Source organism: Juglans regia, chromosome 15 (genome assembly GCF_001411555.2).
Source record: "Juglans regia cultivar Chandler chromosome 15, Walnut 2.0, whole genome shotgun sequence".
Lineage (NCBI taxonomy): Eukaryota > Viridiplantae > Streptophyta > Magnoliopsida > Fagales > Juglandaceae > Juglans > Juglans regia.
The window spans coordinates 12917177-13061355 of NC_049915.1; the positions used below are offsets into that span (position 1 = coordinate 12917177).

Genomic DNA, 144179 nt, shown 5'->3' on the forward strand with positions numbered 1-144179 from the left:
TATCTCGGGATTGGGAGCCCTTCGCTGACGCCCTGGCCAATGCCCCCACTCCCCAACATCTCCTCCAAGTCTCTCTCTCTCTCTCTCTCCCACACACGTACACACACTCTTCTTTGTACGCGCATATATAATGTCTGTCTACAAAGAGTGTGATATTCTACGAAATATTTGAGGACATAATAGAATTCAAATATTCAAATTCCCTATTTTTAGTAGGTTTCATGCCTAAGAAGCCAAATTGGCTCTTACACGTCCTTTTCTTCCTTTCATATTTTATTTCTCTTTTTGAAATGATTTTGTGAAACAACGGAATGGTATTAATTTAAGGATACTAGTTTTAATAAATTTTGTTGGTAAAAGGTTCTATTGGGTATGATGGGTGAGATTGTTTTTTGAGAATGTGTATGTATTATTGGTTTTTACTTGGAATGCAGCTATTGTGAAAGTGAATTGTACTCATGTTGTTATTTATTTTTTTGGCTCTACTACAGTTGATAACCGAATTTGTGGAGAAGGAGAGTATCCCATTGGATGGTGTGAGGCCAGCCACGATATTGCTGGGGCGAGACACAAGGCCTAGTGGGGAATCTCTACTTGAAGCTGCTAAACAAGTAAATAGCCTTTTCCCCATTAACAAGTACGAGCTTTGTCCAAATGTATTAGTCATTGCTGATATTACATTTGGTACGATTTGCTTATGTTTTACGTTTGGCTGAAGGGAGTAAGTTCAATTCTGGGAGTGGTTGCAATTGATATGGGAATTGTGACTACCCCACAACTACATTGGATGGTGCGCGCAAGAAACATGGGCATGAAAGCATACGAACTTGATTATTTTGAACAGTTATCAAGCTCATTCAGGTTAGTTTGAGCTAAAGGTGAATATGATTTGCTTGACATAATATTGTCTCTAGAGGCCTTTGCTAAAGAGTTTGTGTTGTTGATTAGGTGCTTGATTGATTTGATCCCAAGTAAAGGTAGGATGAGTGAGGGGGATTTAAAAGTGGTTGTTGATGGGGCTAATGGTGTGGGTGGAGAAAAGCTTGAGCTTTTGAAGAAGATGCTGGATAATTTGTTTGTTGAGGTTCGTAATTCTGGGAGAGATGGCGTGCTCAATGAAGGAGTGGGTGCTGATTTTGTGCAGAAGGAGAAGGTTGCTCCACATGGCTTTGGTTCCCAAGACATAGGACTGAGGTCAGTCGTCTCTTCCTTTTGGTTAATAAAATGATTCTTGACCATCTGCACAACATGCACAACAAAAAATTTGCTGGAGAAAGAGTGGAAGCACCTTATGTATTGACACATTACTTCATGTCTATTGCACATGGATGTGAATTTAATTGACTAATTAATTGTGATATATGTCCACTGTAACAGTTTTCAATGCCAAGTTATGTGCTGTTCAAGAACTTGAATTTTGAACTAGGCAGTTGATAGTTGGAATTGACTCTATTGATGCAATCTTTCTTTTGGCTGCTTGAGATAGGTGTTTTGACAGAAATGATCATCCACTTTGAAGCCTACTTGGCTGGTTGAGAATGGATGACTATCAATAGAAATGCAATCATCAATTCCTTTTTTGCCGTTTTCTCTTCTTTTCTTTCTGGGATTCTTTTTATTTATTTATTTTTTTTTTTTTTTGGGGGGGGGGGGGGTGATCCAATTTCTAAGCAAACTCGGCATGGATGAAACTCAATAATTTTACAATTATTGAAATTTTGATGCTTAGTGAAAATGTCAACTGATGTGAATTGGGGACTCATTTGGTAGATGGTTCTAGTATTGCAGGTGTGCTAGTTTGGATGGGGATGCTGATCGACTGGTATATTTTTGTGTGCCATCATCAAAAGGTTGCAGTGATATTGAGCTTGTTGATGGGGACAAGATATTATCTTTATTTGCTATCTTCATCAAGGAGCAGCTAAGTACTCTCAGCAAGGAGAGAGGTGAAAATATGGGTAGTAATTATCAGGCTCGTTTGGGTGTTGTGCAGACAGCTTATGCAAATGGAGCCTCCACAGATTTCCTCAAAAAGTTAGAGTTAGAAGTTATTTTTACTCCAACTGGAGTCAAACACTTGCATGAGAAAGCAGCTGAGTTTGATATTGGGATCTATTTCGAAGCTAATGGCCATGGAACTATCTTATTCTCAGAATCTTTCTTGTGTTGGTTAGAGGCCAGACATAAGGAGCTTTCTTCAGTATCTACAGGTCACATCTGATTTGTTCCTCCTCTCTTCATTGTACCAGTCCTAATATAATGATTAAGTGATGGGCTTCATGAATTATTTGGTTGTTTGATTCAGGCTCAGAGCAGGAAACAGCTGCTTTGAGACTGTTGGCAGCCAGTAAGTTGATCAACCAAGCGGTTGGGGATGCTCTGAGTGGGTTGCTGTTGGTGGAGGCTATTTTGCAACACAAGGGATGGTCAATACGTAGATGGAGTGAGCTTTATCAGGATCTACCTAGTAGGCAGGTTAAGGTCAGTTTCCTTTATCACTTTTTATGAAGATAATCTTATTATCCTAAAATTTGAGGCTGAATGTGTGTTTCCTTATTCCATGCTATACTAGTGCCATAGGTTGTGGGGTTTACCATGAAATGTCATGATGTACTCAAGTGCTAGGTAAGGCTCCTCTGCAGCTCTATACAATATTTATGAGAGCGTAAGATGAAAATAAATATTTGGATTTTGTAGAATCATCAAAGAAAACAATTGAAGCCTCAAGCAGCAATTCTTCAGTATATAATATAAGTTCCTTTTTCTCACCATGAAGTGTAATTTAATTCTTCTCTAAACAACAGTGCTTGTTGAAAGATTAATTCGATCTCCAGTCTTTGTGGTGGCTAAAGGAGAATGAGTGAGGGAAATCTTTAATAATAAAAAAAAAAAAAAAGAAAAAAAAAAAGAAATAGTGGATGTGCTAAGATTCTCTTTTGAACTAGTTGAGTACCTTTGGATTAAAAGAAAAAGGAATTGTCAAGTACATGATTTTGCAATTACTACCTGAATTGATATCCCTATTGAACACTTGGATTTAAGATGTCCTGAGACACGTCTTCTTAGTTGGCTCCATGGCTTGTACAGGTTATCAAAGGAAAACACCCTCCCCACCAATGTTCCTATTTTCTGCCGCCTGTCCCAAAAAAGGAATGCCAAATTATGAACTTAAACTGCAAAGGGCTATATGTTTAATGGTGCTTAGAACCCGCACATATGTAAAATAACTCAATAAGTTATGTTAATGAAGTTTTAGTGTTATACACCAACTAAAGTTCATTACTCACAGACTTGCCCATTAGTTGCTCAAGGTAGACTAGGCAACTGAAGAAATAGGTATAGATAAACGAGGTGTATGCACATAGTTCTTTTTATTTTTTCCCATGTATGTTCAATGAAATGGTTTTAACAGATTATGGCTCTAAGGCTAACCAGCTGTGTCAAAGCATACCGAATTGATGGAAATTAGCAATAAAAAGGGGATGTTGAGATGGCCTGCTATATAATGATTGCATATGCTTGGAAAGATTTTGACATTGGATAACCCGAGGAAGTTGAGCATCACTATAATGTATTAATGTTGTATGTGTAAGAAGAATGGGGAACCCATTGATCATCTTTTTCTTTAATGTGAAGTAGGGGGAATTTATGGTGTTTGAAATTCAGGGGTTTGGTGTTGGTTGGTTCATGCAGAGAAGGGTGAGAGAGTTGTTGATGAGTTGAATTGGATAACAGGTACATGGTACTATTTTGATAGTTTGGAGAGGTTGGCTTCTTAATGCTTAATGTGATATATTTGTAGACAGAGGAATGCATGGACCTCTGAAGATAAGAAAGCTTTGGTGGTAGAGCTGACAAAGATTGTCCTCAACTCTCTTTACACATGAATAGCAGCTCATGATGCTTTGCCTTTTTCTAGCTTTTACACATACTGAATTGTTTTCCTTTTTCTTCTAAATAGGGGTTCTCTGGTGTACTTCTTGTGTGCTAGGGTCATACCTTCGCAATCTTTAATGAGAGTACATTGCTTATTAACAGAGAAAATCTATTTAGAAGCCTTATTTTTTACACACCTAGCACACTGCTGATGTGGAAGCCTTCCACATCAACTATGCTAAAAAGTTATTGGTGTTTTGGTTTTTTTAAAAGTTATAATAGGTCCCACTATAAGTGGTGTGCTAACACACTGGCTTATGTATGGCAAAAGTCTTATTAAAAAACAAAAAGGGAATCTTGTTATTGTTGGCCACACCACCCGAGGACTGATTAGTGACAGGCAGCTAATGGAAGTTGCTGAACTTGGTCCAACTTGGGAAGACAGGAAAATTATAAAAGAAAATAAAATGAAAGAAAATGCTTGAGACCAAATCATATCACGCTAACAATGTGTAGGTTTGTTTAATTGCGATATTGTCTGTGAATGTGTACTGCTGCTTTTTATTTGAAGTTTCTCGCTTGTAGTTAGTTGCATGTTCCTTAACATAGTACTTATAAAAGAAAAAGTTTCTTAACGGTTGAGGTTCCTTCAACTTGTTTATGCTGGAGGAAGCAACTTGCTACCTATACCAGGGACATATTTTTGGCTTACATTTGTTTCCATCATACGTATCAAAGAAAACAAACGTATAATTTTTTCATTATTTGTTTCCTTTTAGTTCATAAATTGATGTGTTTGCTACTTTTCCTATTATGTTAGGTAAAAGTTGTGGACCGAACTGCTGTCGTCACAGCAAATGCAGAAACGATTGTTGTAAGGCCCCCTGGCATCCAAGAAGCCATTAATATTGAGACTGGTAACACAAACTATCAATGATTTTTCAATTAAACCAGCATAGCTTTTCTTGTCTTAGTCCTTGTTCATGCATTTTGATTGCCCAACTTGATTATTGATCCAGACAATCCAAGTGCACTTTGGCAACCTTCCAAGTTTTTTTTTTTTTTTTTGAAAAAGCGCCTTCTATGTTTCGTCTGCAGAATACAAGACATAATAATTCCCAAAATGGTGACAATGTGGATAGTTTCTTAAATCTTTAATATAATTTGAACTTCTTGAACAACATATTCCTCCATTTAGTAAATGGTATTCCTCTACCATAAATGAGGGATATTAATAAAATTTTGGGTATTACCTCTTTAAAAAAGAACATATTACTCCAATCTTTGGAGGGAACAAGCCATGAATGATTTCATAAGACTTTTCTTTAACCAATGATGCAGCAAAATACCCTCAAGGTCGATCTTTCATCCGACCATCAGGTACTGAGGATGTGATACGTGTGTATGCAGAAGCATCCACCCAAGAAGCAGCGGACAGCCTAGCCAACTCTGTAGCCAAACTTGTGGACCAGTTCCTAGGGTCCGGCAGTTTCTAAATGTAACCTATGTTTCTTTCCTGCAACTAAATTGATTCTGATTTTCTATTATATAAAGTACATATGAATTGGCATATGCATTGCTTTGTACAGACACGTTGAAAACTAGAATTGTGGAAACGGTTAACAATTTAAAGTTCAAATGTACTTTATATGACATTTGAAAGGATTAATTTGGAGATTCTCCATAGCCTTTAAAAGGAGTTGATGTGAGATTGTGTTCAACCTTTTCATCATAATATCGGGTGAGTCTCCCAACTAGAATGCTAGGTGATGATCCGTCTAATATCTATGTCGATTGAGATTAATGTGCAACTTCTGAGGAGTCCATTTGATGGTGTTTCAGGTGTACCGGACTTTAGACTTTTCAGGGAAATGGCCCACAAGCCCCCCTTATAAATATTTTCTTTCCACACGGTATTTTTATGATTCATCCCTTTCAAGAAACATACTGATCATTTAACCCATGATCATACTAACGACATTTTTGAATGAAACTTACTGATCTTGGAGCTGACTCGTGTCAAGTTAATTGTCAACTTCAATTAGAAGATTTTACTGGTCATGAGTCTATAATTCATGCACAAAATTTGATTTTTTTTTCTTTAACTCTCTTTTGGGAGTTGGCAAGCTCAGGCTTCACTAAAGTGATCCGCATGAGCAATCGAAACCCCCACAACTATAACTCGCTCATCACGTGTTGACAATCTCACCAGTCTCGAGAATAAAGTTCCTTGTGCCAGACTCTTGCCCTAACTCGCCAACAGTGATTTGAAAATTTCCCCTTGAAATCCCTCTGGGTCCCTTGCGTCTGTGATGGTTCGAGAGGGTGCTAGAGTGGATGATAGTAGCAAAGGCTCAAGGAGCATGGTAGCCGGAAGGAAGAGGAAAGTGAAGCATTGATAGTTTTATCTCTTAAGACTTGAAGGATACGATTTTGTTTTGGTTATCAGGACAGTGTCATTTATTGTAGACGTGATTGACAATAAGTAGCACGACCGACGATGTTGGTTTGTTTAGTGAAATGCTGATTGAAATAAGTGAAATGGGGTCGTTTTGTAATAATGTGTTTTCATATGTTGTAAATACGGTATCATATTGATGGAAACTAATGAACTATAAATAGATCACGAATTGGAGGGAAAATCACTCTCTGGAAATTAATACAATAGACTCTATCTCTCTCTCTCTCTCTTCTCTCTTCTCTCTTTATGGTTCTGTTTGGATAGTGAGATCAAATTAGAAGAGATGGTTTTAAATGAAAGTTGAAAGTTGAATAAAATATTATTAGAATATTATTTTTTAATATTATTATTTTAGAATTTGAAAAAGTTGAATTGTTTATTATATTTTGTGTAAGAATTTGAAAAATTTGTAATGATGAGATGAGATAAAACTATTTATGTATCCAAACGGGGCCTCATTCTTGTTCTTCTTTTTGGAGATTGACTCTCTCAAGCAAGTCACCAGTAAGGCTCATTACAATTGGTATCAGATGTCAAGGCGGAAGGAACTCGATCCTATGCTCAGATTGTTTATTCAATGAACCACCTTTGGTAGCAGTAGGAATGACAACAAAAATAAATAGACGATACAATTGTGCTTTTGGTATACCAGCAGGAGGCTGCCAGGGTTGACAAGGAAACCCAAGATAAGAGATTCAATGACATGTTGAAGCAAATTTCAAGAATTTTCAGCAAAGGTTCAGAGGGTAATGTAGCATCAACAAGAAATTTTCAAGATGCTCAGACTTTTGTTAGAAAATGTGATCTGAATGAAGGTGTGGGTGAGGTGCATCATAGAGAAACGTATGACATAGGTTTTATTAAGGGGATTAAGTTGGAATTCCCAAGATTCACAGGCAACAATCCATCTGCATGGGTGTATAGAGCCAACCAATACTTTTTATACCACCAAGTTCCTCCTATTGAGAGGATCTTCATTGTCTCTTTTCATATGGATGAGGAGGCATTAATCTGGTTTCAAGATGCTAGTGAGGCATGAGCCTTTCATTTGTGAGAAGAATTTGTGCAGGATGTACAAACCAGATTTGGGTCATCTCTTTATGATGATCCCATGGAGGCTTTTACACGGCTTAAGCAGGTTAGTACAGTTATTGCCTATAAAGCTGAATTCAAAGTGCTTTCTAATAGAATCAGAGGAATTTCTGAAAAAAAATAAATAAATAATAATAATAATTTAACTGTTTCTTGAGTGGGCTAAGAGATAAGGTGAGGTTTCCTGTTAGGATGTTAAATCCTACTACTTTGAATGATGTGTATGGATTGGCAAAATTCCAAGAACAGTATGTGTTGAGTACTAGAAGACCTTGGAGGAATGGGTCTATGGATTCTAGTTAATTAGATTCAAGGTCGAGTATGTATAAAACTGGGCAGACTGGTTCCATTTGGGAACACCTAAACTCAACCTACAACAAAGATGCCTTATCAAAAAATGTCTTGAGGCTCAAATGCAAGAAAGAAGGAAGAAGATCTTTGCTACTTATTTGATGACAAGTGGCTTCAAGGCCATAGATGCCTTAAGCCAAGACTTTTTATGTTGGAAGGGATGGACTTACTAGATAGTTCCTAGAGTGTTATTGGTTAGGAGCACAAATTGAGGTCTATGGGGAAATAACCTTAATCTCACTACAAGCTATTGTAGGGGCTCCAAGCACTAAGACAACGAGGGTTGTTGGCCAGTTAAGAAAAAGATGAGTGGTAATTTTGATAGATACTGGCGGTACTCACAATTTTGTGGATACTTCAGTAGTTACCAATTGTAATTTGCCTATACAACAAAACCAGTCCATACAAGGGTAGTCCATGGAGAGGTGGTTAACAGTGAAGGGAAGTGTACAACAATAGGGTTGAAAATGCAAGCCATAGCCTTCACCATCAATTTTTTTACATTATCTTTGGGTGGCTGTGATGCAGTCTTGGGAGTGCAGTGGTTATTGTCACTTGGTCCTATCCTTTGGGACTTTGTAGAATTGAAGATGTAGTTTACTTACAAGGAGAGAGGCATGTGTCTTAAGGGCATTACAGTTTCATCGAATGAGATGCTGGATGATAAAGAGATTTCAAGGATTTCTAAGTTGGGGCAAAAAGGATTATTGCTGCAGTTGGTTATAGGTGATGTTTCAAGGATTTCTAAGTTGAGGCTGGAAGTGTTCTCGAGTTGTTAGGGAAATTTGACTAGATTTTTTAGGAACCTAAGGGTTTACCTCCTCAAAGATATCATGACCATCAAATTAATTTGACATGAATCATCACCAGTTAGTGTGAGGCCTTATAAATGCCGCTATTATCAAAAGACTAAGATTGAAAATATTGTCAATGAATTGTTGGAATCAGGTGTGATTCGACAAAGTCAATCCCCATTCTTCTCTCCTATTTTGTTGGTCAGGAAATTTGATGGCACATAGACGATGTGCATCGATTATAGGGCATTTAAAGACAAGTATCCAATTCATGTAGTGGATGAACTGCTAGATGAGCTTTTTGGTTCAAACATTTTCTCTAAGCTGAATCTGAGGGCAGGGTATTATCAAATTTGAATGAGAAGTGAAGACATTCACAAGACAGCTTTTAGAACACATGATAGGCATTATGAGTTCCTTATAATGCCTTTTGGACTCACTAATGCACCATCAACAGTTCAAGAACTCATGAATGAGGTGTTCAAACCTTTTTTAAGAAAATTTGTCATTGTATTTTTTGATGATATCCTTGTTTATGACAATGATTTACAATCACATTTGATGCATCTAAGTTCAGTTTTACATGCAGCAACATCAATCGTATGCCAAGAAATCCAAGTGCACGTTTGCATGTGATGAGATTGAATATTTGGGCCATTTGATTTCTAAAGATGGGTCAGCACAAATCCTAAGAAGATGGAGTCCATGGTTAGCTGGCCAAAACCCAAAACCCTGAAGTCATTAAGGGGTTTTTTGGGATTGAGAGATTAGTATAGGAAGTTTATCAAGGGATATGGGTAGATAGCTACTCCTTTGACAGCTTTGCTAAAGAAATATACATTTATTTGGAATGAGGGAGCTACATAGTCATTCAATCAACTCAAGGCAATAGTTATAAATCCTCGTGTACTCTCCTCACTAGATTTTTCTAAAGTTTTTGTAATAGAATGTGATGATTGGGTATTGGTGTTGTGTTGATGTAGGAGCAGGGGCCATTGGCCTTCCTCAGTCAGGCTCTTAAGGGTAAGAATTTGCAACTCTCTACCTACGAAAAAGAATTATTGGCCATGGTTCTACTAGTCAAAAAGTGAAGACCTTAGCTTCTTAGAGGCTCATTTATAGTTAGAACTAATCACCACAACCTGAAATATTTGTTAGAGCAAAAAGTTGGCACAGCTTCACAGTAGTGATTGCTATCCAAGTTGCTTGGCTATGACTTTTGCATAGAATACAAATAGAGCGTGGAGAACAAGGTAGCTAATGCCTTATCCAGAAAAGATCATGATGAAGAATCAATGTTGTTAGTTGCTGTATCTTTTCCAACTCCAACTTGAAGGCTATTTATGTAGAATATCAAACAATGCATCAACTAATCACCTCATTGCAACTAGATCCTTCTTCTTGTCCCTCCTTTAGTTTTAAACATGGTCTTTTTTCTTAAAAAGAAGGAAGAATTTATGTTCCTAATTTTTCTAAGCTGAAGTTGAAGATTTTACACTTTATTCATGCTAGTCCCTCTGTAAGTCATTTTGGCTTTGACAAATCTTTGCAGCGTGCTAGACCTGAATTTTTTTGACTTGGTTTGAAGTCTAAAGTTAAGAAATTCATTCGTGAATGTGAGGTGTGTCAAATGAACAAGGTGGAGAATGTGCATCCTGGGTTGCTAAAACCTTGCATATACCACATCAAGTATGGACTGATGCTTCTATGAATTTTATAGAGGGTCTACCCATTTCAAAGGGGTATTCAGTTATTATGGTCATGGTGGATAGATTGTCCAAGTATGTTCATTTCATGGCCTTAAAACAACCTTTTACAACAACTAAGGTAGCATATCTATTTCTAAACAATGTTTTTTAAGTTATATGGTATGCCTAAAACCATTATTTCAGATAAAGGTTGCACTTTTACAAACTCATTTTGGAGGGGAATTGTTCAAGTTACAAGGAGTAAGTTTGTCTTACTCTTCTGCTTATCACCCTCCAAGTGATGGTCAAACAAAAGTTGTTAATAAATGTTTAGAACACTTTTTAAGGTATTTCATAGGAGATAAAGTGGGTTGAATGGCTCTCCTTGGCTAAATGGTGGTATAATACCACCTTCCACTCTTCAACCAAGCTTACTCCCTTTGAAATTGTGGATGGGGTACCTCCTGCTAAACTACAGTCGTATATACTTGGTTTGACACCTAACCAGGCAGTGGATGAGTTGCTGAAAACCAGGGATCAAATCATGGCTACTTTGAGACTAATTTGGGAGCAGCTCAAAAAGGATGAAATTCCAGTTTGACAAGAATAGAACTGAAAGATAGTTTTCAGTGGGGGATTGGGTTTATCTCAGGCTTCAGCCCTATAGATAACAATCACTAGTAGTAAGGAGGAACTTGAAAATGTCACCCAAGGTTTTTGGGCCACGTCAGATCACATATCGAGTGGGAAAGTGGCTTACAGACTTAATCTTCCCTCAGATACTCTCCTCCATCCTATTTTTCATGTTTCCTGTTAGGGGTGTAACCATTGCAGTTCGATCCGGTTTTGAACATATTTTAGAACTGAACCGGTATACATCAGTTTTGAGATTTGAAGAACTAATACTGCACCAATTACACCCCTAAACCAGCAATTTCGGTTTTACCGGTTCCAATCAAGTTTATCCGGTATATTATATACTATATTATATATATATAGTATGAGAAAAGCTACTTTGCCTCCCTCATTTGATCGCTCAAGTTGACCGCTGGTCAATTTTTTTTTTTTTTTTTTACTTAGTGATTAAGGAAGTGATTTTAAGTGTATTGGTGTATTTTTTTATTTTTAAAAAATATTTAAATGTATTAAAAAAATGTGAAAAGAAAAAAAAAAAAAAAACATTGGGGGTTACGCCCAGCGGTAAAGGTAGGGGCGTCATAGTAGCCCCACTCATATAGTATATAATAATATAGTGATATATTATAGTATTTTATAATGTATAGTGATATAGTATTAATATAACTACTAATACTATTGATTATAGTGATAATATATAGTTATTTATGTATAGTGACTAATAGTATATATTAGTATATACTATTAGTAATCCACGCCCATTATGGCCCATTATATATAGTAGTATACCATACTAATACTATATATATATACTATATACTATATAGTGATATAATGATATAATAATATGTATATAGTTATCTTTTAATACTATATGTTGGTGATAATATAGTATCAATACTAATATTATAGTGATTTATATAGTTATTTATATATATAATGGACTACTAATAGTATTATTATTAGTGTGTGTGCGCGTGTATATATATATATATATATATATATATAATAGTATCATGTAGTGATATAGTATTTGATTATATGTATTAGTGATAATATGCTAGTGTCTAACTTATTTATATATTTGATTATATATGTGATAATATAATGGTTACATACACTTTTTATATGAGTGTATATGATCAAATGTATAGAAATGTATTTATAAAAAATGAATATATATTATAATTTATTATGCTATAAAATGTATTTATCCTTAATATATATATATATAGTTTATATTAATAACATATGATCAAATTTTCATGTTTAATATTAAAATTTTATATTATATTAATTTTATGTTATATAAAATGTTATCTTAATTTTATGTTATTAGATTATTATTATAAATGAATAGTAGGATATTAAAAACAAAATGTTATATTAATTAGGAATTTAGCATATAATATAAAATTATTTTATATATAATATAAAAAACCATATAAAAAATATTTTATATAATATAACAAATTAATATATATATATATATGAATCAATCCGGTCCTGTATTAGAAAATGAAAATTGGAACCGGACCTGTTTTGACCAATTTTGAGAAAAAAGGAACCGGTACCGGTGGGTTCGGCCCGGTTCACCAGTTTTTTTTACCCCCATTTCTTGTTTAAAAAAGAAGAGAAGAGAACATGTGTCACCCCTTTCTACACTGCCGCTAGTTGATTTGCACGGGGAATTGATGCTTGAGCCTAAGAGCATTTTGCAATGTCGCAATAGAAAGGTAAACAATAGACCTATGGTGGAAGTATTGGTTCAGTGGAAGGGTGCTAGAGTGGATGATAGCAGCAGAGGCTTGAGAAGCATGGTAGCGGGAAGGCAGAGGAAAGTTAAGCATTGGCAGTTTTATCTCTTAAGACTTGAAGGATACAATGTCGTTTTCAGTTATTAGAACAATGCCTTTTATTGTAGTCGTGACTAACAATAAGTAGCACGACGTCGTTTTGTTTAGTGAAATGTTAATTGAAATAAGTGAAATGACATCGTTTTGCAATATTGTGTGTTTGATATGTTGTAAATACAGTACCGTATTGATGAAACTAATGAAGTATAAATAGATCACGAACTAGAGGAAAAATCACTCTATAAATTCATACAACAAATTCTCTCTCTCTCTCTCTCTCTCTCTCTCTTTCTCCCTTCTCTCTTCTCTCTCTAATTCTTCTTCTTCTTCTTGGAGATTGACTTTCTCGAGCAAGTCACCAGTAGGGCCCATTACAGCATTCACCATAACATGGGGAAGTTCAATGCGAGCTAACACCAACCCTATAGCATTCGTCAATGCCCCCTCATCCCCTTGCATCCCTTTACCAACTTGGGCTACATTAGTCAAGATCACTCCATCCTAACCCATTATATCGGCTCAGATGTAGTCATCATGTGAACACATCAGCAAAGCCCTAGGGGTTTGGGCATGCGACTTAATACTTAGAGCACTAACATTGGACTCATCAAATGAGTTTAATCTTCAAAATTTGAATATTTTAGCTTTAAAATCCTGACATTAGATTCACCATATGCTCAAATGTCAAGCTTTTAGCTACAGTACATTTCTCTTCATCTTCAAATTTGAACACTCACTATTCACACTCTATAATTATTATTTTATTTATTTAAATTATTGTTTTCCAATTTTGAGCCACAATATATTTAAATTGGGAAATAATAATTTAAGTATCAAATTAAATTATTAATTAACATATAGTTAGTGTAATTGTAAAATATAAAAAAAAATTAAAAATATTATTATTAACAAAATAATATTTTATTATTATTTTGATGAATCCAGTAGTTAATCCAATGTGGAGTTATGGATAGAGAGGTTTTATATTTATGAAAAATATGTACTTTTCATCAAATTTTAAAAATGAAAATGATGAATCCAATGCTAATGCTCTCATACCCAAAAGCTCGGTTCCCTTAATAACAAGACACATAATGGAGTCTAATTCATCATCTTCGGGCATTTGAAGTGAAGGAGTTTGGGCTTCACTAACCAATGACGAGGCCATGACAATGACCTTCACTACTTTTCGTTTCTTCAGGGGAACATTAGTGCCTCCTTTGTTGTAGTTGCAGTGGATACACTGCTATGATTACTCCAACACCATAGCCACAACAAGAAATGCCAACAACGGAAGGCTTCCCCCTGGGTGTCAAGGACCATATAAATACTCGATAAGATTTTGGTTCGATAAAATGAAGTTTGGATGTTAAAAATTGGGATGATTTGACATCCAAGCTTCAATCCTCCCGACACGATACTTTTCCTATGTAGACAGTTCTATGAGGGAATATGCAAAGTAGAGGTTATTTTCCCCATTGCTTCCTAATCGAGAAGGGGGATTCGCCCTAAATTCCCCATCCAAAGCTAGACACGAACACGAAGATGCTAGTCCATTCTTTGGGAGTGGGAATGTTGCTCATCAAGGTTAAACAACCACTTCCTATTGCAACCATGAAAATTGTAGATGTTCCTGGACTACCTCTCTGGCAATAGAAGCCAAGAAACTCACGTGGGTTCACATCCAATACATTTTGCCTAAGCGGGTCTAAAGTTTGCCACCAGGCCAAATAACAATACAATAGCAACCTCTAGGCATTTTGAATGAGTTGGCTTCGGCAAACAAGCATGTACAAGATCTTTGTTATGGTCCTAACGAACGAAGGATGCAACCCAAGAGAAAACAACTCAGCGAACAGACCGACTTTGTCATAGGAGCCGTTGGGTCAAATCAGACCCTCACAGACCTAGGAGCATGCAACACGACGAATTCAAGGACGTGAAACTTACAACGAAAAGGGTCCAAATCCCTAGAAATGACACTGGAGTGCCAATCCTTACCGCATACAAATTAGGGTCATCAACAAAGCCAAGGTTGGGTGGAGGGATGGTGGCTTGAGAAGCTCTCTTTGAAATAGAGTTAGCTTGACATGTATGAATGAAAGGAAACTAAAGAGACGACGACAAAGAAATCGAAGCCAATTCCTGTACTGAGAAAAAATGAAAATAGGATGTTGAAGAGTAGTAAAGTGAAACAGGGAAGGGGTACTTATATAGTCCTCCACATTACACACAACATCTACAAAAGAAAATTATACACTATTGTGTCACTACATCATCTAGTTTTTTAAAAATGTCATTTCCAAGTCACAATAGCATTATCTATTATTTAATAATTATGTCACTTTTGCAAGCAAGTATGCTCAACATTTTCGAGCACTTTACAAACTCTTAAACCTATATTCTCGATGTGATAATGACAAATGGTAGTACCACATCAATATGTAACTCGCTTTTGTAGCGAATTTTTCATACCTCTAACGGGTGAATGCTGTAGATAACGGCACGTTTGCCCAATAATCGTAAAAAGAGAATGCTGGAAGGAGTGCATTGTACCCCCTGGCACTAGCAAAAATTTGGGAATAGTGTTAGAGGGGAAGATGAACTGAATGGGTCCAAAATAAATCAAACCTATTCCTTGGGCTCGAAACGAGAAGGGATTCGAGAAAAAGTGGGCTGCCAAAGCAAAAGTCTCAAAAAAACTTTGCCCAAAATCGCTTGCCTTGAGAGAACCTTGCCTTGAAGGAAGTGTGTGTTCGTCATGAACATTTTGCTTGGTTATCTTTAGCCATTTTCTGAGGGACCTCGCAAAGTGGGTTGGGCGAGGTTTAAATCGTTGGTTGCTACCTTAATGTGGTGCTCGATGAGCACTTTTGAGTATTCTATGTGACCTTAGTATTATGCATGGTTATGTGATCATTTTTCTATGGAACTTCTCGGAGTGTGCTAGGTGAGGTTTAGGTCCTTTGTTGGGACCTAAGTGATTATCCCAAGTATTTCTCTAAGGAAACTCTCCTAGTGTGTTGGGCAAAGTTTTAGGCAATTTTTCTTGACCACAAACTTGTGCTCGATAATCGTGAGCACTTTCCTAAGGAACCTTGTCGAGAGTGTTGGGCGAAGTTTTCATAATTTTTTGTGACCTAAATCTTGTGCTCGGTCCTTGCAAGCAGCCTTAACCGTTTGATGAATTGTTTTGCTCAAGAAGGCCATTTTGTTTTCCAATTCTATTGATAGAAGTTGGAACCACAATTGCCACCCCTCTCCAACCAAAAGCGAGCATAACAGGAATTGTGAACTGTCATGAATCTCCAAAGCTAGAAGCACAAACAAAAATAAAAGCTCAAATGAAGCACACCCAAAAATAGAAGCAGAACTATGAACCTTGCAACCCACGTAAATGTAAATTGACACTACACCTTGGAACAACAGAGCACAGTGAGAGAGATTTTGCAAGGCTCCTTCTCGAGCCAAAGAACACAACAATGATAAATACATGATAGGAAGGATAGGGAAGGAGGGTCATCCCTTGTGCTAGCCTAGAGATGCAGCTATGCCGTGTCTGGGGCTGTGATCTCGTCAATCAACCGAATACATGATGTGCAACGCCTCTGTTCGATCAAATTAAGGAAGCCGAACATGTGAAAACACAAGAAGGAAGGATGCACAAGCTTAGCAAGACGTAGCCATAACTCCCACAAACTCAAATATGGCCCTTGGCTTCGGGCTAACACTCCAAGGCCTGATAGCTTAACCATGAAGCGTTACGAGGGAGGAGGAAGGGGAGAGGCAGAAACCTCATGGTGGGAAAAAAGTCCACTAGAAGACACTATTCCTAGTCATAGGCACAAAGGACACAATCCAGTGGACCCTCCCTCAAATCAGGGAGCAGATAGGGTGATAACCAAGGACACTGCTCATGAACGGAGTGGTGACTCAAAACAGGACCAAAAAGGGTATGTTTTTAAGGCTACCCTACCCAAGGAGTTTGACTCTACTCGGGAAAACAAGCATACACAGAACTCTGCACCAGGCTAGCCCCGAGGTCCTAGGTTTTGCTAAGGGGAGTGGATATACTGCTGTGGAAGAGGGGAAAAATAGCAAAACAAAGACCTAACTAGACAAGGTCCAGCAAGTCTCAGCCCCTCTTATTAAATCAGGCCCATCTATTACTAATCAGGTTAGTTCTCTTAACCTTTTCCTGGAGTCACATATTAAACTTCTTAATACCTCTAATAAGACCACATGGAAAAGAAGAGCAAGAGAGCAAACTCTAAATGTAAGAGAAAATGAGAAGGAGGACCTTATTATGAGGAGTGATGAGTTACCTTTGAAACGAAGGGGGATTGTCATCCTTTCAGTGCAGACATTCACAAAAAACAGAAGAAAGATGAGATACAAGAAGTGGTTATTAAGCAAGAAGAAATGGTGGAGGCTGCTAGGCAGCCCCACCAACAACCAGGATTTGTTTAAGTTGGAACTGCCGAGGGTTTGGGAACCCTTGGACAGTTCGAGAGCTTCACCTTTTGGTGAAATCCAAGTTCCCTAGTCTCATTTTCCTTATGGAGACTAAATGTAATAGAAACAAGATTGAGCTAGTTAAGAAAAAACTAGGAATGGCTCACAGCTTTGTGGTGGATAGTAGAGGGGCTAGTGGAGGCTTGGCTTTCATTTGGAATGACTCAGTTAGTGTGAATCTGCTCAACTATTCACAACACCATATCTCCCTTAGTGTGAGCCTAGAAAATGATAAACTGACTTGGACACTCACTGGATTCTATGGTAATCATGTTCCTAGAAAGAGGAAGTTAAGTTGGGCCCTCATTCGTGCCTTGCTACCAACTGAGAATCACCCATGGCTTTGCTTAGGTGAGTTTAACGAAATCTTGTACTATGGGGAAAAATTTGGGGGTGGCCAAAGGCCTCTCTCTCAATTGGAGGATTTCAGAATAGTCCTTTTGGATACTGGCCTTCATGATCTAGGCTATAAAGGTGACCAATTCACTTGGTGTAAAAATAGGGAAGGTCTCCAATTCATAAAAGAGAGACTTGATAGAGCATGTGCAAATTCCCCTTGGCAGCTTTTATTTGGAAATTCCTCAGTCACTACAGCAACAACTAGCAGCTCAAATCACAGCCCACTTGTGGTGTCGATATCTACTGTTGAACAACTTGCAACCAGAGTTGAGAAACCCTTTAGATATGAGGCTAGCTGGGCTTTAAAGGAGGAATGCTAGAAAGTGATTGAGGAGTATTGGAACAGAAATAAAATGATGTCCAACAAGTTGATGGTGGCTACAAAAAACCTAAAGAGGAGTAGAGAAAAACTGAGTTGGTGGAGCAAAAACTCAGTGCAACCTGATACAAAGATAATCCACAATAGGTTCCAAAGCTACAAGCTCTCCAAAAAGCAAATAAAAGGGACCTCAGAGAGGAGATTCAGGCCACTAAAAAAGAGATTAATCAGCTACTTGAAGAGGAAGACACTTGTTGGAGACAAAGGGCCAAGCAGAAATGGCTCCTAGAGGGAGATAGAAATACCAGATTCTTTCACCAGTGTGCAACTCAGAGAATGAAGAAGAATACCATCAAGAAAGTAGCAGACGAAACTGGTTCCACAGCTTCTACGCCCGAAGGAGTTAGTACAAAATTTCATTTTTTCTTTAAGAATCTATTCTCTACCTCAAATCCTCAGGGCTTATAAGAGTCACTGCAGCACCTCAAACCTACTGTAACAGAGGAAACGAACACATAACTTATGAGAAGTTTTACAAAACAAGAAGTGGAGGAGGCAATTTTTAACATGAATCCATTTAGCTCTCCTAGACCAGATGGCTTCCCCCCGGCTTTCTATCAAAACCACTGGTTCCGAGTGGGAAACGAGGTAAGTGAAGCTGTTATATATATTTTAAACTCAGGTGGCAAGGTTGATACAATCAATGCAACTCAGATTGTACTGATTCCTAAGAAGAAAAACCCCATAACAGTTTCAGATTATCGCCCTATTAGCCTCTGTAATGTCATTTACACAATGGTGTCCAAGTTAATTGCTAATAGACTGAAATCTATTCTGCCAGAAATCATTTCAATCACATAATCTGCTTTTGTCTCGGGTAGGCTGATTTCAGATAATCTTATTGTTGCTTTTGAGGCTTTACACACAATGCACAACAGATTAAGAGGCAATGAGGGTTTCATGGCCCTAAAGCTCGACATGAGCAAAGCATACGATAAAATTGAATGGCAGTTCCTGAAAGAAGTAATGTTCAAGATGGGTTTTGCAATAGAATGGGTGCAGCTGGTAATGAACTGTGTGGAGACAGTGTCTTACTCAATCCTACTGAATGGCTCTCCTCATGAATCCTTTAAACCAACTAGAGGCATTAGGCAGGGAGACCCTTTGTCTCCCTACCTTTTTTATTTTATGTGCAGAAGTGTTAACTTCCTTGCTAGATAATGCTGAAAAAACCAAGGCCATAATAGGTGTTCCAATTGCTAGAAGAAGAATTGCCATCAACCATCTGTCGTTCGCGGATGACAGCCTCTTATTTTGCAAGGCAAATTCTCTTGAATGGAGTAGGATGTTGCACGTCCTCAATACCTATAAAAAAGCTTCTGGCCAACGACTCAACAAAGATAAAACTTCAATCCATTTCAGCAGAAATACCTCCCAAGAAAATAAGAATCTGATCTTGAGTATAGCAGGGGTAAATTCCACTCAAACATATGAAACATACTTGGGCCTTTCAGCTTTAATGGGCAGATCAAGAACTAAATCTTTCAAGTCAATTCTGGACAGGATTAGACTTAAGCTCAGCAGCCATAAAGTTCAATTGCTCTCACAAGCAGGCAAGGAGGTGTTTATTAAATCAGTAGTCCAAGCTATGCCAACCTATAGTATGGCAATTTTTAACCTCCCTTGGGCTCTTTTGAAGGAAATAAACAAGCTGATGAGGAATTTTTGGTGGGGGCAGGTTGAAAACGAAAAAAAGATCCATTGGATCTCATGGAAGAACATGGGCAGGGCAAAAGCAATAGGGGGAATGGACTTTCGAGAACTTTACAGTTTCAACCTTGCCATGCTAGCAAAACAAGGTTGGAGGTTAATACAATATCCTCAAGCTCGTGTTTCCAAAGTTCTAAAAGCAAAATACTTTCCTCACGGTCAATTTTTGAAAGCCAAATTTGGATATAAACCCTCTTATATCTGGAGAAGCATATTGGCAGCTAGAGGTTTGATAGAAAAAGGGACTAGATGGAAAGTTGGCAATGGCGCAAGCATTAACATTCTTCAAGATAAATGGATCCCGAGGCCTACCACTTTCAGAGTTCAATTCCCCTTGGCTAGTATAAGCACTGAGGCTAATGTAAGCTCTCTCATTGACCAGACCTTGAGGCAGTGGAACTCTCAACTAGTGAATCAACTATTCTCTCAAGAGGAGGCTGAAATTATCCAACATATTCCTCTCAGTATTTGTAACTGTGAGGATAGACTGATCTGGACTGGAACCCCTCAAGGCACTTATTCAGTAAAAAGTGCGTATCATTTGCTAAGGGAGTTGGATGAATTGGAAAAAGGCCAAGGGTCGAATAACTCTCAAAGTGATCAATTTTGGAAAAGGCTATGGAAATTAAAGATAACTCTTGCTGAAAAGAATTTTTTGTAGAGGGCATGCAATGAGGGCTTACCTACCAATCTTAACCTGTTCAAGAAGAAGATTCTCGACAAGCCTCTCTATCCCATATGTTTGCAAGATGAAGAGATAGTCCTCCATGCCTTATGGTCCTGTCCTGCTGCCCAAGACGTCTAGCACAATTGCTCCCGACAACTCCAGAAGTTAAATTCCAATTGGCACTCTATTCATAATCTTATGGTCTCACACGACACAAATGGCCAGCAGGATCTAGTGGAGGAGTTAGCTGTGGTAGCCAAAAGAATATGGTTTAGAAGAAACTTTTTTGTGTTCAAACAGGACTTTAAGGACCCCAATTCTATAGTAGAATTGGCTAAATCTACCTTAAGGGACATGAGGAATATGCTAACTCAAACTTCAACAAAACACCAAAGGCTGCAACAACAAAATGATACCTGGTCCCCACCCCCTCCCCACACCTACATGATCAACTGGGATGCTGCCATCGATAAAATGAAATGTAAAGTGGGGATCGAGATCATAGTGAGAGATCATTCAGGGCTAGTGGTGGCATCTTCAAGACTAAACAGATCACTTTATCCTGAAGCAATAGGTGCTTTGGAAGCCTCCCGGCTTGGCAACCACCTAGGCCTCACCAAGATCATCCTGGAAGGGAATTCCCTTCAAGTAATTCAAGCTATCAATGGAAGGGGCAAAAACTTCAACTGGGATGATTATTGATGATATAAAGGGCCAGCTTAGCACTCTTGAAAGTTGGCCAGCAATCCATATACGTAGAGAGGGAAACAAGGTAGCCCACGTGCTTGCCAGGAATGCACTTGTTAACCCTACTTCTTCTTTAGATGTAGACTGTATTCCCTCTTGTAGCACTAACTTTATTTGATGAATTGAATGAAGTATGAATTTTCAAAAAAAAAAAAAAAAAAGGAAGCTGAACATGGTAAGGAGGCTTGCAAAGACGGACAACCAACCATCGACTGGTCCCTTAGAAGAGATGCTCATCCCACGGTCCTAGCCATCGGCTGGTCCCTTTGAAGGACTGCTAGATCATACGCGAGCTGAAAGTACGAGGAACAAAGCCAATTTGAACACCCAATGTATAAACAGTAAGACTGAGGAGTGGATGAGTGAGTTCAGTTAATTAGAGGGTCGAAATTTGGTGAAATCATAGAGGGATTTCGTTCGGCGAGGATTTACCAAAATCGACACCAGATTAGCTACACTTACATAGAACCTAGAGGGCAATCTCGTCTATTTCAAGAGCAAAATTACTAAAAGAGTCATCAAATTAATCCTAGGCAACGTATGAGAAGACAATTCCAATTTCCGTCCATTCAAAGTGCCAAGAATGTTCATGAATGAAGCTAAAATGTTACTTCAAAGGTTTGCCAAGTGTTAGGTTTTTCATGTTACTTCAAAGTGTCAAGAATTTGGAGGAGATCTCATCATGTATTTCTATATTTCATTCTTGGTTTAATGAAATGAAGATGAGAATTTGACCTTAAAAAAGAAAAAAGTGTGCCAAGAATATGGCAAGACCCCTACGTTTATTATAGAGAATATAAATAGAAAAAAGATAAAGAGAATAGGTAAGTATAGAAGAGATAGATTGATATACCGGCCTGGTTTATAAACCCTAGTTGAGGGTTGAGCTGCTTTCCCTGATCTATCTCCCTAAGCCGGCGAGATCTGCGTGAAAGGAAGAAAACGAACAGCCATGAGACCCATCTTGATGAAAGGCCATGAAAGGCCTTTGACATTTCTTAAATACAACCTTGACGGAGACATATTATTTTCTTGTGCCAAGGACCACACACCCACCGTCTGGTTTGCCGACAACGGCGAGCGCCTCGGCACCTACCGCGGCCACAACGGCGCTGTTTGGTGCTGCGATGTCTCAAGCAAGCCACTCCCTCTGTCTTTCTTATTCACGCTTCTCGTATAATTTTGGTTTCTTTTTGCATTGAGTTCTGTTGTCTTTTCTTTCTTTAAACTAAATATTTATGCATGTTTTTAAAATATAGGAGATTCTATGAGACTGATTACGGGTAGTGCGGATCAGAGTGTTAAGCTATGGAATGTTCAGACGGGGGAGCAATTGTACTCATTTAATTTCGGTTCTCCGGCTAGGGCTGTGGACTTTGCCGTGGGAGATAAGCTCGCCGTGATTACCACCGATCCTTTCATGGATTCCCCTTCTGCTATTCACGTCAAACAGATCTCTAGAGACCCCAGTGACCGTAAGCTTAATTTTCTGTTTTATAAGTTAGATAAATATGCTATACAATTTCCTTTTTTTCTGATATATTATGTGTTATATGGATTTATAGCTACCGTTTTGTACATGTATCAGAGCTTCTGCACTTGAGAGTTGTAGATTCTTCACGAACTTATGGTTGGAAAGGATTTTGGTGAACGTATCCAACTGTAATTGTTGTCGGTCTGTCCAGCCAAAGTAGATTTCTTTAACCAATAAAATCGGTGTGTACGTACATTTACATATGTCTTGTATAACAGTGTAGAATGGGTGAGATTTTTATGCCTGATGTAGTTTGTGTAGAAATCTATGTGCTTGGTTCCTAGAGATTTCTTGGGACCTAGGATATTAGAGTGTAGTGTAGGTGAATTGCATTTGCTGAGTGTTAGGGCCCGTTTGGATACATAGAATAGCTCAGTTCATTTGTGAATAATAGTGAAATACTATGAGTTGAGATGTTTTATTGGGTTTTGGAAAATTAGAGATAAAAAGTTGAATAAAAATATTATAAAGTTAAAAAATTGTTTGAATGCAATTTTTGTTTTGAAATTTGAAAAGGTAGTATTGTTTTTGTGTTTTGTTTGAGAGTTTGAGAAATTTGTAAATTGTAATGATTAGGTAATAATTAGATGAAAAGTTGAAGATTTAAAATTGAAAAGTGTTTTATGTTTGAGTAATGTCTAGGAAGGAAATATCTTAGACTAACAATTACTTTCATTTTCTTAGGGTTTGCTACTATGCCGCCTAGTTCTTACCGCTAGGTGTGACCGCTAGTTCAATTTGTTCTTTTTGTTAACATTAAAAAAAAAAAAACACACAAATTTACTAGTGGTAACTTTTTTAAACATTAAAAAAAAAAAAACAATAAAATGCACTAGCAGTCAAACCCAGGGGGCACACTAGCATTTTTCTTTTCTTAGACATCATGGCACTTTTTAGGTTACTGGATTACGTGCATAAAACAGTCCCTGAGCTTTGCCTGCTTATCTTTTCATTCCCTGGTTTTCGATTATATCAATTATCTCTTTCGGTTTGTAGGTTGTTTTTTTTTTTTTTCAATAAGAATCTGATGTGGAACGTTAAATGTCTCAAAATAATAAATAAAAAAATCTAAAAACCTAATACTCATCTAAAAAAATAAAAAAGAAAAACAAAACCTGAAAAAAATTGCTAATATCACCCCTGACAAAATGGCGCCTGGGTTGCACAACCCGCTTGGTTCTGCCAGGAGTAGCCGCATTTCCACCCTGGTTTTTTATTTTGTCATTTTTTTAGTTTGATATTTTCTGTTTCTCAAGTTTTTGAAATTTTATTTTTTGATTTTTTAATTGATTTAGGTCTCGTTGGGTTACACAGATGAAATGAGATGAAAGTTGAATAAAATATTGTTAGAATATAATTTTTTAATATTATTTTTGTTTTGGGATTTGAAAAAGTTGAATTGTTTATTGTATTTTGTGTGGAAGTTTGGGAAAGTTGTATTGATTAGATGGGATGAGATGAGATGAAATGGTTTGTGTAACCAAACGAGACCTTAGACTTTTATAATACATTTGCACTTTTTAAATTATTTTATATTTTTTAGTCACATCGTACGAAATGTCATATTTTGTGATAATCTCATGGAAATTTGATGTGGGGTTCTTATTGAAAAAATGACAAACCTAAGCAGCAAATTGATAAGATTGAATGCTTAACCTGGGGGGTTGGGGTAATACATGCCAAACCGAGGTACTGTTGATGTACTTGACCCACATATTTTTGAATTTTTTACACACAAAATCCCAGTCTTGTTGATGTTCATTTCTTACCTTAATAACTTGCAGTGATATTTCCTGATTGCTTAATTTTTTTACTTTGGATTCCGTTATAATTTTTATTCATATCCCTCTGTTGCTGGTTTTTAAGTTTTGGTATTTCAATTTTGACTGCTTTTCTCCTCAGGTGCTTTGCTTTGAATAAAGATGTGAGAATAAATACTGTGTATCTGTATTGTAAGACTTTTGGGCAGCTTTAATATTAATATGTCAATTTAAAATCATCCGCCATTTCATTTTGCAGAGATGGGTGAATCTGTGCTCACCATCAAGGGCCCTCAGGGAAGAATTAATAGAGCTGTTTGGGGACCTCTGAATAAGACTATCATAAGTGCTGGAGAAGATGCCGTGGTTCGAATATGGGATTCTGAGGTAAGTGGATGTATTATCAATGGTTGCATTGATATCTTTACCGAGATTGTTAACTGATGCTTTGATTTTCACTCTTTCTTGTCTGTATGGAGATTTCCTGGGTTGAGCTGGGAATTCTTCAAATTGGAACTTATTTTTTAATATGCTTTTCTTGGGCATTCCATCTTTCTCATAATTCTTCCCTGATGTTTGTCAATTGACTGATTTATGTTTGCTTTTTATCAAACATGCAGACTGGAAAACTTCTTAAAGAGTCGGACAAGGAATCAGGCCACAAAAAGACGATAACATCACTGTCAAGATCTGCAGATGGTTCACATTTCCTCACTGGATCTCTTGATAAATCTGCTAAGGTACTGATAAATATTGTTTTTGGGTTATTGATGATATTTTAGATTTTTTTTTTCCTCTTATGAAGTTTTACTATATATTGTTTTTCCTTATTTTATTTGTTTCTTGCAATATTTTAGCTGTGGGACATCAGAACTTTGACTCTTATCAAGACATACGTGACAGAACGTCCAGTCAATGCTGTTGCAATGTCTCCACTCCTTAATCATGTATGTAATTTCATGATATCATCCATCTATGCATTATGATTTATTATTTTATCAAAAGTGACTTGATTGACCTTTATTTATGTAAGCCGAGCATGATTGAATGCAACTATGTATTGAAAGTTTAATGTTACTTTTTTTGTTTGTGGGAATAACTTTTCTCTATCATGCAATTGAGTTTCTAGTTAGCATCTTCCCCCCACATATCCTGTGAAATCTGATCAATATTTCTTGTTTCCTTTTTTGATACCCAAGACCTGGGTTCTGACATTATGAAGGTGCACATATTCAGAAATAATTTATGATAGTTGTCACTTCACCTAGGGATATTAGTTATACGTCAGCATATTTTTGTCTCCGACAAGTTTTGAATCAAAACTTGCCCTTTCTAGTACTTTATTACTGCAGATTGTTATGTATGATAATTTTCATGGACAAATGGATGACATAAACAAAGGTCATATATTTGACCCAAAAGATTATCAACTGAATCACGGGAGAAACATTTGTTATCAATTTATCATATAGGAGCAAAATATTCGGGATATACTCTTCCTGATTTTATTATTTTTTGGGATTTCAAAATTCATTTCCGTCTTAATAGAACTTGTTTACGTTAGTTTATAAGTTTCCTATATTGGGCTAACTTTCTGAAATAAATACCTAATAAAATAAAAGATAATGGGTAGTTTGGGCATTGGGCAATATTATTACTGTCATATGTTTGTGGGACCTATTGGCTATATCATTTAAACTAAGATGCTGCTTTCTTACTACACAAACTTTCTCAAATATTCTGATTGATGCTTTTGCAGCTTTTTCAGAGAACCTGTTATCCCTGTATATAACACCCCTTAACTCTAGGGTTAGAGTTGATATTAACATAAACATTACATGGGTTAGGTCTTAAGAGAATTAAATAAATACAGAATATACTCTAGAAATTTTATTAGGAACACATCATAGTGATAGTTATTGTAAACTAATAGTCATTTCAGTTTTCATAAAACTCTTGAGATTATATAATGCATCATAATAAACTCTCTACAAGGGTAATCTAGGTCTTGGTTGACATGAGCTTAACCTGGCTTGGGGACCAAGCATCGTACTTTATGTCACTTCAACTGTTAAAACATAAAAAAGGGTATCAAATACTTAAGAAATTACATCACACAGTAAACGACATGATAGAAGAGATTTCTCACTTTTAAATGACACGCATAACTTTAAACATTATTTCATACACGTCACATGCAATCCTTTGATAACCTTAGATGGCCAACACACAATTGCACCATGTGCGTTAGGGTTGGTGATCTTAAAGGTCATAGCTCCAACCCAAGACCTCAGGTGGCATTTGGTAAAAAAGAAATGGACATCACTCAATAAACTAGGTGCATTCGGGTGAGCCATTACTAGCATTGCCATCTGCCCTTCAACATCTGGTACAGTAAATCCTTAGTAGTCAAATGGCCCAGTGAGAAAACCTTAACATCAGTGTTGTTAGAAGCGTGCTTAAGCGCGAAGCACCAAGGTCAAAGTGCTTTACAAAAGTGCACTTTTTGGGGCTTTTTGTGTGAGCATAAAGTGCGAAACAGCGTGCTTTTAAAAAAATTATCTTCAAAACCCAGAAAATGATGTGTACAAATATTCTGAAGTATTTAGACAATATTGAAGACCATTTGCTTACCATATCTCCACATAATGTCATCTGTAATGTATATATACTTTGATGAACTTGATATAATAGTCCAACTTGGCTCTCCAGATGGAATTCCATTTGATTGCTTATGTTAGCATAGAAGTCAATGCCTACAATTCTTGAGCGTTTTTGGTCATGACCCTTTTGGTATATTTTGATTCAAGCATGTACTTTAATTTGATTATGACTATCAAATATTTTCTTAATGAGTGGCAATCAATATCATATATATGTATATATATATATATATATATATATTTGATAGGTTTTTCAAAGTCCGGCAATAGATGTATGATGTTAGGAGAAGTCTAGGTTAGCACTCAACTCTAAAATGCAACCCACGCCTTTTCATTCAACCCGTTGCCGCGCTTATGCACGACATATGTATATCAATAGGGCGAACTTGTGTGCATGAGCCCCATGCCACAGGTTCGATTCCCCTTGGGATCAAACTGCGATTTAAGTGGGAGGCCTTGGCGGTGAGTTGCTATGCTAGTCTTCCTGGGGGTTTAGGTTCCACGAGTGAGTCCTAAGGGCTCTACTGTGGGGTGGTTCCCCCATCATAAAAAAAAAAAAAGTAGAGCACGAGATTTTTTTTTTTATTTTTTTATTTTTATCGGTAAACAAATTTATAATGATCAAAAGAGTAGGCAATAGCCCAAGTATATGGGACAAAGCAGGGTAAGAATCTTTCCAAGTGCAGTCATCCAAACAAAGCCAAGTGCAGCCAGTAAAGAACACTTGTAATAAGGGAGGAAAAAACTTCTCTCTCTGGTTAGAGGTTTTTGCTGGATATAATGTCTAATCTTCCTGTTGTGTTTCTTCTTCCTTAGATTGGGCGTATTCTGTTGTTTGTTAGTTGTTTTTTAAGCGATGGATAGGAGCTTGCGTATAGAATCCAAGGTTTTTGTTTTTAGGAGAAAGGGAGGTAATATGTTCTGTATGATAGAAAAGGGAAGAAAACATACTTTGTCTTTATATCTATCTGGTGGAATGGTGGTTTGGTTTGCTAAGGAGATATAGGTTTGTTGCAAGAATCTTGTCAAGATGGTTGATTATCAGACTAGAAGGGAGGGGGGGAGAGAGACAATTTTTTTGTTGCAGGAGGGCCATAATCAGTCTGGTAGGTTTCTGAAGATGCAAGAATATGGCACAGGTTCGGGTAAAGGAATGTAGTTATCCCTGAAGGGAGAAGAGGATGTGGATGGGCTGGTTTTGTAGATACTTACGAGAAATGGTTGGGTCCTCTTCCCAGCAAGATTCATCTGGGGAAGGTGGGCAGTTATATTTCATTTGAACCATTGAAATTTTCAACAATCATCTTGCCCACATCACCTCTTTTATCCTCCTTTTTATCTTATAAAAAAAAATGGTTGGGTCCTCTTCTGCTGCGACATATCATGCTGGTTGAGGTACGTCCAAGGTTGGGCAGGTTGTAAATCAATCAAGTAGCTATTTGAGGGCTGATACTTCGTTACATGTTGGTGATGATAAGGCTGGTGGAGGTTCTAATGTGGCAGCATTGATGAAACCAGTGCAATTCTCTGAGAGATTTGGAGGTGCCAAGAATATGAAAGAGGTTATCTCACCGGAAAATGGTAGGAGGAAGGAGGGGGGGGGGACAGAACTCAGGTGAGATTATTATGGAGATGGAAGGAGTTACAAGGTGTTCGAAAACATAAGAGAAATGGAAGGGACACTTTGGCATTTACGTTCTGAATTAATGGGATGGAAGAATAAAATTGTATTTTTATTAAATAAGGTTGATGGAGGGCTGGGTTTTATTATGGGTTTGGGCCAAAAGATGGGAGCCCAAGAAAACAAAGAGAGTCTGGATGAGGAGAAGCGTGGGTCAAGTGAGGAAGGTTGTGGTAGTGGGCTGGGTAGAGGCCCATTAAAGAGATCTGCTTGTTGGAGGCCCAAGGATAGCAGCGTGATTCTTTCGAGCCCGAGAGGAGAATTGATGCGTCGGCCCAACCCATCGTTGGCAACGCTGGTTTGTTTGTCACCAGAGGGGTGCAATGGAGGGAGGCGATCCGAACGGGTGTCTGTCGACAAGGAAGGGCTTGGAGGAGAGGGTGGTTCCGAGATCTATCGGTCCGATAGAGGAGAACGATGCCAGTTTCAGTTGTTTGATGGCGCCGTTGGTGGTTTTGTCTGCACAGAAAGGAGCGACAGGGGGAGTCGAGCAGGATGGGTGTTCCCCGACGATGATAAACTTGACGGCGACGTCATCTTGGGATTGTTCGAAAAGTGTGGAATCTAACAATTTGCATGATAGACTGAGATCGAAGCTTTGTGTGGTTTCTTCATCACAGAGTGGTTCAATGGTGTAGGAAACTTGTTTAGGAGGGCCCTTGGGGGTGGGAAGCGATCTGGAGACTGAGTTTGTGCTCTCACCCTCGGTCTTAGATTGGAATCAGGAAGGGTCGAGTAAGGAGAAGGGCATGAATAAAGAAGTTATGTCTGTTCAAAACTTTTAGGTGAGTAAGGGAGGAAGGAGTAAAGATGGTAGATGAGGTTGTTGTGAATGAGGGGGTGGAGAATCAGGCTATTGATGTAGTTGGTTTGTTGGAGAATGGAGATACTTTTTCTGAGAATAATTTTGTTGAGATGCAAAGGGGTCCTATTTGCTGTGCAGAGGATGAGGAGGGTGAATTTGGAGTTTCATGTGATCCAGCAGAGGAATTTTCTCCAGTTCCTATGTTCTGTTTTCCTGATATTGAGTGGAATTCAAAATCTTCAGATTGGGTGTTGAGAAAGGTGGATGAGATTGAGCATGTGGGTGTCTTGTGATGGTTTTGAGGAACAATTTAGAGCTTTATTGATTGCAATTGAGGTTGGTCAGCCTTCGTTGGCCAGATCTGTCTTAAAGAAGGAGAGGGAATTGAAAAGGTTGTTGTGCTCGGTAAACTATGATGGGAAGGGAAGAAGCGTAGTTAGGAATAAGGGAAAAGAAAAGGCTGTGATAGATTCCTGATGAAGCGAAAGATTATTTCTTGGAATTTAAGGGGTCTTAATGACCTTTAAAAGCGTCTTCGGGTGAAAAAGTGGTTTAGAAAATGGAGGGTGGATGTGATTTGCCTTCAAGAAACTAAACTGAAAGTTGTGAATCAAGCTATTGTTCAGAGTTTGTGGAATTGTAGTAGTGTGGGTTGGGTAGAGTTGGTGTCTAATGGGGCTTCGGGTGGAATTATAATAATGTGGAATAGGAGGGTGCTGGAGTTGAGGGATCATTTTGTGGGGGAATTCTTGGTGGCATGTCATTTTAAGAATATTGAGGATGGGTTTGAATGGGCGTTTGCTGGAGTGTAGGGCCCTAATGTGGATAGTAGTAGGAGTTTGTTATGGGATGAAATGTCGGGTGTATGTGGTTGGTGGAATTTACCTTGGTATTTTGGTGGGGATTTTAATCTAACTCGATTCCCTAGTGAGAGATCGGGAGAATCATATTTTTCACATACAATGCCTACTTTTTCAGATTTAATTTTTGATTTAAATCTGATTGATTTACCTTTGGTGGGAGGAGATTATCCTTGGTATAATCGTAGGTCATTTTCAAGGCTGGATAGGTTTCTGGTTTCGCCTTCTTGGGAGGCTCATTTTTCTGGTTTGAATCAGAAATTATTGCTGAGATTGTGTTCTGATCATTATCCTACCATGTTGGATTGTGGTGGAATTGAGGGTGGGAGAAGGTATTTTAAATTTGAAAACATGTAGCTGAAGGATGAGGGATTCGTGGACAGGGTGAGAAGTTGGTGGAATTCATATAATTTTTCTGTCACGCCGAGTTATGTCTTGGCTGGAAAATTGATATCTCTTAAGAAAGATATAAAGAGGAGTTTGAGAATTTGGATAGCAAGAGGAAGCATCTTTTGGAAGAGTTGAGAGGTTTGGATGAGAAGTAGATGCGAGGGGTGATATCGAGGGAGGACAAAATTAGAAAAATAGGGGCGGTTTCCGAACTGGAAAATATTGTGTCAATGGAGGAAATTTCATGGAGGCAAAAATCTAGGGTGCTGTGGTTGAAGGAAAGAGATAAGTGCACTAAATTCTTTCATCAAATGGCGAACTCATAGAAGAAATAATGTGATTGAGGTTCTTCGAGATGGGCACAGGCTTATCACGGATCATGAAGACATTAAGGTTTACATAGTGAATTTTTATGAGTAGCTGTTTTCAGAAGGATTTCTTGGAGACCAAAACTGGACAGACTTGGTTTTGACTCTATAGATCAGTTCGAAGCTGATTGGTTGGAGAGTGTTTGAAGAAGAAGAAGTACTTAATGTGGTTAAAGGTATGGATAAAATGGGTCCAGATGGGTTGTCTCTGGCATTTTTTCAAGCATGCTGGGACATAGTTAGAGAAGATATTCTGAAGGTGTTTGCTGAGTTTCATTTGTATATGAGGTTTGAGAAGAGTTTTAAAGGGCCCCGTTTGGATTCGAAACTCATCTCATCATTACAACTTTCTCTAATTCCTATACAAAATATAATAAACAATTCAACTTTTTCAAATCCCAAAACAATAATAATATTAAAAATAATCTTCTAACAATATTTTATTCAACTCATCTAAAACCATCTCAACTCATCTCTGAATCCAAACGGGGCCTAAATGCGACTTTCATTTCACTTATTCTGAAAAAGGTAGGGGCTGTGGAGATGAGAGATTTTGGCCTACTAGTTTGGTGAATGGAGTGTATAAAATCATTTCTAAGGTGTTGGCGAACCATTTGAGCAGGGTGATGGAGAGGATAATTTTAAAATCACAAAATGCCTTTGTGAGGGTAAGACAGATTTAGACTGTTTTAATTGCAAATGAATGCTTGGAGAGTAGAATTAAAATGGAGAAAGCTGGTATTTAAATCAAATTGGACATGGAAAAGGCTTATGACCATGTGTGCTGGGATTTCCTTGATTATTTGCTGAGGAGATATGGTTTTGGTGATAAATGGTGTTCATGGATGAAGCATTGCGTGTCGACTTCGAAATTTTCTATTTTGGTGAATGGAGAAACGGTTGGTTTCTTTAGTAGCTCCCATGGTTTGAGGCAAGGTGAATCCATTTCCCCCTTTCTTTTTGTTATGATTATGGATGCCTTGAGTAGAATGATGGAGAAGGCCGTGGATGGTAATTTTCTGTCCAGCTTTGTGGTGGGTAATGAGGTACAGAGTAGTTTAAAGGTCTCACACTATTATTTGCTGATGATACTTTGATTTTTAGTGAGCTTGATTCTGACAATCTACGTGTTTTAAGAGCACTTTGCTATGTTTTGAAGCTGTTTCGGGGTTGAGAGTTAATTTATCAAAATGTGAAGTCGTTCCTGTGGGTTCTGTTCAGAATATTTCAGACTTGGCAAATATTCTGGGGTGCAGAATTTCTTCACTCCCTATGAGGTACCTTGGGCTTCCTTTGGGGCCTTCTTTTAAATCTGTTAATATTTGGGATGGGGTGATTGAGAAAATGGAAAGGAGGTTAGCTGGTTGGAAATGATCTACTTGTCTAAGGGGGGAAGATTAACTCTAATAAAAAGTACTTTGTCTAACCTTTCCACTTATTTCTTATCTCTTTTTCCATTGCCGGCAAGGGTTGAAAGAAGAATTGAGAGTTTATTTCGAAATTTTTTATAGGGTGGTAAAGGAGTTGAAAAAAAAAGTTCCATTTGGTTAGTTGGAAAAAGGTTTGTCAACCGATTGATTTTGGTGGGTTGGGGATAAAAAATTTAAGAGTGTTTAATAGAGCATTACTTGGGAAATGGCTTTGGAGATACCACTTGGAAAGTAATGCCTTTTGGAAAAATGTTATTGATGTAAAATATGGTACTTTGTGTGAGGTTGGTGTTCTAAAGATACTAGTGGTGCGTACGGGGTGAGTTTGTGGAAGTTCATTAGAAAAGGATGGGGGGTTTTTTCAAATCATATTAGATTGAAGGTGGGAGATGGGAAGAGGATACTTTTTTGGCATGACTTGTGGTGTGGGGATTCTTCACTTGAGCTGGACTTTCCCTCTCTTTTCATAATTGCAAGGGATCAAAATGCAGCTGTAGGGAAAATCTTTCTGTTGCACTGACAATAATATTAAGTGGAATGTATCTTTATCAGGGATGTTAATGATTGGGAAGTGGATGATGTTAAGGCTTTTCTGGAAAGACTTTACAGTTGAAAGTTGATGCTAGGTAGGGAGGACAACATGCTGTGGATTCTTGCAAGAAATTCTAAGTTCTCAGTCTCCTCTTTTTACAGAATATTAACCAGTCACAGGAGTTTTGAATTTCCCTGGAAAAACATATGGAAAGTGAAAGTTCCTTCCAAGGTTGCTTCTCTCTGTTGGGTGGTATCCTTGGGCAAAGTGTTGACAACTAAAAATCTTAGAAGGAGAGGTACGTACATTGCTGATTGGTGTGTCATGTGCAAGAAGGATGGAGAATCTATTAATCACCTCTTCATTGTGAAGTGGTCGGGTTCTTGTGGAATGAGGTTTTGAATCGGACTGGTTTACTTTGGGTAATGCCCAAGGAAGTGGTGGATTTATTCGTAGGTTGCAAGAATGCGGTTTGTGTTTGGTAGATGATTCCTTCTTGTCTCATGTGGTGCATATGGCTTGAAAGGAATAGGAGATACTTCGAAGACAGAATGTTTTCATTGGGAGAACTTGGGGATTTTTTCTTTAGTACTTTGAGTTTGTGGGCTAAATCTTTTGTAATGGAAGATAGTTTCCATGATCTGTTTTAGTTTTCCTTTCGTTTTTGGAAAGTAGTAGGTATTTCCTTTGTATATGTCCTGTGTACTTGGGCTTATGCCTATTTCTTGGGAATAAAATCTTTTATTACTTATAAAAAAAAAAAAAAAAGTATACGAGACACATACAAGAGCAATGCCTAAGCGTGCTAGTTTAGTGATACAAGGAAATCATGGAAAGTCATTCCGTGAAAATCAATTACAATCGACCATTGGAGTAAAGTATTGAAAAAAAAGTTCTAAGCTCTTCCATTGACCACTCTTGGTCTTCAAAGCTTCTATCATCCCTCTCTCTCCAAATGCAGCACCATAGGCATATTGGTACCATCTATATGGATGCAATTTAAGAGTTGCCCTGAATGCCTCACCAAGAAGCTAAGAGGTCACTTACTCTTCTCGGTATCACCCAAGCTAATCCCAAACGAGCAAAATCTTCATTCCACAAAGTCATGGTAATTTCACAATGAAGTAGTAAATGGTCAACGAACTCTCCGCTCTTCTTGCACATAAACACCAACCCATGACTATGATTCTACGTTTACGCAAGTTGTCTAGAGTGAGAATCTTTCCCAAAGAAGTTGTTCATACAAAAAATGCTGCGTTTAGCGGTGCCTTTGTCTTCCAAATGCTCTTCATTGGAAATGTATTTGTGTTGTGCGTGGTCGTGGTCGTGGTGTGGTAGAAGGATTGGACTGTGAATATCCCTTTCCTAGAGGGGCACTAAAATATCTTGTCTTCACCTTCCCCCAACAACCAGGTGGAGTACACATGGTCAAAGAACGCCGAAAAAACTTCAATTTTCCAATCTTGTGCATCTTGAAGGAATGTAACATTCCATTGGGGAAGACCATTGGAGATGATTAATAGATCCACAATCGAGGCTTCTTTCATTCTTGCTAAGCCCTAAACTTGTGGATAAACTTCCTTGAGCGTCCTATCGCCCTGCCATACATCATGTCAAAATTTGACCTTCAATCCGTTACCCACATTAAAGCGGGTATTTGTTGCATATGTGTCCCAACCTCTTCTTATATGCTTCCAAAGCCCCACACCATAAGGCCCACCCACCTCATTAGAACACCATCTTCCCCCATGTCCCCCAGTAAAGCACAAGAGAATTACATAAAATGTTATGTTTAAGTAAAGCTTGTCCATCACGTGGCTGCGGACATCATGGGGCAATCAAAAAAAAAAATGTATATGATATTGGAATTTATCAAAAAAAAAAAATGTATATGATATTGAAAGGCAATCAACCATGGTGGCCTTTCTGGTTTTTTTTTACTTTTTAAAAATATGTTTTTATTATAAAAAGTTTATTTATTATTATTTTAAAAAATTAAAGTTGACACGTGGCAATCAATTATTTCCATCTTTCTTTATTTATACTTATAAAAAAAGGTTGACATGTGGCAATCAATCTGTGAAGCTGCCTCGTGATGGACAAAAAATCAACGAAGTTTCCTCTTTTTAATTAACTCATAAGAGTAAAAAGAAAAAAAATTAACTCACAAGTCATACATGTGGTTAATTCTTGAAAATTTTTATAGGATCTTAAACCTAAGTGCCCCATATCTTAAATAGGTGTTATCTCTTGTATACCCCTTGTGTACTTGGGCTAACCCTAGTTGTATTAATATAATATAATCATTTACCTACAAAAAAGAACAAAGGTGTAACAAAGGTGTTTGACCAAAATTTTCTAAATCTATGCACTTTGTTGATTTTGTCATTTTCACGTTGAATTACTTTAATAAATTGAGTTAATAGGCTAAATATATTACCATATTGCTTTTTTAAACCTTCTTTATTGTATTTTGTGGGTTTTTTGTTATACATTAATTTTAAAAATATGCACTATTCTTCAATCAGACGCACACATAGGCTCTAGACAGCATTTGCACCTCGCCGCCTACGTGCACCCAGCGCTTTTAATAACACTGCTTAGCCTACTTGCATTCAGTCAAATAGTCAGTCAGTTTCCTTTCTTACCTTTTTCTCCTCTTTCATTTCTTTTTTTCCCTTTTACTTATTTTTGGTCATCATTAACATATATACTCATTACATATACAGATCATCATATGCAGAAGCATACTTCCAATTCATTTACATTCACAATTTTCATAATATGGGGATTTATCGAATGGGATATTTATTTATTTTATTGGCACTGGGTGTCCAAGATCAGCATCCCGACTAATTCCGGAGGTGCACAGAGGCCCTCGTTAAATCAAATGGGCTATTTATGAATAAGCTCTACACTGGAGTAATCCAACAGTTTTCTATACAGAAGCGTTTCAGTTATATGAAAGAAATAAAAGTACGATCATACACAACCCAGTCATTTGTGATAGACTTCATACACAATCATTTGTAAATAAGAAAATCTGTTAGTACTTGTGGGTGTTGTGAGGACTGCTGCGGTCACAAGCCTCTTATTCAACTTCTGGAAGCTGTTCTCACAGTTGTTGATCCATACTACTCATTCTTCCAAGACTACTTTGTCATTCAAGTACTAATACTAGAATATCTACAAACTTCTCTTTGTTGTACCACGTGAAACAAACTTCTCTTTGTTGTACCAAGTGAGTCCCAAGAAGATTCTCGCTTCATTTCCTCTCCAGCTTTTATCTTTGCAGGCTCACAGAGATTTTATCCTTCAACACTATGTGCTCTTAGGCTTAGATGTGCATTATCAGTTGCTATGCTCACATGGGAGTGTATCATTTGCAATTCTGTGCTTCGAGACCGACTGGTAGAAATTGAAAGGAGACTCTCCTTGCAGATTTGATTGGGCTTGATATTACTGGGTTCGATGTCACTTTGACATTGACTGAGAACCAATATATATGACTACAATTTTTTACAGTGTATATGAATATCTTAGGCTGATAGAGAGCCTATGACTGAACCTGTCATTATTTAGTTCTAGGGAGGTTTGAAAATAAAATGTTGAACTTTGACCATAGGTTTAAATCATGTCATTTGGGTAATGGAACTGGTTTTATGGCACTTTAAGATAGCTCTAAAGATTAAACTCTCGAGAGATTTTGAATTTTGGGGCCAATAAAATTTTGCCTTTAACTGTGCAGATGGAAATGAGTTTATGGTACTCTGAGGTGAAGTCTCTTTGTCACTTGATTGTATAGGGGTTATGAGTTCATTAACCTAGTGTAGGTTGTTGTCATGGTTCAAGGCAACTGCACACACGCATATAAAGAGTTTACTTTTGTGCGATGTTGGGAGGGGTGAGGAAAGGGAACTTTACCATCAGTGTCAAAATGTTTTCCAGCTTTGAAGCATCAATTACTTAAGCAATTATGGAAGACAAATTTAATTCTATGGGCAAAAGATATATCAATTATAAGTTACACAATTTAGGCATTCATTGTGCTTGATTCATTTATGTTTCTTGGGATGAATGACACTTCTACTCATTGCAACTTGAATCCTTACGTGAAATATCAGTTCAGTTTGCCCCTCCATCCAAAATAGCCATTAATTCTGATGGAAGTTATGTAAATTGACAAAATGCCCCTTATGGGAAAACATCTCTGACAGGTTATATGCCAGCATTTTTACATGCTTTTCCGACTCAATTAACGACCCTTCTTGTCAAAATAGGCAACCTAACATTGAAATTTCAATTTAAAGTCTTAAACAACTCTGACAGGGTATATGCAGCATTTTTACTTGCTTTTCTGTCCCAATTAGCAACCCTTGTCGAAATAGGCAACCTAATGTTGAAATTTCAATTTAAAGTCTTGAGTTCCACCGACTTAAAAGTTCACCTATCTTTTTTTTTTAATTTAGGTATATATATCATTTGATCAACTCAAACGTTTTTTGTACTTTCTAGGTGGTTCTTGGAGGTGGTCAAGATGCATCACATGTCACGACGACTGATCATCGTGCTGGGAAATTTGAGGCCAAATTCTTTGACAAGGTAAATCATTCTTCAGTAAAACATAGGTCTGTCTGTGGCTATTTTAGTTTCATCAGTATGTGATGTCTCATTTTGATTTGCTTAGATTCTTCAAGAAGAAATTGGAGGTGTGAAAGGACATTTTGGACCAATAAATGCATTGGCTTTCAACCCAGATGGGAAAAGGTATAGCTTCTTTGTTTTCTTCAGCAATTTGTCCTAAATTGTTCAGCAATTGGTCCTTGTCATGCCCTTGACCCAGAAAAGGATGTGCATCCTAAACCATTCACCATATAAACGCTAGTAAAGTTTTTCAATTTACTTGCTAAGCTCTTTTTTGAACATTAATTAGAGATTTATAACTGTTTGAAGTATTATATCACTTGTATGTACCTATCAAAAAAATTATATAACTTGTATGTGACTAATTTCATTATCTCGGTTTTAATTGCTAAAGACGCATGGAGTAGATTGAAAGTGGCTGAGTTTGAAGTGTGACATTACTGCATTTAGAAGATTTCTTTTTTTTTCTTTTTTTGGAAAGGGCAACTGCATTTGGAAGATTTGGACCTGATAGAAACATTATTTAATGAAATAGGACCAAATTTTTTTTTTTGTTTACTGTAAATATTTGTTTAGATGCAGGGATATTTGTGTACAAACTTATGATAATGTTTGATGAATTTGGTTATTTAGAAAAATATTTTTTTTGATAAATAAAAATTTATTAATATCAATAGGCGTAGCCAAGTACACTGGATGTATACAAGAGGAAACACCTAACTAGGGAGCCAGAGTTATTTAGACAAATATTAGCCTGTATAAGGTCTTAACGGGGTAACATAGGCTGGTGGAGGCTAATTGAAGTCGTTAATGGTTTTGTTGGTGGTTTTGCTGGCAACATCAATGGAAGAGATAGTACTAGTGGATGGTAGTTTTGGCTACCTAGTGAAGGAATTGGAATTAAATCATTATTCTCAGCTTCATTTATATGAGAAATGGCATGCATCCACCTATTGAGTCTTTCATGCACTTCAGTTTCTTAATGGCTTCCCCCTCTTTCCCCCATTTTGCTGCTTTATTTTGTGATTGTTCATTGAAATCAGCTGTATGCAATTGCTCACTTTTAAATCAAGGCGTATTCTGTTTGTCCTGATAGTAGTTTCTTTTATTAGTCTACACTTACAGCTCTTTATAATCTGTTTAGATCAACATTTTCTTATGTGCCGGAATCATGTAGTAGTTCAAAATAAATTACATGATTTCTGGACTTGCAATTTTAATTATTTCGTTCTTGCCTAATTGATATATATATTTTTTGGTCCCAATAGTTTCTCAAGCGGTGGTGAAGATGGTTATGTACGATTGCATCACTTTGACTCGGATTACTTCAACATCAAGATCTAGATTTTGAGCTTATTAAGTTTATTAGAATGGAGCTTCGGAGCTTATTGAAAACGAACAACTATTTTTGTTGCTCGTTATTTGTTCTGGTCAATTATTTTTGTAGGGAGTGTTTTAAGGTACTAGATTGGGCTATGTGAGTGTTTAAAATAGGTTCAAGAAAATATGTAAACCTCTTGAGATCTATAAAAAGCATAACCGATCGATGTCAATATATCATGAATGCCACTTGTAACTACTGCCTTCTTGTCTGTCCATTGAATAATTGTGGGTCAGAATTAGTAGGCGAAGATGATGGAAGCTCATAGCATGAGATAAAATTTGTGCCTTTTTGTCTCTAATTAGGTAATAAAAGGTGGTAAAGAAGAGTAAGTACTATTAGATATGGAGTAAATCTATTTATCATCCATTTTCTCTTCATCCTATGATGTGGTATTAGATGATAGGCTCATAAGTGAAAATATAATAAATAGCCTCAAATTATCTAATGTCACATCATCAGATGATGATGAGAATTGAAATGATGAGTAGCATTACTCTTTCTTCGTATTGGTGTTTGAATATGATATCAAGAACAAGTTTATGTTGCCGCGATGAATCCAGCATCCCCCACTAGCCAGGAAAAGTGCAGCTCGAGCCACGTCTTCTGCACCTCTCCCACGCAATAAACTCCCCATCTAACCCACAATCCCATTAGCTTCCTCAGGCCTCACATCCCCCAAGGACCTTTCTAAAGCTACTGGCAAGCGTCTCTGAAGGAACCTCGCATGTCCATTTCACACAAAACAATACACATTTGTGTTTGGAAGATTAATTAAAAGGGTAGAAGCAGGACGATGGAAAAATTAATTTTATAACCTCTCTTTCTCCTCTCAAGTGAAATTACAGTCATACGCACACAGTACACAGATACACTCTCCATCTCATAATCACAAGGGTACGGTTCTGCTGGTGGTGGTGGCGGTGGCCACTGACAAGATTGTTTACAGAAGGAAACCAAACTTTGAAACCCTGCACAAGCTCTTTCTCTTTGAAACCAAACCCTGACATTCCCATGTCTTGGATTAGGCCATGTATGACTAATCTGCCACACTTCTTTGTGGTACCTTTCATTGCGATAAGTAATAAATCACACGTACATGTTCCTCTTGATGGCAACTTCGTATTAAAGCTGGCAGCTGAAATATGCCTATTCAGAAGTTAACACAGGGAAAAAATAAAAATCATCTTCATCTACTGGATAATTTGCAATTTGAAATGAGCAACTTTGAAGTGCATCTCAGATGCCTGTCTGATATGAAATATAATTTACTTCAATCCCTCACACTAAAAGAAACGGCACCATTCCCGGCGCCTCAAATCGCTGCTAATAACCACGAAAATCGCTGCAAATGCTTATTTGCAGCGATTTATGCTGCGTCGACAGTCCGTCGCAGTTGTTGCGCCTTTTAAAACATTCGCCAGTGAAACGAAAAATTTGTTGTGAAAAATTTTTATTTGCTCGATTTTTTGCGCTGCAAATATAATTAATTTCGCCGCAATTAATGACGGGATTTCACTCTTCTATCGCTGCGGAAAAAGTATTTGCAGCACCTTATATTGCTGCTAATACCCAACAAATCGCCGCAAATATCCCATATTTTTTACAGCAATTTCTAGAAACGCTGCAACTAATCTTATTTGCGTCGATATAACGTGTCGCAAAATTTATTCGGGGCGGTACTGTTCGCCACAATATATTATTTGCAGCGTTTTTAAGTCTGTCGCCAATTCTTCAGATGTCTTTAATCTTATTTGCGGCGACTTTTTTCCGCTGCAAAAAAATTTTTGCATCGAGTTCTCGGCGCCGCAAAAAAAATGGGCATACACTTTTGGTTTTGGCGACCAACTTTATTCGCCGCAGATGAGGAATATGTAATGTTACGGCGAAATATTAATCGCCGCTAAAAAGTATTTATTGCATTTGATGGCTTTGGCGTCAAAGCTTGTTCGCCGTAAATAACTATTTTAAAATACAAATGATTTTTTCGGCGAACTAGAAATCGCCGCAAAAGTGATTTTGGAACTAAAATATGCAGTATACATACAGAATGCACAATTTGTTGTGGGTACCTAATTTCCTGCTCCAACTGATTCACAACATTATCAAATAGTACTTTAATCCAATACTTGTAAGCATAATAGCATCTATATATTAATATAAATTGAAGTTCTCATCCAATACATGATCAGTACATCATACCCTTTAAGGTTACTATGAACTGGCATATGCCGCATTAATGGAAGGCAATAAAGTCTTACAAATGGGAGCAGCTAATGTCTCTTACAACTTTAAAGTACAGATCAAACATCCACAATCCAGGTGCTACAAGTATAAACAAATATCAAAAATATTTGTTGGGTGGAGTTCATCCGCAACTTTGCATATCGATCGTTGATGATTTGCGATGACTTGTATATATATTGAGCGACAAAGATCGATCCAGCTGTCTGGAACAGGGTTATCACCACAAATATACACTGCCTTCTACATTCGCTGCACAAAAGAAATATCCAAGTTGGAAATCTGCAATTAATATGAAAAAAAATGGTGTACGTGAGCATCAAACCTGCTCTGTTGCTAACTATCTGCATCTACGAATAAATTACTGTAATTTTTGGTTCAGGTTAGCATGATAGGTGTAAATTTTGAGGATAATCATGTAGCAACTGGGTTTGGGAATCATCTTGCCCGGCCTATTCTTCGTGATGAGTGGCACGAGAACTTGAGTTTTGAAGATGGTGTCAAGTTACTGGAGAAATGTATGCGTGTACTGCTATATCGTGATCGGTCTGCTGTCAACAAGCTTCAGGTTTGTTGTTTCCTTACATCATTTATCATGATTTCCTTTTCACCTAGTGAGTATATGGATTTCGTGTCCAAGTTTCCAATAACTCATAATTTTTAAGACCCTCTGAAAAATAAGTAATAGTTTTACAATTATATTAGTGGAAAACATTTAATTTTTGATCTAATTGTTGGACCAAATTCTGCAACTACTCTTGATGTTTGTATTCTCTAAATCTTATTTTGAAATGAAGTATTTATAAAGTTCAGTTGAATTTTGTTTTGGGTTTTTAAAGAATTAGAGGAATTTGTGAAATTCTGCTTCAAATATATGAATGAACTCACCTCTCTCATTCTCCCTCATCCTCTTTTTTGGTTTCATATTCCTCATGAGTTCTAATTCTTATTGAGAAGTCGTAACAGTTCTAATCTCACTGTCTTTTCTGTATGCATTCCCCAATTCAATTGCTAATGTGGGCATCAGCATCATAAACATGGTTTCTAAAGCACTGGTTAAGGCATAGAAAAACAAAGCACTTACAAGAGATAAAATTTTATCTCTAATGGGGAATATATTTGTAGGAAATAGTAAGATAAAATTTACAACAGATAAAGTTTACATATAATACTATGGAACTTCAAAGACAGTCGACTAAAACACAAACACAAACTGCGCACCAGTGAAGGGTTGATGAATAAACCAAACAGAACTCAAAATCCATAAGCTATAGATCAACAAAAAAAAAAATATCACTCAGAAACCATCTATGCATAAGCTGGAGATCAACAAATCCATTAAGACTACATTCGACACACTCTTAACCAGTACCCACCAAAATGCATAATTTTTGCAATAAGCAACTCATGTGAGGATGAAGGGGGAGAGCAATTTCTTAAAGGGAACCAGGGATACCTGTCGATGAATGATCTCGACCGCCGATATTGGCCTTCCCAAAACAATCACTCGGAAACGGACCGCGGGGAGGCACTGACTACGGTTCGCTTCAACTCTAGAATGAGGGGCTTGGGATTTATAGCTCCAGAATCGCCGGGCGCAAACAGGGGCATGTGTGAACAAGTTGGTAGGCAAAAATGGGGACGCAGGAAATCAGGATTTGGGGGGAAATAGGGATTTGGGGGGAAATCTGAACTTCGATGGAGGTATTGGCGCCGTTTACATTAAAATGAGATTCGCAGCGAACTTATGCGTCGGCAGAACGTTTTCGAATTTTGCGGCGGTTTAATTCGCCATAAGTATCGTTAAAATCGCTGCATCAGTATAATAAACTTTTACGTCGAAAATTTTCGCCGTAAATAAGCATAAAATCGCCGCAAAAAAACGACAATAATACGCACGGGTTCGAAGCCGCGTCGACCAAACCTATCGCCGTTAATAATGACTTATTGCATCGAGATTTTTTGCAGCAGACCAAAAATCGCCGCAATAGGGCCATTTTCTTGTAGTGGATCACCAACGCTTGCAGGCATTCCTAAGTTCTGCGCAAGATCACTCATCAGCTCCTTGAAATTAACAAAGGCTAAGATTCTGATTTTAGTTCTATGGCAAAGATGGAGAATTAAGAGTCCTCAATTTTATTTTTTATTTTTGGTGAAAAACTTGAAATTCTAGTGTGCATCCTTATATGCCTCACTCGCTAAAAGTGAAAGCTTTGCACTCTACACAGAAATGAGAAATGATTTGTACAAGTTTCAAATATACATCCCTCGCATAAGTTTTTGTAAAAAAAATAGACTCCACTTTAAAAAAGTGTAAAGAAATTATTTTTTTATTAGTATAACCAACTTTTTTACAAAAGATTTTTACGAGACTTGTCTAATTAAGACTTGTATAATGCTTATTTCAATATTTTGGCAGAGAAAAATAGATGAGTCAATGTCTTCTTCAAAAGTAATTTTTAAAGAGAGAAACAAAATGATAATGTAATAAGTGATCCTTAATGTGCCAATAAACCAACTTTGAAATAAAATTTAGGCATTTGGGAGATTAGTACTACCTAACTACCAGCCTTTTGCATTCCAGATTATGATATAATATCCATAATCCCGTTTTGGATTTTTATTTTTTATTTTTTATTTCTTTGATTGTGACATTTGATCAAACAATCTCCAGAGCACTCTCAATAATTTATTTAAAATTCATATTTTTGTAAAATTTGAAAGAAATAGCTTAATATAGCCCATGCAACAGATTATGTATTTTATAATTAATATCCAGTTTGTTACTATCTCTACATCTATAGAATACTATTCACACTTGTATAAATATATAATTTATTTCTCTATCTACTATTTACTATTTATTCATTTCTTTATCTACTTTCTACTTTTTACTTTGTTTGAAATAAATAAAATATATTAAAAAATATAATATTTAAATGATATAAAGAAAAAATAGATAAGTTGATATACGATATATTGTAAAAGTCAGTATGTAAAATAGAAAAAATGGGTTTTGGTGATGTACTTTAAAGGATGAAAAATGCTACTTTGCCCAATCAACTTGTCTCCTCATTTTGACACCTTATATATTTTAATTTTTTTCTTTATTTAACTATTAAGAAAGTGACTATTAGTGTATTGATATTTTTTTTATACTTTAAAATTTTTAAAATGATAAAAAATATGAATAAAAAATTGAAAAAAAAAATGTAATTTTGACCTAGCGGTAAGTTTGAGCAAGCTACTCTGAGCGACAGAGTACCACCGCTATTAAACGATAGAATAAAGAATCCATTGAAAGTACTCTAATGGTAATTATTAAATAGTGAATGTCATTTCCTATTACAGTAGGTGAGAGTAGTTAAATGTCCTTTCTGACTATATATAAAACAATCGAATGGACAATAGCCAAACCCAAATTAGCAAATTTAGATTGCTTTTGGTTTCCAAACTCAGCTGAGTTGCCTCTAGTTAAGAATGAGTTCAACGTCCAAATGCTCAATTCGAACCAATTTCCATAGAGTACAAATGTGAACTCAGTGTGGGCCCCACACGTGCTGCTTTCTTCGACTACACTGATGCAATTCTTGCATTGATGGTTGGGCCCCACCTAAAGGCTGACAACGTATTGGGATTTTGGACTACAAGCAGTCCATTATGAATATTTTGCAATTTTTCTTTTTTTTGTTGCAAGTTTGGCACCAATTTTGTGGGGGACATGTTTGACATATGAACAGTAACAGAATAGTGGGACTCAATATTTTTACATCTTCACATAATTAAATATATCTAAACTCATCTTAATTTTCAAACACATTTAAAACTCATCTTAAGTGTGATTCACAAAATTCACTCAACCATCTCAACTCACTACTTTTTATAAAGAGCTCAGCATCCAAATGTAGCCAAAATGTTTTGACAGAGAAACTCCAAAATCCCACCTCGGGAAAAGGGAAAGAGAGAAAGATTTACCTAGAGTTTTCACAAGGCAAGAGGGAATTGGAGACTGAAACCAAGAGGGAATTGGTGACTGTAACGAATATCTATGCCATGCCCATCCTCTCTGGGTACAAGGACATGATACCAAATTTAGCAACTCAATGCCAAAACACAAAACCCTCAACTAAAATATTTCTATCGATTCACTAATGGAATTAGGAGACATTGCCCAGTTTAAATTCAGAAAATATTTCATTTCATTTGATCATTACGACTTTATCAAAATTTTACATAAAATATAATAAACAATTCAATTTTTTCAAATCTCAAAATAATAATAATATTAAAAAATAATATTCTAATAATATTTTATTCAACTTTTATCTTTCATCTAAAATTATCTTATCCCATCTATGAATCCAAACTAGCTCAATTATCTCTGATTAAAACGCGATACCAACGGAATAAATGATTCACTATTTTAGATTAATATAATTATCAATTGGTTAAAAAAGTCTGATATACACATCGGCCTTTCATCATTTATATATATATATATGAAAAAATATTCGTATCAGCCAGAAGCCGCCCCACACTGAATGCAATGAGTGAAAAAAAATATATATATATACCCATGAGGTGTGCTGCAGCTTCCAGCTGATGTGCAACAAACCTCTCTCTCTCTCTCTCTATATATATATATATATATATGTTACGCGCGCTTGACCATGATCTGAATAATTGCATAAGAAATTATTGCTTGCCCAGTTGAAAATTGGTTCAAATATCTATGGCGGATTACTACTGAAAGACTCTCTCCTTAATCGGGAATTCAGAAGTTGAAAATTGCATTAGAAAATGGATACGCTTTTGATGAAGAAAGATTACGAGTTTCTTGGCAATTTCCTTATGGTACCTTTCATTGGAATAAATAATAAATTAAGAAAAATGATAATTGCAGTCGTGAGTGTGTAAACGTCGTGATATCACTTTAAAAAAAATGAATAAATACGAGACTCATATGAAAAAAAAATTAATTTTTTAACAGTAAACGTCACTCTTTTTCAAAGTGATTGCACGACGCTTGTGCACTCCAAACTGTATATAGCATTAATCATAAATTAATTAGGCAAGGTCCTATTGTTGGCAACTTCAAGAAAAGATGAAGAATTTCTTGAGCACTTCCTTGCAGTACCATTTATGTTAGATTTAGATAGTGAGTTGAGATGAAATGAAAATTAAAAGTTAAATAAAATATTGTTAGAAAAAGATGAGTTATTTATAATATTTTATACAAAAATTTATGAAAGTTGTAATAATGAGATGAGATGACAGATGAGTTGAGTTGAGAGTATTTATCAATCCAAACACTTCCTTTGTCTAGGTTTGGGCATATAGGAGTTTTAGACAGCGGACCATCGAATTTGATAAGTAATCTTTTTTAGCTTCTAGAATCTATTTTTTAGTTCAAGATCCCTCTTATCTAACTGGAATAAAAAAATTAGTAGATTTGTTCCACCTCAAATGCAAATGGGCTAGGGTCATGAACATATAATCTCTAATATGATGATCAATCAAGTTGGCCTTGCGAAAAGCTTGATCCAGCAATCGAAGAGGATCATCTCAATTGGTGGCATGCTGGTGATGCTTGAATGATTTTTCTCCTCTTAGCTGAGCAGAAGGTTATGAGTTTTTAAATAGAATAGTTAAAGAAAAAATCTACGCAACCTTCTACTATATATTCACACAACCTCTGCATACCATATTCTTTTTAATTTTTTAATTTTTATTATTTTTTCTTTTATCAAATATTTAATATATGAATAATGGATAGAAGAATTGAATTAGTTTTAAAAAAATAAACTCTAATTTTTTTTTTAAAAAAAATATTAAAAATATTAAAAAATGTGGTGTGTGGAAGTTGATGAGATTGTGTAGCATTGCTCATAGTAAAAATGATAAATCACATATTAGTGTGGTGTGAAAATGATAAATAGTATTTCACTTTTTTTCTATATTAACAAAAGAGTAGCAGTGCTAGCTATTTGGAGGCATTTTACAACACACATGACTATTGGCGGCATAATATAATTTCATTTATAAGATTCAAATTTTAAAATTTATCTTCTAAATCAAATTATTATGGTATAAAGACATTTCAATATAATTATTCTTAACAAAATTATTATCCCTTTTCTTTTGGGGGGGTCTTGAACCAAAAGAGAAAGAAAGAAAAGTTCTTAATTGTTTAAACGCGAACCCTACCTCACATTAGCTATTATTCCATGCACAATTAGAAAGATCGATCGCTAAACCCAAATCAATTCACTTCTTTCAAAACTATTTCCTCCATTTTCAAAGATTATGCCTTCAATTCTGAAGGTCTCTCTAACATATACATACATCTTAATTTTGACCCTAATCGCCGAAAGATTTGGCATATATATTTTGAAAATGCAAAGCTTCAGATCCAGCTCATTTCAATATTTTGGCCATCTGGAACATTCTTTACTAGTTCCTCCCACACCCCTTTCCTTTCTTCCCCCAGAACCCCCGGCCTATGACTTTAAAGAGGAAACAAGATACCCGTTTGTTAGAAAAAAATAAATAACACGTGAAAGGTTTATTCGCATCTTCTTTTGAGGTACCTTTCATTGAAATGAATAAAAAACAACACATGATCCTCAGCTTTAATTGGCAACTTCAAACAAAGACGAGGGAGTTTCTTGACAAGTCGGTTGTGTGAGGGGATAAAGATATTAGCATTGGCCCAGTAGGCAACAAGGGGCAGGGAGGCATGCAGAGAGTGCTAAAAAGTAAGGGCTAGGGGCAAGAAGGGTCATAGGGTGTCAGGGCGTCGGGGAATCAGGGTGCCATGGGGATCAAGGGGGTCATGGGGACCAAGGCGCATGGGTAGTCAGGGAGGGGACAGACGTGCAAAGGCGTGGCCTTAACTACAGGGGGTGCACGCGGGAAAAGTCAATTATGATAAATAAAGGCTCTCTCTTCTCCGTCTAGGGGTCTTGATTCTTTTTCTTCGATTCTTCTTCTTCCTCAACAGTCTGCTCCTTCAACCTCAGAATAGGAGAGTTCCAGCGAAGGTCTCTTCTCCGGTAAATTTATATTTAGCACCACTATTGTACAGTGAGATATGAGAGACCATGAGAGCTTGTAAACAAGAATATTACAGTGGATTTATCCTCCCCAAATGCCTGTGGACATATGCATTATATCGAACCACGTAAATCTATGTGTTCATCTATTTTATTTCTCTGCACTTATGTTTTTCATTCACCACCATGGATGTACACATCACCACTGTACATCTGCACCGAAACATTGTCGGGGGCACCAAATAAAACCAAACGAGGCCCAAGTCGCCCTAGTGGGTCGGGAATGATTCTTTCTCTCATTCCAGTCTATTGAGTGATTTTTGCCACATCAATAATGGCACCGTCTGTGGGATCTGATTTCCTCTCTCTACCAGAGGTAGGAGAAGGATGATTTTTCGACACACTGGATAAATCACCGGACGGACATATAACACCCTTCCATATGAGTATTCTCAATTTCTTTAACGTTTACATTTATGAAGAATGGGAGGATCGTGGGTGAGGGAGTTAGTCAACTCCTTGCCCTTGCACTAGAATCGCTCTACCACAAAAAAATAAAAATACACTGCTCCGACACTTGCACTTCCAAGTCATTAGTGAGCAAATATTGTGCATCTAAAAGTGCACAATAACCACGAGGCAGGGCACAACACCCGGGTGGGCTGTGCAGTTAAGTGCACAGTGCTGCTGCCCACGTAGAGGCCGTGCATGGCACTGTGAACAGTGCGATGCATGGCAACCGGACAGGTGGACGTCCCATGCACCCATGGGCAGCCTCGTGCCCACGCTGTGGTGCCACCAGCGAGCACTTCGGGCCACAGACATTCTCTGCTGCAGCCACGACGGTCACTATAGTTGCTAGCCCTGAAAGGCTCACGACTGGCCATCATGAGCCCGTCTGACTCTCCGGCAGCCACCACTTAGGCCGTCGAGAGTTTCTATTCGGAGTGAAGTGATCCCCCTCCTGGGGTTCTGTGCCCAACGGTTGGTCTGCTCCCTACGGATTTGCTGCAGCCCGGCCAGGGGCTGCGTCGATAGTGTCCATGCAAACTGTCAGCGTCGTCTATCCCCTTGGGGACGGCCCATGGCCGCCCGTTCGTGGCGGAGGCATTGCAGAGCCACCAGCAGACGCACCTCGACTCGGGCACACCTCCTCCATCTCCACGACTGGGTAGACACCCCACAGGGCCTCCTCTCCTTCGGCTTGGGCACACCCTCCATGGGGTCCTCCACGATCCTCCTCCCCTTTTATGTCCCATTTTTCAAAACCAAGTACAACATCTTACTCAAACTATTTCACTATTATTCACAAAACACTTGGTATTTCTAAGACAGTGACACCAACCCCAACATTATTTTTGTTCCATACGCGACACATAGCATCGTTCTATGAAGAAACGTCATAAGATTTGTCTGTAAAGCACACAAGGGCTCCCTCCCATAACCAACTTCAGACATTTTTCTTCTATGCTTTGACCGAAATTCTGGAAGTTATTTCACGCCCCAATCTCAACTAGCGTGCGCAGAGAGAGAGATGGAACATGTGGGATTAACCATAATACAAGCAACAGATGCAAGTGGCTGATTGACATATGGGATGACACAGAAAGTTCAGAATGCAACAACATAGATGTTCCCATGTGACAGACACACACACAGCAAAGAATCAAACCAACACATTCTCATTTAAGGAGGGTCTTGACAATCGATTTGACATTGAGCTTCTTGAGATCTGTATATGACTGTCCACAGCCGACAAACATGACCAGTGCCCTAGATATGTAAACCATTGAAAGTGCAGCTCCAACCTGCGCCATTAATTTCCGTTATACATTAGTCATAACAGATGACTACAATGGATGCAAATCAAGCAATCAAAACTCTCAAACTCCTTGCTGTTTGAAGAGAAACTACCTTATCATCAGTAGTATCAAACTTTGTGAGCAAGATCCCATCTATCAGTCTTGGAGCTGCACTTTTAAATAACTCGATAAATAAAAGGTCCCAACAATAGATGGCAATCCTAAATCTAAAAGTCATACCTGATTGAATTTTGAAAGTTGATTAACGACATCATTCCCAACCAGTGCCTCTCCAACAAACAAGACCAGATCAGGATTGTTAAGATAAAAAGCTTTGAGAGTGCTCTCATCAACGGTTCAGTATCCTGAAAAATGGAGTAAATGTATCAAATGGCCATGATGGAGTAAAAACAAACATGGCAGAGAATTAAACACATAGCCCTAATTATCTATAAAAGTCATAATAATACATATAGCAGATAACAGCACATATTTATAACATAATACTAGCTAAGCGCAATACCTGCATTCAACCAGCTGTATCAACAAGAACCACGTCAGAACCATTATGTGTTGCCTCCTGGATTGCTTCCTTTGCTACAATGGCAGGATCTTTCTCACAGCCCTTCTCAAATATAGGAATCTTACAAGTGAAAAAGGTGACAATTCAGCAAAGAGGGTCCAGCTTGTATTACTTACATAGTTTATTCAACAAACAAACCCTCTGTGAGTAAAGAAGCCAAATAGCTTGGTAATAGGCTGTATAATCAAATGTTCTACCCGAAGCCTTCGTGCATGAGTCCACAGCTGCTCAACTGCTCCAAATCGGAATGTGTCACAAGCAGCCATCATGACATTGATCTCGTGCTGCAGAAGCCAGTAGGCAACTTGCAAAGTGATTTTTTAAAGAAACTCTACACTTAAAATTCATAGAATATAATAAGTGTGCTCACAGGATCAATGTATGCGAGTGCACACGCACATTAAATCTTTTTAATATTATTAAATCTTAACATTAAATCTTTTTTTAATATTATTTGGGGAAGTCTCACTGTTCCATTTATGTTAAAAACAAAAGTAGAAAAATAAAAAAGTGATGGCTTACGTTGGCTAGATTAGTATATTTCCCAACTCCATTAACACCAGCAAAAACAACAACATAAGGCTTCCTTTGTTCCGTGGCAGCATGCACATCCCTCAATATGTCAATAGAGCGCCTAGGAGTTAAAATACGAACAAGAGCTTCTTCCATTGCTGTCTGCAGTCATTGTTTCATGCCAGGGTCTTAATCTTATCACAAAGAATTGAATCAAATGATGAGAAACAAAGCAGTTGAGATAAAAAAAAATAATAATAAAAAAAAAAGATGGATTCACAAACCTGCACTGTTGAAGATATTCTTGTAAATGAAGCTAGCTTTTTCCCTTCAAGACTCGCTACCACTGATTCACAGAGTTTCTCTGCTATCTCCTCAGCGTGTGAGGTAATAACAAGGAGCTCTAAGTAGCAGGCTGAGTGTATTTGAGAGTACAGATAAAGCAAATATGAAACATGGTAGATCACTGAAGCCAAAAGGCAAACATACCACATTCTTCGTCATAAACCTATCCTTGAGAGCTTTCAAAGCTGATTCCAAGTCTGACTTCTCCAGATTTGCTTTGCCCGCAATACTGAACATACAAAAGTGAATAATTAATGAAGCAAATATCTGATAATGTCAAGACGGATTTCAACCAAAAAATGAATGGTAAGGCGACAACCCATTTTAATGCTAAAAGCCTGAAGTTTACAGTTGATTCATGGGTTCATCCAAAATACGAAAACAAATATGAAATTTCAGCCATCAACAAGATAAACTTCAAGGAAGCCTACTTGTACAAGCCAGACTTTTGAAAAATACATAAATAAAGCACTATTAAGAAAACAATGATTTCTCCCAATAACTCCATGAGATAATTTATTTATTTATTCTTTTATAACATAATTGTAAGAAGGAAGGGGGGCAGGTTGAACTGCTCAAGGGAAACTTAGGCACTTAAACTTCATTTACAGTTTAATGGCACTGTCTAAATTGAAAAATAAGTAGATTTTAAAGGAAGTAACGATGTAAAAACTAAATTATGGCCCAAGACATTATATTGAATTGTCGAAACAACAATCGCCCGGATGGAGATCAAGAACTCAGTATCATATTTTTTTCATGAAGAAAGACAATGTTGAAAAACTCAAGCAATATCCTTCAACTAACTATGCCTAAAACTACAAAGATTGCAGATAGTGAATGGACGCACAATAACCAAAAGATTGAAATTAATAAACTAACCTTTGGAACATTGTTGAAAACCACCCCTTCTTCTTAGTTTCAGGCTTGCTGTCCTTCCCCACTTCCTCATCTTCTTCAGCCTCGCTTTCACTGCTAAAAATATATTCCTTGTCCATCATACTTTCACCATGATCTGCTGAAACAACCTCTATATTGTCCCCATTCTCACCCACATCATCTGTGAAATCCAAGTTTGCCTGAGGAGGTGAATCGCCTCAAATTCTATTCTTCTTTGTTATCGTTTTCTTTGGCTCTGCCTTGGAGCCCTTGCTAACAAGGGTTTCGGCTTTCTTCCCACCTTTAGCTCTAAGCTTCTGAAGCTTATTTACATCAAAAGCCCCAGCGTCGGAGCTCCCATTTCCTATACCTTAGAATCTTCATTATGAACATAGTTACCATTGGAGTGCCCATTCTCCAAGTTGTGGCCTTTCGTATTATCACCATCCCCACCATCATTGGGGAAGTACTTTCACTCTTTTTGCTACTTACTCCTTCAAATCTAGCATTTTGCATTTGCCCTTGCTTCTTACTATTATTTAGAGGCTTGCCCACCACCTGCTTTAATCTCTTCAAATCTTCAGCATGAGCTTCAGCTTCTTTTTTCAGTTGCCTAAAAGTTTCATCAAAATCACTATAGGCTGTCCGTTTCAGATCATATATCTCCAAAAACTCACACTTCACCATTGCAAGCAAATCGTCCACATACAGCAGAAGGAGGATCCGCTGATATACAACAACAAATACAAGGCCAAGCTCGTTATGGAAGGTCCATTTGAGTGTGTAAGCAGCACCAGCGGCATCATAGTTTTATGATGTTGCACCAGACCTCTCTTCCAAAAGACAGGACAAGATCAAGGTGTCGATTGGTGATCCCTTGAGCACATTTCCAAGCTCTTTACATGTCCAGAGGATTAATCCTCCATGAGTAAATATTAGTAGCTGCTCTAACATTCTCCTATACTCGCATATACCCTGTAATTGAATCCAGAAAAGCGTTAAAATATAAGAACCAGGAATTCAAATATGGATTGGAAAATAGGAGAGGAGGGGGGGCGGCGGCGAAGGGCAAATCTCCGCTAAAACTAAAAGGAAACACGAATTTCAATTTAAATTTTACAATTAATTTTTTCATTTTTGGATCCAAGAAACACGTTCACTCACTAATCACGCCAAATGCAGGCTCATATCTAAGGGAAGGATTCTCATATTATATACATGGGGGGGGGGGGGGGGGGGGGGGGGGCGGCGGCGAAGGGCAAATCTCCGCTAAAACTAAAAGGAAACACGAATTTCAATTTAAATTTTACAATTAATTTTTTCATTTTTGGATCCAAGAAACACGTTCACTCACTAATCACGCCAAATGCAGGCTCATATCTAAGGGAAGGATTCTCATATTATATACATGACATAGACCAAAAAAATTACTAAATCAATTTCTGATCTTTATCCATTTCTATGAGCAAACTACCCAAAAATATATGCATATTAACCGAAGTCCTCTTCAAAAACTTAATTAAAAGAGAGATCGTAGAGGCCAATCAAGTCCCAGTTGATACTAGAATCAGGTTCATCAAGTCAATACACAAAAAACAAAAAAACAAAAAAACAAAATCCACATAAGTTGAGATCAGTATATCTACAAATGACAAAAAATTTAAAAAAATCTCAAAAAAAGAGGGGGAATTCGAAGAAATCGGAAAAGAGAGAGCAAATACCTACTTCACCTCGAATCTTTGAGAAAACCTGCAAACGAAGAAAAAAAAAAAAGAACTGGAAAGAAACTAAAAAAAATAAAGATTGCCAAAAAAATAAAGCAGAGAGAAAGCAGGAGAGGGAATCAAAATGAAGATTTTCTGAATGTTCCATAATATATAGCTGCAGTTTTTAAGGTTTCGGAGTAGAAGCTTAGAAGGTGGGTCGGCCCTTCGATTAAAATAAAAATATTTTAATAAATAAAATTGAAGATCGCACCTTTTAATTACAATCCAAGTTTAAGCTCTAAATCCAAATCTTCTTTTGGATTCTCATCGTCATTCTCTAATTCTATTATTCTGATGCCCGTGATTGAGGAATGCTGCCTCTTTTGTTGAGGGTACAAATTGAATTTCAGGTTGCAATCATCATCTTCATCACGACGCCTCTTACCAAAATGGGCACCAACGTGATCTTCGTGGAGCACTCTTGCATTCTCTTCATGCTCCTCTACCAAACGGAGCCCAAGTTCCAAATCTACATTTGGATTCTCATCTCTGCTTTCTGGATATAATTCAATAATTCTTGCTTCTGAAGAAGGTTGGATGTTAACACAGGGACTCCAACTTGCAACATCTTGCAATGTATTGATCTCCTTCTGCTTGCGTACCACACGGATTCCAAAACTTCTAATTAGGACTCTACCTCTGATTTGAAACTTAAGTTGCAGAATTCCTCCCACTGATTTGAAACGCTCTACATGATCTAGTTTGTGGTAATACAACAATAAATCATCCGAGTCCTTTGTAAAACATGTTACATACTTGTTACACTGATATACACCATTATAGTATATCTTGCATGCATAGGATTAGTGATGGAAGACGCTTGGGAGGGATAGGACTGAACAGCAGCATATGCAATGAATCCTTTAATCTCATTTGAATAGACCAAATTAACGTTTATCCCATCACATACATAACTATTTGGAATCTCTAGCTTGCAATGGTAGTCCCAATCTGGAATCTTATTTCCCGAAAATGTAAGCCTACAATCTGCAACTTGGTCCTCTAGATTTTCCTGTTGAACAAGTCAGCATCATAATTTGACAATTAAAGTACACAGTACTACAAGGGAGAGAGAGAGAGAGAGAGAGAGAGAGAGAGAGAGAGAGAGAGATACCTCAAACCGTATAGGATTTAAAACCATTTTATGGCATCCACTCAAGTTAACCCAACTTAGTTTACGTAAGCTGCTTGTATTGAATTCAAACTTCTTTGATACCTCAGGAAAAATCTCCAATGATCTGCATCCATGAGCGTCTAGGATTTTCATATTTGGAGGAAGTGCTGAGATTTCCTTAAGTTGTTTGCAATAACACAACTCAAGCTTCCATAATCGAACAAATCTTTTGAAGCACTTAGGAAGGATAACAACATTGCTTCTCCTTATATTTAAAGTTTTCAATGTGGAATAGCAGCCAATTAGCAGAATAAAATCTATTTCTGATAACGTCCGTCGTGTGGAGCAATACCCATTATTTGAAATGGTTGAATTCATTGGAGGAGATGGCGAGGGTAAGGGACTTTGCGTTTCATGTGACCAACAATTGAAACCGTGCCCACATAAATGTTGCAACTGAGAAATGCTGTTAGGGAGATGCCTTAATTTGTAGCATTCCCGTATAGCTAAATACCCAAGGCTAGTAAGATTCCCAAAAGATGAAGGCAATTCTTTTATAGCAGCCATGTTCTCTAGTGAAACAATTGTCAAACGTTTCATTCCACTGTCAATTTCAGGAAACTTCTCCAGCCTTTCGCAACGAGAAAGTCGAAGGAGTTTTAGAGATCTCAACTTGAGTGATCTTGGAAATCTAGTAAGGCTGTGGCAATGGTCAATTGACAAATTGGAGAGTTTATCAAGGAAGCCAATAGATTGATGTACCTCAACTAAGTTATTGCAAGACATAATGTTCAAATCCTCTAAAGTATGGAGTCCTGACATATCAGGAATCTTTGTTAGGAATTTACATTCAGAGAGTCTCAAAGTTTTCAAATTCTGGAAATTCTGCAAAGAAATAAAACAAAACAAATTAGGAAAGTAGCTTATAGCTTGTAGAACTTTATAGGATATAAAAGAAATAAATAATTATACCTTCAATCCGTCTCCCAATTCTTTGAACAAGCCTTCATCCATTTTTAAAACAACGAGTTTCTCTCCATTAAGGTTTTGCGGGAACGAATAACCAGGATAACTGTGCCAATCAAGTACTCTTAACTCATTTGAGAGATAATTAGGCTCTCTTGAAAAACATGCATTACGATTTATAAATATCCTGAGCCTTTTCATCGCCAAGAAAGTTTCAGGATTCAAATTTATCCAGTCTTGTTTTGGTAACTCTATCAATATGCCTTGAATCTTGTTTGTTCCCTAGTAAGACAATGCAAACAAAATCAGAGCATAAAATTCTTCATATTTTACCACTTGCTAGAATCATAATTTTGTTTATATATATACATTGCGCATGTACTTTTTTTTTTCTTTTAAACTTAATGTTTGATTTTTATTTTTAGAATGTCCCAAACTAAGTGATCGAACACAAAATGTCCATATTTGCTTTCACATTTACCTATCAATTTTATCTTTTATATAAGAAAAAAGCAGGATACTAAAAAAGAAATTGTCTCGATGTAACCAAAAGTTTTTTTTTCCTCCTCATTTAAGACATTCTACTCATAAACAAAATACCTATTATGAGATGAATACTTGGTAGATGTAGTACTCATACAGATAAATGGGTGCACGTATATGTAATCTCAATCCAATTTTATAATCAAAAGATGAAATGTGTTTTTTTATGCAACTCTTACCTTAGTTTCTTCAAATACATGACGAACATATTTATGAAACCACAACCTACTACGTTTCTCGGGTTCTTCGGGTGATTCTTGACGAACAATTTCTCTACCCATATCTTTGAGCAAGTCATGCATGATTAATCTGCCACACGCAATGGTAATGAGAGACTTATCCACCAGTACTTTGATACCATAGTTAGGAAAGAAACCACAACTATCAAGTACTTTAGTAACATATTCTTCTTTCTTGCCGGTAAAGAAATATGCAATATCCAAGAAAATATTCTTCCCACATTCATCCAATCCATCATAACTTATTTTAAGCATTTCAAGAATATCTTTGTGAGGAATTCTTTTGTACTTTTCTAAAGCACTTCTCCAATAATGAATGTCCCTACCACATAGTTCCGAGCCTATCACCTTTAAAGCCAACGGAAGGCCCCCAACGTAATGGAGTACATTTTCTGTGATTTCGGCAAAATCATGGTTAGGATTTTCTTTTTTGAAGGCATACAAACAAAACAGCCGAAGAGCTTCGTCACGATCCAATTCCTTCACCTTATATCGTAAATGAACATTACTACTAGTTAATAAATGTTCATCCCTAGTTGTTATAATGATTACACTTCCTAAACCAAACCAATCACATCCTCCAAGTAGGGTTTCAACTTTGACCGATTTATCCAAATCATCAAGAACTAAAAGAACCCTTTTACTCCAAAGCATTTTTTTTATGAGACCCATTCCTTCATCTTTATTTCTAACCTTCAAACTCCAGTCACCGAGGATCTCGCAAAGAAGTGTCTCTTGCAATTTAATTAAACCAACCTCACTCTTTGAAGTTTCTCTCACGTTTGCAAGAAAGCAACAATTTTCAAATTGGTCGGTAAATGAGTTGTAGATTTCTTTAGCCAGATTTGTCTTACCAATTCCTCCAGTTCCATAGATCCCTAGAATGCGTGTATCATTCACTTCCACACGTCGAAGTATTTTATGGATGTCACGTACTCTAGACTCCATTCCGACTAGATGCTTGGCAACGTCATTTAAATATTTAGGCTCTACTACTTTAGAAACCTTTCGAACAATTTCTTGAATCAGTTCTGGTTCGGTCCTTGCAATGTGAAAAATAAAAGAATAATAATGTAGAATTCTCACAATCAAGAAACAAAAGAAAATGAACAAGTACGCAGCTTTTTTTCCGGAAGCAAATGACAATGATGATCTATTTAATGAACTTTTTTTGCTTCCATTTTCGAATTCAGTTTGCCTCATTAAGAAGCAGGAGGCTTTTGATTTAATGATGAGTTCCTAAATTTTGATATACACACATATATACATATACTTGTATTATGAAATATGTATTATGATCACATTTTTGTTTTTAAATCAAGGCATACGAGTGAGTTGAAGTAGTATACCTATCTCCTAAAGTGAATCCAGACAAACCGGCCACTTCTGTTAGGGCTGCTTTCCATCTCTCCATCTTTGACTCATCCTTGAGCGCAGATAAATAATAAATTACACAAATGATCCTTAGCTTTTGGTAACTTCGAAGAAAGACTACGGAGTTTCTTGGCCGGCAACTTTCATTGAGATAAATAATAAAATACACGTGATACTCTTCTTGGCAACTTCGTATTATAATAGCCAAGAAAGACAAAAGTTTGCAATCAATATTGACCTTAATGAAACATGAGCAATTATCGATCTAATAAATGAGCAAGCATGCCGGTTCACCCAGCCTGCAGGAAGCATCACAGTAACCATCAAACTATAATTAAGAAAGAAAATGAGGACTTCACAGACACCGTTTCACACGGTAACTCTCCAAGCTCTTGGCGCAGGCATGGTTCTCCACACTCTTTCAGAAAACAAAGGCAGACACTTTGACAATCGATAATTAGATCAGTCGATAGGCCGGTTATGTTTTACGACAACCACAAAGATATATAACATCTGCATATCCAATAAATTTGTGTTTGGTCATGTCAAGTTACCTTCATTCATGACCAGGACAAGGGTAAGTTACAACTCTTTTGGTATCATGATCATGATTATCCAATCGCACAGATCAAAAGCAAAAATTCTTATAACACAAACTGGAACCCACGAACTTAAAGAAGGAATCACTGCAAATGGTTTAAATACCAGAATTCTCGTGGGCATAATATTCTAAATTACCACATTCTACAGACATGAGAAACTCAAGATCCTCACGTTTTTTTAAAAACATAGTTTTTTAAGATTTCACAAATAAAGCATTCCTGTCACTGTAACTATAACCCCACCAAAGCAAAGCACTCCCTGTACTAGTCAGCTCATGCATCTTGAAACAGGATATCAACTTCATAAACGCGAACATACTGGATTAAATTATATTGTACGTCATCCATAAGTATTTACTATTGTTCTAATCCTGGATTAAAGTCTAAAGATGGAGATCACTTGAAATTTATGTGGAAATCTAAAAGTTAAAGTAAGAAAGACATATAAAATCTGTCTTTTCTCCTTTTAAATTTTAGAATTTGGTCCAAAATATAAAAACGTCTGATTAATGGGTTGGCGTATGATGGGATGCATCATGTGAAAGTGCCACCTTTGGTACTCTCACTATTATTCTTTATTTTAATATATTTTTTACTTATTTTTTACTATTTATTACTTTTCACCTACTTTTTATTACTATTCAATATTCTATTATTAATTTTTTATTACTTTTTTACTACTATTTACAAATATTCTTAACATTTCTCAAGTATTCTCACTACCGTGTCTTTTTCCGTCAGTACTGTAGCATAGCTCATTTTCAATATGTTTTTCTTCAAATTTAAAATAGAAATTATATTTATAGTTATAGAGTGCCCAAACGTTACGCACTCATTTTAAAAAAAATGAGTAAATATGAGATTCACGTGATAAAATTAATTTTTTTAATAATAAACTCTAGTTTTTTTCTAAAGGAGTACACAGTATTTACATAATTCATCACTGTATCTAACATTACTCCTCTTTTATATACCACCGGGCACGTGCGCTCCTCTACTAGTGCTATATCCCATGACCAGAAATCCAACTGAAGACAACTCTAATCCCGGCATATTCATTCAAGGATGACATGAAACCTGTGTACAAACGTATTCAGCTTCGTAATTAAGATAGAGTCGGGTGTTAGTACTGGCGAATACTTTCATGTGAAGAAATAGTCTAATAGATAGAGACTGTTCCATTTTCGAATTTGGGAAATCAATGTTTGATGAATATGTACACGTACGTGTCACCCATCTTGCACAATATATCCAAGTGTCCGTACACTATCAACCCCTATTTGGCTGATTTAAGCAAAAACCTCCACCTTTCAGCCATGCAAAGACCCTCATCCACCTTGCATCTTCCTCATATTCATCTACTCTTTCCCCATCCTTTCCCATTTTCATTTGGTAAACAAGCACGCTCGCTCGCTAACGAAGGGATAGAAGTTTAGAACAGCGTAATCGTCAGCAGGAAATAGCAGAGATTATTGCAGCAAAAAGTTTGATTGCTCGCGGGCTGATATCAGTAACTGAAGAAAGAAAGATTTCAAAACTGCAAAAGATTAAGAAACAGATAAGAATAATTCCTTGTCGCCATGCCTCGAAGATACGCGTTTAGGAGGGCAGAAGAAGCCACTCACCCTGATTCCATCAGAGCAACTTTGGCAGAATTCATTTCCACTTTCATCTTTGTCTTTGCTGGCGAAGGCTCTTTACTTGCTCTTGGTACGTATCATGTCAATCTCCACATGCATGCTCTGTCTGTGACCAAGAGCATCATCATCATCAAAACTTCAAATTTCTTTTTCATTGTAAATTCCTATGTGCAAGTTTAGATTATGGTCTCTGTAGTACTATGGGACGACGCATGTGCTTTCTGTTATGGCAGGCAAGATCTACAAGGAACCAGCTGGGACAACTGCGTCCGAGCTAGTAGCCATCGCACTTGCGCATGCACTCTCCTTCTTTGCAGCCGTGTCAGCCAGCATGAACATATCCGGCGGCCATCTGAATCCTGCGGTCACCTTCGGCACCCTCCTTGGTGGAAGAATCTCAGTTCTCCTTGCTGTCTACTACTGGGTTGCGCAGCTCTTGGGTTCAGTTGTGGCAGCCCTCTTGCTCAGGCTTGCCACCAATAACATGGTACGTAAATAATTTCCTTCAGATTTCTATTTACAAAAATACACTTTCTTAACCTACTTTTATCACTATTCTGATGTGTGTGTTCATGTCAGAGACCAGTGGGGTTGTACGTAACATCTGGTGTTGGGGAGTTGCATGGGCTGCTATTGGAGATCGTGATGACATTCAGCCTGGTTTACACAGTTTATGCGACTGCCATTGATCCCAAACGCGGTAGCTTGGGGACGATTGCGCCTCTCGCAATTGGGTTTATCCTTGGGGCGAACATCCTGGTGGGTGCGCCTTTTGATGGAGCATCCATGAACCCTGCAAGAGCATTTGGACCAGCTTTGGTTGGATGGAGATGGAGGAATCAATGGATATATTGGGTTGGTCCACTTTTAGGAGGTGGATTGGCTGGACTTGTGTATGAGTACATGATTATACCCACAGAAGTCCCTCATCACACCCACCAGCCCTTGTCTCCTGAGGATTACTAGATAAATTTTCTTGTATTGTGTAATAATTAGGAATTGCATGATGTTTGGTCCTTTTGCTTTTGTTTGTCAATCTCACACTCTCAGACCTATATATGTGCTTTTCCTTTTCAGATGTTATGTTTCCTTCTAATTTGTCTTTTTTTGTTTTTTTAATTAATATCTGCAAGTGTTGTACTTAAATTCAGTTGTTAATAAGAATGCCAATCTTGATCCCAGACTACACTACCATTTGTTTCAGATTGTGCATCACTGTATGTTGCTCCTTTAATTTGTTAAAACAACCTATATATTAATGTCACATTTAACATCATGAGTTTAACTCAAAAATATTAATGATTATACTTTTATGTGTTATACTTATTACAAAAATGCCATCTAACACTTCTCAAGTACTTGGGGCATATATATATATATATATATATATATATATATTATAAACCTAACTTGGAACAAATTATAAACTTTTAACAGATTATGACACAAGGACTTAGTAAATACATTAAGGACATCAATAGAAATGTCACTCAATATGCATGACAACTTGATTATCACAAAATAAGCAAAGGAATAGAATAAATAGACGAGTAGGAGTTGGATATTCAATGTTGTAACAATGTCAAAACTTACTAGTAGTTGAGCTATTATGTATTAGAACGAGTTATTACCCTGTATTCAGCTTCTGTATTAGAATGAGTTATTGTCCTGTATTCAGCTTTTATATTAGAACGAGCTACTATTTCTCATGTTTTTCATGCAATCAGTATAAGCATCCATTTGAAAACAACCAGATGTTGATATGTTAAACTTGCATAACCCTAAAACATTTAGCCAAAGATCTTGAAAGACAATAACAAAAAGGATTTTATAGACCTCATTATCTATATAATTTGTATGAGTAATTTGGTGAACCAGGGTCAACTTTTTGCACTATCATATCTCTATTCCAATGTGTCTTTTTTTACAAGAAAGTAAACCCCCATATTTATACAATAACCATGCACTATATGTGGACATATAATTCTTAGAAAGTTAGTGGCAAGCCTCGGCTTTGAGGTGTTACAAAATAATGATCAAAAGAAAATCTTCCAACTAACAATCATTAGATATAAAGCTACTTGGGCAATAAGAGAAGATTGTAATAAAGTGATCAAGGAAGCCTAGCATGTTCCAATGAGCTCTTCTAATTTGTTGAAAGAAGCTACTACTTGATTAAGAAGGTGCCGACTGAGACAAAGGCAATGGAGTAAGGATCTTCACATAAGTCTGGGCAGGCTTATCAATACAAAGCTTGACCTGAGCAAATGCTTACAAGAGACTAATGATGGTAGTCTTAACATCAAACATTTGCAAAAGAAGGTGGGACTGTTACTAGAAGAGGAAGACACTAACCGAAAGCAAAGAGCTAAACAAGTACGGCTGAAGGATAGGGGCATAAACACCAAGATTTTTCATAAGTGTGCTAGCCAAAGGGGAAAAAAAAACATATTCACAGAATCACAGATGGAGAAGGCTATACCACCACTGAGCCTATGGAGATCAGTCACATTTTTTAGAGGTTCTTCTAGGAGCTGTTTTCAACTTCAAACCTAGAAGGCATAGAGTCTTGTCTTATGTCATTGGAACCCACTATGATAGAGGATATAAAGATTATTCTTACCCAAGAATTCTCTGTAATAGAAGTTAAGGAAGTTGTTTTCAACATGAATCCCCTAGGCTCCCCTCGACTTGATGGTTTTCCTGCTACCTTTTACCAAAACTATTGGGAAACAGTGGGTCTAGGATTCTATGCTGTTGTTTTAAAGGCTCTTAACCATGGTAGATGGTCATAAGGACTTAATGATACTTATATTGCCCTCATTCGAAAGACAAAAGTCCCTTCAATTGTAACTGAGTTCAGACCAATTAGTCTTTGTAATGTGATTTATAAAATCATTACTAAAGGTAAGGCCAACAGATTGAAGTCTATTCTACCAGTTATCATCTCCCAAACCCAAAGTGTATTTGTCCCAGGTAGGCTCATTACTGATAATGTGATAGTTGCCTCGAGTCCATGCACACAATGAAAAGAAAAATGCAAGGAAGAGATGGTTTTATGGCTTTAAAGCACAATATGATCAAAGCACATGATAGGGTTGAATGGGTGTTCTTGAAGGCAGTAATGGAAAATATGGGTTTTGCTCAAAAGTGGATTGATCACATTATGCAATATGTGTCCACAATGTCATATTCTATTATGCATTATGAGTTGCCTAGTGTCAAGTCTTTCTTTTGTGAAATCACCACCCTCTCTATTAATACTCCAAGTGAATCTATCCCCTTGGTAGCCTAGGTCACTTAGTCCACACTCCTCTAACACTGATTTGAATCTTTCCATCTGAGCATAAGATCTTCTAGCAACCCCATACTTTTCATTTTGTTGGAGGATTTCATTGAAATCCCCAATACACATCTAGGTTATATTCTCTTGAGGCTTAATAGCACGAATTAAACTCCAACTCTCCATCCTTTTGGCAGAATAGGAATCCCTTAAAAGCCTATGAGCATCCATTTCCTTCCACCTTTTGGCATGGTGATCATAGCATAGATGTGCCATTGGGTGAAGAAATCCAACTCAACTTCTGAGGTTTCCATAGTAGAGCTAATCCCCCACTCCATCCTTTATTGTTAACAACAAAGTTATTGTCAAAGCCAATTTTATTTCTAATAAGTTCCACTTTCTCCTTGCAACACTTGATTTGAATAAGAAAAACTAAGGACTTGTTTGATTATACTGATGAGATGAGAAATATGTGAATAGTAGTGAGATAATTTATGAATAATAGTAAAATGGTTTGACTTAAGGTCTTTCATGAGATTTTGGGAAAGAAAAGAAAAAAATTTGAATAAAAATATTATAAATTTAAAATATTGTTATAATATAATTTTTTAATATAATTTTTGTTTTGGGATTTAAAAAAGTTGAATTATTTTTTATGTTTTATTTGGAAGTTTGAGAAAGTCGTAATAATTAGGTGATGATTAGATGAAAAAGTTAAAAATTTGAAATTGAAAAATGTTTATGTTTATAAATGGTGTTTGGATGTTTATATGAGATGTGATGGTCTGTGAAACCAAACGGGGCCTAACTATGGGCACTTAGTTTTCACCAAGTGGTGAAGTTCTTGAACTAATCGAACCTGCGCGTTATTGGTGAGGCTGCACAGCATCCTTCATCAATCCAACCTGAGTTATGCTCCTTGCAGGAGTGAGCCTAGACTTTAACTTCTTTGCTAAATGATTGTCCATCAAAGCCTCAGTACCAACTAAAAATGACCTTTTCTTTGTGTAGGCTCTTTAACCAGCTTAGTCTCATGTTTATACTCATATTTATGATTTACTAAAGGGAGGCCCCTAGCTCTTCTCTTCCAAGTAGTAACTTTTACAAGCTGATTAAGATGGGCTTCATGATTCGGTGGGGACAGATTTGAAGGACTATCAGAATTGTTGCATAAAGGGGATATATTGGGAATAGGATCCTGTGAAGAATTTCCCAATTCAAGGTCCATAAAGTTGGGATATTCTTCCCAACCTCAACATCTGCCTGCATAATCTCACCGGCACAAAGTGAAGATTGACTTACCATCTTAAGACCATTGCCAACTTGTAAAGGAAGGACTTGCCTTTTTTTCTCTCAGTCCTTGACTTCCTGGGATTTCTCTATAGGAACTACCAAATCTTCCTCCCTAACTTCCTTATTTTGCTCCTCATCCCTCTCTAATTGATTGCTCTTTCCTTTTCCATCATTTCTGCTACCTTCCTCATCGAGTCATCGGACTTCCATTGCCGGCGGGGGAGCTTGACTAGTTGAGTTTGATGTGCCTCCATATTTTTTGGCCCCCAAACCAAAAGAAAGGATTGAAGTAGCACGCATCCAATGTTCATATTGGTCCTAGGAGCCACTTTAGGGTGTAAACCTGATGTTGGCTGAAGGCATTTTCTATCTTTATGTTTCAAAGTACCACACTTCAAAAAAAAAAGAAAAGGTAATCTTTCGTACTTAAAACTAATCCGCATCTTCTTGTCACCAAGATTTAAAAATCTACCATGAGCTAGAGGTTTGGAGATATCAAGTTCCACTCTAATTCTCAAAAAATTTCCCCAACCGAGGCCCTCATTATCAACATCCACCATGAGGACATTACCAATGGCTGACCCAATGAGTTCACCCATCTCTCTTGTCATGCCTGCTAAAAGAAGGTTATGTAATTGAACCCAAAAAGGTTCATACGTGAATTGAATCTCGTTGGAAGTAAACTTTTTTCAAATTCCTGCAGACTAAGCCCCTGTTTGGATAATAAGATGAAATGAAATAGTTTTAATCTTTTAGATAAAAGTTAAAAGTTGAATAAAATATTGTTAGAATATTATTTTTTAATATAGTCTATGAGGGTAGTTGCTGGACTATGTATTTATTGTCTCTTAGCAACAACTTATCAAATAGTTGTTCTTTTAAGATTTAGGAAAGAATATAAAGTGTTTATATTAAATATTGACGACCTTTCAAAATTTTTTTTTTAAAAAAAAAAATCAAATGATTTTATTCATGATTGGATTGCATGATTATCGCGACTTGGTAATGGCAATATGGAAAGAAAAGAATGCATACTCAAAAAAGGAATTTAGATCCACTAGAATTCTTGCCCGAACACTAGTTTTTAGAGTGAGATATATTCTTAAGAGAAATAATAATGCAGTCGTGAGTGCGCAAGTATCGTATAATCATTTTAAAAAAAGTGAATAAATACGAGACTCACATAAAAAAATAATAATTTTTTAATAGTAGACTTCACTCTTTTTCGAAACGACTGCACAGTACTTGCGCACACCATGACTGCATGTAGTATTATTCTATTCATAAAATGGGTCTCACAATATTTATTGAACATTCAAATACTATCTGAAGAATTCGCTCGGCCAGATATAAATGTTGTGGGACCCATTTTATATGTAAGTCCAACTATAAGCAGCCAGGAACAGGTTTGGGTAGTGAGAGTGCCTCGAGTACTCTCACTATTATTCTTTATTTTATTATTATTTTTCACCTACTTTTCTACTATTCATTACTTTTCACCTACTTTTTACTACTATTCAATATTCTATTATTAATTTTTCATTACTATTCATAAATATTCTCAATATTTCTCAAGTATTCTTACTATCCAAACGTAGCCGCCCAAAAGAGAGCATCAAAGCATACAGAAATGATCACCTAGATATGGCAATACCCATTGTCTATATATGTCTGAATATGAGAGTTGATTTCACTGTCTTCGTTGGCCAAGTTTGAATTAAGCATGCGCATAAATCATAGCTGAATATATTTTGGAAATTTTCCATAAATTCATGATCTATATTTCAACAACTCAATTAAAAAGAAAAGGAAAAAAAAAAACACAATCTGATGTTCTTGATCTCCAGATCAGTAGTTATTGCCCTCTGTTATATTCCCTTTTCAGGTTCTTAATAAAAGCAAACACCAACAAACTGTAAACTGAGGCCTCCATATTCCAGCAGAAATGCATATTGGACAAAAATAGTTCATATATATACACATTCTTTCTGGAAATGAAAAAGCATATCATGTAAAAGATTAATGAGTCTATAGACATGATATATAACATATCAACTTAAAAACTCCATGGAGACCAAAAAATTAGGAGCCAAAAAGAAAATAAACTAACATGCCTCCCAACTTCCTCCTCCATCTGAGTCTGTTGTAAAATTACTAAACAACATGTACAGTCCGCCTCGCACAGAACTTCGGAAGCAATCTATTCTACCAAATTAGATTTTGCATCCGAGCTTGTAGTTTGTTAATGTGTCAGCACTTCAGATGGGGAACATTTTAATAGGACTTCGCTACAGCACTGAAAGGAAGGAAGCATACTAATTTACATGGTGGCATGAAAAGTGAAGAAGTTGAAGTCATGGTGATAGATGCCGAGCTGCTTCAACCACGAATCCGCAGCGCTGTAGAGATGGATCATCCTTTCACGATCAGATGTCTGTGGCTTTATCCAAAGATCTCCTTGTAACTTGTAAGTAGCTAGACCAAAGGGAGGAAGAGAAATCCCACCATTTCTTTCTTCCTTAGATTTCTGTCCTATGTTTCCCATTACTTCATGATGGCACTTAGCATGTTCGATATTGGTGTCAGCATTCTCCATTGTATCGTCTGCAAGAACATGCCAGAAACAAAGAAGACACTCCTAAGCAGTAGATTGTTTTAAAAATAAGCACTACAACACTGGATCCACTGGTTCATACATGCCAACTCAAATTGAAAGTGAGCCTTTGTACAACAATAGCCACCAAGTACCCACATGGCCACCTAAATACCATGGAGAGCCTAAATAGTAAGACACCGCTTGGTCCAATGTAAGTGTCAGTGAAATTCTTGGACTAAATTTGAGTGTTTTCCACATTGCCCATCCACGCAAAACCAATACAATTTTGGAAATACTGGATGGTACATCACACTAGTGATGTGTCAACATTATCGGGCGCAGAACATAATAATAACAAAATAACATATTTCCAGCCTAAATAAAGTACCCATTACACATCTGCATGTTTTTGGGCCAGCTACTAATTTCTGAAATATGTAGGAACAAAATTCCCAAAAAGGAAAGTAAAGTTAGAATGCAAAGTTAATAAGTAAAACGGAAGAATAGCAAAGGTGGAAATGGTGTGTAGCACCATAAAGGAAAATAAGGTTGTAATTGAAGTAGTTTTGAGTGCAATCTCAAGAAGCCCATATTGTTCTACTTCAGAATGGGGAGATTTTCAGATTCCATATCTTGTCAATTCTATGGACGAGTTACAAGTCTTATAACCAGTTGAGCAAGTTCCAAAAACTATCTTAGATGGCTGCTCTCACCTCAACTTGTAAAGAAGCATAGAAGCTAGGAAAACAACAATTTGGACTAAGCCCAGTTGTGTACAACTGGGAAATTTAGAAATATGGAAAAATGGGTGAATATAGGCTTCTTGTTTATATATTAAACACTAATGGGTGAATATAGGCTTCTTGTTTATATATTAAACACTAATGGGTGAATATAGGCTTTTTGTTTATATATTAAAGATTGGGAGAAAAAACAAGTAACTGTTGTTCATAATAATATTAATTTAAAAATGTTAGAACAGAAACATAAAACATGAAAGGTGGAACTTCTACAATGAAAAATGATATGATATATTATGAGCTATGGGATCAACCCATACAAACATTCTTTATAACATAATTTGCTTTATTGGCAAGTATATAGTTGCATTAATTTGGTGGAGAAAATTTGAGAAACTAACACCAATGGCATCGGCCCTAGAATGTATTGTCTCAACATATTACTTTAGATATGTACTACCAGTCTTCAGGATTTTTTTTAATGAAATACCAAATTCAGAATTTCGCAGACAGACCCGAATTAACCAAATAAAGCTGTACATAATACCAATAAATTTAATAGTCAATCTAATGACATTTCAGGTCAACCATGTTTCATCCAATGTATCAACTTCAGCATAACTTGAAAATTGAGACAGACATGAAATTATGTAAGACGCAATACGGTACCCATATAATATGGGTTCCTTAACAGCAGTTCCTATAATGTAGAGTCCTGAAAGCTAAAGATAGATTCCCAATAAACTACCAAGCAAAACCCATATCACTCTTTTTGGCCCCTTGTATACGTGATTTTGCAATAATTTCTTCAAACAATGGGACTCAACAAAGAATGATCAAATCCACTCTTCATCTGTATCTTTTTCCAGTACAGCTGCTCATATTTATTCTTAAATTGGTAGTAAAAAGTTGAATATACCTTGGAAAGTTGAGGACAAAGTATGATAACTGAGGAAGCATGCCGACAAATCCTTTTCATTTTTCTGACTTGGAATGTGATAAATAGGATACCTAATATATAATAAATAAAATCAGACAATAGAATAGTTACTCTAATCAAGCACAAATGAATAAAGAAAGCAAAGTGTTCTCAGCCAACATAAAGAACAAGTTTAAAAAGCAAGCCCTTCAGATGCTATTCGGTGACAAAAATGGCAAAGGAAAGAGTACAAAATGTTGACAATGAGAAGTACATAGATTCCACAAAACTTCTCCCCCTCGTGTATTTCCCAAAGAACATTCACTAATCTAAGGGTTGTTTGGATTGAGAGAGCCTCTCAACTACTCATCTCATCTCATCTCATCTAATCATTACAATTTTTCCAAACTCCCACACAAAATACAATAAACAATTCAACTTTTTCAAATCCCAAAATAAAAATCATATTCTAACAATATTTTATTCAACTTTCATCTCATCTCATATCATTTCAACCACTATCCAAAGCACCCCTAAAAGTTGCAAGAATATGCATATAGAGGTGGCCTTTAACTTGCTTAAGGTCATCTATAAATTTAGAGTGAAGAGAAAGCTAGTAACAGGTTAGTCCCCAAAGAGTGAAGCTCTGCAGATTTGTCATTGCAAACTGACATTGGATGGTCATCCATCACAACCGATGATAGATTGTTTTATGACAGATTGTTTTATACTGTGCGCGCCATATACTAATATAATTAAAATCATAAACTGACTTTCAAGCTTTATTTTTGCAATGCAGGGGCTTCGATATATATGGCTCCGCGTTTCTTTGACTATCTGGGAGTATACAAGTAGGAAAATGCAAAAGGGTCGGCTATTTTCTGGTTTCTTTTTTCACACCTGTCATATTTCTATGAAATGCAGATATGCCCCTGGTTTTGGGGTTAGTTTTTGTGTCGCAAAGAACTGAGAGAAAACACAAAACCATGTTGGTGACATTGATTGTCATGTCCAAAGGATTTGATTTGCTCACTCCAGCTGTAATTTTGAATATTTTTTCTACCTGTAATCTTGAAAGTAAGTGGAAGGAAACCGAAGATCTCTGCCTCATTTCCGACACCTTTAAATGAGTGGGTTAAGCATTGCAGTGCGGCTCTTCTTTTCTCTCATCTTACATTCTTCTTACTCTTTTGGGGTTTTTTTCTTGGATGGAGTGTTACTGGGGGGGATGGTTGCTCTGCCGCTCGTGAGAGAGGAAGGGAGGGAAGGGAGGCATTGGAAATGGGGTTCTGGGACATGAGGGAGGCATGAGGGATGCTCGGTTTTGTCTAGGGTTTGAAATTGATCTGCCGCTCGGTTTGGTGTTCTTTTTTTAAAATAAATTAACATGTGGCAGAGCCACATCAAACGGGCAAAAGGAGCACTAAACTCTAGGCGGCGTAGTAGCACTTCCCAATGGTGCAATTAGTTTATTAGCAGTGACAAATTGTCATCGTAATCCTGATAGACATTTAGCAAGAAACATTAATCAAGCTTACCAAGCAACAGCCATCCAACTTGCAGGGGAAAGATCCACACTCTTGAGCGTCATTAACGACGGGCTACTTTGAGATAATTCAGTTATCTGAAAGGAAAATTCATTATATATACGTTTTCAAAACACTATAAAAGCATAAATTAAATAAATAAACTTTGAATGTTAGACGGACGCACAGATAACGACTAACATTATGCTTAATATGCAAGTATGACAGCTGGAAAAAAAGAAGAAGAGAAAAAAAGCTCAGAAAAAACAGCTAAAGAAAAATACCTTGTCCGAGAATGGGACTCTCCAGTAGGGGGAAGCGGTTTCAATGTACTGTAAGTAAAGGCAGCCAAGCCTATCCTTCATTGCCAATGAACCCTCTTGCTCTAAGCTTGAATCTTCCGAAACTGCGTCCCAAGCCTTGCTAGAGTAGTTGCTTAGAGACCTCGATAGATTATCACTCCCACTGTCATCACTCCAAGAATCACTTTCAAATTCTGCCACGTCACTGTCCTCTTTACGATTCCTATATGAAGGAAAGATGGCTTGCTCAGTTTCATATCCAAAATATCATACATAGCTAGCAGCAAATATGATCAAGTCGAATTGATTGACAAAGCATAAAATGAAATAGTTCCCATACCTGGAAGTGGCACCTGATTTGTTAGTGTATATCTGAATGGCAGATAGATAAGGAACATAGTACTGCATCACAGTTTCACCACCATTCATCAGTACTGGGGTGCCAGCACCATATGCACTCCATTCGTCATAGCAGTCCCAGAGATCTCTCAACGTGAAGTATTCAATTGTGTCTTTACCAGGTGGTTGCCAGAGGCTATTTAGATCATTAAAGCAGCTCTGGAAATATTTGACAAAACAAAGGAATCGGGGAATACATTCAATATTCTTGAAGTCTTAAATTGAAATTGTAGTGACTAATAAAAGCTGTCAACTGTATGTATTCATATATGTTTGTGCCACCAAAGGTAGTAAATCTTCCTAGATTTGACTTCAAAAATGGCAAAGAACATGTTTAAATTAACAAAAAGGAGCCAATATATACCACATCTGGAAGTGATTAAATGATTACAGAGAAGCTATTTATGTCAGAATCAAAATTGTTCATTTCTTTATAGGTAATATGAAAGCTTGATCGATGCTATATCGATGCTATCATAAAGTTTTCTGATAGCATATGCACAACTTGAAATCCTCAAATAGCAATAAATTGACAGGGTTATCTATCTTATGAATGTAGGGAAAGCTTACAAGGTCGACAAGTGCTGAGCACTCACACCGGATTGTGCATTTTGCATTTAACTGCAAAATGACTAACATGCCAAAATAGGGTCTCCATCGGATTATGCAAAATAAATGCAAATTGCATTTGTGCCTCAGTCCTTTGCTACTTGTGGGTTGAACCATTAATATATATATATATAAATTATTATTATTTCTCTCTTTCCTATCTTTCTTCATATTTCATTTGCAATTTAAAAATACTTGTGATAAAATTTATAAACATGATAAAAGCTATAATATTATGAGAATATTATATTTCAATAGAGAGGAAAAAAAACACATGATAAAAACTTTATATAACATGAATAAAGGTAAAAAGTTCACCAAAAAATATATTTGGAAAGCGAGAAAAAAGAAAAGAAAAAGAGGAACAACTTTTATTTTCATTTTCATAAATAACATGATAACTATTAATTAGTGTATTTGAAAAACAAAAATTGAAATTGAAAGGAGAATAATAATAATAATAATAATAATTTTTTTCATAAGTCACTATTCACTACTCCATACCCCACACCTTATGAAAAACACTCACACATCTTATTAAAAAGAAAAAAAAAATTATAGATATAAAATGTAAAAATTAATAGTGACTGATGCATAGAATTTCTCTAATAATAAACTAGAGAATATTCGAAGCCTCCGAGGAATAATTCCAAAGTGGCCCTAAAAGGACAAATATCCTCTCTTCGGCCGACACTATGTATGGACAGAGTTGGGACTGGGTCTGGGTCTGGGGACACCGACTCTTCAGTCTGCACAAACTCAATCTCCTTCTCTACCAGACAGATGCAACAGACACGACCAATAAATAACTAAATTTTTTAGTTTTTTTTGCGTTTAGATATACATATTTACGCAATATCCGGATCATCAAAATGGTCCCTACGTTAATCAAACATGAAAATGTTTTTTTTTTTTTTTTTTGTCTTTTAATTAATGCAAAACGTGTTCACTGATCCAACTCTCCATCAGAAGCAAAAAGAGTTTCATCGAATTTCACAACAAAGAAATCACCTGATCTGTAGATTGCCCACCGCTTTATGTTTCCGCCCAGAAATAAAATAGAAATTACGTGTATATATATATATATATATATATATATATATATATCACATGTTATTACAGTGATTCTTTATTGAGAACAAAAAAACATAAAAATTAACAGTCAAACCAGAAGCAAAACAAATAATAGGGAAGAAAGAGGATTGAAAAGAGAACAGAAACAGTAATTTACCTGAGGAAGTGGTCGTGAGGGAACCGTGGGGGTCACATGATGAAGAAACAGCTCCAGATTTGAGGAACACAACGATGTGAGAGAAGACATTGATTGATGGGGTACTGTTTGAAAACCCTCTGAAACACCAAGAACGCTTATATATATAGGAAAAACGTATACGAAATGTATGTGAGTTGGTAAAGGTAGTACTGAGTGATTATCCAACGGCTTGAATAATTATGGGTTGTGTTTTGGAGCTAGCTCTCTCAAAATGGGTAACCAAAGTCCAAACATGGAAGGTACCCAGAACAAGAAATTCACCTTCCTTTTTAACGGAAAAGGGCATTGTCAGCATCCAGAACCATTAATAAAGAAGGAAAAAGGATATATAGAAGAGGAAGAGACAGAGACTGAGAGCACCTCAAACTCTAATTAATGAAAAGGGAAGAAGGCCGAGAAGCAGACAATGAAGATGGAGAGTGAAACGTTTGATTGTTCTAGCTCAGAAAGCTTGAGCGGAGAGAAATCCAACATTGACCTTTGAAAATCTTGGAAGAATAGTATTAATTGATTGAGCTCGAAGCAGAAAACGGACTTAAATTCGTTTATTCTTTTAAGACTGAAAGGAAAGGATAGACATAGTGATGGGTAGAGAGAAAGAGAGTGCTTTGAGAAAATAATTTTTTTTTCCGAGTGACTGTTCAAAGACAGGAAGAAGGTGTGTCGAGGCTGTGAACGTTCGTTTCGCCGCGTGTTGTGGGAGGCTGTGACGGGATGTTACGGCTTTAGTTTTTGTCTTCTTTTGTTTGTATGTTTTGGATGTATACTTTCGTTTGTACATAAATGTGCGTGGTTTTCGCTACGAGTACGCACGTAGGTGAATGATTCAGATCATGTTAAGTCACGTGTCCTCTGTTTGGCAGTCGAGAAAAAGAAGAATGAAACACAGTCTGTTTGGCCATTTCTCCTCTGAGTTTGTGTCTTCCAGACGTTTACGAGTCGAAACATTGTCGTTGCTGTTGCGTCCGGTTCGGTTGAGCTCCATGCAGTCAACGTCTAACATGTTATTTATTGTCTTACATTCACAATTTCAACTGCACGAAAAAAAATGTTTTTGCTTTACACCCCCTCGTTTATACCCAATTTGTAAATTTAATTGGGTATAATCTCTCTTTTCTTTAAAAAAAATATATATATTTTTAAACATTAAAAAAAAAAATTCAATAATTATAACTTTTTTAAACATTAAAAAAATTAAAATACATTAGCGGTTAAACCTAAGGGATAAATTAGTATTTTCCTTTTCAATCAGTACTTTTCATCCAAGCGAGGTTGATAACTAGATGGAAAATGATACTTAGTACTGTGATTGCGCCCCCTCAAAGTTCTGGCTCGGATATTTTAATTTATTTTTTTAATGATTAAAGAAGTGATTATTAATTTATTAATAAAAATATGTATTTTTTAAAAAAAAAATGTTTCAAAAAATAAGAAAAAAAAGTACACTTTCACTAATTGAAAGTTTGAGGTGGCAAATAGCACCCTTACGAGACTATCTACTCGCCCATATCTACTAAGGCTGAGTACTTAGTAGATACTCGACGAGCAACCCGGATGAAGAATACTATTTCCAACCACCAATCTACAATATGGTATTTTAAGGAGTAAATAGATTTCGTACCATGATTTTATTAGGGGTTAAGGTTTCGTAATACATATTCTAAAATATTAAATTTGATATATATTATATCGTACTTTTAAATTATTAAAAGTTGATATTTTAGGAGCCCTCTCAAGCGTCAATCGTTGAGATTGTAACCCAATTTATTTTTCATATTTTTAATAGCTAGAATTAAATGAGAATGTAAAGTGCTAGTTTTTAATAGTTTGATGATAAGTATGTCAATTTTGATAACTTGAGATGGGAGGCTAAGTACAAAATCCTTGTAGTTTGAGGGTAAAAAGTATACTTTATCTGTATATAAACTATTAAAGTTACATTTTACCCTCAATATAACAAAAGATATATACAATCATATTAAGATTTGGCAATTAAAACAGTTGGGATAAACTGGTCATCAAACGCAAATTTGAAGTGAAACGCTCAGAAGCAAACAAGAAAAATATTCACATTCACACACAAGACACCAAGATCTCACACGCACCTCTCCCCCCCACGCTCTCTCTCTCTCAATTTTCCATCTATGTTTTTCTTTTTTGTTCTAGTGATTCGACTCAATTTGAGCCTACGTCTACTGGTAGGATCCCTAGAATATGGATGTTCGCTTGAGTGGTGTGTCGAGCGAGTAACAAGCAGACTCTCTGCTTGGATCCCGCTTGAGCTGACTGTCGAGTGAGTGTCAAGCGAACTCTCAGTATAAGTCCCGCTCGAGCTAACTGTCAAGCAACTGACCAGCGAACAACTTGTCTTAGCTTCGCTCAAGCAGGAAAATCACTGCTCGAGTAAATAAGCTGATGAGGCAATTTTTCATTAGAAATCAAGTCACTATAACAAATCTCCACCTTGGCTTGAATTCCATCAAATCTAAAACAAAAAATGAATTCCATCAAGTCAAGTTTCACCATTGGACAACAAAGACATTAAAAATGCCGCCAAAGATTAAAAAAAATAAGAGAGAGAACTCCACAAATCCTAAACGGAGCACAACATCTATCTTTGAAGAACTCAAAAGTGTTCAATTTCATAGACAATTTGACCAAATCAAAGGCTTGGTCCTAATGAAAAATCTCAATCTCTTCATACAAAGACAAATGCACTACGGTACAGACTGCTTACTTGAACAACGGCTTCTGAATACACACGAAGGCTAACAACAAATATTCTCTATCAAAGTAAGAAGATCACAAAGTCTGTATGAGCATATCTTGAATGTAACCAAACTGTCTCCTCTATCTACTAGATGAAACTATAGACTTGCTCTCATTGTGCGCCAATGCCAAAATCATAATCATGCTTAATTTCAATACCATAATCTAGAGTACAACCTGCACTCTATTATGAAACTCTCCCAGCAACTCCTCCTTCTTGCTATAACTCTGCTCTCCTTCGCTGTGGAAGACAACAAACGCTGTGAAAGAAGAATAGTTGACCCAATAGCAAACTATGTTGACCGCTTCACCCAAATCTCAAACCCAAAAGCATACTATGGGCTCTCCTCAAGAGTCCGATTCATCCATTCAATTACCTCATTTCTGTGGAGTGGATCCAACTGCACGGTACTTGACAATATAAAAAAATTCCATCACAAATGTCAGTATAAAGTAGCTTTATCTTCTTGTCTGTCACATTCTCAATAAAAAAAAACCTTGCAATGTTTGAAGATTATCAAACACATCACAAAACAAAGAGTTTACAAATAAATAAACCCAAACTTTTTCTCAAATGGTCCAGCAAACATGAGTACAACAAAGCATCACTTTGCACAAGATGTGTTCTAAAAATCAGAAAAAATAAACTACAGTAAACCTGATTATGCACTGTTCCACAAGAGTGCAATGCTAACACAAAAAATCAAACTTCCCCATCTTCTAATCACATAAAGCAAAAATTGCTTACTCACAAATGACCATGCTCGTTCACCCATATGGCCCAATCACAAGTACCATAAACGAGTAATACCTGAATCTAGAATATCTAAACATGTAACTGCACCAATCACTGTCTCACAAGAAGAAAATAAAGACCGTTTGTCTTCTTCCCTATCATTACCATCGAAGAGCCAATGTAGACTCGAATGACTCCACATACAGTTGAATACTGATAACCAAAGGAATCAAGAATGTCTAAAGATATAAAAATTTTCTTCAAATATGGAATATGCCGAACGTTAGAGAAAGTTCTAACGATTCCATCATACATCTTAATCTTGACTAAACCGATCTCAACAATCTCACAAGCCATATCATTCCCAACCAAAATGGAATCACTGCTGACTGATTCTTAGGTTGTGAACCAATCTCTCATGGGACACATATGGAATGTACAAGTTGAATCTATGACCAACTTGTCACCAAAACGGCCATTAGAGCTGCTGACTGTTAGGACAATATCAGAGTTGTTAGACTGTTATTCAACGCTAACAACATTGGATGAACTTTTACCTTTCACCTTGTTCTTTAATGTTGGACACTCGTTCTTGTACTTATCAAATATATGATAGCAGTGACATTTAATATTTTCTTGTTAAATTTTGAACTACCACTGGAATTACCCCTAGTATTTTCTGACATTCTTTCCCCGGATCTACCACTAGAAGATATTTCACAAACAAGCCATCAGCTTAATTATTTGTGCCTTGTACACCCATTTTTTTTTTCAACTCCTTAGAGTTCAAAACAGACTTTACATCTACCAAGGAGATAGTATCTTTACCGTACATCAAGTTCACAAAATTATCAAATGAAACGGGCAATGAACAGAACACAACTAAGGCTTGATCTTCATCATCAAGCTTTATATTAATATTCATTAGATCCATAATAATTTTATTAAATTCATCTAAATGATCAGAATAGGAGTACCTTCCTTCATCTTGAGAGTGTATAATCGTTGCTTCAAATACAGACAGTTGGTGAGTGACTTCTTCATTTACAGACTCTCAAGTTTCTTTCAAAGATTAGGATCAGTCTCCTCATCAGCAACCTCCCTGATGGGCACCAAGATGGACCTAATTTTAAAAATCCTTTGCAAGTTCCAAATGGATCAATTACAAGGTCAAGTGCCAAGAAGATCAATGACGTAATGCGAAGATTGGCACAATCCACTTAGGATGAATCTAGCAAGACTCCAACACTCAATATGGACTTGAAGGATGAAAATTCAATTTTGATTCATTTGATAAACTATGGAAGAGGGCAACAACATGACTTAAAAACTTTGAGCCCTTGAAGGCTTTCAATTTATTTAATTCATTTAAATGATTTATTTTATTAGTTTAGAATTATTGGGTTTAATTATGAGAATGGCTTAAGGGGGGGCCTAGTCAAGGGCATGTTGGAAAATTTATTATTTTGTTGAACTAGGGTTTCAAGAAGTACTGTAGCGAGCTAGGGTTTCAAAAGTACTGTAGCCGAGTTACTGTAGTGCCATATTGTAGTCTCGGCACTATTCACTCAGGGGTATTTTTGGAAGATGGGGCATTATTTTAGCTAGGGTTTTACTTAGGTTTTAGTTTAAATACTCTTTTTAGCCTCATTTTAATAATTTTATGAAATTTGATGAATTTATTCATTGTGAGTTGAGTTTTACTCCTCTTATTCTTAATTGAACTTTTGAACTTATCAATGGTAAATCACAACATTTGTGACGTTCCTCCTTATAATCTGGGTTCTTGAGACAGATTCTTCAACGGGTCTAGATTTTAATATAATTTAGGTTCTTGAAACTAGTTCTCTTTGGGTCTAGATTATTCATCCATTGACTTGATTTTGGCTTTATTGGGTGAGTTGTCAATTTGACTGTGAGTCCAAGGGATTTCATTCTTACGGGTTCATATCATTTGATATCATAGTCAGGTTTCCAATCAGGTCTGATTCTATCTTTTAATTATTGTATTTTTAATTTTGATTCTAAAGCTTCATTGTTCTAGGTTTCCAAAGAACAAAAAAATTGAAACAAAAAGTAGGCTGCTGAAATTCTTAGGATTTTTTGGTTTGATTGAAATTTGCATCTCCTAGGGTTTTAAAATTCTAGGGTTTCTTACATCTGTAAGTTTGTCCATTGCTTAGAGTGTCATTCTATTGATTCACTTCTATTTTATTGTCAATTCTTGTGTGCTTGAATTCAATTGTTTGATTTTCACAATTGAGTATTGATATTTGTGATTGAATTACAGAAAAGAAAAGAAAAGAAAATTCAAAAAAAAAATATGGCATATTCAAAGGTTGCTACATAGTTACAAAAAAAAAAAAAAAGAATTACATTTATTGATTGAGCTTTATTATCAAAGTGGCTGAATACATCTTTCTAGTTGGTATCTTAGTTTATAATTACTCTTTCCCTCGTATAAATTCCTTGAGTCTCGTGTCATTTTATTCCTTCATTGTTTCTTGGATCTATATTACTGGTTGGGATAATACAAGGTTATATTGTCTTGATTTTAATTCAACTAGTTCTTAAAGAACTTGAGTGGAAAACTCTTGAAGTAAAAGGCAAGAGAGTGTGAGGCTATTATAAAAAAAAAGCCAATTATGAGTGAGACACGAGTGAAGTGCCATTATTTGAGTATAAACATGTAAGAGAGTGTGTGAGATTTTCCACTAACATTTTTTTTGTACAGCACATTACAATGTCTCATTGGAGTGACTCATCACTAAAGGGGATGACAGGTAACTCATCATTTGTGTTGCAAGCCATATAACGACAGTTTGATCGTGTGAACTTGGTGTTGGATGAAGTGAGAGATATGATAGATCATCAAGATGTATAAATTAGAAATCTACAGGGCAGGAGAGATAGGAGGCGACGTGAGTCTAGTGTTGAAAATGAGTATGAGAAAGAAGAGTATGGTGATTCTCTTATTATTAGGCGTGCACTCAATACATAAATTAAGATGAATGATACAGAATAGCAGAGCGAGAATATTTTTCATACTAGATGCCACATCAACAATAAGGTATGTAGTATGATCATTGATTTGAAGAGTTGTATTAATTTGGCTAGCACTACTTTAGTTGAGAAATTGAATTTACGTACCTTGAAATATTTTAGACCAAACATGTTGCAGTGGTTGAGTGATTGTGGGGAAGTTAGGGTAAATAAGCAAATGCTAGTTTCTTTTTCAATTAGGAAATACCAGGATTTGGTCCTTTGTGATGTAGTGTCTATGCATGCTAGTCATATTTTGTTAGGGACTCCATGGTAGTATGATAGGAAGGTGATCTATGATGGGTTAAGGAACATGTACAATTTTGAAAATGATGGAAAAACAATCAAACTTGCTCCTTTAACTCCAACACAGGTCCATGGAGACCAATTGAAATTGAAAAGTGAGGTTGCTCAAAAAAGAAAGAGTAAAAATGAGAGTGATAAAAAAAAAGAGTGAAAGTGAGAGTGATTAAAAAAGAAAAAGTGAAAAAGTGATTGAGCTAAAAAACAAGAGTGAAATTGAAATTGAGCTGAAAAGCAAAAGTGAAGGTGAGAGTGGAAGTGAGATTGAGAAAAAAAGAAATAGCGAGGCCGAAATAGAGAAAGAGAGAAAAATGAGAGAGAAAAAAGAAGACAGTGAGACGAAGACCTCAAGAAAAAGAGAGAATGAGTTGAAAAATAATTGTGAGGTCGAGAATACAAAAAAAGTTGAAGAAAAAGAGAGTGACAGAAAAAAGAGAATGAAAAGAAAAAAGTGTGTAAAAAGAAAAAAGAGTGTGAAAGGGAAAAAGAGAGTGAAAAAGAAAAAAATAGTGGAAAGAAAAGAGAGAGTGAAGAAAGTGAGAGAAAAACAAAAAAGATAAGTGAGTTTTTATACTAAAGCGAGTCTTAATACTAAGAACTTGATGTATGTTTGCCTAGTATTATTGTCTCTTTGTTGCAGAGACATGAGGTCGTGTTTCCTAGTAGTGTATTTAGTGAATTGCCACCTATTAGGGAGAAAAAACACTATATTGATTTTGTGTCAGGTGCAACAATTCCTAACTGACATTTCTTTGAAAAACATGAGTCATTGACTCACTTGAAGGGACAAGGTAATTTGAATAGAATGCATGCCAAGTGAGTGCAATTCATTGAGACCTTTCCTCATGTATTCAAATACACACAATGTATGAAAAATTTTGTGGTTGATGCTTGAGCAAGAAAGTATGCCATTGTCTTCATTTTAGATGCAAAATTGTTGAGACTTAAATATGATAAGGAATTGCACGCTAATGATGATGATTTTGCTAGTGTGTATGGAACATGTGAGAAAGCATCATTTGGTAAGTTCTATAAACTAGATTGGTAGTTGTTTAGAGAGAATAGATTTTATATGCCTACTAGTTTTATGCGTATGTTACTTGTGTGTGATAGACATAGTGGTTTGTTGGGTAACTTTGATGTAAGGAAGACTTTCAATGTGTTGCATGAACGTTTGTGAGAGTATCATTTGCCATTCATTGATGTATTGTATGAACATTTGTGGAAATGTTATTTGTCATTCATTAATGTGTTGCATGAACATTTGTGGAAGTATTACTTGTCATTCATTGAATTTGCATATAATTGCAGTGGTTATTTTGGTGTAAGGAAAGTTTTAGGTGTGTTTCATGAACGTTTGTGGGAGTATCATTTGCCATTCATTGAATTATTACATGGACGTTTGCGGGAGTATCGTTTGCTCTTATTAGAGTGTGCATATAAAATCTTGCATATTACTATTTCTTACTCTCTGTTTGAAAGTGTTTATGATTTTAATCCACTTACTCATTTACCTTTGATGCTTTTGCTTGTTGATGATAGGAGTAGCTTAGATGAACATTTTCAAATTCTTGAGAAAATTAATGAAAATGCATATAAAGTGGATCTTTCAAGTAAGTATCATGTTTATGCTATTTTCAATATTACTAACCTTTTTCCCTTTGATCCAGGTGGAGATTCGAGATCGAATCATTTTGAGTAGAGGGGGGAATGACGGGCACCAAGATGGACCTAGTCTTAAAGATCATTTGTAAATTCCAAATGGGTCAATTACAAGGTCAAGAGCCAAGAAGATTAAGGAAGTAATGTAAGAATTGGCACAATCCACTTGGGATGAAGCTAGCAAGACTCCAACACTCAAGATAGACTTGAAGGATGAAGATCCAGTTTTTTTTCATTTGATAAGTTATGGAAGAGGACAACAACATGACTTAAAAACTTTGGGCCCTTGAAGGCTTTCAATTTATTTAATTCATTTAAATGACTTATTTTATTTGTTTAGAATTATTGGGTTTAATTATGAGAATGACTTATGGGGGGCCTAGTCAAGGGCATGTTGGAAAATTTATTTTGTTAAACTAGAATTTCAAGAAGTACTGTAGCGAACTAGGGTTTTAAAAGTACTATAGCCAAGTTACTATAGAGCCATACTATAGTCACGACACTTTTCACTCAGGGGTGTTTTTGAAAAATGTGACATTATTTTGGCTAGGGTTTTACTTAGGTTTTGGTTTAAATACTATTTGTAGACTCATTTTAATAAGTTTATGAAATTTGATAAATTTATTTATTATGAGTTGAGTTTTACTGCTCTTGTAATTGAACTTTTGAACTTATTAAAGGTAAATCATAACCTTTATAGCATTTCTCCTTGTAATCTGGGTTCTTGAGCTAGGTTCTTCAATGGGTCTAGATTTTAATATAATCTAGGTTCTTGAAACATGTTCTCTTTGGGTCTAGATTCTCTATCGATTGACTTAATTTTGACTTTCTTGGGTGTATTGTCAAATTGACTGTGAATTCAAAAGATTTCATTCCTGTGGATTCATATCACTCCCTCAAAACTCCATCTAATAGTGATAATAGAATAGCATTGTGTGTCTTCTCTTGATGATGCAAGACAATCATAGAACACCTTCCCATTTAGTACCTTTGATAAACCTTGTTGTTGCAGCAAAACTTTCATCTTGATGCACTATAAAATGAAATTGTTCTAACTTTTGAATATCTCCACTTCAAACTTTGTCATATCCATCCCTCAAGATCTTTCACTGAGCTTGGCCCTTTGATACCAATTTATTGGGGCAAATTGGTTATCAAACACAAATTTGAAGTGTAACATGCGGAAGCAATAAAGAAAAATAACGACAATCATACACAGGACACTAAGATTTAAGTGGTTCGGCTCAATGTGAGCTAAGTCCACTAGCGGGGTCGGTCTCGATAAATTCACTATCAACAAAGGTGGAGTACAATAGATCAATCCCAAAATCCTTAATCCAGGGCCCCAATACACCCAATGAACTCTCAGGAATCTCATAAAAGGATCACACATTCTCTCTCTATATTTTGGCTGCTCAAAAGTCCAATACATTAAAGAATAAGATGTATTTATACTAAAATGTTGTGGATCCCTAGAATACAGATGTTCGCTGGAGCGGTGTGTTGAGCGAGGCTCGAGCGAACATTAGGGTTTACGCCCGCTCGAGCTGAGGGTCGAGCAGGTAATGAGCGAGCTCTCTGCTTGGATCTCGCTTGAGCTGACTATCGAGCGTGTATCGAGCAAACTCTTTATGTAAGTCCCGCTTGAGCTGACTGTCGAGTAACTAACGAGTGAACAATCTGTCTGAGTTTCGCTCGAGCATCAGAATCACTGTCTGAGCAAACAAGCTGGTGAGCCGCCTTTTCATTAGGAATCAAGCCACCTCAACAAAAACTATCACATAAATTGAATCTCACATTATCAGTTGGATATCAATTTCGGGATTGGAAATGTATTTCCTTATCTAATGTTTGGCCTATAACAATAATCCTTAGACACCTGAATCATCCTAATAGAGATGAGCTAAACCCAAAACTAGAGGCACGTTCAAAAACAAGATTTGTGCTAAATTAAAACAATTAGCTTATAGTGATTAAGGTAAAGTACTCAATCCATATATATTATGGTGCCACCAATCGACATAAGTTAAAATTAATATCCTACGAGTTCTTTTTATATCTACAAGCAATAATAAAAGAGAAATGATTTGTACAAACTCCAAATAGACAAAATTCATACAAGTCATTGTAAAAAAGTAGACCCCACCTAAAAAGTATAAAAAATATAGAAGTCCCCTTATAACCCGTTTAACTTGTTTCATATAAATAGATTGAGCTGATGTGTATTCATTTTTTAATCTAATTAATATAATTTCATATATAATACAATGATAACTAAATAAATCAATAGAGTTACAATTGGATCCATTATAAAATATTTTATTATCGATACCCAAACCAATAATATATAAAAATATTAATATTCTCATAAAATAAAATTATGTATTAACAGAAAAAATGAATAGCTAAGATATTAAGGAGTCAAATATTAATATTAATATTACATTCTAACAATAAAAAAAATGCATATAAAACTTAACATTTATAAAATTTAAAAATAGGTTTATTCATGTTTTACATATTGATTGCGGGTTTCATGGGTTGACTCGCAATTGACCCGTTTATTGCTCATCTAGTTTTGACCTAAGTCCATTTATATTAAATTTAAATCCATTTATTTTGTATCGTGCTCTTATCGAATTTATGGGTGGTGTCATATATTGCCAAACCTATTGCGGACGTTGCCAAGAGTTGCGATTGTTCAGTAAACCATTAAGATTTACAAACCCGTACTCTTCATATGTTTTCGAATCTCCCTCACTCTATTTTGATAAGTACCTTAGGAAGATAGTTTGTATTTTTGAACATCATGACAAGATTGGAGGTTTGCAGTTGAGATGAAAGTTAAAAATTAAATACATTATTGTTAGAATATTATTTTTTAATATTATTATTGTTTTGAGAATTAAAAAAAGTTGAATTGTTTATTATATCTTGTGTGAGAATTTAAAAATGTTATAATGATTAGATGAGATGAATTAAAATAATTTGAGAAGCTTTTGTATTCAAATTGACAATGATTTCATTCTTGGGTTTTTGGTATTAATAAAAAATCCGTACATAAAAAAGTTACAAAGACTAGGAGTAAAACAAACTAATCTTTTGAAAACTATGGAAAAATGATTTTAAAAATATAAGATAATTATAAATTCAGTACTTAGCTTTCACCTTTTTATAAATTTAGATCACATTTTTCAACATTTGCCACACTGATATATAAGAATAACAAACTCTCAATTAGGTATTATTGCCAATCTCTTATTAGGAAATTAGCAAAAGTGTCTAATTATGAATTTTTTAGAGTATTGTTATCGTCTCAAAGAGAATACATAAAAATAATCTCACAAACTGACGCGACTTCATGTAGTCTATTTGATTTATTTTATAATAAAAAGTAATTTTGCAATCTGATAAATCACATCATTCCACATCAGTTTATGAAATTATTGTGTAATCCATTTATGGCTAGAGTATTTCCTTTTTGTTTTATTCTCAAATATCAATATTTTAAAAGGTGAGAATTATAATTGTAAAAATTAAGGTATTAGTTTTGTGATTAACCCTAAAAATAATGAGTCACCAGGTGGTCAAACGGGCCTCGGGGAGGAATGGGTTGGGTTACCTACTTGCCCTTATTGGATGGTGAAGTTCAACGTTGATCCAAAACCTTGAAGAGTGGACCTTGTGGGATGGATCTTGTCAAACTCTTAAGGGGTGGAGGACCCCCAAAGTGCAGCCATGTGTCGAGATTAACTACAGCTAAAAGGGAGGCCTCCAACTTCATTGTCGGCCCCATACACCAAGACTGGCGGAAAGGTTCATGCATGCGGCATGCCCAGCATGCCATAGGTAAAAGTTCCCACTCAGCCCGATAGTACCAGCAGGTCACGAAGGTGGTCAAAACAAGTTCCCAATGCTTGAGCTTTTTTGTATTTTTTTTCTCTAATTTTTTTTCATGCTTTTCATAAAAAGTGCTAGAGACGAGCTCCAAATACATAAAACTTGTATAAATCTTTTGTAAAAAAGTGACTCTAAGAAAAAAAAGTAAGCTTTTCACACGTTTTCATGGTGGGGCCACTTTTTATAAAACACTGCAAAGTTTTTACATTTAGGCCTTGTATATATCATTATTTAAAAGTGTATTTTTCATTTATTTTAGCTTTTATATTATTTTTATTTTGTAACTTAGTAGTTTACATGTTGAATTAGGGTTTTGATAGAAACCGACGTAGCCAACTGTCACTAATCGGAACCGGAAGCGAGAGTTCAGAACTGACTGAAACTAATGAAGAACTGGTCAGCCGACTGTAGAAAATCTTAGAAACCATTGTTGACAGGTTTCATTCTAGTTTGAACAGTGCTCAAACTAGTGAATTGACCTATAATATATATTATTTTATTCTTAAATTAAACGGCATCTTTTTGAGTTAAGGTTTAATAACCCCGATGCCACTCCCTTCTTCCTTATTTCGTCTCTTCTTCTTCATGTTGTTTCTCTCTCTCATCACTCAAAGTCTTTAATCTCTCTCGGCTCTCCCTCCCTCAGCCGGTGCAGCCCAGTCCCTCTCAACCGTTGCCATCGCCGCCCATAGAAATTCTTTCTTCTTCGTCGCTTCTTCCAAACTTCTCGCCAAGCCCCAGCCACTTTTAGATTTCAGGTGATGCTCGTTTCAACTTTTCTTGTTACTTTCTTGTTCTATTGCTTTCTTCTTCTTTTTAACTTTCCCTTTGAAATCATATTATAGATTCTTGGAGTTGGAATGTTGTGAACTTGTGAATCTGGGATGGAACTTGTGAATTTGTAAACCGATGATGTAGCACATCGAGATAGGACTCAAGCAAAAATCATAGGGTTAAAAAATCGACCCCCAAACACCGTCAGATTCTGGTCAGTTCTCTCTCTCCCAATCAGCCAGTTTCGGTCAATTCTAGACATTAAAAATCTGCCGGATCGATTTTCAACCCTATGTTGAATAAAGCTAGCATGGCTAAAGGCACACATAAGCTTTTTGTTGGCGTTGACATGATGTTTCCTTAAAATTATAAATAAAAGGACCATTTTAATTTGAATAGAATCCTAAGATTTAATGCTTTATGAAATAAATGAGAATGGTTTTTTTTTTTTAACTCGAAACCTAAGGACTAAATAGATAATTAACCAGTGGGCGGCAAAAAAAAGAAGAGTAAAGCTACTCTCACCGCTCCCGGTCCCGTTCCCGCTATATTTTTTTTAATTTTTTAATTTTTTTAATATATATATTTTTTACTTAGTGATTAAGTAAGTATTTTTTAATGATATTGTAATTTTTTTTTATTTTTTTAAAAAATATTTTATAGTGTTAAAAAAATATATGTATAAAAAAATAAAATAAAAAAACACAACATTTTACACTATCGGTGGCTCCTAGCGGGACCGGGAGCGGTGGCTGTAGAGCCACCCAAAAAAGAAACCTAGAGAGAGATTCTCCACCTTCTCTCTAAAAAGAAACCTCCCCAAGCATCAACGAGCTTGAGGGGGCTCCTGCCCCCTCACTCCCTGTGTTTTTTTTATTTATTATTTTCCAGTTTTTAGTTTGTGTTTTGTTCTCTTTTCTGTGCTTTTTTAGGTCTAATAAAGGAGGTGATCCATTCTCAACAATTTTTTCGCCTCTGTTCTCCATCAAAAACCCACAAATCCTCTGGGTTCAAAAGTGTCGCCTGATGCATTTTTTGGATGGGCTAATTGGGTTTGGAGCGATGGTGCTCGTTCGGTGCTCGTTTGGCCGTGCTTTGTGAGATGGATGCCGGTGCTCATGATGGATGCATCCTGTTCGAGCTGCCTGGTGGTCGCGATGGTCATCGATGGGTGGAAGCCAGTGTTGCAGCATGCTAGAGCTGCCTGGGTGGCCGTGATGGTCATCAAGGGGTGGTTGTGCGATGGCAATCAGAAGGCCGTGAGATGGTCGGGCTCTTGATGAGTGCCGTTTGATGCGATGGTCATTGACTGGAGGTGTTCGTGAGGAAGAAGAAAAACAGTAAAGGGAGGGGGTCACGGGTATAATAGGAGGAAAAAAAAGGAAAAAGAAAAAGAAAAAGAAAGAGAGAGAAGATGGATGGTGGAACCAAAAGGTCAGGTTGAAGGCCTAGAATGGACCCAGCTGGGGCAATAGCTGGTCAAGAGGGGCAAGCGTTGTTATGGCTAGTGTCGTGTGGCAGAGCTCGTGCGTAGGAGGGTCTTCTGTGTAATGGAGGCTCGTGTCTGTGTGAGTTGGGTGCGCGTGCTGTCTGGGCTCGGGAAGTCGATGCTTTCGGTGGGTGCGCCGTCTGGGTTCATGCCGATGCTTGTGGTGGGCGGCGGTAATAGAGAGGGGGATGGGCTAGGGATTGAGAGAGAAGAGGTAGGAAGGAGAAGAAGAAGAAGTTAGTAAAAGGAAAAGAATAAAGAATAAAGATAGTAGAAAGGGGCGGCGGGCAGAGAATGAGATGAAGCCCTAGTTCCTCTTAGTAGTTTTTATGTGTTTTATGTAGTTTTTAATGTGCTTTTGTACTTTTATTTTTAATAAAAATAATAAAAAAAATAGTCTATTGGACTTGGTGTCCATAGCTCTAGTGCTTCTCTTCCTTGGAAGAGTGGCCGCTTAGTTCTGTTTTTACAGAGCGCTCTTCTCTATTAAGAGAGAGTTTTATAGAAGTTAAAACAATATCCGCCACAAAAGAATTTGTGTGCGGGGGTGCCCCAGAGCAGATGCGTAGTTTGACTTGTAGTTCAGGTTTTTCCTGTATTGACAAGTCACAATTGTAACTTAGATTTCTTTAAATGGAATGAAGTCTATTTCTATATATATATATAAAACAGATAATTAACCCTTGGTGGGAAATGAGCACTTCCAACATTTGCCGTCATCTTTTTGCCTTTCCTTATTGCCGAGATTTGATAATAAAACAAGCTAGGTGTGTTAAGAGAAATAGTCCCAACAATTATTATTTTAAATAGAGTAGGATGATACTCTAATTTTATTAATAACTCTCATTTATGATGGATATTATACATAGGAGAGCAAGAAGTTACGGTCTTCTAAAAAATATATAGATCTATAAAAAAACTAGTACAAATAGGCCAAGCGAAATATTATCTCAACATGATCATAGTATCAATAAATGTTATAAACAAAACTCCAAATGGACAATATAAATGGATTTGTAGGCCAAGGTAGCTAGAAATAAGGGTTGGCAATGGGGCCCAGACCCCCACCCCACACTTATATATTTTATTAGATAAATATATATTTATATATATTTATACTATACATATTTATAAATATTTATTATTTGTATTATATATAAATATAGTAATATGTATTAAGTAGAACTTTTACTTAATATTTTTTATAAGTTGTAATATAATAGGGTAACCTTTTATAGATTGTCAAGACAATACAAGAGTCTCACATTGCTTTAGTGTGAGACTTGTATTGTGAAGACAATGTATAAAAGGACCACCCAACTACACTACAACTTACACAAAATATGCACTAGCAACTTAGTTTTTAAATTATAGTCATATTTACAAATTTAAATTTACAATTTAGGTCTAAAAATATATTTTTGATCACTTTTGAATCTAGGAATAATTTTTGGGCCTAGTGGACTGTAGTCCATTATTGAAGTGGGTGGGAAGTGAGGCAGATTGGGAGTCCGTCCGGCCCCCTGGGATGCGGGGAGGGGGTAAAAGTCCCACCCCGGCTCATGTAGTGCGGGGAGGGGGCTACCTTGCACCGTATGGTGGGGGTAGCACCCCTAGCTAGAAATGAAAGTTTTTAAAATAGTCCAAAATTTTTAACCTTGCGTAGGTCTCTTTGTGAACCATATTAGTTGGCTAAGTCTAAGTCCCTTCTTTTTTCTAAATCCAATGATGTAAAATGTGAACCCCTTGAAATAATACATTCAGATCTTTGGAGTTCTCATACCATGTCACTTTTATTGATAATTTTTCTTATTTTACATGAATTTATCCTCTCCACACCAATTCTCAAACATTTGAGTGCTTTGTTAAATTCAAATATATGGTAGAAGACTTGTTGAATTAAAGGATGAAGGCATTTCAATCTGATGGAGGTGCAGAACTTACTTCTACTCAGATTCACTAGATTTCTTGAGTCCAATGGCATTTTGCACAAACTATCTTGTCCCTATATTGTACAACAAAATGAGCTAGCCGAGAGAAAGCATACGCACATAATGGAGATTGGTTTGGCTTTATTAGCACAACCCAAACTACCTCTTGAGTATTGGATAGATGCATTCAATACTATTGTATATCTTGTCAATCTTGCAAAGTCAGTCACCTTATGTTCAGCTTATGCACAAACAACCCCTGACTACTCCCATTTTAAGGAGTTTTGGTTGTGCTTGCTTCCCATTACAACAACCACAAGTTGATGTACAGATCCAAAAAGTGCATCTTTCTCAAACATTGCTCAAAGTACAAAGGTTACTAATGTTTTGACTGAGTGACTCAAAAACTTATCCCGAGTATACGTGATTTTTTATGAAGCCTCATTCCCAGGTCAAGATTGTATTCCATCTCAGCAAATGCCCTTTACACAAGAATCTACACACCAAGCAAATACCACTTCACACCAAGCAAATATTCTTAACCGTGCCAAAATGATTGGAGCCAAGCTTGCTAAGACTCCACTTCCTGCTAGTTCCAAACTATCTAAATATGATGGGGACCCCATTGAAAATGCTACAGAATATCACCACCTAGTTGGAGCATTGTAATTTTCACACTAACTAGGCTAGACATTGCCTTTTCTGTGAACCAATTTTGCCAATACACATACAATCCCACAACCACTATAACGACCCGATCCTAGATTATTAGAGATAATTACGAATATTTTATTGGGTTTGATAATTAGGTTATTTTTTTTATTAACATTTTTATGGAAGAAGTACAATTAAATTTTTTTACTTTTTAATTTGAGATATATTTTAAGATAGATTTCTAGATAGTGTTTTTTTTTTGAATTTCTTTCCCTATTCCGTGCATGTATTCCTATATTGTTGGATTTCCAATTTGAATAAGATTCTTCGATCAAAACCAACTCCCAACTCCAACTTTATCCAATTTCCTCATCACTCACGATATCTCCCTCCCTCTCATCTATAAAACTCATCCTAGACTCCCAGAAATAAAAACAAACAAATCTGGAAAAAAGCCCCTCATGTCGCTCCTTCACCCAATAACTTACATCCCTTCCACTTCTTCAAGGCCTAATAGTTCTACCAACGCTACCGAGTCCCTCATGCATGATGGAAATAGCCAGCCACAAACACACAGTAACCCTCACGATCTTTCCATTGCCACAGCTAACCGCACCCCACAAGGTTGTCCTTGCACCACCTGTCCACACTAGCGTTCACCATGCAACACCCCTAGCTCATGTCTCCTCCCTCAGCCATAGCACCACAACGAACGACTCAATTGTTGCCCCTCTTCTCTCCTTCCATTGTAAACCACCGAAAAATACCTTTGCCGAGTTGGTTCACATCGTATACTCCACCGTGACTCCTAGCCAACCACCCAGACCTCACCACCAAAGCTAGCTGTGAACCCACGTTGGAAAACAACACCCTCAACCTCACTGAAGGATCTCTGCTCTTGCATTCGAAAACAAAGCACGACTCATCCCTTCACAAGCTGCCCAGCCGTGAACCACCCACCACCACCATAGCAGTCAACATCTCCAAGCATGGCAGCACCACCCCAGAACGCACGGTGAAAATACCACCGCCCTCTCTCTCGGTAACCTGCCTCCTCTCCCTCACGCCGTGTCCTCCCCCTCTCGTTCATCTCTTCTCTCTCATCACTCTCAGTTGCATTGTGATTGCCCAACTCGCCATGAAGCACCACTATGCCCCTCCCACTTCCAGTCACTGCTAATCCCCACCAGCTGATCATGGTAAGTCCCTGTCCTTTGCCTCTTGTATAAACCATTCCCGAATGCATGAAACCAATAGAATGGATTTTAAGGGAGTAGGTTAAATTACAAAAATACCCATGCCTATTTAGGATTAATGGTTGGGAATATTTTTAGGAAGCTTTTAGGAAATATAAACTATTTTAGTATTTTAGATTATAAATAAAATCACATGTTTAATTAGAAATTTATGTAAATTACGTGTTTATTTTTATAGGCAACCGATTACGCACCAAAAATAGTAAATTAGCACTACAAGGTAAGTAGCATGATCATACCCTTACACGTATGTATGGTAAACAACATGTCTTTTATAAAAATATTATGCATGTACTCCCTCCTTTGGAATCCCCTTTCTACGTACCCAAGTCATGATAAAATTATGAAAATCAATGATTTTATGTGAAGAATTATGTATTAAATTGTTTATGAAATTCATGATTTTATGAAAGAAGTTATGCATTAAAAGAGTTATAGAAAGTCATGATTTTGTATGAGAGTTATGCATAAAAATAATTATGAAAAACCATGCATGATTTTATGTGAGGAGTCATGTATCACGACATGTTATGAAAGAATGCAATTTCATTTGAAATCTATGATATGATATGACAATATATGACAAGTATGCATTTTGAAATCTATGATATAATATGACAATATATGACAAGTATGCATTTTGAAATCTATGATATGACAAGTATGCAAGTATGATTATGATGAAATATGAATGATAAAATATGTAACGACCTATATTATGATATGAAGACGGTACCTATGTATGGGCATATTGCATTGTCAGGTCGTACATGTTGGTAGTGCACCCAGTATGTTTTTTTTATGTATGGATTTCACAACTCGCGGTCACGGGCGGAATCATAATCTATTTAGATTCGCTAACCCTAACTCACGAGGTCAACAGTGGGTATCGGCCTTTGATAAGTGAAAGATAAATTTATGTTCATGTTCATGTTCATGTTATTTACATATGTATTTATGTGTATGCACGTTTTTCAAGAAACCTTATGTTTATTATGTTTACTGTATAATGTGTTCCTTATTGAGTATTCAACTCATTTTTGTATATTTTTATATTTTTAAACCACCCAGGTGATGACATTTATAAGGATGAGACTGCAAGACAGGACTTGACCCAAGGAGGCGAGACAGAGGCATAGATAGTTTATGTCATGTTCAGTTTATGATTTAAGGTTTAAATAAATTATTTTGATAAGCACATGAGATTTTAGTATATTTTTTAATAAGTACTTTCGTAGACTCTATTTTGGATTTTAAGTATTTAATAAAGTTTGTTTTATTTATGGAAATATTTTGCATTTGGCGCGTCATTAAAAGAAAAGTTTTTAGTCAAGTTTAGTAGAGCACTGGCTCCCCAAGAATTCTAAAAATGTCTTTATTGGGGAGCAGGGTGTTATAACCACACACTGGACAAATGCAAAAATGGGTCCTTAGGTATCTCAAAGAGACCATTGATCGAGGCTTATTCTTTGGCAAATGACCTTTACATCTACAACCATACAGTGACTTGGACTAGGTAGGGAATCTTGATGGTCGAAGATCCACCTCTAGTTATGTCATCTTTCTTGAGCCTTCTTTGATTAGCTTGAGTGCAAAGAAGCAACCTGTAGTATGTAAACCAGGACTAAAGTTGAGTATAGATCACTTGCAATGGATACTACAGAGCTTTTCTAGCTAAGGATGTTATTACAAGATCTTTGAATCCCACACCTCAACACTCCTACATTGTGGTGCAACAACCTGGGTGCCAGTTCTTTGGCTTCCAACCCAGTATTTCATGCTCGAACCAAGCATGTGGAGGTTGACTTCATACATGAGAAAGTGATGCAATATGTAGATCAAATACCTCCTCACTATAGAGCAGACTACAAATATCTTTACTAAAAATTTGACCTCAACACGTTTCATCCTCCTTCGAGACGAGCTAAATGTGTGTGTCACCCCTATTAGCTTGAGGGAGAACGTTAAGAAACATGTCTCATCTTAACATCTCTAAGAAAGGAGAATTAGGTCACAAGGCCATAAATGGAAGGACAAACATGACCATCATTGAATCTCTTTATCTATCTTTTTGTAGTAACTTCCACTTCTCTTGTTTTTCTTATATCAGTTTCCTATTCTATACAATTTTGCCTTGACTCCAACTACCCAGTGTCATTCTACAACTCAAAATATTTTTTTATTGTCACAGTGTCCTTCGCCTCTTTTCCTTTACCACATGATAAAGGGCTCGAACTATTCGGAGGTTTCCAAGCCTCTAATAGTTTCAACTTAGGAGATTCATTATGTCTAGTAAAGCTGGGAACTAGCCTCCACTGAATCTAGAGTGGTTCTACCTATTCCTATTTCTACTTACAAGATTGTGTAGCAATAATTTGGCAAAATACTTCTTTGTTCTAAAACTGATCTACTTGCTCCTTAATCTTCATTTTCACTAAGATTAATGAGGTACTAATGGGAGTAAGTCCCTTCCTTGGATTGGTTGTTTCTTGACCTTGTTAATTTCAATCTATTGATTTTTACCATCGACAACCAACTTCTCTTCCTCTCCTTCTATCTCTACCTTATGCATTTAATGGTTTGGTATATCTAGTAGGATTCTAACAAGCAAATATTTTTCCCCATCTTTTACAATGTTCATCAACATCTACCTGTTCCACACATCCATTCATCGAACCCACAGGTTCTCCTATTTTTATATCCGTACACCTAAAACGTGGTTTGTGAAGTTGCACCCAGAACGAGTCCATATTAAATTCAACTTCTTGAGGGGAGACTAAGACACTGAAAGGAATACAAGATTAGAAGTTTTGTGATCTCTTTCTATCCACCGTAAAATTCATGCATATTAATCTATTTGCTTAGAATCGCACGTGCACATGATTGATTCCTCATTTGAAAATTTATATCAAGTTTAATTTAGTAAATGAATGATAAGAAAAAATAATATGCACGTCTATAATAGTCTAAAAATTCATACCAATATGAAAACCATAGCCTATTATGATATAACTGAATAAATAAAAGGGAAAGTGCTCGCCCCCAAATGAGCACCATTGAGAAGCAAAGTGCTCACCATCTAGGCGAGCATCACGAAGTAGTATGAAACTTGCCACCTCCCACCTCAGTGAATAATGCAGGAGGCAAAGTGCTTGTACCCAGGAGAATAGTACTATGGGAGGCAAGTTGCTTGTCTACCTGGCAAGGACTGCAGAAGGCAAGTGCTCGCACCCTAGGTGAGCACCCAGACAAAGTTCTTGCAATATATGTGAGTACCTCAGGAGGCAAAGTGCTCACACCAAGGCGAGCACCTCAGGAGGTGAAGTTAGGAGGTGAAGTGCTCGTTCTATTGCATCTTTCCATGCTATTCCATTTGTACGTCTCATTTTCATTTATTCGTCCAGTCTTCATTTTTCTATACTATCTTATTTTTGTCAATCCTTTGCATTTTTCCATCATATCTCCTTTTTTTGTCTTGGCTTCTTTTTCCGTACTATCTTCACTTTTCCATCCTATTGCATTGTTTTGTTCTATTGCATTTTTCCATCCTACTGCATATTTTTGTCCTATCTCCTTTTTTCCTCCCTATCTTCATTTTTTTATATCCTATTTTATTTTCAGTCCTCTATAAATATATATATATATATATATCTATATATATACTGTAGAGCCATGCTTGGGTCCTTCTGGGTGGTGAGTACCCCAGTAGGGGAAGTGCTCAAACTAAGGGAAGCACTGCTGAAGGAAGAGTGCTCACACCTCGAGAGGCAAAGTGCTAGCATCCCCAATCAGCATTGTGGGAAGCAAAGTGTTGGCAACCCAAGCGAGCACCTCGGGAGGCAATGTGCTCGCCACCTTGCCACCACCTTGGAAGAGAAAGTGCTTACCACATTGGCAAGCTCCGTGTAGAGCATGAACCTTGCCATCCCGGTGAGCTCCATAAAAGAGCATGGAGCTCACCACCTTGGCAAGCTCCATGGGTCAAACGCGTTTATGTTCTGTGGGTTGCCACACTGTTGGAGGCTTCTTTCCTGCTTATAACCACCTCTCATCCTTATCATCTCAACCATTTATTCACGATGCAACATTAGTACTCTCGTTTGCTCTAGATTATGCTGACCCAGAGTGACTAGTTCTCATGTTTGGATGATGCTTTCGTGGAGTGAAAAGAAACTTTTTGTGTTGAGGAAGACAATAAAAAGAAAGAATAAGACAACCTTTTTCATGGTAGGACTCTCAAGATAAACGAAAGCGACTTGGAGAGAAAAAAAGAAGAAAGTATGCAAGAGAAAAGGGTCAGCACGGGTTGGAGGTGAAAGGGAGTAGAGCCACTTCTCTTACATGAAAATCAATCAACATACATCTTTGGGCCCGAGCTTGGAGTCATAGGTTTCTTAAGAGGCCGTAAAAGCAAGAGTCTGAAATGGCCGAATATGTAGATAGAAATGGAGGTGGCTTAGATGAGAAGACAAAAGGCTGAATGTATAGAAGGCTGGCAAATGTAATGTGAAAAGACCAAAACTATACTTCCTCACTGATGCCTATGAAATCGTATAAAAAGAACCAACACTTTGATGTAAAAGGAAGAAAAAAGTGAACTTGTTGTCTTTGCAACATTAATCAACCTAGATTCTACCAAACATATTTAAAACTCAGTTAGAGTAAATCTTGTCAAAAGGATAAGCTAGGACATTATTTTTATATTAACAATTTATATAACATATATATGCATCAAGGTACTTATATTATGCTAGCTCACTATGGATATAGTCTAATAACAAAGACCTAGCTAGCTAGAGCTACTTCCTCAAAATCAAACAGAAGCAACTGGCTTGCAAACAGGAAGGTCCTTTTCAAGATTAGGTGGGGACCTAAGAATAGGGTTTCTCTCAAAGAAATTCACCGGTTTTAGTTGAAAGCTTGATGACACAGTTGGCATAATAGGGAAATCCTCTTGACATGGAATGTGATGGAAGCCTAGCGTGTACCATAGAACAATGTCCTTATTCTCGATTGCTCGATCCCTGCAAGATTATCTCCATTAATAAGAATAACTTATCCATTGAAATATTTAACAATCAATAAGACAAATCGACATAGATCAACAAGCTGTTACATAAAACTCCAAGCATTTTCATTAGCTGAATTAAGCCATTGAACTAGACAGATGAATGTCACCATCTTAGATAGAAAGAAAAAGTGGATGCAACAACTTCATAACTTTGTTCATCCTTAATTTCATTAAAGGAAAAAGATATGGTCTTCGAGTTTTTGCTTGAATTTGAAGGCCGGTTTCATGTGAGAAAAAAATAGACACATGAAATAAGTCCTATAGCAAACCCACTTTATGTGTCTATCTCTCTCCCTTTTCTAAAAGAGATCTTGAAAGTTTTCAAAAATCTATTTCTTACCCACAAAAAAATATTTTTGCAAGTTTTATTATAGGAGAAAGCACACCTATCAGACCGTGTTGCCAGAGTGTCTTCGCCATGGCTTTGATAGACAAACATTCCAGCTGCCCATTGCTCGCTCTGGTTATAAGGAGTGACCCATATTTGGTTGTTTGTAAAAGCAGCCCGAATCTGTGGAGGGTCTTCAAGATCAAGCAAGCTAGCAGCTGTGGCACCAGGAACAATCTTATATCCAGCAGGGTTCCCAACTCTTGTCTTCTTTGACGGATTAATCACGTGGAACTCAGATGGGTCATAGAGTTTAAGCTTAATTTGTGCATCCTTTTCTGTCTTTGCCACATTTCTAATGGCTTCCAAGTAGCTTTTTCTGGGTGATTCACCTGGTGATGTCTGTTGCCTCTTAATGTTTACATTAACAAATGAATTTTCTGAGCCATCAATGTCCATATCCAGATAGAATGAGATGTAGTGGTCATGGATAACACCAATAACATTTTCTGACAAAAGGGTGCCATGGAGATTTTCTTGGTTGGGAATCTGGTTAATGTTGTCGTAGGTTGTACCTTTCACCATTAACATGCCACTAAGTCCAACCTGATCGAGGTTAAACAATTCGTACCATTAATGTGAGATTATATAGTAGGACAACAAATTATATAGTTGCAGAAATGCCTACGGCCACAAAAATATATGGTAAAAGATATGAGGAACAAAAAGGAGTGTCTTTAGAACATCATATATAGATGATTTCATAATCATCTCAAAGTGAACAAATAATGGCATCCGACGTGCAACGACTTAAAAAACGACAGAAAAACACAAATGTTGCAATTTTAAGTACTACTTTTTGCGACGAAAATGGGCATGGATAAAAACCATTTTTCTTGTAGTGAATTATTTGCTTTTACATGGAAATAACAAACCTCATGATAATTTCTTTGTTAAAATTAATTCTTGTTTAAAAATCAGTTTTAATTCCTAATTACCAAATAAAATGAGTACTTCATAAAAAGTAGGGCTTTTAGAAGATAGATTCCTCTTGTTATTCTTTGTTATCGACAAGCGTTGGCAAAGAGTTTGTTTGGATGTGATGCACCAAGCTTTAGAGAGAAACTTTAAATTATAAATGAGACTCTATCCGTTTATAGTTTTGGGTTCGGGGCGTCACAGTGTGTACTGACTCATAATATTAATAATTTTCATTATAGGTTTATTGGTACTGTTAAATTTAGCCCTACTTTTGAAGTTGCATATACAAGTGCAAGAATAATTCTTCTCTTTTTTAGTCTTGATCCAAAATCTTATCATCCTAGTCAAACTTATTGACTAAATGTAACATGTAGTACGTAAGTGTACACTTTATCTAGTCAGTTAAAAGACATTCTTTGCATGGACAAAATTGATTTTCCTTATTTGAGGTTATTAAAGTGAGGTATATGGTTTTTACTTCTCATCTCTTTGTTATTTTCTTATATGTGTGATTTCTTGCAGATTGGTTTCTTAAGGTTGTTTTTTCTATTTGGTTTGTAATTTTTTGACTTTCTTAGGTTGTGGTTGGGTCTTTTGGTCCTTAATACTTGGGTTTTGGTCTTTATGCTTATTTTATCTTTTAGGTGTCTGATTGTAACTACGGTTTTCCTCCGCCAAAAGTGAGGGCTATCAATCAACAAAATTAGGGTACTGTCATCTTCTTAAAAAAAAAGTATGTACGATTGGAAATAAAAAAAAAATAAGATAAAGAATATCATTTCTCTAAGTGCAATAAGAAGATATTAAAGTTTTATTTTTTTCCCTATATATAAGTTTTGTCACTATTACGCCTATCAAAATTTGTCCAAAGTTTGATTCAAGCAAAATATATAAGCATAAAGGTATTACAGAAATGATGGTAAACCTTCCTAGTTTGGATACAAAAAGGTCCCAAACTCATCTCAATGCATCTCATCTAATCATTATAATTTTTCAAAATTTTCACATAAAATATAATAAACAATTTAATTTTTTCAAATCTCAAAATAATAATACGTAATATTAAAAATAATATTCTAACAATATTTTATTTAACTTTTAATTTTCATCTCATCTCAACTCACTATCTAAACTTCACCCGTTCACAACTTCTATACAACTTAGTAATAAAATATTAATTCTTTCAAATTTTATGACTTATTTTATTTTAGAAAAAAGCCATTTTGTCAATTTGTATTTTGTTTTATATATTTAAAAAAATGCAAATGCACTATCAGTCACCGGGGTCAGTTAAAGTGTATGAATTTTTTTTAAAAAAAAACATTATTTTATTTGTTGGTTTTCATTGTATCATTAATCAAGGTATTAATATTTAAAGATTTTAGCCCTTTTACATGGTGAAAATTCCTACTAATTACTAATATTGATTGAAGGCATTTTGACTGATTGCATGAGAATTATTAACTTAGAAAAAGACTACTTTGTCTGTCTAAACTACCGCTCGTTTGGACCGTTCGGTGAATTATTATTATTATTATTTAATGATAAAGATAAAAGAAGTAATTTTAAATGTATTGATATATTTTTTTATTTTTTAAAAATATTAAAAAAATTTAAAAAAATAAAAAAAAAATTAAAAAAAAAAGAAGTGAAGTGCGGTATACTTGAGCGGTATAAATTGTGGGGTTACCTTAACTCTGATCAGCCCATCAGTTTGGAAGTCCCAATCAACAATGTAATCATAGTTTCCGACAGATGCTACCATTCTAACCATCAACGTCACCTTCGGCCTCACTTCTCTAATCTGCCCATCCAAACAACGACATATATAAGCCCATTCATGTACGAACAAACACAGTCTTTGACTTTAATACCAAAAAAAATTGAATAAAAATTAAAAAATGTTAGATCTGCCGCTGAAGCTTTCGTTCAGATCTAGCAAATAAATTTTTATGTATTTTTTAAAATTTTTTTTATATAAATTTTGTTAATAATTTTAAATATTTTAAAAAAATAAAAAATAATAATATTATTAAAATTATTATCTTAATCACGAAATAAAATAAAAAATTATAAAAAAATAATTTTCATAGTTAAAGAAGTATTTTTTAATAATTTTTTTGATTAAAAAAGTATTTTTTTAATAATATTTTGAATTTATTTGATTTTTTAAAAATATTAAAAAATCTATATAAAAAATAATTTAAGAAAGATACGTAAAAACAATACTACATTCCAGCGGGACTGTAGCATGAACCATAAAGATAGCCTACCTCCATGCCAGTGATCGGACTCTCCGAGTGACGCCAACCGATGTCGCCGGCATAACTCTCGAACACGCAGATCATGTTCGGTCGGACGTACGGTGTTCCATCTGCTGCTGCAAACACACCGTCCATGTAATACGCGTTCCGTGGACAATCGTTAAGCGGGTCGAGTGGCATGGCCTGCAACCCGAACCCGTATTCCCCGGCATCCAAATACGTCTTGAAGTACCATGCATCGGTGGGATCCATGTACGGGACAAACAATTCAGAACTAAACCCTTTGTACATCACGTCTCTAAGCTCCCCGGTGTCCGGGTCCCGGAACTTGGCCAGAGAGACTATGACGCCGGCACGGGCATCGGGTTTCAGGTGAAATTCCCAGTTTGCCCATTTCACCAGGTACTTGTCTTCTACGGTAAAACTCGGACCCTTCGGTTGCTCAATAGATATCGGGTTGAGCGGCTTCATTGCGTGAGGATCCTCCTGAAGTACAGAGTATCGATAGTCTGTGTCGGCGGCCTTTGGAATTGGAATGTTCCTGCCGGTATCCGATATCTCCACCACTTGTTTGGTGTCGAGGTCAAGGAGGAAGGTCAACCCTTCGATTGGTCGCATGTAGAAGTTTGCAGTGCCGTCCATGGAATAGCACTGTACCTTGATCAACCTCCTGTTCTCCTCCGACTTCCCGTACCATCCCGTCGATATCGGCAGGCACGCGAGGTCCGCCAGATCAATCCCACGCTGGACAATCGTGCGGTTGAAGTCGGCGCTGGCGAATAGAGCCAGAGTGGTCCCGGTCACGTCCTCGACAGTCAACATCGGATAACCGGAATGCTCGCCGGTTTCGCGCACAGTCAAGTTGCCGGTGCCGAGGTCGACGGTCAACACGTATACTGACTTGCTGTCGACACGCGCCACCACGGAGGCCTTTCTGGGTAACAAGGTCTCGCCCTTTTTCCATTTGAGGACGAGCGTTTTCTCGGGCTCTTCGAGGTCGACGGAGTGGAGAGCGTAGCTCGACGATTCGAAGAGCTCGTGGGAGGAGAGGATGGAGCGGACCTTCTCGAATTCTCGAATTGTCAGCGGGTCTAGAGGGTGGTGGGGTGTGTCTAAGGCATGGTTGCATGGGTTCCTAGAAGCACGCCACGCTGAGTTGGTGGCACAGTCAAGGAGCTCAACGGTGCGTGGTAACTGGTAGGAGAGCTGAAGAAAGGTTAAAACTAGGACAAAGGCGGCGACACTAATAAGAGAAAGAAACAAGAACCGGAGCAAGTTTCTGGCTTCCATAAATTATACCCCCTCTCTCTCTCTCTCTCTCTCTCTCTCTCTCTCAAAAATGGAAGCAGATTTCGTTTTTGAAGAGAAGGTATTAGTTTGTTTTTGAGTAATGCTATGCACATATTTTACACATTACGTGGCTGTGGCTGCTTCAGCTTTTTTAATTTTTTTCTTTTTTGGTGCAAAATGCACGCACCAGACCTTCCCCTCTCTATCATCAGATCTCTCTCATACCGTCTCTCTCTCTCGTCTCGGACTCTCTCTCTCATCTCGCTCTCTCTCTCTCTCGCCAGGTCTCTCTCTCTCATCTCTGCTCTCTCTCTCATTATCTCTCTCATCTCAGCTCTCAATGGCTGCTCATGTGACACGTAATGTATGCAATCGAGATGCAACAAACAGTAGTTGCTACCAAAACTTTTTCTTTATTTTTATATATAAGATGAGATAAGATTAAAATTAAAAAATTAAATAAAATAGTGTTAGAATATATTTTTTAATATTATTTTTATTTTATGATTTGAAAATGTTGAATTGTTTATTTTATTTTATCTGAGAATTTGAAAAAATTGTAATAATTAAATGAGATAAATTGAGATGAAATATAAAAACAAACTAATACCTTCTTTTCATTTAAAAAACCGGTTGAGACCGGTTAACTTGGACTGGTTCGTATATATATATATATATATAATTAATTAATTTTGTATATTATATAAATTTTTTATATATAATTAAATATAAAATAATTTTATGTTATATATTAAATTACTAATTAATATAAGATTAATTTTAAAAATCCTATTACTCATAATAATCAAATAACATAAACTAATATAACATTTAATATAACATAAAATTAATCTTATAAACCTTAATATAACATTTGATATAACATTAATTTTTTTTATTTAATCTTAATTTGATATAACATTAATTTGATATAACCTCAAACCAGAACCTTCACCAAACGCCCAACACCCACAATTCTTGCCATTAAAGTCAACAATTCAACTACCAAACAATAACAAAATCTACCCAAAAAAATCTATCCTTGAACTGGTTTTCAACACTACAATACAATTAATTTTTAGTGACGATTGGAAAATTGTGATAGTCTCCAAACCGTCACTAAAAAGCATTTTCTATGGCGGTTTTTAGAAACCGTCACTAAAGACAGATGAGATTTTTTTTACGTTCCAACATATAAGAAATTTACGTTCAAACGTCACATATACGTTCGAACATTGTGGCTACTTACGTGCGATCGTGAAATGTTTTGGTGCCAACGTTCGAACGTTAGTAATTAACGTTCAAAAGTGAAATATTTTGCGCCAACGTTTGAACGTTAATTACTAACGTTCGAACGTTAATTGTAAATTTAAATTAAATGTGACTCTAATTTAAAAATTATGTGATTTTTATAGTGCATAATTTGTGAACAAGTCTAAAAATTTGACTTGTATATTGTATATATTTATATATACACAATTTGTAATATATAAATATATATATTTATGTTTATATATATTTGAAGTGCAGTGATTTAGTATTAAAGTTGAAAAATATAACATTAAATAAGATTGAGAATTGAAATATATATTTCCATAGAAATATTAAATAATATTTTTCTTTACATATATTAAAAGCAAAATACAAAATATGATAGAATTTCGTAAACAACACACAGATGATAGTGTTGTTCGCTAAATTTGAACTCCGTTCCTCCTCAGTCAAGGTATTAACCTTGTCGTTGAGGATACCTACACTGTAACACCCAGACCCAAAATTAGTATAGTGGACTATGGTTTTTATTTATTTATTTATTTGAGCTTGATATTTTAAGTTTTTATATTACGGACTTGAGTTGAGTTTTTATTTTATTTTATTTTCTGCACACGTTTATTTATTTATTTATTTTTTCTTCCCGCATGTTTCATGTTTCATTTTTTTTTTTTCTCTTTTGGTCTTTATCTCTTATTTTTCCCAAAGGTTTTTTTTTTCTCGTTCTCGTCATGCATGCTCACACACAACTCATCTTCATCCACTCACACGTCTCCTCCTCTAGGGTTTTCTCATCACATATTTATACACACGTCTCTCATCCCTCGTGCATGTTGAAGCCAAGCTGCCGCTGCCCTCCTTAGATGACCTCGGCCAGCCAGTTTTCCCAGAGCTTCTGCCCTCCTCGGTGAATCACTGCCATCGCCCAAACTCCTCCGCGGAACCTTTCCCAGCCACTGGGCATCACAGTCGAACCCAACCCGAGAAGCTTTTGGTTGTTGTTTCCGTGCTTTGTTCCTTAAAAACCAACACCTGTGCGACCTCGCCATCAATAGAAGCAACCTGGTTCGTCCACCACGCGTAACCAACTACCTAGACCGCCACAATCGTAACCAGTCTTGTAACCACCATGTTTGATGCTGCTCTGCTCTGCACCTCCGCACCAAGCCGCTGATACGTTGGGACGTGAAGGACTCTGTTTTTGCACGCCGAAACAGGGGAAGCATCCCCACCGTGAGCCACGTCGTCAACCCCCTCAACTTCGACGCCACTGCCATCAAAAGACACCGAAGGACAAGCCTCCACCTTCGGACACTGCCAGGTCGACGCCCAGCCCCCAGATCGTCGCAAGCCTTGCTGCCCCACAGTGAGTTTTCGTCCCCTTTCACGCCGAGCTATCTCTCCGTCCCTTTCTCTTTCTGCGTGAGGTCTCTCACTCATCTCTCTCTCTCTCTCTCTCTCTCTCTCAGTGCCTCACCACCGTGACCTTCTTCGCCGCATCGCGCGCAGCTCCTCCCTTGGTGGTGAGTGCCTCGCGCCCCTATTCTTACGGTTTTTGCACCAAGACTGCGTGATTGCAATTCCAGTGTACGTAAACTTATTGCATAGTTTTGAATAAGGAATTACAATTTTACCCTTAGTTTTAGAATGTGTTCAAGTTGATATTTTTGGTCTGTTTTTACGTGGTTTATACGGTGGTATAAGAAAAGTTTACAGGCAATAAGTAGGATTTTCAAATTGTACTTTGGTAGCAAATTATTTTAGTAATTGTGAAATTTTATTTTAAACTTTAAATTACGATTAAAGCTATTTGTTTATTATTATTTAACGAAATTTTTACTTGTACTTACCTTAAATCGCTTAAGTATTTTAACATGTTATTAAGTAAATGTTTATTTTAAGAGTAAACAATATTGGTGTATTGTTATTTCTACATTTTAGATATATTTTAGTCTTTTTAATAATAGTTATGGTTTATTTTAAAATATTTTGAGATAATTATTTTACTTTGTGTTAAACTTCATAAGTTGTTTTCTTTAATAAATAGGTCTGACTTTTAAATATTTTTGTCATAGTATTAAATTAGCATTGACGATTTTAGAAAGTGATGATTGGTAATTTTAGGTTTTGAGGAATTAAATAGATTATTTTATAAGCTTAGGATTAAATATCGAAATACGTGATTAATTGAAATTTATGAGAATTACGTGATTATTTTATAGGTGACGATTAATTATTGTCCGACGTTTTTGAGGAATTTCGAAAAAAGCTAAGAAGTTCAGGTAAGCGGGATTTCTATGCTAGACTTTGCGTTTAAAATAAAATGAGCTGAGGTTATTTTTGGAAAATATACATATTTGATGTTGAAAAGAAATTTGAACTGCCTCAGTTATTTGTTCTGCATTACTCATGAGATTCTGTTTAAGAAGAAATTATTTTCTATCATGACTGGTGTGGACATGAGCTTATTTTTGACATTCTGTTTCTGAACTTTGAAAAAGATAGCGAATATGAAATTTTGTGCATAAATTATGTTGTGTAATGATTTTGTTCTATTCTGAAGATTTTATATACTCTGATATGATCTGATGTGATTTCTGAAAACCTCTGGCATAACATTCTGTTTCTGTTTCTGTTCCGTTCTGACCTCACCACGGGTGTAAAACTGTGGCCTCTGTTCGGGTTGGTACCAACTTTTCTGTTTCTGGTGCACCCACTTTGGAAACAAAGTGGTTTTCTGCGTGGTCCTTCCTATGTGCACACTCGGGGCTCCGAGAATGAATAAGGGGAAGATTCACATTCTGTTTCTGCTCGGTTAGCTATCGGGGTTTGCACAACCCTACCACGGGGATTAAACATGGTATTTGTTCTGATATGATAAGATAAGATGTGATATTTCAGTTTATGCTATGCTAAAGGGATTTTGATTATGAATATTTTCGAACTTTCGCTCTGATATTTTTGATAATATGTTCTGACGCTGTATTTTGAAAACATTATTCTGCATTCTGCATTCTAAAAGAAAATATTTTTGTTTTGCATTTTGAACTCTGTAAATGCTCATGTTTATACACTAGTATATGTCCTCTGCTTATTGAGTTGTTGATAACTCACCCCTTATCTCCATATATTTTTCAGATATTTTTGATGGTTCAGCTGGAGAACAAGAGTAGAAAATTTTAGCAGGTGTGACAATCAGAGTGGAATAAATGCCCGAGGGTACAAGTGCTTATTTGAGAGTCGTAGTTAGTAAACCTAATTTATGTTTAAGATATTTTGATTTGATGAGTTAAGGATAATTTCGAATTTTAGAGAGTTTTTAATTTATGTTATTGAGATTTTCTTTATTGTCCCCATGGAGGAACTTAGATATTTGGATTGATTAAATTGATTAATATTTTATTGGATTTTTTGGATTTTATAGTTGTACTATTTAAGTTGATTTGAGGTATTAAGAGTTAACTCTCTGGACCTCCGGGAACAGGGCATTACATACACGATGGGCGACCTCGGCGACAGACGCCTGTACAGCCGCAAGCAATCGATTGATCTTATGATCAATATGCGCAATCAGCTGTGAGATCACCGCATCAACCCAAGCAGGCCACGCATCTCTCGCATATGTACTTGGCGGCTTCTGACTACTACTCCCCACATAACCTGGCTCAAGCTGAGTCAGAAGAATTAGATCCTTTACAGGGGTGGTTGACATCCCATCGCCTGTCCAATGCTACATCAATGCGTGGTCATGTCGAGGGGGCTCATTTAATCTTTGACCCGCTCCTTTGGCTGGGTTGGCACTCTCCGTGCAAGTAATAGACGGCTGATCAGGACACCATATGGGAGATTATCCATAGAGACGATGCTCGCCTCGTAACGGATCCTCTCAAAGATGTGCAGTGGCAAATCTATGGGATCTCCACGTGCCACTCATATAAAAAAAGGTACCCGAAGCTGACTAAATGTGGTTTTATGTGCCACAGGATCCATGTTTGTTGCAACAATAAGGTGCAACATGCGAAAGAAAGGTAGTAGATGATTCTAGTTGAAGGCATTCTTCCTCTCGATCCGCATGCGGTCCCTCCCAATGAGGATGTAGAAATCCACGTCTCGATCATCATCTCGAGCCTCGAGGCTAGTATCTTCGGCCTCTGACCGCTATGCATCTCTGGCTAATGCTGGCTCAAATGGGCGGCCAGTAGATGATGCAGAAGTGCCTACATCCTCACGGGGTATAGCGTGTGTAAATGTCTCAAATTCTCAACGAATCCCGAGGCGCTCGACGATGACATCTGCTGAAATCTCAATGGAAACACCGCGTATAGTCACGGTGTAAGAGGATGCGTCCTGAAGTATGTCACACATCCCCATATAGAATTCCTAAACCATTGAGGGGTATAACTACCCCCAATATGCAGATATTTCTCTAGTCTCTATTGATGAAAACATCTCTGAGGTTCGTCTGCTCCTGTATTAGTTTGTCGAACTCATTGATTAGGAACTCTCGCTCTATCATAATAGTACGAGCCACGATACGAGCAGTGTCCTGAGTAGCTCATTCCCTCTCTCGTTTCCTAGTATGCAGAGGATGAGCCATATCCTAAAAATAGTAAAAGAAAAAAAATTATTTACATTGATGTATTTTTTGTGTTAATTTTAAGCTGCTCTGCATTAACGTTTGAACATAGTAAAAGAAACGTACGAACGTTCAGATAAAACGTTCGGATGTGTATGTTTTACGTTCGAACATAAAACACATACGTGCGAACGTATAACACACATTCGAACATAAGCAATAAATAAATTTAAATGACATACATTCAGACATTTATGTTATATGTTCGAACGTATGGGTTTTATGTGCAAACGTAAAGGATGCACGTCCAAACGTTGATGACTGACTAGATAGCTAGCTTGGTGATCACGTTGTAGTTGCTTACCTTCATTTGTTGCGTTTGTGGCTATGAATAGAAAGAGATTATATTCAAAAAATAATTATGAGTATTTAGAGAAAATACAGATTAATATACATTTATTTACATGGTTTGAGATCTACTAATCAATGGATTAAATAAGAGAATAATCAAATTATTTATAAAGAATACCCTCATTTTGAAGTCATCAAGTTCAACCAGAGAAATACTCAAATATTGGCTTTGGACCTTCTAGTTATCATACACTCAGATCTGTTCTTATATCAATCTTTTGGAATAAATCTTAAAATTTTGACACTAGATCATTTGACACCAGATCCTAGAGTCTTGACACACAGATTCAGAGAATTATATATAAACTATATATACATATATATAGTGTATATATATATATATATATCTATACTATACTATATATATAATACTATATATATACTATATATATTATATAGTACTATATAATATATAGTGTATTATTTATATACATATAAGTTTTGTTGTTAGTTTTATTAATTATATATTATTGATTCATATATGTAGTATACTATATATACCATATTATATACTATATTATAGTATACTATATATACCATATTATATACTATATTATAGTATACTATATATACTATATTATATATATATATATTTATATATATATATATAATGTAGTATAATATATATACTATAATATAGTCCAAATTATTCACCTTGGCATCCACCTCTCATAATTTTAAAAATGAACATTTTTTCCAACATATTCACAAATGATTGGAGATGATGCTCAAATACACACATTGAGTAAAGAAGAATTTAATAAGTAGCAAAGAATATCTCAAACAAACGAGTTATATGAAAGAAGAAAATAGTCACCAAAAGTTAGTATTTTTCTCAACTTTTCACAAATAAAAAGATATTATAGTGAAGAGAAATATTATGAGTATCTAGAAAAAAATATGTATATATAACTATTATATTAATAAATACTAACTATTGAATAAAAGTAACGTTCGAACGTACATTTTTCACGTTCGAAAGTTAATATTATATTCCCACTCGATTTCCTCATATCTGTGATGATCTTCTAACGTTCGAACGTTAATGGAGATATATGAGAGGAAATTGATATTATTCAAACATACAATTATAATACGTTCGAACACGAGAAGAAAAATGAGGGAAATTTCCAGCTCGATTTAGGCACCTCTGTGATGATTTGAAACGGTCGGATGTTTAAATTTTACGTTCGAATGCTAGAGTGAAAGTTTGAACTTAAAATTTTCTAACGTTCGAACATAAAAATAAAAGTGCAGAAAATTTCTCACTCGATTTAGGTATCTCTGTGATAATCTGAAATGTTCGGACGATAAAATTTTACGTTCAAATGTTAGTCGATGAAAATAACTGGGAATTTATAAACGTTTGAACACCAAATTTCCTAACGTTCAAACATGAAAATAAAAGTGCGGAAAATTTCTCGCTAGATTTCGGGCGCTGTCATAGGAAGATACGTTCGAACGTGTATAGTAAACGTCCGAACGTTATCCACAGAAAATTTACCCTACTTTTTAATGTTCAAATGTCATCTAAAAATTGGGTGGGATAATATAACGTTCGAACGTACAACTTAAACGTTCGAACGTTCCATCTAATAATTTTGTGATTGAATGAATACACGCACGGGAGGCAGCTGACTCATTTCTACCGCTTTTCTCGTGCGCGCAATAGAGAGAGACGGTGAGAGAGGGTCAATTCGTGGGTTAGAGAGAGAGAGGGTTAGAGTGAGAGAGTGTTGAGCGAGAGAGGGTCGTGGGTTAGAGAGAGAGGGGGTTAGAGTGAGAGAGTGTTTTTGTGAGAGTTGAGTTGAGTTTCGGTAAGGAAAAACTATTTTTCTTCTGTTTTTTCTTGAATTTTATGATATTTGTCTTGTGTTTTTGTTATATATATTTCTAATACTCTAGTGTTGTACTTTTTTGAAGGATTGGTTGTTTTGGTAAGTTGGAAGCTTTTGATTTGTAAGAGGATATTGTGAGTGCTAGGTATATTTCTAAACTTTAGCAATATGTTTATACATTTTATGCATACTCTTGAAATATTGTGATTATTGTTTGTATAGTTTGTGAGTTTATGATATTCATTCATGAATTGCAATGTGTAGAAATATTGTTGTAGGAATATTGTGAATATGTTATGATATGGATTTGAAATATTGTGATTATTATTTGTATAGTTTGTGAATAGTTTGTGAGTTTATGGTATTTATTGATGAATAAATTTGTATAGAAATATTGTTGCGGGAATATTGTGAATATGTTGTCATATGGATTAGAAATATTGTGATTATTGTTTGTATAGTTTGTGAATAGTCTGTGAGTTTATGATTTTCATTGATGAATTAATATGTGTAGAAATATTGTTGTGAGAATATTGTTGTTGTTGTGATATGGGTTTAAAATATTGTGATTACTGTTTGTGAATTTTTATTGAATATGTTTATATGGTTAGAAATATATTGTGTTTAGTTTTTAGTATTTATGTGAATTTTTTGATATAATATTTTTTTGTGTTTTTTGAATTTGTTCTTTAATAAGAAAATTATAAGTTTAGGATCATAATTTAAGTAAAGATTAAAAACATTTAATATGAGACTTTTGTGTTTTGTTTTGAAATTTAAAATATTATGTTTTAATATTATTATTGTTTTATGATTTGAAAAATGTGTATTGAGATTTGAAAAAGTTGAATTGTTTATTATATTTTGTATGAGAATTTGAAAAATGTGTAATGATGAGATGAGATGAGAATTTTGTGTTTTGTCTTGTGCCCCAAACCTACCCTTAATATTTAACATGATTTAATAAGTATACATTTAATGTGTGGTACCTAGAGGATTTTTGGGAAGAAATTATTGTTTTGACTCGTTCTCTTCATTATTGGTTTCAACATGTTTTCCGTGAGGGCAATAGGGTGGTGGATTGGTTAGCCAAGGAAGGTGCCTTAGGCGCCGACTTGACTTTTTCTAATAATTGTGTTTTGCCACGGGCTCTTCGGGGCTTGCTCCGTTTGGATTTCTTAGGTCTTCTATCTTTAAGAGTTTAGTTTTTATTCTAGTTTTTGTGGTTATTGTTTATAGTCAGTTTATAAGTTTGTCCTAGTTTTGCTATTCTTGGTTGTGGGCCTGATGGGTTTTCTCATGTTCATTTCTTGTCACCACGGTATTCTTCCGCCATAAGTGAGGATATTATTAATAAATTTGAGAGGGGTCACTATTGGACATGTGACTTCCTGCTCTTTTTGAAAAAAAAAAACATATTCATACTAATTTATAGAATATGATTATTATTCAAATTATAAGTATAGTATAAAACTTAATTTTATAAAAAAAAGAAAAAAAATTATATAACTTAACTAAATATAAAGTAAAATATACATACAATAACTATAATTAATAATTACTTATTAAATATTCTTACCATTGTGAGGTTCCAAACCATTATATTATTAAATATATATATATAAATAAAGAAAGTAAAATACTCTTCAAGAAAAAAGTATTGAACCTATCAAATAAGTAGAGAGTTGGAATAAATAAATACACTTATTTAAAATAAACTAGAGAGTAAATAAATAAGGATAAATAAATGCTTATATAGGAATTATATACTTACTGTCTATATAAATAAATAACTCACTCAATTAAGTATAACAATTAAAATTATACTTTAGGAATTATAATAATTAAAATTATATAATAACCTTTGAAATTAAATTTCAAAATTATAATAACAATTAAAATTACATAGGTATCAATTAACAATGTCCTAAGATATATAATAACAATTAAAATTTAAAATTAAAATTTAAGAATAATAATTCGAAATCAATCATTATAGTATTTTGTATAGGATAGCTCCAGCCAATCCAAAATCACTATAAAAAACTTTGTTGCTCTTTGAAAAATCTGAAGTTTCGATTCCATAATTATTAATTTTTATTTTATTTTTATAAATTAACAATGTTACATTCGTATTGTGTTATATTGCTAAACTAGAAAGATAGAAGAATATGTGATTAAGTTTCGTGTCTTTTACACAATGAGAAAGAATGATCTTGAAGAAATGTCTGTCAAATTGCTTAACTGTCATAGTCTCTCCGACCTTGAGAGTTGGGTCAGACAGTTTGTGACGATTAAGTAATTAGACTAAAATTTAGACATTTCTTCAAGATCATTATCTCTCGTTGTGTACTGATAGGAAACTTGTTCACATAATCTTCCATCTCTCTCTAGTTTAATAATGTAACACTACTAGAATGTGACATTGTTAATTCAAACAACATGGATATATTGTTTGTAGTGTTTTTTTATATATATGATATGACATTGTATAAATAATCTTAGACCCGTTTAGAAATTAGTGTACATTTATGTTTCCACTAATTCTTGAATTGTCCAGTGTAGACAGTTTGAGATTATATTATCTGTATTACACATTTTTGTTAAATTACTTTCCACGTTTAATATGAAGTTTCGGTGTCTTTCTCTACTGTTCTTCGGGTATACTGTTCGTAGGGTCACAATCCCCTCTATTTAAACATGTATACTTTGAGAACTATGGGGAGGTGCTGCTGAAATTTCTACTAACGTGGAAAGTAGTAGAGTGACAAGATTTGTACAATATGGATAATATAATCTCAAATGGGATAGGACCAACTACCTTATCAAAAAAGTAAGGAGAATTGGAGTATGACATGCATGTGAATTTTCTATGTACGTGTTATTAATAGATAGATGTTTTTAAAAATGGACAAAAATTGGATGCGTCTGGATGATAGACTTGGAAAGGATTACGTACCCTATGCGCGTGGAGTAAGAACTTTCATTGATTTTGCACGGGCCTCTATTGATAGTCATGGTTACATTAAGTGTCTATGTTGAGGGTGTAAAAATTTATGTGCAATAGGGTTGAATGAAGTTGAAAGTCATATATTTGTGAACGGTATGGATCTGGGGTATTGCATGGTGAGCCATATGAACAATCAATAGATGTATTGGTCGATCATTACAATTATTTGCGGCACATGGATGATGATTATGAGTAGGATGAGATGGAGGAGATATTGGGTGATATTTGAGCAGGGATGTTTATGAATGAGGTTGACGACAATGCCTCAAGTGGCGGAGGGACTGATTGTGAAAATTTTGCTTCAATGTGGGAAGATGCAAAGCGCGAGATTTATCCAGGCTGTACAAAACATTCCAAAATGTTGTTTATTGTGCAGTTGCTTCATATTAAGTCATTGTGTGGAATGTCGATAAAATCAATAAATATTGTGTTGGACTTATTTAAGGAGGTGCTTCCCGAAGGGTCTGCATTATCCAAGAACTTTTATGAAGCGAAACAGTTGAGAAAATGATTAGGATTTGAGTGTAAGTCTATATATGCATGCAAGAATGATTGTGTTTTGTTCTGAAAGGAGAATGAGGAGAAACAAGCATGTCCTGTATGCGGAGACTCGAGGTGGAAGGGTAAGAAAAACGTGCCGGTTAAGGTGCTGCAGTATTTTCCCTTGAGATCTAGGTTGCAAAGACTATATATGTGTAAGAAAACAACTCACGATGTGAGGGGGCACGACGAGAAAAGAGTTAAGGATGACGCATATATGAGGCACCCAGCTCACTCACTTGCGTGGCAGTCTTTCGATAATCAATACCCAGAGTTTGAGATAGAAGTTCGGAACGTGCGCCTGAGACTCACAACCAATGGATCCAACCCTTTTGAGAATATGAGTACAAGTTATATCACTTGGCCCGTAGTGTTGATTCCGTACAATCTACTACCATGGAGGTGCATGAAGGCACTCAACTTTTTGTTAACTGTATTTATTCCCGGCCCGAGATCATCTGGGAATGACATTGATGTATTCATGTAGCTGTTGATTGAAGAGATGAAAGAGTTATGGGAAACATGCGTTAGAACTTATGATACATCCACGTCGACATCTTTTCAGATGCATGCTACGGTAATGTAGACCATAAATGACTACCTGGCATATGTGAATCTTTCCGGCTAGAGTACGAAAGGGAAGTTAGCATGTCCGACGTGTAATAAAGAAATTGCTAGTGAGTGGTTAAAATATTCTCAGAAGTTGTGTTTCATGGGTCACCAACGTTATCTACCAGCAAATCATGCATGGAGAAGAGAATGTGCTAAGTTTGATGGGAAAGTAGAGGATAGAATTACACCAAAAGAGTTGTCTGGGGAAGAGATAGTGGAAGAACTGGTACATGTTAGAGCGAAAAATTTTGGCAAAGGTCGGGGAAAGAATAAGAGAAAACGAGGTGCAGCAGAATTGAATTGGACAAAGTATAATATTTTTTTTTACCTGTCGTATTGGTCGTCCTGCATGTTGCAACATAATTTGGATGTAATGCACATAAAGAAGAATATATATCATAATATAATGAGTACATTGATGACCATTAACAAAAAAACGAAGGACACGATCAAGACAAGAAAAGATCTTGAGAGAATGAGAATTAAACATAATCTACATTTGCGGGTGGAAGGCAATAGGGTGGTCATGCCGCATTCATGTTTTATGATGATAAGGGAGGAGAGGATGGACTTATGCAAATGGTTGCAAGGTGTGAAGTTTCTAGATGGTTATGCTTCAAATATTAGTAGATGCGTGAGTCCAGATGACTGGAAAATCAGTGGATTGAAAAGTCATGACTGTCAAATTTTTTTGCAGAAGTTATTACCTATGGGAATTAGTGGGAAGCTGACATCTAATGTACACAATACCATATCCGAACTCTGTATAATTTTAAGGATTTGTGTGCTCGGGTAGTAAATCGAGATGTTTTGAGGAAATTGAAAGAAGACATTGCTACTATACTATGTAAATTTGAGCAGATCTTTCCACCATCATTTTTTGATGTCATGGTCCATTTAGCAATACATTTACCGCGAGAGGTACTGTTGGGTGGACCAGTGCAGTTCCGTTGGATGAATCCAGTTGAAAGATATTTGGGTTGTTTGAAGTGTACTGTTAGGAATAGAGCCAGAGCTGAGGGTTCAATAACAGAGGCCTATATACACGATGAATGGTTAACATTTTGCTCTCTATATCTTCGTGGTGTTGAGACACGATTTAATCATCAAGAGCGAAATGCTGATCTTGCTACTCTGCCTCCTCACTCTCTATCAGTGTTTTTCCAGAATGTACAACCCTTGGGTGCACAAATGGATTACGATTTAATTGATGGAGAGTTGGGTAAAGTTCGGTGGTATATGCTAAATAATTGCCGGGAGATTGATGATTATCTCAGGTATATCGTTCCATACTTTGAATAATTCTAGTTTTCTTGAAGTTTAACTATAACTATTGTGCTCAAAATATACTTCTTTTGCATTTATCTATAACAGTGAGCACATAGACAAACTTAGGACGGAAGGCGTAGAAAATATAGAGGCAATAGACGAGGAAGAATTTCCCTGATGGTTTGAAGAACGTGTATGAACTAAAATTATATATATGTTACATTTTAAAACTTTTAACTTTGGGAAACTTTTAATAAATATATACTATTTCAATTGTTAGATTTTGGAACAACGTGCTCGTGATCCTGAATTAATTTCTTCTGAATTGTATGCATTGGCCTGTGGCCCCCTCAACTAGAACACTTCGATACACTGCATGCATGGTTTGAGGTTATAGATTCGATACTCTGGACCATGAACGTAATAAAAAAATTCAAAACTCTGGTATGTTGGTCGAGGGGAGTCATGGAACAAATGATATTGACTATTATGGTGTCATACGTGATATTATCGAATTGAAATATCTTGGTGGGTCTGTAACATATGTCTTTAAATGTGATTGGTAGGATCTAGGCGGTGGTCGGGTTTCGATACATAAAGATAATCTCTTTACAAGTGTTAATACTGCATCTAAATGGTACGAAGATAGTTGAGAGATAACTTGGCGAGTCGTACAAAAATTTTTCCCTCGAAATATATATGATTCAGGAACGAGTGCAGATTACAAGAATAGTAGAGATGAAGATGACACTTCGATTGTAGAGGCATACCGGGAAGATTGAGAGGGTATTAACTTATTTGTTGACCTCGGTGCACTCGAGTTGCTCCCCTTGTGTAGAGATGATGTCCCACCTGGCCATCTCGACCCATCCATATTAAATGATCATTTAATCCAAGTAAGTGAGGAAGAGGAGGAGGAAGAAGAAGTAGAAGAAGAAGAAGAAGAAGAGTTAGAAGATGAAGACGAATCAGAATCCAAGCAGGAGGCAGATAAGGAGGACGACGAAGAGGTGCATGATGATGATGAAGACGTTATTAAGAGAGATTTTGAAACAAGCATGGAAAATACATCCAACGATGAAGAATAAAAGTACTAAATATTTTATTCATATAGGTGACTATAAAATATCTTCAATTTTCATAACTTATTCTAATTAATTTTAATTGATATAATTAATTATTTTTAAGGATGCCGCCAAAACGACAACGAAGAAATATCTCGAGGAATCCGCTCCTGAAGATCAAGTTAACACGCAAGAGAACAACAGTCAGTCGACACCTACCAATAAGGAAATATTGTCTTTGATAGTTAATTATATAGTTAATACTTTTGTCTCAATAACTATATAATTATAATTATACTATTATCATGTAGTTGATGCATCTACACGTCGCGGTCATGGCTATACACGTGGCATCTCTCTTAAGAAAAATAGAAGGCACGGAAAACTCAAGATCACCATTCCAGATAATTTCACTGGAGGTGTGGATGATAGTGTAGTAGCGCTTTCCTCTTCTATTGACAAAGTAGTTCGAGCTTATGCTCCCTTTTATGTGCGCTCATGGCGAGATGTTCCGAATGAGATTAAGGAGCACATTCGAAGTCGTGTGCTGGTGAGTTTACTTTGAGAGTACATTTTTTTCCACCTAGATTACTATATCATATTTTTGACCTGATGCAATTGTTAGGATGAATTCGACCTCGACTTTGGCCGTAGCGAGGATTTGAGAACAGTGAATGAGTTGTTGGCTACACTATTCTGACATCACAAGGGACGATGTCATGACCACTTTAAGAAATTTGAGAGGTTGGAAGAGGCTGCACAGTTTCCTTTCCAGCAGATGAAGTTAGATGATTGGAGAAAGTGTTGTGATCTTTTTGCATATCTAGATTATCAAGTATTTTACATTTATATCTTTTAATTATTTACATTCATATGCATTCTATATATTATATGTATACATATTACAATTAACATTCTTAATATATTTTGTAGCACTTGAGTTCTGCAAATGCATAGAATAGATCTGCTCTGACTATCCACCATCGTGCCTGTTCAAGGTCATTTCACCGTCTTGCTGAACAAATGATAATTAAAAAAATATAGAATTAATTTATTTTTCTGATATTCTTTTATTTAAGTGCTAACATTATCTTTTTAAAATTGCTAATGTCGTTTTGTTAGAAACGTGATGATCCTGAAAACTTTTCCCTCATTCATGTCATCCTACTGCTTACACTAATGAGCATAGTGAGTGGATGGATCCTGCGCTGCAGATAATTATGTAAGTAATGTTAATTTTGTTAAATAAATTATACAACATGTGAATAATGTATTTTTTATTTTTATTTCTTTTAATATGTTACTTATTAACGATCATTACCTTTCAAATTGCAGAAAAAAATGATGGAGGTGCAGTCGGCTTCTGGGGAATCCTCTCCTAGTGACATAGACATTCACGCAAGTGCTCGGGCCGCAGTCTAGTATGGCAAGAGGTTTGGGATGATCTATCAAGCATAGATGTTCATCCTCCTCAACCTCATCGATTTTACAAATTAATAATTTTACCAAAGATTTAGAAACTGCACGGTGTGAGAATGAGTAGATGAGGTCGAGAGTTAGAGTCTCTCTTAGAACGACAGTCTCATTTAGAGATGCGTTTGCAGGACCAACAGTGAGACCGGGAGGAAAGAATACGCAATGAAGTCCAAGAGCAAGTGCAATGGGACATGATGGTGAAAATGGAGCGTGTAAAGTCGTTGCAACAGAATCTCAGTGGGCGAGGAAAAAGAAGAAATAAATTTTATTAGGGTATATAACTAGTTTTAATATCTAATTTTAAAATTTGATAAGGCATTGTTTGTTGTTAATTGATGGTATGTAACATGATACAATTGGTATATTTTTAAATTTTATGAAATTAGTATTTCTGATGTGTACGTTCGAATGTAAATTAAAAACGTTCGAACGTTGGTTCACATTCGAACCAATGTTCGAATGTGAATACATAAAATTGTACAGAAACATTCGAACATAGTCCTCTACCTTCGAACATACTCACCCTCAAACGAATAAAAAGCTCAAATGATTAAACAATTAACGTTGGAACAAACCTCCTAACGTACCACTTTCATTCGAAATAACGTTCGAACGTTAAACCCGTTACATTTGAACATTGGTATGTTAACGTTCGAATGAAAATTTGAACGTTTGTTGTAATTAACGTTCGGACCCATAAACGTTCGAACGTAAATATGATACGTTTGAACTATAATCAACGAACGTCAACTTCTGTCATTCGAACGCCAATCGGTCGGGTTTCCGTTTGAACGTTCAATTCGATGTCCGAACATTACTTTCTATGATAGATCTCAACTGTCACAAAAAAAAAGGAAATGTTCGAAAGTTCAACCAAATGGAACACCTCCAACCGTCACTAATAATATTTTTAGTGAAGTTCAACAGTGAATCGTCACCAATTGTTTTATGTAATGCACATTAGGTGACGGTCGTGGTAAATGTTTCAAACCATCCCCAAATATCTTTTGTGACATTTTTGTAATTTTTGGTGACGGTTTCCTCTGTCATAAAAGACAAATTGTGTTGTAGTGCAAGGCACCCAAGATTCTTCAGTCCTCAAACCAAAGCCCACCAAAATTAAATGCTTCCCACGTCTACACTAGACGCCAAAAAACCCCATACCCAAAGGAGTCAATGGATCAGGAAACATCAGTCTTCAAGCAAATAATATCACAATTCAAGAGTCAGAAAGGCTCATTTGAAACCCATCAACCCAATCACAACTTATCACTGCTGGTCAGCCCATCCGGAAGGGCTTGTATAGCCTTCAACACTTTCCAACTTAACCCAAACCAAACATTCACCCAAGCCCAATGCTCCTTCCAGATCACCCCAAACCAATCCAGGGAAACAAACCAAGCCCAAGCCCAACACACATTCATGAGCAACAAGTCCTCTCCTCAGCATACGAAACTTTCCTTAAAACCCAGTTTCCACCCCCAACGAATGAGACCCTACCCTCACATTCCCAAAATGAAACCAAATCCTCTACAGAGAAAAAGAGGAAAACCTCAAACCTGGAGAGCACCATTGCCCCACAATCCATAAAAAAATGCTTACTTACCTTAGTGATACAGATTACACAAGACGAAGATGACAACTTTGAGAGAGGACAACTCGTTGCTCATGAAGAATTAAAGAACATCCATCGAAATGCAAGGACTTTGCATAAAAGCAAGAAGGAAAAAAAAGGTGCCCAAAAATCAACTAGATTTGCGCCATATCAGAAGCCAATGGAGAACAAGATGGGTAACCCTAAAATTTCTTCTACAATAAATCTCTTCCCTTTGTGTCCAAAGACTGAAGAGGTAGGGTCTCCACTGCTTCCAAAAAGTCCATGAAAATCCTCTCTTGGAATTGCCGGGGAATTAGCCGCCCCAGAGCAATTCGGTCCTTAAAGGCTATAATCAGGGTTCATAACCCAAATATGGTTTTCCTTTCTAAAACTCTATTAAATACCTCTGGAACTGCTAATGTTGCAAATAGATTATGTTTTGATATGTACGTTCATTTTCCATCTAACAAAAAATGGGGTGGACTTTTGATGTTATATCGTCGAGGTGTAGATATAGACTGTGTCTACCTATGTGAAAATATAATATCCTTGTTAGTCTACTCTGATCCGATGCATATGCCTTAGCTTTTGAATGCTATATATTGTCCAATTTCTTATGGCAAGAAACAAAATTTTTGGGAAAGACTTGGGAATATCACTGATTCATATGTTGGTACTATACTCACAATTGATGATTTTAATTCAGTGCTCACACAATCTGAGAAACTAGGGGGTCGACCTGTAGCTTCTACATCATCTCCAAAAGGTCGTTCTTTATACATGGAAAATTTTGGGCTCTTAGATTTAGGTTACTCTGGACCAAAAATTACCTGGTCAAACAATAGACAAGGTCCTAGTAATATTAGGGAAAGACTGGATAGAGGAGTTAGTAATATTAGTTAGAACAACCTCTTCCGTGAAGCCAATGTTTCAAATCTTATTGGGTCCTCATCTAACCACTCTCCAATCCTACCTCAAACCCAAACAACTCTCCGAAGTCTTTTAAATTTGAGGAATTTTGGAATCAAGATCCTTCAAGCCATGATGTTATTAAAATAGCTTGGAATAAAATCTTCAGAGGAACTCCTGCTTTTATACTCTAAAAAAAACTAAAAGAAACAAAAGCAGCTCTTAAGCTTTGGAATAAGACTTGTTTTGGCCACATTCAAACTGAAATCAATTCGATAAACCAGGCCCTCAAACAAGTTCAAAACCAAGATCCTTCCCATATTCTGAATAATATTGAAGAAAATTTAAAAGAACAGCTCAATGACCTTCTCAAAAAAGAAGAGTCTTTGTGGAAACAAAAATCAAGGATTATAGAGCTTACAACCTCTGGTCTCAACACTAAGGTTTTTCATACTTCCACAATCATCAGGAGAAGAAAGAACAATATTGAATGTCTTAAAATTGATACTGGTCATTGGACAACAAATCATCATGTCATAAATTCAAAGTTTCAAGAACATTTAAAAAAAAAAATTTGAAACTTCAAATCCAACCCTAACAGATGATTTCAGTGATCTTTTTCCAACAAAAATCAATGATACAGACAATGCTTTTCTCTGTAAAATTCCTGATGAAATGGAAATTTGGGAGGTTGTTAATCAAACACCCTCTACAAAGGCTTCAGAACCTGATGGGTTCACGGTGCTGTTTTATAAAACTTATTGGGAGGTGATTAAAAAGGATCTAATGGATGCAATCCAAAGTTTTTTCATTAGTGGAAATCTTTTAAAGGAAATGAATCATACAAATATCACTCTCATTCCTAAAAAAGATAATCCTAATGATGTACATCATTTTAGACCCATCAACCTTTCAAATGTTTGTTACAAATTCATTTCAAACATTTTAGCAAATAGACTTAAAAAAGTTTTGTCGAATATCATATCACCATTCCAATCAACTTTTGTCCTCGATAGGCTGATTCAGGAAAACATTATTTTAACTCAGGAGATTTTTCACCATTTAAAAGGAAGAAGGGGTAATTCCGGACAAACGACCATAAAAATTGATATGGAAAAAGCTTTTGACTATATGGAATGGCTTTTCATCCTTGCCATTTTCAAAAATCTTGGTTTTAGTAAAGAATGAGTTAATTGGATCATGAGTGTTTGACTACAGTTACATACTCTATTCTCATTAATGGTTCCCCCAAAGGTTTCTTTAAACCCACTAGAGGACTTATGCAAGGAGATCCTCTCTCACCCTTTATTTTTTATCATGGGAACTGAAGTTCTAACCAGATTAATTCATCATTAGGAAATAAAAAAAGTGATTAAAGGCATCAAACTTTCAAGTAGATGCACTGCTCTTTCACATTTACTCTTTGCTGATGACTTAGGGTACGTTTGGGTGTTGAAAAATGTTGAGAAGTGTTGAGAATGTTTGTGAATAGTTATGAGTAGAGATTGGAGTGAGTTTGTGGGTCCCATTGAGAGTATTTTGAGTTGTTTGGATGTGTGAAGTATGTTCAGTTATTGACTTTTGAGTAGGTAGTTGAAAAATGTGTGGGTCTCATAAATATTATAGTGATTTTATTTTTAGTAATAAATATTATAATGATTTTATTATAGTGATTTTTTAATATTAATAAATATTGTAGTGATTTTATTTTACTTTTATATATAATAATGATAAATAGTATAATGATTTTATTTTTAATTTATATATAATTGTGATAAATATTATAATGATTTTATTTATATATATATATAATAGTTATAAATATTATAGTAATGTTATTTTTTATTTATATATTATAGTGATTTTATTTTTAATTTATATATAATAGTGATAAATATTATAGTAGTTTATTTTTTATTTATATATAATAGTGATTTTATTTTTTATTTATATATTTAGTGATTTTATTTTTTATTTATATATTATAGTGATTTTATTTTTTATTTATATATTATAATGATTTTATTTTTTATTTATATTTAATAGTGATAAATATTATAGTGATTTTATTTTTTATTTATATATTATAGTGATTTTATTTTTTATTTATATATTATAGTGATTTTATTTTTTATTTATATATTATAGTGATTTTATTTTTTATTTATATATTATAGTGATAATAGTGATAAATATTTTTTATTTATATATTATAGTGATTTTATTTTTTATTTATATATTATAGTGATTTTATTTTTTATTTATATATAATAGTGATAAATATTTTTTATTTATATATTGTAGTGATTTTTTATTATTTATATATTATAATGATTTTATTATTTATATTTAATAGTGATAAATATTATAGTGATTTTATTTTTTATTTATATATAATAGTGATAAATATTTTTATTTTTTATTTAATAGTGATAAATATTATAGTGATTTTATTTTTTTATGTATATATAATAGTGATAAGTATTATAGAATATTTGTGAATAGTTATGAGTAGAGATTCAAGTGAGTTTGTGGGTCCCATTGAGAGTATTTTAAGTTGTTTGGCATGTGAAGTATTTTCAAAAGTACGAGAATACTTGAAAAGTGTTGAGGTATCTCTGTTACCCAAACACAGCCTTAATTCTGTTTGGCTCCTCCTCAATGCAAACAGCTCAAGCTTTTAACACCTGTCGTGATGTTTATAACTCATGGTCTGGACAAAATGTTAACAAAACAAAATCTTCCATCCACTTCAGCAGGAATACTTCTACCTTAGTAAAAACTGATATAAAGGAAATCCTAGGTCTAAGAGGTGACAATTGTAATCTCAAGTACCTGGGATTACCATTGCATACTGGAAGAGAGAAAAAGTTATTTTTACTGAGGTGATTAAAAAAGTTCAAACTAGATTACAAGGATGGAAGTCAAAAACCCTTTCACAAGCTGGGAAAACCACTCTCATAAGAGCAGTAGCAAATTCAATTCCAGCTTATGTAATGTCAACCATCCTTGTCCCTTCAAATATCAGAAGAACTTTGGATTCTACTCTTCATAGATTTTAGTGGGGTATAAGTTCTCAGGATAATAAAAAAATATACCCCTAAAGCTTGGGATAAAATTTGTATTCCAAAAACCATGGGCGAATTAGGATTAAAAAAGCTTACTTGCTTTAATTCAACTGATGGGAACCAAAATGAGCCTAGTCTTAAAGATCATTTGCAACTTCTAGATGGGCTAGGAAGATCAAGGAGACAATGCAAGGATTGATGCAATCCACTTGGGACGAGTTTAGCAAGAGCCCAACATTCAAGATGGGGCTTGAAGGATGAAGATCTAGTTTTGATTCATTTGATCAGCTATGGAAGAGGGCAATGACAAGACTTAAATGCTTTGGGCTCTTGAAGGGTTTCAACTTATTTAATTCATTTAAAGAACTTATTTTATTAGTTTAGAATAACTAAGTTTATTATGGGAAGCACTTAAGGGGGCCTATGCAAGGGCATGTTGAGAAAGTTATTATTTTATTGAACTAGGGTTAGGGTTACTGTAGCGCGCACTGTAGCCGAGCACTGTTCATCCAGGGGCACTTTTGGAAGATGAGGGTTTTATTTTGGCTAGAGTTTCATTAGATTTTACTTTAAATACTCTATGTAGCCTCATTTTAATCAGTTTATGAAGTTTATGAAATTTGATGAATTTATTCATTGTGAGTTGAGTTTTACTCCTCTTGTTCTTAATTGAATTTTTGAACTTATCAAAGGTAAATCACAACCTTTGTGGCGTTCCTCCTTTGTAATTTGGGTTCTTGATATGGGTTATTCAACGAGTCTAGATTTTAATATAATCTAGGTTCTTGAAACAAGTTCTCATCGGGTCTAGGTTCTTCATCCATTGACTTGATTTTGGCTTTCTTGGGGAGTTTTCAAATTGACTGTGGGTTCAAGGGATTTCATTCCCGCGGGTTCATATCATTTGGTATTTAGAGCAAGGTTTCCAATAAGGTCTGATTCTATCTTTTAATTCTAGCATCTTTAAATTTAATTCTACGGCTTCATTGTTATAGGGTTGCAAAAAAAAAATCGAAACAAAAAATAGGCTGCCGAAATTCTTAGGGTTTTGGATTTGGCTGAAATTTGCATCACCTAGGGTTTCAAAATTCTAGGATTTCCTGCATCTCTAAGTTTGTCAATTGCTTGGAGTGTCGTTCCATTGATTCTCTTCTACTTCATTGTCCATGCTTGTGTGTTTGAATTCAATTACTTGGTTTTCACAATTGAATATTTCTGTTTGTGGTTGAATTAGAGAAAAGAAAAGAAAGGAAAAGAAAAAAAAAATCGAAAAAAAAAAAAACAGAAAGAAGAAGAAGAAGAAAAGAGAAGGTGGCGTATTAAAAGTTGCTACATGGTTACAACAAAGAGAAAGAAAGTATTTGTTGATTGAGTTTTTATCATCATAGGAGCTGAATACAACTTTCTAGTTGGTATCTTATTTTATAGAAAAATTCTATTTACAGTCCCCGAATCATTCGGGGACTGCATATGCAGACCTCACTTAAACGAACCGTTTCATTTAAGTGAAAGGCTGAAAGCAGGTCTCTTGCTGCGTGAGGGCCAAACGACAAGGCTAATGACTTCATCTTTCTTCCAGAACTTGAACTGAAAATATAACGTATTTAAGTGGGCTGATAACATATTTTACAAGGTTCTGACTTCCAAAGCTTGAACTGAAAATATTTGGACTAATGACTTTCATCTTTCTTCCTCCATATCAGGTTGTGGAGATGATGCTAATGGGAATGATGATTTATCAAATATGATGCTGGATGCACCAAACTCCCAAGACAATTCATTTATGAATTTTATCGGATGGATAATCATTGTTGGAGGGAGAAGACAATTCAACTATGAATTTTACCCTTGACTCCTACAAGATTCTACTCCATCACCATGAACTTTTCGGTTTAATTTTCTAGTTGAAACAATGGACCAGTATGAAAACAATTTGTACCCATTTTTGCACCTTTTGCCGAACGGAAACTTTTTCATTTTTGCTAATACACGATCGGTATTATTCGACTACAAACAAAACCGTGTGGTGAAAGAGTTCTCTCAAATCCCCGGCGGTGATCCTCGTAACTATCCGAGCTCGGGCTCGTCCAACGCAAAGAAAGTGCCGGTTGTTTACCACCCTTCCAATGCCTCCAATTGGCGGTTCTGAACTCTTCGCATAGACCAAGACTGTACCATTTCGTGGATGGTGGAGGTTTTCGATGGGCAGTGGAGTATGTGACTCTGTCGATGTTGGGGGAGGTCGTCGATGGGCATGGCACAGAGAGGGATTCCCTTTAGATTTTCAATTTTGATTTTGAGTTTAGTTAGTTTTGGAAACAGGGACAATTTAGTCCATTCAAGAATAGAAACAGGGACAATTTAGTCAATTTCATGATAGGACTGCAGAGGAGTCCCAACAAGAGGACTGTATATAGCAGCTCTCTATTTTATAATTACTTTTTCCCTCGTATAAATTCCTTGAGTCTCGTGTCATTTTATTCATTCTTTGTTTCTTTGATCTATATTACTCGTTGGAATAATACAAGGTTGTATTGTCTTGATTTAGTTTAACTAGTTCTTAAAGAACTTGAGTGAGAAAACTCTTGATGTAAAAGACGAGAGAGTGTGAGATTATTATCGAGTAAAAAGTCAATTCAGAGTTACACACCAGTGGAGTGTCATTATTTGAGTGTAAACACGTAAGGGAGTGTGTAAAGTTTTCTACTAACATTATTTTTGTGCAGCACATATGATGTCTCATAGGAGGGACTCATCACTAAAGGGGATGGTAGATAACACATTCTTTGTGTTGCAAGTCATGCAACAACAGTTTGAGAAGTTGAACTTGGTGTTAGGTGAAGTGAGGGATATGATGGATAATCAAGAAGCAGTGATTAGAAATCTGCAAGGTGAGAGAGATAGGAGGCATGGAGGAGGCCTTAGGGCAAACTCAGGGGGGCGAGATAGAGTAGATAAGAACCTTGGGAGCATCAAAATGAAAATACCATCATTCCATGGTAGAACTGACCCTGAAATTTATTTAGAGTGGAAGAAAAGAATAGAGTTGATGTTTAATTATCATAATTACTCTGAGGAGAAGAAGGTGAAGTTGGCTGTAATTATGTTCACTGATTATGCGATTATTTGGTGGGATCAATTAGTATCCAATAGGAGGAGGAATCTTGAGAGGCCTGTAGAAACATGGGGAGAGTTGAAAGCTATCATGAATCGGAGATTTGTACCTAGCCACTACTATAGAGACCTCTACCAAAAACTACAAAATCTTACACAGGGGTCTAGGAGTGTAAAGGATTACCATAAGGAGATGGAGGTGGCTATGATTCGGGCCAATGTAGTGGAGGATCGGGAGGCCACGATGACAAGATTTTTGAGTGGGTTGAATAGGGAGATAGCCAATGTAGTTGAGTTGCAACATTATAAGGAGGTAGAGGATATGGTGCACATGGCTATGAAGGTGGAGAGACGGCTAAAAGGAAGGGGTACATCAAGGTATACTTCGGTTTCTAGTACTCATTGGAAACCAAAGTAGGACAAAAATGATCAAGCTGTAGCAAAGGGGAAGACCGAACCACCATAGGGAAAAGATTTGGGTGAGGCTGAAATCTCAAGAAAATGAGAGAATGAGTTGAAAAACAATTGTGAGGGCAAGAGTTCAAAAAAAGAGGAGACTGAAAGAAAAACAGATAGTGAAAAGAACAAAGAGAGAGAGGAAAAAAGAGAATGAGACCGAAACATCAAAAGAAAGAGAGAGAAAAAGAAAATAGAGAGGTGGTTGAGAGTCAAGAAAAAAGAGTAGAGCCACAAGAGGAAAAAGAAAGAGAGATTGTAGAGAGAAATAGAAAGACAAAAGTGAGTTTTTATGCTAAGGCAAGCTTTTATGCTAACGAATTTAATGACTCTTTGCCAAGTATTGTTGTTTTTTTGTTGCAGGGATATGAGGTCGTGATTCCTAGCGGTGTATTTAGTGGATTGCCACCTATTAGGGAGATAGAGTACTACATTGATTTTGTGCCAGGTGCGACAATTCCTAACTGACTTTTCTTGGAAGTACATGAGTCCTTGACATACTTAAAGGGACAAGGTAAGTTGTTGACTAGAATGCATGCTAAGTGGGAGGACTGTATTGAGACTTTTCCTCATGTATTCAAATACACACAAGGTATGAAAAATTTTGTGGTTGATACTTTAGCAAGAAGGTATGTCCTTGTCGTCATTTCAGATGCAAAATTGTTGAGACTTGAATATGATAAAGAATTGCATGCTAATGATGATGACTTTGCTAGTGTGTATGGAACATATGATAGAGCATCGTTTGGTAAGTTTCATTAACTAGATTGGAACTTGTTTAGAGAGAATAGACTTTGTGTGCCTACTAGTTTTATGCGTAAGTTGCTTGTGTGTTATAGACATGGTGGTTTGTTGGGTAACCTTGGTGTAAGGAAGACTTTTGTTGTGTTGCATGAATTTTTGTGGGAATATCATTTGCCATTCAAAGATGTGTTGCATGAACGTTTGTGGAAGTATCATTTGTCATTCATTAATCTATTGCACGAACATTTGTAAGAGTATCATTTGCCATACATTGACGTGTTGCATGAACGTTTGCGGGAGTATCATTTGCGTTTCATTGAGTTTGGATATAATTGGAGTGGTCATCTTGGTGAAAATAAGATTTCATACGTGTTACATGAACGTTTGTGGGAGTATCATTTGCCATTCATTGTCTTGTTGCATGAACATTTACGGGAGTATCATGTGCCATTCATTGAGTTTGCATATTTGAGTGGTCATTTTGGTCCGAGGAAGACTTTAGATGTGCTTCATGAACATTTGTGGGAGTATTGTTTGCCATTCATTGAGTTTACATATAATTGGAGTGTTCATGCCACTACTATATTTTCACCAATTGAAATTGTTTATAGATTTAATCAATTTACACCTCTAGATTTAAAGTCTTCACCAGTTGATGATAGGGGTAGCTTGGATGGACTATTCTAAATTCTTGAACAAATTAATGAAAATGCATATCTAATGGATCTTCCAGGTAAGTATCATGTTTTTACTATTTTCAATGTTACTAACCACTTTCCCTTTGATCCAGGTGTAGATTCGAGGTCAAATCCTTTTGAGGAGAGGGGGGAAATGATGGGAACCAAGATGGACCTAGTCTTAAAGATCATTTGCAACTTCCAGATGGGCCAAGAAGATCAAGGAGACAATTCAAGGATTGATGCAATCCACTTGGGACGAGTTTAGCAAGAGCCCAACATTCAAGATGGGGCTTGAAGGATGAAGATCTAGTTTTGATTCATTTGATCAGCTATGGAAGAGGGCAATGACAAGACTTAAAAGCTTTGGGCTCTTGAAGGGTTTCAACTTATTTAATTCATTTAAAGAACTTATTTTATTAGTTTAGAATAATTGAGTTTATTATGGGAAGCACTTAAGGGGGCCTATGCAAGGGCATGTTGGGAAAGTTATTATTTTATTGAACTAGGGTTAGGGTTACTGTAGCTGAGTTACTGTAGCATGCATTGTAGCTGCGGCACTGTTCATCTAGGGGCACTTTTGGAAGATGGAGTTTTATTTTGGTTAGGGTTTCATTAGGTTTTACTTTAAATACTCTATGTAGCCTCATTTTAATCAGTTTATGAAGTTTATGAAATTTGATGAATTTATTCATTGTGAGTTGAGTTTTACTCCTTTTGTTCTTAATTGAACTTTTGAATTTATCAAAGGTAAATCACAACCTTTGTGGCGTTCCTCCTTTGTAATCTGGGTTCTTGAGACGGGTTTTTCAATGGGTCTAGATTTTAATATAATCTAGGTTCTTGAAACGAGTTCTCATCGGATCTAGGTTCTCCTTCCATTGACTTGATTTTGACTTTCTTAGATTTTCTTAGGGAGTTTTCAAATTGACTGTGGGATCAAGGGATTTTATTCCCGCGGGTTCATATCATCAGCTCTAATCACAAAACTTACTTGGGTTTTCTTAACTAAAAACAATTGTCTCTGGAAACAAATCCTCACTCAAAAATATCTTAGAAACAGACATTTCCTTGATGTCAATCTGAAAAATTCAGATTCTTGGATATGGAAAGGTCTTTTGAAACAGAGGCAATTTCTTCAAGCAAGTTACTACTTTCAGATTAATAACGGTGCTAAAGCAAGAATTCAGAAAGACTCTTGGGTACCAACTCTTCCAAATTTTAAACTAGCTCCAAACCAAATTGTTTGCATCTGGACCAAAATCAAATTGTCTCTGAACTCACTCTTGAATAGCCAAGAAGATGGAATACTCTTCTTTTGAATGCTCTTTTTACCACAAACTCTATTGAAGAAATTCAAAATATCCCTTTGTCAAATTATAACTTTCAAAATCTTGAGGACAAAATTAAATGGGTGCATCATTCTTCTCAAAAGTTTTCAGTAAAGTTAGCTTATGCTACACTTGTGAAACCTCAAACTCCAAATCAAAGCAACGTAGACTGGAAAAATTTGTGGAGAATAAAGCTTCAGGACAGATTAAAATTGTTTCTTTGGAGAATTAGTCACAATATCCTTCCAACAAGGGAAAAGTAAGAGAAATTCTTCAACCTAACAAGTGACCAAATTCTTTGTCCTCTTTGTAAGGAAGAAGCTAAAAGTGTTTAACATTTGTTTCTCATATGTATGTACACTAGGATCATTTGGAGAAACTCACCATGGCCCCTAGACATGGCATGTTTAGTAACACAATCAATCTCAGATTGGATTGGAAACATCATAAATCCATCCCTTCATTTAAATATTCCCAAAGAGGAGCATCATAGTTATCAGATTTTTGCTACACTTGCCATTGACAATTTATGGTTTTTTAGAAAAAAGGCAGTGCATGACCAAGAAAAAATCCATCCAAACACCTTTGTTGCTAAACTTGGAAAGTCATACCTAGAACACTCAAAAACATGGATCCAGATATTAAAGGCCCCATAAAAGTTCAGAAAAAATCCATCCAGAGGGTTCCACCTTCTATCCTTTGATGTGGCGATTACAAAGGGAGGCAGTATTCTTGTTGCAATTTGTAGATCTGATTCAGGAAATGTAGTAATGGTGAAAATAGATTTTATTCAAAGCAACAACCCCAACATAGGGGAGGCAGCTGCAGCCTTGATGATCATAAAAGAAGCTATCAGACTTGAGCTCAAGAAAATCATAGTTCAAGGTTATTCAAATCTTGTTGTTCAAGCAATAAACAACAAGCAACAAGCCACAGATTGGAATATGCAAAACATCATCAGAGACATCAAGCACATTCTTGACAACTTCGAAGTATGGAAAGTTGAAAAAATACATCGAGACAAAAATCGATGCGCGCATAATTTGGCGCAATGGGCAGCTTCAACGTAGGCCTATGGAAATATTCCTCTTCTTCTTCTTCTTGCTTCATGCATGTTAGATTTTCATAGTGGCAAAGATCCACCTTAAATTAGAAATATTTAAATAAAGAGTGTGATGAACTCATTGTAGTTTTTTTTCATATATATATATATATATATATAATTCTAAAGCTTGATTAAAAAAAATTATAATATATATTCCTTTCGATAAATACATTTCTATACATTTGATCATATACACTCGTATCAAAAAGTGTATGTAACCATCATATAATATATTATCACTAGCATATTATCATTAGCATACATAAATTATAATCAAATATTATATCACTATTTGATACTATTATATATATACTAACACTAATACTATTAATAGTCCACTATAAGTCTATATATAAATAACTATATAAATCACTATAACTATATATAGTATTAGTATCACTATAACAATATAATATTATATAGTATTAGTACATATATATACTATCAGGGGTGGAAAATCGTGTTTTCGAATCGTGTTCGTGTCATGTCAAGTCATGACATGTGTCAAACTAAAAGTGTCAAACTTTCAAATCCTAACCCAACTTATTTAGATAACGGATCGTATCGTATTATCCATTTTGACTTGTCTAATAAATAATTAAAAATATATCAACACAACACGACTCATTTAAACTCGTCTCATGTAAATTGGTTGAACTAACACATTTAATCCATTTGACATTATTAATATAATTTCATATAAAAGTTAAAATCTATATTTATTAGTAGCCACAACATCTTAAAAAAGTAAGACTATCTACTAAAAAAAAATATCAATATTTTTCAAATTTTAACATATAATAAAACCAATATTACAAATCCTACAATAACAAATATGCGAATAGGTAAAAAATTACAATCTCAATAATAAAAACAAAAGCATACAGAGAAATATCAATATTATAATTCAATAATAATAAAATTGTAATTTTAAAATAAAATATAAACGGGTCAAAACAGATTGATTTCAGGTTAAGTGGGTTGACTCGTTTATAAGTTGTGTCTTAATGGGTCAACCCGTTTTGACCCGAACCGGCCATTAACAGCAAACTCAAACCCGCTAATTTTGAGTCGTGTTCATTTTAAATTCATGGATTGTGTCACATATTGCCACCCCTATATACTATATATATACTATATATTTATATATATATATATATTATATTATATATACTTATACTATTACTATATATAGTCCCAAAAGGCCAAACGACGCCGTTTATAAATAGTCCCACTGGAAATGAGCCAACAAATTATTAAAACATCATCGTTTTTAGGGGAGAAAACAACGCCGTTTTAATTAGTTGGGACTTAGGGTTAACCCACCCTCCCTCCCTGTGCGACCCTCTCTCAGTCTCTCATCTCTCATCTTTGCTCAGTTGACAAACCTTCTCCCATTCTCTCTCACTCTCAACCCCTCTCTCACGCACGCCGCCCTTCTCTCACGTAGTCAAACGTCTGTCGCCGTCTAACAGAAATCGTTATGTGAACAGAATGGGACTTATGGGAGTTGTTTTTTTAGCGTTTTTTTTGGAAAGATCTTGAAATCTGATTTAGGGTTACTAATTGATGTCTCGAAATCGTATGTTACTTACACATATATAAATTGTATATAGGGATTCTGATTTACATATCGAAATTATTACAATTTGGTTGCTGATTTACTGATTCAGGGTTACTGATTTACAATATAAGGGATGGTTGAATTTTTTTATTTGTGTAATCTAAACTATTGGTATTTCTCGTTTCACATAGAAATCAAATTAGAGAAAAATAAAAGCTGATTGTGCTTAATTAAAATACTCAAAATTTGTTAAAAATGAAAACTAAAATTCGAGAAAAAGGCACCACGTGGTAGGCCTTGGCCACGCCACTTGGAAGCCCATACCAATCTTTTAAGCCGCTAATATTGGGGATTATGCAATACAACAATTTTGAGCTTTTGGGACCACTTTTCTTTGGAACGAAATTAAAATCGTCCCAAAATGTAAGATTTAAGGACGAAATTTTGATTTCTTCTCAAAAAAATTCTGAAACATGCTTTCCATTCGAACGTGTTCGAATGCTATACTTAAGGATAGTAAATCTCATGCCTAGTGAAATAATCTTTCGTTGTTACAGGAAAATTGGTGGATCGTTCGTGAGAAAGTAATTTGCCGTTCAAACGTCCATTATGACCGTTTGAACGTGTAAATCACTAGTTTCGAACGGTCAGTTAACGTTTGAACGGTGACTCTAATTTAATAAAAAAATAATCAATTAAAGAATTAATAATAGTAATCAATAATTAATTTATAAAAGAAGATATAATGCATAGTTAATTAAACTTTGAAAACATCAAATATTTTCCATACCAAAAATAAAACAAAATACAAAATAAGAGATATAAAATACTATGTCCCCAACTCGATTGAATCTACTTTGAGGACATCCTTGATTAAATCTACTTTGAGGATATCAAATTAATTAAACTTTGAGGACATCCTCGATTGAATCTACTTTTGCCTCTATTTGTGTCAATCAAGTAAATGTCGTCTCCTGAATCCGTGACATGCGATCAAAGACACCCATGAACTTTATACATAAGCCTTCGAAGGCAATCTGGATCTCCATACGCACTGTATCAACAATCTAATCAGCAGTATGAGTGCGTGATGCTTCAGCCTGCGTGGATGTCTGACCAGTCGATACTCCACGATCAGTCGGGTGTGCATCTCTAGTCTGAGTATCGACTAGCTCTGTAGTAGGAGCACGAAGACAAAGTCTCGAGTGCCCCGTGCTTCGATAGGGTGTAGGCGTTGATCGTTTCAATTGGCTCTCGAATATGCTCAGCAACATCAAGTAAGACCCCAACCGACAATAGGAATCGTGTGATCAGGAGGCCGAACGGCAAAATATCTATCATAACGTATGAAACCTCTGATCGTATCCTAGTGAATATATAACCCACTAGGTCGATAGGCATCATACGAGCGACACATATCATAATTCTCACCCTATCCATGCCAACCTCTATATTATGTTGCCGAGGGTCAATGTTGTGGGCGATGATTAAGTTCAGAATTTTGAAAAAATCTGATAAATGAACATGTTTGATGCTCTTCATCCCATCATAAGGAGGAGCATCTAGACCAACAACCAAGTGCCTCACCTCTGCATCCGAGAGGCCATCCAGTCCATCAGGATCAGTGCCCTCATCCTCAGTTGTCTCCTCATTAGCTGTAGACTCCCTGGGCACCACGTTTGGATAAGTAGTCTCCAAACGTGAGATACCAATAAAATCGACAAGTATGTCTGCCGAAAATGGAAATGAAAAGCCTCGCATGCCAATAATATATTTACCCTTAGCATCCAGACTGGAGGCACGAAGCCCTCTATAGAAGTCGGTGACAAGATCAATATATGTCACGAACTGGAACGCCTCGTCCCCTATGGTCCAAAATCGGCGAACAACCGCACCACACGAATACAGATGTCAAGGAGCAGCCCTTGACGAGAAGATCCTGAAAATCGTCGATCTTCAATTGACGCTCCAATAAAACTTTACGGCATAACAATGTATCAACTGTACTACTAGAAGAACCTAGTTCCCTTGGTCTGGCATGCTTTTACCTTCCCTTAGCAAACACTTCAACCTGAAATGTAAATAATAAAATTAAAAAGATTAGTTATAAAACATAATATACAAAACAATCATAAAATTATATAATTAATGAAACAACATAAATCCGTTTTCTGTGATCAACCGTTCGAATGCTGCAAATAGAGTTCGAAATGTTTTGATTTGGGTTATAGACGTTTGAACGCTTACAAAGAGTTCGAACACTGTTGTATATAAACAGTCGAATGATTGAGATACTGTTCCCAAGAAAATCTTTTGAGTTCTATTTGTTCGACCGGCATCAAACCATTCGAACGGTAATGTGTATAGGTAGTTGAACGGTTGAGACATCGCTCCCAAGAAAGTCTTTTTTTGTTCTAATCATTCGAACGGTATACAATTGTTTGAATAGTAATGTGTATAGGCAGTCAAACGGTTGAGACAGTGTTTCCAAGAAAGTCTTTTCGATTCTAATCATTCGAACTGTATACAACCGTTCGAACGGTGTTGTATATAAGCAGTCGAATGGTTGAGACATTGTTCGCAATAAAGTCTTTTCGATTCTTATCGTTCGAATGTGATTGAAAACGTTTAAACGGTAACTGGATCAAGCTCAGTAATGGCTCAGTCGACTCAATGGCCATTGAAATGAAAGGAATCCATACGAAATAAAAAATGTACATAGAACCATTTTGACCTTGTGTTTTGCATCCCTAGAGTACTAAATCTAAACTTAGAATAAGTTTTATATAAATTCTAAATAATAATGAAAAATAACAAAAAAAATACGAAATAAAAAATGTACCTCTTTGATAGTAGTATTGTTGGTCGATGGTGACGGTGATACGGCGTTGAAATGGCATCGATACGACTATCGTTTGAAGGTTTTTAATGTTTGAAAGAAATGAGGTCGTTCGCAGTGCTGGGTCCCTATATAGTGCAGTACCGTTCGAACGTTCCATCCTTCCGAATTCCCGCTCGAATGCTCGATTTTAATGTTCAAACATATATGCACTATATTATTACATATTACTATATAGTATAATATATATTACTAATAGCTATATAGTAACTCTACATAATACTAACTTATAGCTATATATTAACTTATATAGTAATTATATATAAGTATAGTAACTATAAGTATAATAGTAATACTCATATATAGTTATTATACTTATAGCATGTACTAATATACTTATACCAGCAGTATATTTATATATAAAAATATATATAGTGAATTAATAAACTAATTTAATAATGTGGTTGAATTAAATAATTATAATAATATAGTTCGATTAAAAGAGACAAAATTACTATTATTTAAATCCACAAGTAAGTTCGAACGTGATATAACACCGTTCGACCGTATGTAATATAGTTTGAACAATAATATGCATAAAGAAGAGAGTTCGAACGCTTGCGCCAAAATTTTGGTTGCGGGGAAATTTTGGCGCTCATTGAACTTTAACGTTCAAACACCACAATTAACGTTTGAAAGCTTTAGCAAAATTTTTCTAGCAGAGAGACTTTGACGCCCATTGAATCACCGTAATAAGTTTTAAAACCTACTTTCCCTACAAAACTCCTCAGCCCACGAACTTCTCTCATTTTCTCATTTCTTCTTCTTCAACCAATGCCCAAAACAGTCCTCTTCTCCACAATCCTCCACTTTTCTCTCCATAATCTTTCATTCTATCCATGAAATCCATAAACATTAGCACGTTATTGATTCAATGTAAGTTTTTTTTTTTTTTTTTAAATTTCTATATAAATTAACTCATTTTTTTCATTATAGTGATAATATTTGTTTAAGCACCATTTTGTAGGTGTTTCTTGAGTTATTTCGATTTGCACAACTCAAGGTATGTCCATATTATGAATTTATCTTCATTGTGAACTGTATATTTGTGTGTTTATCTTCATTGTGTATTGATGTTTATGTATTTATCTTCATTGTGTATTTATGTCCATAATAGTTTTCATCATCGAATCTATATATTTGTGTATTTATCTTCATTGTGAATTGATATTTGGGATGATGGGGAAATGTTTTGCGATTGCTCTCTAGTTTGTATTCTGGGTTTTACCGTTCAAATGCAATATCAAATCGTTCAAATGGTAGGCCATGTTCGAACTCGTTCGAACGTTAACACAAGAAAATGGTTTAATTACTAAATTACAATTATTAGGATACTTAGAATACACTTAATAATTACAATATTTAAAATAAACTTAATATTAAAAACTACACTTAATAATTAAAATACATAATAATACACTTAATAATTAAAATACTTAATAATACACTTAATTATATTACTTAAAATATACTTAATAATTAAAATACATAATTATGATTTGACAAAATTATATGCTGCATCACAAAGTAATGGAGAGTGGACTCATCCAGATGCTCGTGATAATTATGTAAGTATTATAATTTATTTTAATTAAACATATTTAAATTATTGTCTCAATATTAATTTTTTATGTTATGTGTAGGATAAAATGATTGCCCTCCGTGCTAATGCCATCAAATCAGAATTCATCAACAAGTGATGTTCAACTTTTTACACAAGTTATGGGTTAACGTTTAGGATATTTGAGGGGTTTGAGTCGCTATGTAAAGCCTTCAGGCTCTTCATCAACGTCAAGTACTACTGCCATTGCGTTAGAGAATGCGAATTCTAGGATTGAAGAATTGATTGCAAAACAGCATGAGTTAAAAGTTCAATTAATGAAACAAGCAGATATGGAGATATGCATAAAACAACAAGAAGATCAACAAAGAGTGATGCAACTTCAAATGTAGATGCTTATGCAACAATTCAGGCCTCCAATCAATTGATTTTTGTGTTTTGCATAAATTTTAGGATTTATAAAATTCTTTACTGAAAACATTATTAGTATTATTACTATTTCGTTTATTTAGTTCTGACTTATTAGATTAGTTTTATTTATGTTGAACAATTTGTAATGTATTTTTTAAATATATATATATTTGCTTTTAAATTAATATACTCCATGAAAATACTAACAGTTCGAACGATCATCAAACGTTCAAACATATATACATCAGACATAACCGTTCGAGTATTACAAGTTAGAGTTCGAATGGTAGACAAACGTTGTGAATCGTTCGAACAGGGAACTCACTCTTTCTTACCCAAACATGTTCGAATGGCTTATTCAATTATAAAAATTAATATAATTAACGTTCGATCATCAATTCTTTTGATCGAAAGTTTTTTCATATCTATTTGGTCAAACGGACTAGTATCGATCGACCAGTAATGAAGTAACCGTTCGAATAGACATATTGTTCGAACAGTTTTTGGCCGTTCGAACGACTTCCTGAGATGAAATTTAATCTTCCTAGAATAAAAATTTCATATGAACGTGATCGAATGGTCCAGCAAAATTTCATCTCGAAAGATTTTTTTGGACGAAATTGTGATTTTGGACCCAAATTATACCTTTTGGGATAGTTATATTGGAACGACTTTGACACGCTTTATTTTCATCTCAAAAAACCAAAATCCAATTTTTTTACGAAATTTTTCATCCCAAAAGACCTTATTTGTTGTAGTGATGGCTGGTTCCCATGTCTACTTGGCCTCCTTTCTCTCTCTCTCTCTCTCTCTCTCTCTCTCTCGCTCTCTCTCTCTCTCTCATGGACACATGTCCAACTTGACCAAAACAAAATAAAACTCCTAAAGCACGTACGTTCCTCTATAAAACTAGTATTCTTTTTTTTGGGAATTTCGGATTTTGCTATATATATAATATTTGGGTTGATTTATTTAGTGTATTTTGTGTATATATGTTGAATTTGGGATACCATTTGAAGTGTTTGGAGCTGAATTAATGAACAACGTAAGTCAAAATTTTGAAGAGGGGGGAGTTTAGGGTTCCAGTTAGGTTATAAATTTTGGGGTTTTGAATTTTGATGATCAAGTCATAGTTGTCAATAAAATAGGATTTGAGGTTAATTGTGTAGATAAATTTAGTTTGGGGTGAACATGCAATTATAGAAAATTTAGGGTTTTGTTTAGCGTTTTGAAAGAATTTTGTAAAATTCTAAACAGTAACGAAATTGGAAAATATAGTTTAATGATGTTAGTTTTGATTTAAAATGAATTAGGAGAATTTAAATAAAAAATAAATAAATTAACTAGTATGTAATAAAATCTAGGTGAAATAATGAAATTAAATATTTAGGGTAAAATAAATTTTTATAATGTATTTATGTGTTAAAATGAGTTTTTAATGAAAATGGGTTTAGGAATAAGTGAAATTATTAAAGAAAGTGTTTTGGAAGAACTACAGTAAAATTTGAGGTTGAAATGAAATTTGAACAAAGTTTAGAAACTAAATTTGAATTAGTAGAAAAATTGAGAACAAACTCTAAATTAATATCTAGTTAAGGATAAAGTTTAAATTTAAACAAGAAATAATATTTTAAAAAATATTTGAATAATTTCAACTGAAGAAAAAAAAGAGATTTGAAATTAAAATGAGAGTAAAAGAAAGTTAATTGCAAAATGGTAATTAAATAGGGTGTTAAGAGCAAAACTGGAAATTTCACAATTATGGAGTAAAAAGTGAATTTTCAAAGAATTTAACAGAACACTAATATTTTTAGAACAACGGCACAGGAAACGAAAATCCCCAAGAAAATGAGAATTTAAAAGCAATGAACGCACGGTAAGTATAGAGTATCATTTATGTTTATAGAATTGGACTGATTTGTGGAATTTATTGTTATATTTTAAATATGATTTGCTTGATTTGAATATTTATGACATACTTTAGAAATACTTATTGACTGTGAATTGTGGAACTGAGATTTTGATTGCAACGACCCGAAAGATATCTAGAACTTAGAAACGTCATGAAATTCTGAAAGGATTTCACAAATCGAGTGATAGATTATGTTTTAATCTGTTAATATAGTTGGATTCCAATTCACTATAGTGACAAAGTTGCTTTTCTACTTAATTACAACACTTAGGAGTACAAGTCTACGAAACAAATTCACTATTAGACTCGTATGAAGATTTAAAATTTTACGGTACAATAATACGTTTCCAGTTTTCTGGATGAATAGTAGTCGAGATCACATTTCTATTTAATTAAGGTACTTAAAAGTAGAATTTCCCAAAACGAAGTGCACCATCAGACTCATAAGAATATTTATAGAAGTAGAATTTTGCAAAACGAATTGCACCATTACACTCGTAAGAATATTTAGGATTTCATGATGCAACAAAAAGTTTTGAGTTTTTTGGGTGAATAGTAACCCTTCGGAAGAGAGCCACATGGAAACTAATTCAAATAATAGTCAAATCGCCATGTAGGATGTCCAGTCCCACTTAAGATCACTAGGATTACCTTTTAGTTAGACACATGGCACAATCCTAACTATTCGTTTGGACACCCTATGACATATGTTAAGTGGAGGACAAATGTGTAAGTGTTAGAGTGTAAATCAAGCCATGTGATTATGTCTCTTACACTAAAAACTATTCGATCCAACAAAATACTATTTGGTCAACTAAAAAAGGGTTTCAACACTAATGAAATCCCAAAAAGTTGGGAGCCAACTGAAACTCTAAGGGGTTGTTTGAATACAAGAAGTCTCTCAACTCATCTTATCTAATCATTACAACTTTCTCATACTTCTATAAATACAATAAATAATTTAATTTTTTCAAATTTCAAAAAAAAAAAAAAAATTTTAATAATACTTTATTCAACTTTCAATTTTCATCTCATCTCAACTCACTATCCAAACCTTCCTAATATCTAGTTTGGATAATGATATGAAATAATCTGTGAATAATAGTGAAATTGTTTGTGAATAGCAGTGAAATGATTTAAATTAAGTTGTTTTATGGGGTTTTGGTAAAAGAGAGAAATAGTTGAATAAAAATGTTATAAACTTTAAATATTGTTATAATATTTTTTTTAATATTATTTTTATTTTGAGATTTGAAAAAGTTGAATTAGTTTTTGTATTTTCTTTGAAAATTTGAAACAATTGTAATGCTTAGGTGATGATTAGATAAAACAGTTAAAAATTTGAAATTAAAAAGTGTTTATGTTTGTGGTGCTTGGATATTAAGATGAGAGTATCTTGGTTTCCGAACCAGGGCTAAATCCTTGGAGGAAATTGAACCCCAAATTGGTTTCCAAATCTTAAACTACTCGGTTTTGATTATGTGTTTTATCACTTCGTTAAATAACTTCTACATGCAATTAACCACTCAATTACACACTCTTATACCCTTAACCACTCCCTTACAACTTGGTAATTTCAGTTAACCAGTAAAAGTTTGATTTGAACCAAGCAATGACCAAAATCCTAACTAGACCCCAAACTAGATGCATTTTGGTTAAGCACACTTAATCCCACTAAAACCACCCATCTTGACCAAGTTTCCTCCCACTTTCAAGTCCATGATTTAGGTGTCATACGACCTCATGACCAGTCCCAAATAATGGCTTGATGGCACGCCAAACCATCCCTATCAACCCTCACCGACTCAGCCAGACTGCAGCAGGAAATCGGTTGCACTTTGTAGTCCATTCTTCCGCCCTTTTCACAGGTTGCCTACACATAACTTGGTAATTCAAGCACCCCCATGTTAGCCCTTACCTAACACCATGTCCACCCCATTTGCTTCCCACACTTAGCACAATTTCCTCACTTTTCCAAGAGCAAATCGAGAGAGAGTTGAGAGAAAATTCTTGGCAATTTTTGCTCGCTTCATTCCAGCCCTTTGATGAGTATTTCTTGAACGCTGATCCCTTCCATCTTATGTACCTATGAGTATAGTTTACTTGGGTATGTGTTGGAAAATATTTCGTGGAGTTTTGATTGATGAAAGTTAGGTTTAATGATGGAAAGGTTTCTGTGTTGACACTTTTGATCTTTGTGTGAAACTTTTAAAAGTTTTGTGATATTTTTTATGAAATATTGGGTAGATCTTGATATGGTGAAGTTCTAACATGTTTATATGCAAGTTATGAGTTGATTCAAAGCATGTTAGCATTTTTATAAATGTGTTTTGCATGATTACAAAGTGCTACAAACTTATTGGCTCAAAGCAGTTTCTGTTTTGGCTTAGGTTGTGATTTTCGTTCTAGAAACATCATCCTATGGCTTTGATTTTATTATATGTTTTTCTTGAGGCTTTACTATATGTGTTAAGAGTTTATTTTTGAAGAATTATGATTTAGATCTTTGATTGAGTATTGATGAACATGCAAGAATTTGGTTTAAACTCAATCTAGAGACTCTCGGGTTTGATAAATTGTTTGGATAAAATTTTTCACTTGACACACTAGATTTGATGCTTAGATCTATTTATAACTTAAAGTTAAGGTATATGGTTGTATTCTTTTAAGAGTTATTGTATGAAAATCAAGGATCTAGTCACTTTGTTTCAAGTCCATAGGCATGCTTACTCGGTTTTCTAGTTTTCTTACAAACCAATTGTGAATTTTGGTTGATTAGTCGAGCAAGCCATCACCTATAGTTGAATGATGAACATGTTATTAGAGTTATTTATGTACTTTTGTTGTCCTTGGGTATAGCTTGTGTTATTGGTTTGAAGTATAGCTTGGGTATAGTTCATCTCTGTTTTTATTTTTTTTCATTTTTGGAACACCATTTCCGGTGAGTAAATGTCGTCAAAAATAATTTTTTCATCGATTTAATTATTTGCGGCAAATTTTAATTGCTGCAATTAATCTATTTCGCCGACAATAACTGTTGAGACTATATAATAGAGACGATAATTTTAATCGCTGGGAAAAATATCGAGTTTTTTTCTGCGATTTTATAAAGTTTTGCGACGATATATATCGCCGCAATTGATTTTTCTCAACGATTTAATGGTAATACGGAATGACCATTTCCGTCGATTTTTGGGACAATTGCGATGCACAAAAATTGCCGAAAATAGTAGTTTTTACGACGATTTTTGCCTATCATTGAAATTGATCAAAATAGACAGTTTAATTTCGTCGATTTTGAATGCAGTGATTAATAGGGATATTTGTGATGATTTTGAGCGCTGGAAAATACCTGATTTCTTGTAATGTGTTTTAGCGTAGGTTGTCTTTTTTTCTCCTTCACAAGGAAGACTTGTAGAGACCGGCCTTGCTTGGTTTTCTGAGCAAGGGCTGATTTTCTTCCTACTCAATGATCTTGAGTGATGTCTTGTAAAGATTGGTCTTTCTCAGTGATCCCGAGGGGTAGTTTGTAGAGATGGGACTACTCAGTGGTCCCGAGCAAGGGCTTGTTTTCTTCCTACTCGTTGGTCCCAAGCAATGGTTAATTTGAAGAGACTGGTCTTGCTCGGTTCGAGTAAGAGCTTATTTTATTTCTTTCTCTTCCACTATAATCACAAGTAGATCTTACTCAGTAATTGTGAGCTAGGAACTGGCCTTCTCCATGATCTCGTAGAGATCATCACCCTTGCTCGGTATTCCTTAGCAATGGCCTAATTTTTCATGCTTGGTAATCGCAAGCTATAACAGGACTTGCTTAGTAATTCTGAGCAAGGGCTAATTTTCTTTCTTCTCGATATACACGAGAAGGACTTGTTCCTGTGATTCCGACTTACTTCATCTACGAATTCCAGATTTTCTACTTTAGACTTTAAAAACTTGTTGAATCATCTATTTAATTCCAGATTTATCATCAACCTAATTAATTAATAATATTAATTAGCTTAAAATTAATCACTCTAATCATAAATTTAGCATAAATAAAAAGTTAGAAAAAAAAAAAAACTTACATATATATATATATATAATTGCACAAAGCAAGTTGAGGATTTCCTTTCTTGCAACTATCTTGACGTAGGAGTGTGTGAGACTTTAAATATGTGTTATTGGGTGAGGGAATTTGAAAGAGACTTGAAGGAAGTTGGCGTGGGCGGCAAGGGAAGCTGAAATGGGACTGGAAAAGATAGAAGAAGAAGACCAATCAATGCTAGAAGATGTCACCATGTGCGATTGGGGATGAAAAAGTTTAGGAAGATGAGTGGTATTGATCTTGTTTTTATATAATTTGTCTCCTAAGTATCATTTGGATAGAAAGATGCTTCTGTCTCATCCAGTCTCATCAAATCTCTTCTTATTTCATTTCATTTCATTTCAATATTCAAGCACCACAAACATAAATATTTTTCAATTTCAAATTTTTAATTTTTTTTTT

General features: G+C 35.7%; 6 protein-coding genes, 1 non-coding gene and 1 pseudogene across 7 annotated transcripts in view; 4 read left to right on the plus strand and 4 right to left on the minus strand.

Annotated features, from left to right (window-relative positions):
* LOC109012200 (phosphoacetylglucosamine mutase-like) overlaps positions 1 to 5545 on the plus strand; it is a 6008-nt gene extending 463 nt beyond the window's left edge. Inside the window, exons 2-9 of the mRNA XM_018993724.2 lie at positions 1 to 68; positions 492 to 611; positions 719 to 861; positions 949 to 1194; positions 1789 to 2210; positions 2306 to 2481; positions 4697 to 4793; positions 5218 to 5545. The exon at positions 1 to 68 is cut by the window's left edge and continues 198 nt beyond it. Of these exons, the coding sequence (XP_018849269.1) occupies positions 1 to 68; positions 492 to 611; positions 719 to 861; positions 949 to 1194; positions 1789 to 2210; positions 2306 to 2481; positions 4697 to 4793; positions 5218 to 5372 (1427 nt within the window). The 3' untranslated portion in view covers positions 5373 to 5545. The remainder of the gene's footprint in view (positions 69 to 491; positions 612 to 718; positions 862 to 948; positions 1195 to 1788; positions 2211 to 2305; positions 2482 to 4696; positions 4794 to 5217) is intronic.
* Positions 5546 to 21988: 16443 nt separating this feature from the next.
* On the plus strand, positions 21989 to 39417 carry LOC108989027 (eukaryotic translation initiation factor 3 subunit I-like). The gene is made up of 8 exons (XM_018962469.2): positions 21989 to 22307; positions 22431 to 22646; positions 24725 to 24852; positions 25086 to 25205; positions 25323 to 25412; positions 37710 to 37796; positions 37882 to 37961; positions 39107 to 39417. The coding sequence occupies exons 1-8, from the start codon at positions 22124 to 22126 to the stop codon at positions 39180 to 39182; spliced, it is 981 nt and encodes a 326-aa protein (XP_018818014.1). The 5' UTR covers positions 21989 to 22123; the 3' UTR covers positions 39183 to 39417.
* Positions 28317 to 28445, plus strand: LOC118344773. Its single transcript, XR_004798522.1, has one exon. It is a non-coding gene; the product is annotated as a small nucleolar RNA snoR135 (small nucleolar RNA).
* A 10673-nt stretch (positions 39418 to 50090) lies between the features above and the next one.
* On the minus strand, positions 50091 to 55150 carry LOC108989026 (annotated as a pseudogene).
* On the minus strand, positions 54625 to 58216 carry LOC108984640 (disease resistance protein RUN1-like). The gene is made up of 6 exons (XM_035685799.1): positions 57209 to 58216; positions 56493 to 56768; positions 56035 to 56405; positions 55521 to 55644; positions 55317 to 55418; positions 54625 to 55170 (listed from the first exon to the last, which is right to left on the minus strand). Exons 1-6 carry the CDS (start codon positions 58214 to 58216, stop codon positions 54625 to 54627), a joined length of 2427 nt encoding a protein of 808 aa, XP_035541692.1.
* Positions 58217 to 60528: 2312 nt separating this feature from the next.
* Positions 60529 to 62065, plus strand: LOC109013784 (probable aquaporin TIP3-2). Its single transcript, XM_018995987.2, has 3 exons — positions 60529 to 60954; positions 61118 to 61371; positions 61464 to 62065. Exons 1-3 carry the CDS (start codon positions 60825 to 60827, stop codon positions 61848 to 61850), a joined length of 771 nt encoding a protein of 256 aa, XP_018851532.1. The 5' UTR covers positions 60529 to 60824; the 3' UTR covers positions 61851 to 62065.
* Positions 62066 to 67371: 5306 nt separating this feature from the next.
* Positions 67372 to 74464, minus strand: LOC109013782. Its single transcript, XM_018995986.2, has 6 exons — positions 73783 to 74464; positions 71884 to 72101; positions 71526 to 71766; positions 71254 to 71339; positions 69716 to 69807; positions 67372 to 68064 (listed from the first exon to the last, which is right to left on the minus strand). The coding sequence occupies exons 1-6, from the start codon at positions 73870 to 73872 to the stop codon at positions 67781 to 67783; spliced, it is 1011 nt and encodes a 336-aa protein (XP_018851531.1). The 5' UTR covers positions 73873 to 74464; the 3' UTR covers positions 67372 to 67780.
* Positions 74465 to 97076: 22612 nt separating this feature from the next.
* On the minus strand, positions 97077 to 102313 carry LOC108981394 (primary amine oxidase-like). The gene is made up of 4 exons (XM_035685748.1): positions 100994 to 102313; positions 100411 to 100524; positions 97798 to 98345; positions 97077 to 97364 (listed from the first exon to the last, which is right to left on the minus strand). Exons 1-4 carry the CDS (start codon positions 102272 to 102274, stop codon positions 97154 to 97156), a joined length of 2154 nt encoding a protein of 717 aa, XP_035541641.1. The 5' UTR covers positions 102275 to 102313; the 3' UTR covers positions 97077 to 97153.
* Between the last annotated feature and the right edge of the window lie 41866 nt (positions 102314 to 144179).

Bases quoted from the DNA above. Each gene is read 5' to 3' on its own strand.
- LOC108989027 (XM_018962469.2), top strand. From the start codon at position 22,124: ATGAGACCCATCTTGATGAAAGGCCATGAAAGGCCTTTGACATTTCTT. The intron at 22,647-24,724 runs GTAAGCTTAATT...TTCATTTTGCAG, and splicing joins CTCTAGAGACCCCAGTGACC to AGATGGGTGAATCTGTGCTC. The intron at 37,962-39,106 runs GTATAGCTTCTT...TGGTCCCAATAG, and splicing joins TTCAACCCAGATGGGAAAAG to TTTCTCAAGCGGTGGTGAAG.
- LOC108984640 (XM_035685799.1), bottom strand. From the start codon at position 58,216: ATGGAGTCTAGAGTACGTGACATCCATAAAATACTTCGACGTGTGGAA. The intron at 56,769-57,208 runs GTAAGAGTTGCA...TTGTCTTACTAG, and splicing joins ATGTATTTGAAGAAACTAAG to GGAACAAACAAGATTCAAGG. The intron at 55,645-56,034 runs GTATTTAGCTAT...TCATGGATGCAG, and splicing joins GGGAATCTTACTAGCCTTGG to ATCATTGGAGATTTTTCCTG.
- LOC109013784 (XM_018995987.2), top strand. From the start codon at position 60,825: ATGCCTCGAAGATACGCGTTTAGGAGGGCAGAAGAAGCCACTCACCCT. The intron at 60,955-61,117 runs GTACGTATCATG...CTGTTATGGCAG, and splicing joins AGGCTCTTTACTTGCTCTTG to GCAAGATCTACAAGGAACCA. The intron at 61,372-61,463 runs GTACGTAAATAA...TGTTCATGTCAG, and splicing joins GGCTTGCCACCAATAACATG to AGACCAGTGGGGTTGTACGT.
- LOC109013782 (XM_018995986.2), bottom strand. From the start codon at position 73,872: ATGTCTTCTCTCACATCGTTGTGTTCCTCAAATCTGGAGCTGTTTCTT. The intron at 72,102-73,782 runs GTAAATTACTGT...AAATATTTCCAG, and splicing joins CCTCACGACCACTTCCTCAG to AGCTGCTTTAATGATCTAAA. The intron at 71,767-71,883 runs GTATGGGAACTA...TCCTTCATATAG, and splicing joins AAATCAGGTGCCACTTCCAG to GAATCGTAAAGAGGACAGTG.
- LOC108981394 (XM_035685748.1), bottom strand. From the start codon at position 102,274: ATGGAAGCCAGAAACTTGCTCCGGTTCTTGTTTCTTTCTCTTATTAGT. The intron at 98,346-100,410 runs GTAACCCCACAA...AACCTCGATCAG, and splicing joins ATGGGCTGATCAGAGTTAAG to GTTGGACTTAGTGGCATGTT. The intron at 97,365-97,797 runs GTGTGCTTTCTC...ATAATCTTGCAG, and splicing joins CTGGCAACACGGTCTGATAG to GGATCGAGCAATCGAGAATA.